At 45.2% G+C, this 144179-nt stretch overlaps 2 protein-coding genes across 3 annotated transcripts; both read left to right on the top strand.

The window, feature by feature from the left end:
• Positions 1–33262: 33262 nt before the first annotated feature.
• Positions 33263–38646, top strand: LOC143961776 (E3 ubiquitin/ISG15 ligase TRIM25-like). Its single transcript, XM_077471115.1, has one exon. It carries the CDS (start codon positions 33278–33280, stop codon positions 34859–34861), a length of 1584 nt encoding a protein of 527 aa, XP_077327241.1. The 5' UTR covers positions 33263–33277; the 3' UTR covers positions 34862–38646.
• A 1790-nt stretch (positions 38647–40436) lies between these two features.
• Positions 40437–141590, top strand: LOC143961775 (NACHT, LRR and PYD domains-containing protein 3-like). Of its 2 annotated transcripts, XM_077471113.1 has the most exons (11): positions 40437–40569; positions 42008–42104; positions 45430–45494; positions 108071–108138; positions 109256–109558; positions 116526–116564; positions 117667–119383; positions 121460–121606; positions 130260–130436; positions 137714–137790; positions 137883–141590. In XM_077471113.1, exons 4-11 carry the CDS (start codon positions 108102–108104, stop codon positions 137900–137902), a joined length of 2517 nt encoding a protein of 838 aa, XP_077327239.1. In that variant the 5' UTR covers positions 40437–40569; positions 42008–42104; positions 45430–45494; positions 108071–108101; the 3' UTR covers positions 137903–141590. The 2 variants fall into 2 exon arrangements, with proteins under 2 accessions (XP_077327239.1, XP_077327240.1); XM_077471114.1 differs by lacking the exons at positions 40437–40569; positions 42008–42104; positions 45430–45494 and adding an exon at positions 94437–94641.
• Positions 141591–144179: the final 2589 nt, after the last annotated feature.

The raw sequence follows: 144179 nt of genomic DNA, 5'->3' as shown, positions 1-144179 counted from the left end.
TGAGTACCTATTGAATATATTAAACCTGTTTTAACTAGATTCTTCACCATAGTACCGCGCACCACTACCTTTTTACCTTTTGTCTTCTCCAATTGGGGTTCAAGTACCCCATTTCAGTGTGTGCAGCGGTGCAACAATTAGATTACTCTTTGATTAGGCGCAGGAATATTCTCTTTTATACTGAGGTCTTTTTGACCCCCAGATCTCAAATTTAAAGTGGTTGTAAACCCTTACAGACCACTTTGACCTACAGGTAAGCCTAGATTAAGGCTTAACCACTTCCCGACCAGTGCACGGCGTTGTACGTCGGCAGAATGGCACGGGCAGGCATATTGGCGTACAGGTACGTCCATTTCTATATGCCGTCCTGTCATCACGTGCGCGCCGGTGGCGCGCTCGCATGCCGGCCGGGACCCTCGTGAGTCCGGTCGCGGGTCCTGTGGACTCAATTGCCGCGGGGCTACCCACGATCGTCTCACAGGAAGGCTGAACGAAGAGATGCCGTTGTAAACAGCATCTCCCCATTCTGCCTAGCAACAAGTGACGCTGATCTCTGCTCCATGTGATTGGAGCAGAGATCAGTGTTCACTAACACAAAGCCCAGCCCCCCCACAGTTAGTAACATGCCCCTAGGAACACTTAACCCCTACACTGCCACCCACTGGTTAACCACTTCACTGCCAGTGTCATTTACACAGGAATCACTGCATTTGTATAGCACTGATTGCTGTATAAATGACAATGCTCCCAAAAATGTGTCAAAAGTGTCCAATGTGTCCGCCATAATGTCGCAGTCACAAAAAAAATCACTGATCGCCGCCATTACTAGTAAAAAAAAAAGATATTAATAAAAATGCCACAAAACTATCCCCTATTTTGTAAACTCTATAAATTTTGTGCAAACCAATCAATAATCGCTTATTGCGATTTTTTTGACCAAAATATGTAGAAGAATACGTATCGGCCTAAACTGAGGGAAAAAAATGTTTTTTAAATATATTTTGGGGATATTTATTATAACAAAAAGTAAAAAATAATGTTTTTTTTTTTCAAAATTGTCGCTCTATTTTTGTTTATAGCGCAAAAAATAAAAACCGCAGGGGTTATCAAATACCACCAAAAGAAAGCTCTATTTGTGGGAAAAAAGGACGTCAATTTTGTTTGGGAGCCACGTCGCACGACCGCGCAATTGTCAGTTAAAGCGACGCAGTGCCGAATCTCAAAAAGTGGTCTGGTCTTAAGCCAGCAAAATGGTCCGGGGCTGAAGTGGTTAAATGTAGGTCCATGAAATATATCCTAAACCTACACGGTTTAGGAGATATTTGCAAGAAGACAGGCACCACTGTCTACGGTGCATGCGCCATAGACAGGGACGCGCAGGCGCACTGAGCATGCTGCTGCTAACGGTGATATGGCGTTAGTGGCTGCTCCCGTGCGCATGCGCGGGAGGGATGTCATCGCTGCTCCGGCTACTCACAGCGCTATTATATGGGCACAAGAGTAGAGAATATACAGTTGTGTGTAAAAGTATTGGCCCCCTTCCTGATTTTTCATTGTTTTGCACGTTTGTCACACTTGGATTTTTTTAGATCATCAAACAAATTAAAATATTAATCAAAGATAAAACAAGTAAACACAACATGCAGTTTTTAAAGGAAGGTTTTTATTAAGGGAAAACTAAATCCAAAGGCCCTCTGTGAAAAAAGTGTTTGCTACCTAAATCTAATAACTGGTTGGGCCACCCTTAGCAGCAAGAACTGCAATCGAGCTTTGGTGATAACTTGCAATGAGTCTGTTACAGCGCTGTGCAGGAATTCTGGTCCACTCATCTTTGCAGAATGGTTGTAATTCAGCCACATTGGAAGGTTTTTCGAGCATGAATTACATTTTTAAGGCCGTGCCACAGCATCTCAATATGTTCAGGTCAGGACTTTGACTAGGCCACTCCAAAGTATTCATTTTGTCTTTCTTCAGCCATTCAAAGGTGGACTTTCTGGTGTGTTTTCAATCATTATCCTGCTGCAGAACCCAAGTTCGCTTCAGCTTGAGGTTCACGAACAGATGACCGCACATTATCCTTCAGGATTTTTTTGGTAGACAGCAGAATTCTTGGTTCCATTTATCACAGGAAGACTTTCAGGTCCTGAAGCAGCAAAACAGCCCCAGACCATCACACTACCACCACCATATTTTACTGTTGGTATAATGTTCTTTTTCTGAAATTCAGTGTTACTTTTACGCCAGATGTAATGGGACACACACCTTCCAAAAGGTTCAACTTTTGTCTCGTCAGTCCACAGAGTATTTTCCCAAAAGTCTTGGGGATCATCAAGATGTTTTTTGGCATAACGGAGACGAGCTTTTATGTTCTTTTTGCTCAGCAGCGTTCTTTATCTTGGAGCTCTGCCATGCAGGCCATTTTTGGCCAGTCTCTTTCTTATAGTGGAGTCATGAACACTGACCTGACCTGAGGCAAGTGAGGCCTGCAGTTCTTTGGACGTTGTTGTGGGGTCTTTTGTGACCTCTTGGATGAGTGGTCGCTGAGCTCTTGGGGTAATTTTGGTTGGCCGCCCAATCCTGGGAAGGGTCACCACTGTTCCGTGTGTTCACCATTTGTGGATAATGGCTCTCACTGTGGTTCGCTGGATTCCCAAAGCTTTGGAAATGGCTTTATAACCCTTTCCAGACTGATAGATCTCAATTACTTTCTTTCTCATTTGTTCCTGAATTTCTTTGGATCTCGGCATGATGTGTAGCTTTTGAGGGTCGTTTGGTCTACTTCACTTTGTCAGGCAGGTCTTATTTAAGTGATTTCTTGACTGTGAACAGGTGTGGCAGTAATCAGGCCTGGGTGTGGCTAGAGAAATTGAACTCAGGTGTGGTAAACCAGTGTTAAGTTATGTTTTAAAAACACTTTTTTCACACAGGGCCATGTGGGTTTGGGTTTTGTTTTCCCTTAATAATAAAAAGCTTCCTTTAAAAACTGCATTTTGTGTTCACTTGGGTTATCTTTGACTAATATTTAAATTTGTTTGATGATGGGGGGGGGGGGGGGGGGGGCAATACTTTTTCACACAACTGTATTCAGTCCCTCTATCGAATGATGAGGAGAAAGCCTTTGACAGGATAGTGTGGGATTGGATTGCATGTTTGAGGTCTTAAATAATATTGATGGGCAGGAAGGTGTGATGTCTTGGATTGGAGCGATATACCCTACACCAGGGATATGCAATTAGTGAACCTCCAGCTGTTGTAGAACTACAAGTCCCATGATGCATAGCAAGACTCTGACAGCCACAAGCATGACACCCAGAGGCAGAGGCATGATGGGACTTGTAGTTCTGCAACAGCTGGAGGTCCGCTAATTGCATATCCCTGCCCTACACCATAGTGAATTAAAAAAGTCAAAGTAAACAAAATCTTGTTTGAAGGTTTTAGTAAAAAATAATGGGACTAGACACGGGAGAATAATCAGGGCACACCCTGACATTAGGTCCCGCTTCACACCAAATGCGGCTTTGAAATCATGTCAGTGCGATTTCATGTACGGCTTGCCTATATCTTGCCGAAATCTGTGTAACTTCATGCACAGATGAGTAATGCCAGTCACACACGAAATCACCAAAAATAATGCTGGAACCTTTTCAAAGTCGGTGTGGCACTGATATGAACAGGTCCATAGCCAGAAATAGGGTGCGATTTGTGCGACTCTACATAGTTACATAGTAGGTGAGGTCGGAAAAAGTCCATCAAGTCCAACCTATGTGTGTGATTATATGTCAGTATTACATTGTATATGCCTGTATGTTGCAGTCGTTCAGGTGCTTATCTAATAGTTTCTTCAAACTATCAATGCCCAACGCTGAGACCGCCACCTGTGGAAGGGAATTCCACATCCTTGCTGCTCTTACAGTAAAGAACCCTCTACATAGTTTAAGGTCAAACCTCTTTCCTTCTAATTTTAATGAGTGGCCACGAGTCTTGTTTAACCACTTAAGGACCAGGCCTCTTTTTCGGACTTGGTGTTTCCATGTTTAAAACAGTTTTTTTTGCTAGAAAATTACTTAGAACCCCCAAACATTTTATATTGTTTTTTTTCTAACACCCTAGAGAATAAAATGGCGGTCATTGAAATACTTTTTTTCACACCGTATTTGCGCAGCGGTCTTAGAAGCGCACTTTTTTTGGAAAAAATTCACTTTTTTGAATAAAAAAATAAGACAACAGTAAAATTAGCCCAATTTTTTTTTATACTGTGAAAGATAATGGTATGCCGAGTAAATTGATACCCAACATGTCACGCTTCAAAATTGCGCCCGCTCGTGGAATGGCGTCAAAATTTTAGCCTCAAAAATCTCCATAAGCGACATTTAAAAAATTCTACAGGTTGCATTTTTTGCGTTACAGAGGAAGTCTAGGGCTAGAATTATTGCTCTCGCTCTACCGATCGCGGCGATACCTCACATATGTGGTTTGACCACCGTTTTCATATGCGGGCGCTACTCACGTATGTGCTCGCTTCTGTGCGCAAGCTCGTTGTAACGGGTTTTTTTTTTTTTTCTTATTTATTTTAATTTATTTTTATACTTTAAAAAAAAAAAAAAAAAAAAATGGATCACTTTTATTCCTATTACAAGGAATGTAAACATCCCTTGTAATAGAAAAAAAGCATGACAGGTCCTCTTAAATATGAGATCTGGGGTCAAAAGGTCCTCAGATCTCATATTTGGGCTACAATGCAACAAAAAAAAAAAAAAAGAAAATCTGACATTTAAAAAAAATATATACCTTTAAGAGGTATGGGCGGAAGTGACGTTTTGACGTCGCTTCCGCCGTCCTATGGTATAGAGACGAGTGGGGGCCATCTTAGCCTCACTTGTCTCTATGCCCAGCAGACGGAAGGACCCGATCGCCTCCGCCGCTACCGACGGCTCCGGTAAGCAGCGAAAGGTGCGGGAGGGCGGCGGGAGGGGGGGTGGTACCTCTCCCGCCGCCGATAGCGGTGATCTCGCGGCGAATCCGCCACGGAGACCACCGTTATCGTACAGCCGACCTCCGCCTGAAGAGATGGATATCTCGGTTGTGGCAGCAGCTGCTGCCGTTACCAAGATATCCCTCTTCAAAAAATGGACGTACATCGTCGTGCGGCGGTCGGCAAGTGGTTAACTCCCTTCTGCAACAAAAGTTTTATCCCTATTGTGGGGTCACCAGTATGGTATTTATATATTGTGGGGTCACCAGTACGGTATTTATATATTGTGGGGTCACCAGTATGGTATTTATATATTGTGGGGTCACCAGTCCGGTATTTATATATTGTGGGGTCACCAGTATGGTATTTATATATTGTGGGGTCACCAGTACGGTATTTATATATTGTGGGGTCACCAGTATGGTATTTATATATTGTGGGGTCACCAGTATGGTATTTATATATTGTGGGGTCACCAGTACGGTATTTATATATTGTGGGGTCACCAGTATGGTATTTATATATTGTGGGGTCACCAGTCCGGTATTTATATATTGTGGGGTCACCAGTCCGGTATTTATATATTGTGGGGTCACCAGTACGGTATTTATATATTGTGGGGTCACCAGTATGGTATTTATATATTGTGGGGTCACCAGTCCGGTATTTATATATTGTGGGGTCACCAGTATGGTATTTATATATTGTGGGGTCACCAGTCCGGTATTTATATATTGTGGGGTCACCAGTATGGTATTTATATATTGTGGGGTCACCAGTCCGGTATTTATATATTGTGGGGTCACCAGTATGGTATTTATATATTGTGGGGTCACCAGTCCGGTATTTATATATTGTGGGGTCACCAGTATGGTATTTATATATTGTGGGGTCACCAGTCCGGTATTTATATATTGTGGGGTCACCAGTATGGTATTTATATATTGTGGGGTCACCAGTCCGGTATTTATATATTGTGGGGTCACCAGTATGGTATTTATATATTGTGGGGTCACCAGTACGGTATTTATATATTGTGGGGTCACCAGTATGGTATTTATATATTGTGGGGTCACCAGTCCGGTATTTATATATTGTGGGGTCATCAGTACGGTATTTATATATTGAAATCATATCCCCTCTCAGGCGTCTCTTCTCCAGAGAGAATAAATTCAGTTGCTCACAACCTTTCCTCATAACTAATATCCTCCAGACCCTATTCTGCTCTATTAGCAGCAGCTTGGCATTGCATACCATTGCTGAGCCTATCCTCGACTAGGACCCCCAGGTCCTTTTCCATCCTAGATCCCCCCAGAGGTTCTCCCCCCAGTGTATAGATTGCATTCAGATTTTTGCCACCCAAATGCATTATTTTACATTTTTCTTCATTAACCACCTCAATACAGTGCACTTCTTCATAAATTTGGGCCAAAATGTATACTGCTACATATATTTGGTAAAAAAATAAACCAGATTAGTATTTATTATTTGGTCTTTGTGAAAGTTGTAGAGCCTACAATTTATGGTGCCAATCACTGAAAATTGATGACTTCTGATCAGGCCTTCAGTACATCAGGTGTATCTAATTTCTTGAGACACTAACAAGTAAGGAAAGTACAAATACCCCCCAAATGACCCCTTTTTATAAAGTAGACATTCCAAGGTATTAAGTAAGTAGCATGGTGAGTTTTTTTTTTAAGTTGTAATTTTTTCCCACAGTTCTTTGTAAAATGAAGATTTTTTTTTACAAAATTGTCATATTATCAGGTTATTTCTCACACACAGCATATGCATACAACAAATTACACCCCAAAATACATTCTGCCACTCTTCCTGAGTATGGCGATACCACATGTATGAGACTTTTACACAGCCTGGCCACATGCAAAGGACCAACATTGAAGTAGTATCTTCAGGCTTTCTAGGAGCATAAATTACACGTCATTTCTCAACCACCTATTACATTTTTGAAGGCCCTGGAGCACCAGGACAATAGAATTGCCCACAAAATTACCCAATTTTGGAAAGAAAACACCCCAAAGTATAATATATGAGGTATAATTAATCTTTTGAACAGTTCATTTTTTTCCAGAAGTTTTTGGAAAATGTGGAAAAAAAATGAAAACACATTTTTTTTTACACAAAGTTCTCAATTTATAAGATATTTCTAACACATAGCATGTATATAGCAAAAATTACACCCCAAAACACATTCTGCTACTCCTCCCGAGTATTGTGGTACCACATGTGTGAGACTTTTACACAGCCTGGCCACATACAGAGGCCCAATATTGAAGTAGTACATTCAGGCGTTCTAGGAGCATAAATTACACATCTCATTTCATTCCTAGCTGTCACACTTTTGAAGGTCCTGGAGCACCAGGAAAATGGAATTACCCCAAAAAATGACCCCATTTTTTAAAGCAGACACCCCAGTGTATATTCTATGAGGCATGGGCTGCAGATAGGTACTCGGGTACTCTGATGGGCTGAAGACAGGTACTCGGGTAACTTGATGAGCTGCAGACAGGTACTCGAGTAACTTGATGAGCTGCAGACAGGTACTCGAGTACTCTGATAGCCTGGTGACAGGTACTCGAGTACTCTGATGGCCTGGTGACAGGTACTCGAGTACTCTGATGGCCTGGTGACAGGTACTCGGGTACTCTGATGGCCTGGTGACAGGTACTCGGGTACTCTGATGGCCTGGTGGCAGGTACTCGGGTACTCTGAAGGGCGGTGACAGGTACTCAGGGACTCAGATGGACTGTGACAGGTACTCAGATGGACTGTGACAGGTACTCGGGTACTCAGATGGACTGTGACAGGTACTCGGGTACTCAGATGGACTGTGACAGGTACTCGGGTACTCTGATGCAGGGCTTTTTTTCCTCAGAGAAAAGGTACAGGAACTCACCCTCTCTGTCCAATTCTCTGCCCCAACCCCACCCAAACCCTGCCCCCAGCCACACCCAAACCCCGCCCCCAGCCACACCTTCCTTAGAGGACAAATTTTGCAACGGCACCAAAAATTATAGTGAGTCAAGGCTTAGAACTGTGTATCACATAAGGAAAATTCCCCAAAATCCAGCTCTCCTCAACACAACCCCCCTCCTAGCTCTCCTCTCATCACAAAGCCCCTCCTAGCTCTCTTCTCATCACAAAGCCCCTCCTAGTTCTCCTCTCATCACAAAGCCCCTCCTAGCTTTCCTCTCATCACAAAAGCCCTTCCTAGCTCTCTTCTCATCACAAAGTCCCTTCTAGTTCTCCTCTCATCACAAAGCACCTTCTAGTTCTTCTCTCATCACAAATCCCCTCCTAGTTCTCCTCTCATTACAAAGCGCCTCCTAGCTCTCCTCTCATCACAAAGCCTCTCCTAGCTCTCCTCTCATCACAAAGCCCCTCCTAGCTCTCCTCTCATCACAAAGCCCCTCAGCTCTCCTCTCATCACAAAGCCCCGCCTACCTCTCCTCTCATCACAAAGCCTCTCCTAGCTCTCCTCTCATCACAAAGCCCCTCAGCTCTCCTCTCATCACAGAGCCCCTCCTAGCTCTCCTCTCATCACAAAGCCCCTCGTAGCTCTCCTCTCATCACAAATCCCTTTAGCTCTCCTCTCATCACAAATCCCCTTAGCTCTCCTCTCATCACAAAGCCCCTCCTAGCTCTCCTCTCATCACAAATCCCCTCCTAGTTCTCCTCTCATCACAAAGCGCCTCCTAGCTCTCCTCTCATCACAAATCCCCTCCTAGTTCTCCTCTCATCACAAAGCCCCTCCTAGCTCTCCTCTCATCACAAAGCCCCTCCTATCTTTCCTCTCATCACAAAGCCCCTCCTAATTCTCCTCTCATCACAAATCTCCTCAGCTCTCCTCTCATCACAAATCTCCTCAGCTCTCCTCTCATCACAAATCTCCTCAGCTCTCCTCTCATCACAAAGCCCCTCCTAGCTCTCCTCTCATCACAAATCCCCTCCTAGTTCTCCTCTCATCACAAAGCCCCTCCTAGCTCTCCTCTCATCACAAAGCCCCTCAGCTCTCCTCTCATCACAAGTTCCCTCCTAGCTTTCCTCTCATCACAAAGCCCCTCAGCTCTCCTCTCATCACAAATCCCCTCCTAGTTTTCCTCTCATCACAAAGCCCCTCAGCTCTCCTCTCATCACAAAGCCCCTCCTAGTTTTCCTCTCATCACAAAGCCCCTCCTAGTTCTCCTCTCATCACAAAGCCCCTCCTAGCTCTCCTCTCATCACAAAGCCCCTCCTAGCTCTCCTCTCATCACAAAGCCCCTCCTAGCTCTCCTCTCATCACAAAGCCCCTCCTAGCTCTCCTCTCATCACAAAGCCCCTCCTAGTTTTCCTCTCATCACAAAGCCCCTCCTAGCTCTCCTCTCATCACAAAGCTCCTCCTAGTTCTCCTCTCATCACAAAGCCCCCCTAGCTCTCCTCTTATCACAAATTCCCTCCTAGCTCTCCTCTCATCACAAATCCCCTCCTAGCTTTCCTCTCATCACAAAGCCCCTCAGCTCTCCTCTCATCACAAAGCCCCTCCTAGCTCTCCTCTCATCACAAAGCCCCTCCTAGCTCTCCTCTCATCACAAATCCACTCCTAGTTATCCTCTCATCACAAATTCCCTCCTAGCTTTCCTCTCATCACAAAGCCCCTCAGCTCTCCTCTCATCACAAATTCCCTCCTAGCTTTCCTCTCATCACAAAGCCCCTCAGCTCTCCTCTCATCACAAAGCCCCTCCTAGCTCTCCTCTCATCACAAAGCCCCTCCTAGCTCTCCTCTCATCACAAAGCCCCTCAGCTCTCCTCTCATCACAAGTTCCCTCCTAGCTTTCCTCTCATCACAAAGCCCCTCAGCTCTCCTCTCATCACAAATTCCCTCCTAGCTCTCCTCTCATCACAAATCCCCTCCTAGCTTTCCTCTCATCACAAAGCCCCTCAGCTCTCCTCTCATCACAAAGCCCCTCAGCTCTCCTCTCATCACAAATTCCCTCCTAGCTCTCCTCTCATCACAAATTCCCTCCTAGCTCTCCTCTCATCACAAAGCCCCTCCTAGTTTTCCTCTCATCACAAAGCCCCTCCTAGTTCTCCTCTCATCACAAAGCCCCTCCTAGCTCTCCTCTCATCACAAAGCCCCTCCTAGCTCTCCTCTCATCACAAAGCCCCTCCTAGCTCTCCTCTCATCACAAAGCCCCTCCTAGTTATCCTCTCATCACAAATTCCCTCCTAGCTTTCCTCTCATCACAAAGCCCCTCAGCTCTCCTCTCATTACAAATCCCCTCCTAGCTTTCCTCTCATCACAAAGCCCCTCAGCTCTCCTCTCATCAAAAATTCCCTCCTAGCTTTCCTCTCATCACAAAGCCCCTCAGCTCTCCTCTCATCACAAAGCCCCTCAGCTCTCCTCTCATCACAAAGCCCCTCAGCTCTCCTCTCATCACAAAGCCCCTCCTAGCTCTCCTCTCATCACAAATCTCCTCAGCTCTCCTCTCATCACAAATCTCCTCAGCTCTCCTCTCATCACAAAGCCCCTCCTAGCTCTCCTCTCATCACAAAGCCCCTCCTAGCTCTCCTCTCATCACAAAGCCCCTCCTAGCTCTCCTCTCATCACAAATCCCCTCCTAGTTCTCCTCTCATCACAAAGCCCCTCCTAGCTCTCCTCTCATCACAAAGCCCCTCAGCTCTCCTCTCATCACAAGTTCCCTCCTAGCTCTCCTCTCATCACAAAGCCCCTCCTAGCTCTCCTCTCATCACAAATCCACTCCTAGTTATCCTCTCATCACAAATTCCCTCCTAGCTTTCCTCTCATCACAAAGCCCCTCAGCTCTCCTCTCATCACAAATTCCCTCCTAGCTTTCCTCTCATCACAAAGCCCCTCAGCTCTCCTCTCATCACAAAGTCCCTCCTAGCTCTCCTCTCATCACAAAGCCCCTCCTAGCTCTCCTCTCATCACAAATCTCCTCAGCTCTCCTCTCATCACAAATCTCCTCAGCTCTCCTCTCATCACAAAGCCCCTCCTAGCTCTCCTCTCATCACAAAGCCCCTCCTAGCTCTCCTCTCATCACAAATCCCCTCCTAGTTCTCCTCTCATCACAAAGCCCCTCCTAGCTCTCCTCTCATCACAAAGCCCCTCCTAGCTCTCCTCTCATCACAAGTTCCCTCCTAGCTCTCCTCTCATCACAAAGCCCCTCCTAGCTCTCCTCTCATCACAAATCCCCTCCTAGCTCTCCTCTCATCACAAAGCCCCTCCTAGCTCTCCTCTCATCACAAATTCCCTCCTAGCTCTCCTCTCATCACAAAGCCTCTCCTAGCTCTCCTCTCATCACAAATCCCCTCCTAGCTCTCCTCTCATCACAAAGCCCCTCAGCTTTCCTCTCATCACAAAGCCTCTCCTAGCTTCCTCTCATCACAAAGCTCCTCAGCTCTCCTCTCATCACAAAGCCCCTCCTAGTTCTCCTCTCATCACAAAGCCCCTCCTAGCTCTCATCTCATCACAAATCCACTCCTAGTTATCCTCTCATCACAAATCCCCTCCTAGTTTTCCTCTCATCACAAATCCCCTCCCAGCTCTCCTCTCATCACAATCCCCTCCTAGTTCTCCTCTCAGGTACTCAGATGGACTGTGACAGGTACTCAGATGGACTGTGACAGGTACTCAGATGGACTGTGACAGGTACTCAGATGGGCTGTGACAGGTACTCGGGTACTCAGATGCAGGGCTTTTTTTCATCAGAGAAAAGGTACAGGAACTCACCGTCTCTGTCCAAATCTCTGCCCCAACCCCACCCAAACCCCGCCCCAGCCACACCCAAACCCCGCCCCCAGCCACACCTTCCTTAGAGGACAAATTTTGTCCCTCTAAACTCACCCTTGTGGCCAGTTTTCAATCCATGTACTCACCCTATGATCCATGCCAACGGACCTTATTTTGTACAGTAAACGTTTATGGGGAACTGTGTCAAATGCTTTTGCAAAATCCAGATACACCACTTCTGTGGGCCTTCCTTTATCTAGATACACCACGTCTGCGGGCCTTCCTTTATCTAGATACACCACATCTACGGGCCTTCCTTTATCTAGATACACCACGTCTACGGGCCTTCCTTTATCCAGATACACCATGTCTACGGGCCTTCCTTTATCTAGATAAACCTCGTCTACGGGCCTTCCTTTATCTAGATACACCATGTTTACGGGCCTTCCTTTATCTAGATACACCATGTTTACGGGCCTTCCTTTATCTAGATACACCACGTCTACGGGCCTTCCTTTATCTAGATACACCACGTCTACTGGCCTTCCTTTATCCAGATACATCACGTCTACAGGCCTTCCTTTATCTAGATACACCACGTCTACGGGCCTTCCTTTATCCAGATACACCACGTCTACGGGCCTTCCTTTATCTAGATACACCACGTCTATGGGCCTTCCTTTATCTAGATATACCACATCTACAGGCCTTCCTTTATCTAGATACACCACGTCTACTGGCCTTCCTTTATCCAGATACACCACATCTACAGGCCTTCTTTTATCCAGATACATCACGTCTACAGGCCTTCCTTTATCTAGATACACCATGTCTACGGGCCTTCCTTTATCTAGATACACCACGTCTATGGGCCTTCCTTTATCTAGATATACCACATCTACAGGCCTTCCTTTATCCAGATACACCACGTCTACGGGCCTTCCTTTATCCAGATACATTACGTCTACAGGCCTTCTTTTATCCAGATACATCACGTCTACAGGCCTTCCTTTATCTAGATGCACCACGTCTACAGGCCTTCCTTTATTCAGATACACCATGTCTGCGGGCCTTGCTTTATCCAGATACGCCATGTCTACGGGCCTTCCTTTATCTAGATGGCAACTCACCTCCTCATAGAAGGTTAATAGATTGGTTTGGCAAGAACGATTCTTCATGAATCCATGCTGAGTGCTGCTAATTATACTGTTCTCATTACTAAAATCTTGTATATAGTCCCTTATCATCCCCTCCAAGAGCTTACATACTATTGATGTTAGGCTAATGCCACATACACACGATCAGAAATTCCGCCAGCAAAAGACCGATGTGAGTTTTTGATCTGAAAATGTGACCGTGTGTATGCTCCATCGGACTTTTGCTGGAGGAATTCCTGCCAGCAAAAGATTGAGAGCATGTTGCCGATCGTCTGTGGCAATTCCGACGGACAAAATTTCTGACGCACGCTCGGAAACAATTTGATGCTTGCTCGGAAGCATCAAACTTAATTTTCTCGGCTCATCGTAGTGTTGTACATCACCGCGTTCTTTGTCGGAATTTGGTGTGACCGTGCGTAGGCAAGACAAGCTTGAGCGGAATTCCGTCGGAAAAACCATCCAAGGCTTTTCCGACGAGAATTCTGATCGTGTGTACGCGGCATAACTGGTCTGTAATTCCCAGGGATGTATTTTGGGCCTTTTTTAAATATTGGTGCTACATTGGCTTTTCTCCCATCAGCTGGTACCATTCTAGTCAGTAGACCGTCAGTAAAAATTGGGAACATTTTGATTTGATCAGTCAAATTGCATGACAAGTCCCACCGGTGTGAATGGGGGCTATAGGCCTTTATATTGATGAAAACTCATACAAAGTAACTGCATATGTGGATAATATGTTGTTTTTCATATAAGATCTTCATTAGGCTATTCCAAAATTTACTCAAAGAGTTTAATATTTGTCAAACCATTTCAAATCTGAAGATCTGAAGGGCAGCACAGTGGTGTAGTGGTTAGCACTTTCACCTAGTAGCAAAAGGGTCGCTAGTTCAAATCCTGACCACAACACCATCTGCCTGTAGTTTGCATGTTCTCCCTGTGCGGGTTTCCTCCTATGCTCCAAAGACATGCTGGTAGGTTAATTAGACCCTGTCTAAAAATTGGCCATAATGTGTTTATGTGTTTGTAAGCACATTGGGACCCTACAGGGTAAAGGATTATGCTATGCCGCAGATGGACACCAGTGGAAAAAAGCACCCTCAGGTGATTCATTTTGCATAGGTAGTGCAATAGAAGTCATTCATTCAGAAACTTTGATGAGTCTGTAGCTATGCAATCTTTTAACATCATGACCATTCCCCAGGAAACGAAAAATACACGTTCAGATAGACTACACCTTATAGGGACCTTCTAGGTTTTACAATACCAACGATATTATCACAGATTTACAAATTAAATTTTTTCCCCCTGCTTATATAAATCCATCAAGACCTCCGAAAATGGAAAACATGACTAGGTCGCATTGCCATCATAAAAATATATTACCCCATTTCTTATACATCTTTCAAACCTTTCCTATTCAGTTTCCTTGAACATTTTTCAAATTACTATAATAGGAACTGTGACAGACCTAGTAGGGACAGAGGCCGTTGGAGGGGACAGAATGCGAGCCTCTTGCCTTGCGATTATGGCGCCTCGCATTTGGGGGAACGGTGCTCTTGTGAGCTGTATGCCTGGGGACCCCTGAGGTGGTGTTACTTGGATTCAGGTCCATGTCCTCCCCCCAAGACACACAGACTCTGGATATATATTTGCCATATTAGCAATAGACTGAATCACACTGTTGGGACACAAACTGTTAGATGCTAATATCATCAACTCCAGCCACCTGTCTGTTGAGTAAATGAGTCTAGTCTGGCTTGTAGGAGTATTCAACACATTGTTGTTTGTGCTAATTAACCCTGTGTTTATGTTTATGGTAATGTGTATTGAATAGTCAATCAGTGAGCTAGGAGACAAAGTCTTACCCTGAAAAGTCCTATCTCTCAGACAACTAGTCTGGGTCAATGATTAGATAATTAGCTCATGCTAATTAGGTTAGGTTTTAGTCTTCTACTGTATTATAAATACTTGTCATTTTGGTTCTAATAAATCAGTCTATGTTGAGCAGCTAAGCAAGTGTCGTCTTGTTTTGTGCTTGTGAGCGCTTGGAATATATGATATCTATATTCAGACTTAGGAAGCGGTATACTGAAGGAAGCACTGAATCGGAGTGTGGGATCGGTTCCGTTACATGAACATAGCCATTTAATTTGGTTAGGAAAGGGGCCACAGATCCAGAAAACCATTTTATGTCTTCCTAAAAGCAAAGGAGGTCTAGGTCTTCCAAATACCAAACACTATTACTACGACTGTCATCTTGTGAGGATTATGGATTGTCTTCTCATCAAAAACATCAAGACATGGGTAAAAATAGAACACTCCTGGACTAAATACCTACTCACAACTATAGCTTGGCAGATACATACAAATCTAGACAAGGCCCTAGATAAGGCATGTCCAAAGTCCGTGCTCTGGTTTCATATGGCCCCACTGGTAATTTGTATATATATATATATATATATATATATATATATATATATATATATATATATATATATATATATATATATATATATATATGTAATATTAGATATATATATATACCTTTTGTGGCCCCCAACGATTCATTGGGGACCACAAAAGATATATACCACGTTTATCGTTCCTCGGAGGGGAGGAGGGGGCGGGACAAGTGCCATCTGATTACATACAAGAGAATCTCCTGTTTACTCAGCGGCCTCTGTAATAGGAAAGTCCCGTCTCCTGGGCTGGCATTGGACGACTGTTCTGTTTATCATAGGAGGTGGGACTTTGTATTAAAGAGGCCGAGTAAACAGGAGATTCTCCTGTATGTAATCTGTTGACACTTGTCCCGCCCCCTCCCTATCTCCTCTGAGGCTGCAGATGGGCAGCAATGGTGAGGCTGCATTCAGAGGCTGCATTCATGTCAATGTTGAGGCTGCATTCATGGCAATGGTGAGGCTGCATTCAGAGGCTGCATTCATGTCAATGGTGTGGATGCATTCATGTCAATGGTGAGACTGCATTTATGGCAATGGTGAGGCTGCATTCATGGCAATGGTGAGGCTGCATTCATAGCAATGGGGGGGCTGCATTTAGAGGCTGCATTCATGTCAATGGTGAAGCTGCATTCATGTTAATGGTGAGTCTGCATTCATGGCAATGGGAAGGCTGCATTCAGAGGCTGCATTCATGGAAATGGTGAGGCTGCATTCATTTTAATGGTGAGGCTGCAATTCATGGCAATGGTGAGGCTGCATTCATGTCAATGGTGAGGCTGCATTCATGGCAATGGTGAGGCTGCATTCATGGCAATAGTGAGGCTGCATTCAGAGGCTGCATTCATGGCAATGGTGAGGTTGCATTCAGAGGCTGCATTCATGGCAATGGTGAGGCTGCATTCATTTTAATGGTGAGGCTACATTAATGTCAATGGTGAGGCTGCATTCATGTCAATGGGGAGGCTGCATTCATGGCAATGGTGAGGCTGCATTCAGAGGCTGTATTCATGTAAATGGCGAGGCTTTCAGAGGCTGCATTAATGTCAATGGTGAGGCTGCATTCAGAGACTGCATTCATGGCAATGGTGAGGCTGCATTCAGAGGCTGCATTCATGGCAATGGTGAGGCTGCATTCATGTCAATGGTGCTTCTGCATTCATGGCAATGGTGAGTCTGCATTCATGGCAATGGTGAGGCTGCAATCATGGCAATGGTGAGGCTGAATTCATGTTAATGTTGAGGCTGCATTCATGGCAATAGTAAGGCTGCATTTATAGGGGGTGGCTGCATTCAGAGGCTGCATTCATGCCAATGGTGAAGCTGAATTCATGTTAATGGTGAGGCTGTATTCATGGTAATGGTAAGGCTGCATTTATGGCAGTGATGAGTCTGCATTCATGTAAATGGGGAGGCTGCGTTCATGGCAGTGGTAAGTCTGCATTCATGTACAGTGGTGTGAAAAAGTGTTTGCCCCCTTCCTCATTTCCTGTTCCTTTGCATGTTTGTCACACTTAAGTGTTTCGGAACATCAAACCAATTTAAACAATAGTCAAGGACAACACAAGTAAACACAAAATGCAATTTGTAAATGAAGGTGTTTATTATTAAAGGTGAAAAAAAATCCAAACCATCATGGCCCTGTGTGAAAAAGTGATTGCCCCCCTTGTTAAAACATACTATAACTGTGGTTGTCCACACCTGAGTTAAATTTCTCTAGCCACACCCAGGCCTGATTATTGCCACACCTGTTCACAATCAAGGCATCACTTAAATAGGAGCTGCTTGACACAGTAAGGTCCACCAGAAGATCCTTAAAAGCTACACATCATGCCGAGACCCAAAGAAATTCAGGAACAATTGAGAAAGAAAGTAATTGAGATCTATCAGTCTGGAAAGGGTTATAAAGCCATTTCCAAAGCTTTGGGAATCCAGCGAACCACAGTGAGAGCCATTATCCACAAATGGCGAAGACATGGAACAGTGGTGAACCTTCCCAGGAGTGGCCGGCCGCCCAAAATTACCCCAAGAGCGCAGCGACGCCTCATCCAAGAGGTCACAAAAGACCCCACAACAACGTCCAAGGAACTGCAGGCCTCACTTGCCTCAGTTAAGGTCAGCGTTCATGCCTCCACCATCAGGAAAAGACTGGGCAAAAATGGCCTGCATGGCAGAGTTCCAAGGAGAAAACCACTGCTGAGCAAAAAGAACATCAAAGCTCGTCTCAATTTCTCCACAACACATCTTGATGATCCCCAAGACTTTTGGGACAACATTCTGTGGACCGATGAGACAAAAGTGGAACTCTTTGGAAGGTGTGTGTCCAAGTATATCTGGCGTAGAAGGAACACTGCATTTCATAAAAAGAACATTATACCAACAGTAAAATATGGTGGTGGTAGTGTGATGGTCTGGGGCTGTTTTGCTGCTTCAGGACCTGGAAGACTTGCCGTGATAAAAGGAACTATGAATTCTGCTGTCTACCAAGAGATCCTGAAGGAGAATGTCCGACCATCTGTTCGTGTACTCAAGCTGAAACGAACTTGGGTTCTGCAGCAGGACAATGATCCTAAACACACCAGCAAGTCCACCACCGAATGGCTGAAGAAAAACAAAATGAAGACTTTGGAGTGGCCTAGCCAAAGTCCTGACCTGAATCCTATTGAGATGTTGTGGTATGACCTTAAAAAGGCCGTTCATGCTCGAAAACCCTCTAATGTAACTGAATTAGGACAATTCTGAAAAGATGAGTGGGCCAAAATTCCTCCAGGAAGCTGTAAAAGCCTCATTGCACGTTATCGCAAACGCTTGGTTGCAGTTGTTGCTGCTAAGGGTGGCCCAACCAGTTATTAGGTTTAGGGGGCAATCACTTTTTCACACAGGGCCATGATGGTTTGGATTTTTTTTCACCTTTAATAATAAACACCTTCATTTACAAATTGCATTTTGTGTTTACTTGTGTTGTCCTTGACTATTGTTTAAATTGGTTTGATGTTCCGAAACACTTAAGTGTGACAAACATGCAAAGGAACAGGAAATGAGGAAGGGGGCAAACACTTTTTCACACCACTGTAAATGGGGAGGCTGCATTCATGGCAATGGTAAGTCTGCATTCAGGGCAATGGGGAGGCTGCATTCAGGGCAATGGTGAGGCTGCATTCATGGCAATGGCGAGTCTGCATTCATGTAAATGGGGAGGCTGCATTCATAGCAATGGTAAGTCTGCATTCAGAGCAATGGTGAGGCTGCATTCATGGCAATGGTGAGACTGCATTCATGGCAAAGGTGAGGCTGCATTCATAGCAATGGCGAGGCTGCATTCATGTGAGGCTGCATCCAGAGGCTGCATTCATGTCAATGGTGAGGCTGCATTCATAGCAATGGTGAGGCTGCATTCATGGCAATGGATAGGCTGCATTCATGTGAGGCTGCATCCAGAGGCTGCATTCATGTCAATGGCGAGGCTGCATTCATGTGAGGCTGGATCCAGAGGCTGCATTCATGTCAATGGTGAGGCTGCATTCATAGCAATGGTGAGGCTGCATTCATGTTAATAGTGAGGCTGCATTCATGTGAGGCAGCATCCAGAGGCTGCATTCATGTTAATGGTGAGGTTGCATTCATGGCAGTGGGGAGGGTGCATTCAAAGGCTGCATTCATGTCAATGGTGAGGCTGCAATCAGTGGCTGCATTCATGGAAATGGGAGGGCGTATTCATGTCAATGGTGAGGCTGCATTCATGCGAGGCAGCATCCAGAGGCTGCATTCATGTCAATGGTGAGGCTGCATTCATGTCAATGGGGAGGCTGCATTCATGGCAATAGTAAGGCTGCATTGATTTCAATGCTAAGTCTGCATTCAGGGCAATGGTGAGGCTGCATTCATGGCAATGGTGAGGCTGCATGCATGGAAATGGGGGGGGGGGGGGCTGCATTCAGAGGCTGCATTAATGTCAATGGTGAGGCTGCATTCATGGCAATGGTGAGGCTGCATTCATGGCAATGTTGAGGCTGCATTCAGAGGCTGCATTCATGTCAATGGTGTGGATGCATCCATGTCAATGGTGAGACTGCATTTATGGCAATGGTGAGGCTGCATTCATGGCAATGGTGAGGCTGCATTCATAGCAATGGGGGAGCTGCATTCAGAGGCTGCATTCATGTCAATGGTGAAGCTGCATTCATGTTAATGGTAAGTCTGCATTCATGGCAATGGAAAGGCTGCATTCAGAGGCTGCATTTGTGTCAATGGTGAGGCTGCATTCATGGCAATGGGGGAGCTGCATTAAGAGACTGCATTCATGTCAATGGTGAAGCTGCATTCATGTTAATGGTGAGTCTGCATTCATGGCAATGGGAAGGCTGCATTCAGAGGCTGCATTAATGTCAATGGTGAGGCTGCATTCAGAGGCTGCATTCATGGCAATGGGGGAGCTGCATTCAGAGGCTGCATTCATGGAAATAGTGAGGCTGCATTCATTTTAATGCTGAGGCTGCATTCATGGCAATGGTGAGGCTGCATTCATGTCAATGGTGAGGCTGCATTCAGAGGCTGCATTCATGGCAATGGTGAGGTTGCATTCAGAGGCTGCATTCATGGCAATGGTGAAGATGCATTCATTTTAATGGTGAGGCTACATTAATGGCAATGGTGAGGCTGCATTCATGCCAATGGTGAGGCTGCATTCATGGCAATGGTGAGGCTGCATTCAGAGGCTGCATTCATGTAAACGGTGAGGCATTCAGAGGCTGCATTAATGTCAATGGTGAGGCTGCATTCAGAGACTGCATTCATGGCAATGGTGAGGCTGCATTCAGAGGCTGCGTTTGTGGCAATGGTGAGGCTGCATTCATGTCAATGGTGCTTCTGCATTCATGGCAATGGTGAGTCTGCATTCATGGCAATGGTGAGGCTGCATTCATGTCTATAGGGGGGTGGCTGCATTCAGAGGCTGCATTCATGCCAATGGTGAAGCTGAATTCATGTTAATGGTGAGGCTGCATTCATGGCAATGGTAAGGCTGCATTTATGGCAGTGATGAGTCTGCATTCATGTAAATGGGGAGGCTACGTTCATGGCAGTGGTAAGTCTGCATTTATGTAAATGGGGAGGCTGCATTCATGGCAATGGTAAGTATGCATTCAGGGCAATGGGGAGGCTGCATTCAGGGCAATGGTGAGGCTGCATTCATGGCAATGGCGAGTCTGCCTTCATGTCAATGGTGAGGCTGCATTCATAGCAATGGTGAGGCTGCATTCATGTCAATGATGAGGCTGCATTCATGTGAGGCAGCATCCAGAGGCTGCATTCGTGTTAATGGCGAGGTTGCATTCATGGCAGTGGGGAGGGTGCATTCAAAGGCTGCATTCATGTCAATGGTGAGGCTGCAATCAGTGGCTGCATTCATGGAAATGGGAGGGTGCATTCATGTCAATGGTGAGGCTGCAATCATGGCAATGGTGAGGCTGCATTCATGTCAATAGAGGGGGTGGCTGCATTCAGAGGCTGCATTCATGCCAATGGTGAAGCTGAATTCATGTTAATGGTGAGGCTGCATTCATGGCAATGGTAAGGCTGCATTTATGGCAGTTATGAGTCTGCATTCATGTAAATGGGGAGGCTGCGTTCATGGCAGTGGTAAGTCTGCATTCATGTAAATGGGGAGGCTGCATTCAGAGCAATGGTAAGTCTGCATTCAGGGCAATGGGGAGGCTGCATTCAGGGCAATGGTGAGGCTGCATTCATGGCAATGGCGAGTCTGCCTTCATGTAAATGGGGAGGCTGCATTCATAGCAATGGTAAGTCTGCATTCAGAGCAATGGTGAGGCTGCATTCATGGCAATGGTGAGACTGCATTCATGGCAAAGGTGAGGCTGCATTCATAGCAATGGCGAGGCTGCATTCATGTGAGGCTGCATCCAGAGGCTGCATTCATGTCAATGGTGAGGCTGCATTCATAGCAATGGTGAGGCTGCATTCATGGCAATGGAGAGGCTGCATTCATGTGAGGCTGCATCCAGAGGCTGCATTCATGTCAATGGTGAGGCTGCATTCACGTGAGGCTGCATCCAGAGGCTGCATTCATGTCAATGGTGAGGCTGCATTCATAGCAATGGTGAGGCTGCATTCATGTCAATGGTGAGGCTGCATTCATGTGAGGCAGCATCCAGAGGCTGCATTCATGTTAATGGTGAGGTTGCATTCATGGCAGTGGGGAGGGTGCATTCAAAGGTTGCATTCATGTCAATGGTGAGGCTGCAATCAGTGGCTGCATTCATGGAAATGGGAGGGTGCATTCATGTCAATGGTGAGGCTGCATTCATGTCAATGCGGAGGCTGCATTCATGGCAATAGTAAGGCTGCATTGATTTCAATGGTAAGTCTGCATTCATGGCAATGGTGAGGCTGCATTCATGGCAATGGTGAGGCTGAATACATGGCAATGGGGGGGGGGGGGGCTGCATTCAGAAGCTGCATTAATGTCAATGGTGAGGCTGCATTCATGGCAATGGTGAGGCTGCATTCATGGCAATGTTGAGGCTGCATTCAGAGGCTGCATTCATGTCAATGGTGTGGATGCATTCATGTCAATGGTGAGACTGCATTTATGGCAATGGTGAGGCTGCATTCATGGCAATGGTGAGGCTGCATTCATAGCAATGGGGGGGGGGGCTGCATTCAGAGGCTGCATTCATGTCAATGGTGAAGCTGCATTCATGTTAATGGTGAGTCTGCATTCATGGCAATGGAAATGCTGCATTCAGAGGCTGCATTTGTGTCAATGGTGAGGCTGCATTCATGGCAATGGGGGAGCTGCATTCAGAGACTGCATTCATGTCAATGGTGAAGCTGCATTCATGTTAATGGTGAGCCTGCATTCATGGCAATGGGAAGGCTGCATTCAGAGGCTGCATTAATGTCAATGGTGAGGCTGCATTCAGAGGCTGCATTCATGGCAATGGGGGGGCTGCATTCAGAGGCTGCATTCATGGAAATGGTGAGGCTGCATTCATTTTAATGGTGAGGCTGCATTCATGGCAATGGTGAGTCTGCATTCATGTCAATGGTGAGGCTGCATTCATGGCAATGGTGAGGCTGCATTCAGAGGCTGCATTCATGGCAATGGTGAGGTTTCATTGAGAAGCTGCATTCATGGCAATGGTGAGGCTGCATTAATTTTAATGGTGAGGCTACATTCATGGCAATGGTGAGGCTGCATTCATGTCAATGGTGAGGCTGCACTCATGGCAATGGTGAGACTGCATTCAGAGGCTGCATTCATGTAAATGGCGAGGCATTCAGAGGCTGCATTAATGTCAATGGTGAGGCTGCATTCAGAGACTGCATTCATGGCAATGGTGAGGCTGCATTCAGAAGCTGCATTCATGGCAATGGTGAGGCTGCATTCATGTCAATGGTGCTTCTGCATTCATGGCAATGGTGAGTCTGCATTCATGGCAATGGTGAGGCTGCAATTATGGCAATGGTGAGGCTGCATTCATGTCTATAGGAGGGTGGCTGCATTCAGAGGCTGCATTCATGCCAATGGTGAAGCTGAATTCATGTTAATGGTGAGGCTGCATTCATGGCAATGGTAAGGCTGCATTTATGGCAGTGATGAGTCTGCATTCATGTAAATGGGGAGGCTGCGTTCATGGCAGTGATAAGTCTGCATTCATGTAAATGGGGAGGCTGCATTCATGGCAATGGTAAGTCTGCATTCAGGGCAATGGGGAGGCTGCATTCAGGGCAATGGTGAGGCTGCATTCATGGCAATGGCGAGTCTGCATTCATGTAAATGGGGAGGCTGCATTCATAGCAATGGTAAGTCTGCATTCAGAGCAATGGTGAGGCTGCATTCATGGCAATGGTGAGACTGCATTCATGGCAAAGGTGAGGCTGCATTCATAGCTATGGCGAGGCTGCATTCATGTGAGGCTGCATCCAGAGGCTGCATTCATGTCAATGGTGAGGCTGCATTCATAGCAATGGTGAGGCTGCATTCATGGCAATGGAGAGGCTGCATTCATGTGAGGCTGCATCCAGAGGCTGCATTCATGTCAATGGTGAGGCTGCATTAATGTGAGGCTGCATCCAGAGGCTGCATTCATGTCAATGGTGAGGCTGCATTCATAGCAATGGTGAGGCTGCATTCATGTCAATGGTGAGGCTGCATTCATGTGAGGCAGCATCCAGAGGCTGCATTCGTGTTAAAGGGGAGGTTGCATTCATGGCAGTGGGGAGGGTGCATTCAAAGGCTGCATTCATGTCAATGGTGAGGCTGCAATCAGTGGCTGCATTCATGGAAATGGGAGGGTGCATTCATGTCAATGGTGAGGCTGCAATCATGGCAATGGTGAGGCTGCATTCATGTCTATAGGGGGGTGGCTGCATTCAGAGGCTGTATTCATGCCAATGGTGAAGCTGAATTCATGTTAATGGTGAGGCTGCATTCATGGCAATGGTAAGGCTGCATTTATGGCAGTTATGAGTCTGCATTCATGTAAATGGGGAGGCTGCGTTCATGGCAGTGGTAAGTCTGCATTCATGTAAATGGGGAGGCTGCATTCATGGCAATGGTAAGTCTGCATTCAGGGCAATGGTGAGGCTGCATTCAGGGCAATGGTGAGGCTGCATTCATGGCAATGGCGAGTCTGCCTTCATGTAAATGGGGAGGCCGCATTCATAGCAATGGTAAGTCTGCATTCAGAGCAATGGTGAGGCTGCATTCATGGCAATGGTGAGACTGCATTCATGGCAAAGGTGAGGGTGCATTCAAAGGCTGCATTCATGTCAATGGTGAGGCTGCAATCAGTGGCTGCATTCATGGAAATGGGAGGGTGCATTCATGTCAATGCGGAGGCTGCATTCATGGCAATAGTAAGGCTGCATTGGTTTCAATGGTAAGTCTGCATTCAGGGCAATGGTGAGGCTGCATTCATGGCAATGGTGAGGCTGAATACATGGCAATGGGGGGGGGGCTGCATTCAGAAGCTGCATTAATGTCAATGGTGAGGCTGCATTCATGGCAATGGTGATGCTGCATTCAGAGGCTGCATTCATGTCAATGGTGTGGATGCATTCATGTCAATGGTGAGACTGCATTTATGGCAATGGTGAGGCTGCATTCATGGCAATGGTGAGGCTGCATTCATAGCAATGGGGGGGCTGCATTCAGAGGCTGCATTCATGTCAATGGTGAAGCTGCATTCATGTTAATGGTGAGTCTGCATTCATGGCAATGGTGAGGTTGCATTCAGAGGCTGCATTCATGGCAATGGGGGAGCTGCATTCAGAGGCTGCATTCATGGAAATGGTGAGGCTGCATTCATTTTAATGGTGAGGCTGAATTCATGGCAATGGTGAGGCTGCATTCATGTCAATAGTGAGGCTGCATTCATGGCAATGGTGAGGCTGCATTCATGGCAATGGTGAGGCTGCATTCAGAGGCTGCATTCATGGCAATGGTGAGTTTGCATTGGGAGGCTGCATTCATGGCAATGGTGAGGCTGCATTCATTTTAATGGTGAGGCTACATTCATGGCAATGGTGAGGCTGCATTCATGTCAATGGTGAGGCTGCATTCATGGCAATGGTGAGGCTGCATTCAGAGGCTGCATTCATGTAAATGGCGAGGCATTCAGAGGCTGCATTAATGTCAATGGTGAGGCTGCATTCAGAGACTGCATTCATGGCAATGGTGAGGCTGCATTCAGAAGCTGCATTCATGGCAATGGTGAGGCTGCATTCATGTCAATGGTGCTTCTGCATTCATGGCAATGATGAGTCTGCATTCATGGCAATGGTGCGGCTGCATTCATGGCAATGGTGCGGCTGCAATTATGGCAATGGTGAGGCTGCATTCATGTCTATAGGGGGGTGGCTGCATTCAGAGGCTGCATTCATGCCAATGGTGAAGCTGAATTCATGTTAATGGTGAGGCTGCATTCATGCCAATGGTGAAGCTGAATTCATGTTAATGGTGAGGCTGCATTCATGGCAATGGTAAGGCTGCATTTATGGCAGTGATGAGTCTGCATTCATGTAAATGGGGAGGCTGCATTCATGGCAATGGTAAGTCTGCATTCAGGGCAATGGGGAGGCTGCATTCAGGCAATGGTGAGGCTGCATTCATGGCAATGGCGAGTCTGCATTCATGTAAATGGGGAGGCTGCATTCATAGCAATGGTAAGTCTGCATTCAGAGCAATGGTGAGGCTGCATTCATGGCAATGGTGAGACTGCATTCATGGCAAAGGTGAGGCTGCATTCATAGCAATGGCGAGGCTGCATTCATGTGAGGCTGCATCCAGAGGCTGCATTCATGTCAATGGTGAGGCTGCATTTATAGCAATGGTGAGGCTGCATTCATGGCAATGGATAGGCTGCATTCATGTGAGGCTGCATCCAGAGGCTGCATTCATGTCAATGGTGAGGCTGCATTAATGTGAGGCTGCATCCAGAGGCTGCATTCATGTCAATGGTGAGGCTGCATTCATAGCAATGGTGAGGCTGCATTCATGGCAATGGTGAGACTGCATTCATGGCAAAGGTGAGGCTGCATTCATGTGAGGTAGCATCCAGAGGCTGCATTCATGTTAATGGTGAGGTTGCATTCATGGCAGTGGGGAGGGTGAATTCAGAGGCTGCATTCATGTCAATGGTGATTCTGCAATCAGTGGCTGCATTCATGGCAATGGGGGGGTGCATTCATGTCAATGGTGAGGCTGCATTCATGTCAATGGGGAGGCTGCATTCATGGCAATAGTAAGGCTGCATTGATATAAATGGTAAGTCTGCATTCATGTCAATGGTGAGGCTGCATTCATGTCAATGGTGAGGTTGCATTCAGAGGCTGCATTCATGGCAATGGGGGGGCTGCATACATGGTAATGGGGGGGGCTGCATTCAGATGCTTCATTCATGTCAATGGTGAGGCTGCATTCAGAGGCCACATTCAAGGCAATGGGGGGGGGCTGCATTCATGGCAATGGTGAGGCTGCAGATGGGCACTGATTAGGCTGCATTGATGGGCACATTGATTTTGCTTCACAGTTCTTTATTTAAAATGTAAGTTTCTTCTGAAACTTCCCTCTTAATGTGAAGGTGCGTGTTATACTCCTGTGTGTGTTATACACTGATAAATATGGTATATCCAAATAACACGCCCAAGCTCATCCTAATGCCGCGTACACACGAGCAGACTGTATGGCGTACTTAGTCCGTCCAAACACATTTCAGCGGACAATCCGCTCGTGTGTGGGATTCAGCGGATTTTTTCAGCGTGCAGTCCGGCGTACTAAGAATTTCGGTTTTTTCGAAATTCTGTCCGTCATACTTTGGTTTCAGCGGACAGTACGGTCGTCAGTATGCTAGTTCGACGGACTAAGAATGGCGCATGCCCAGAAAGGATTTACACGGCGGAAGGGTGCTTTGCTGTGTATTGGACTTCCTATTTCTAGTCCCGTCGTACGTGCTGTACACTTCATCGCGCAAGCTTTCGACGGACTGTTTGTGCATCCGTGTGTGGTCAAGTCCGTTCAGTGGAAAGTACGATGGACTGTCCGTCGGATTGTATGACGAACTAAGTATGCCATACAGTCCGCTCGTGTGTACGCGGCATTAGTAGCGATGGGTGAATGGTTCGGCCCGAGCATAAGTTCGGGCCGAACTTTGGTTGTTCGGATGTTCTGCGAACACCAAACAATATGCGGTGTTCAGGGCAAATTCGAAAGCCGCTGAAACACCGTTAAAGTCTATGGGACATGGACATGAATAATCAAAGTGCTCAGTTTAAAGGCTTATATTCAAGTTATTGTCATAAAAAGTGTTTGGGGACCCGGCACCTTCCCCAGGGGACATGGATCAATGCAAAAACTTTTTTTAAAAACTGAGCCACTCCAAGGAGAAATCAACATGATCTCTTGGGCCCATCTTCGATTTGGCGCGGCACGCCTAAACGTCCATCTAGTTTGGGCTTTTCCAGCCCCAAGGTATCTATACCTCGCTGAACCTCTTTGTCCAGTTGCTTATTTTCTTTCCCTCGTCCTCTTAGCCGTACCCTGGCTTGCCTCGGGATCTGGGCTGCTTATCACCATGAACCTAACCACACCATTGTCCCTGTTGGACAATGAGCATGACATTTCCTGGATGTTCTAATTTTTCTTTGGGATCCTTGACTTACTATTAGGAGCTGACTCCCCCCCCCCCCCCCTCCTCTTTTTTTCTTTTTTTTTTTATGGTTAGCTATACACTAGCAGCTACCTAACCCTTACTCTTATATATATATTTCAGCGCCATTACTATTACATGTTTCCAACCTGGTGCCAAATATTCTTCTGTGATGCGCTTCTCTATAGGTTATCTGTTGACAATGTAATTTTTATGGTTTGTCTTTATACCCCGATCCCTCACCACCGCTTATCTCGCCTCCCTCCTGATTCCCTTCCTTTTCGGTTATATCGAACTACTGTATCACCAGCTGTTTTGGTATTTTTGTATATTACAACTGAACGTTGGATATTAATCCTACCAACACAGTCAAAGTCCTATTTCTTAGTCATTTTAACTGTTTTTACAAGAGCTGGCAATTTGGCCCGAACTAGCATGTTGCCAACTCGGTGTCAGATCTCTCCCTGAGAGCCAGCTGGTCACAAAAAAAACAATAGATTATGATACCTATGCTATATGCACCTATACCTATACCCCTGGTCGTCCTATCCTTGCCCCAGCCCATCCTCCCTCTTATTTTCTCCCTCCCCTACACCTATCCTTCTCCCTATCCTTGCCCTTGCCCCTTACCCCCCATCTTTTTATTTGATATTTCATTATCCCTTAAACTTTCGTGTCCTACTATGCCCCCAACATGAATCCTAACCCTTTTTTTCGCATTTACTACAGATAATCAAAACGCATACTAAAGGAGCGTTGTTCGTATGTGGGGATACCAACCTTGCTTTACATCCGCATTTAGACAGGACCCCATATGCACCAGAACATTTTTCTCTCTCGAAACGACTGGGCGCTCAACTCGCACACGCAGCGCTTATTGACACATGGAGGGAATGTAATCCCCTAAAGAAAAATTTTACTTTTTATTCGAATCCACATAAATCTTTCTCGAGAATCGACCACATCTTTATCCCGATATCTGCTGCTCCCACCCTCTTACACTCTCACATCCACCCGATAACCTGGTCGGATCACTGCGCACTGCTTACGACTGTATCCTCCATTATCCCACGAAACTCAGACAGAACTTGGTGTCTGAGTGAAACCCTTCTGTCTAACCAATCTTATTGTTTAGACATCCAAATAGCTCTTAATGATTATGTGTCCAATAACAACACACCAGGTATATCCCCTACTTTACTCTGGGAGGCCCACAAGCCAGTTATTCGGGGCACCTGCATCTCGGTATCTTCCCATCTCAAAAGAGATAGACAAGCCCAGCTACATCAGCTAGAAGGTGATTTTCAACGTAATTTTCTCCTATTTCAATCCGTCCCCTCAGAGGCCAACAAAGTTGCTCTAGACAAAACTAAACTAGCCTTAGATCTCTTGCTAGCTGAAGAGGCAGATAAGACAATCCGCAAATCAGCCCATACAATCTACTCCAAAGCAAATAAACCCGATACCTTCCTAGCTATGCAACTACGGCAACCTGAGAGATCCTTCAAACCTATTAAACTTCGGTTAGCACAGGGCGGGCTGACTAGCAACCCTATTAAAATCTTATCAGAATTTAGTACCCGATTGGCTAAACTATATGAACCCGGCACCCCTTTCTCTAGCGCTCGAGCTGACTCTCTCCTCCATACGATATCCCTCCCTCATCTCTCAGCCACGGACCGCGAGTCAATTGAAGCACCTATTTCCAATATAGAAGTTCTTGCGGCTCTCAAATCCCTCAAGCCTCATAAAAGGCCCGGTCCCGATGGGCTGCTGGCGACTTATTATAAGAAATTTGCTCACATACTCTCCCCCCTTCTTACCAGCTCCTTTAATTCCCTCCTTCAGCAGCATTCCCTTGGCAGGGATGCGTTAACGGCCATTATATCGATGATCCCTAAACCAAACTCAGATTGCACTTTATGGTCCAACTTTAGACTGATATCATTACTCAACATTGATGTCAAAATTTTAGCTAAAGTTCTGGCGCTTCGCCTGAACCCACTTATAGGGAAGTTGGTACATAAAGATCAGGTGGGGTTCATCCCTAGGAGACAAGCCAGCGATAACGTTCGGAGGGTTGTTCTATTGCAACATATTGCTAGAACCCGCAAAATTCCCATGCACTTGCTCTCGTTGGACATACGTAAAGCATTTGACACAGTATCGTGGCCCTACCTCCAGTACATACTACGTCATTGGGGGTTTGGTCCTCACTTCCTTAACTGGATTGAGGCCCTGTACACCCAACCTCGTGCATATGTGAGGTACGCGGGTCACAGATCAGAATATTTCCCCATCCAACGAGGAACAAGACAGGGTTGCCCCCTCTCCCCCCTGTTGTTTGCGTTAGCTATTGAACCTTTGGCTGCACTAATTAGAGCTGATCCAAACATCAGGGGGTTGGAAATAGCAAATACAACCCATAAAATATGTATGTTTGCAGATGATGCCCTTCTGTTCGTTACGGCTCCCCATACCACTTTGCCTAACTTATGCAAATTGTTGGAAAAATTTACAGAGATTTCAGGTTTGGAAGTCAATCAAGCCAAGTCTAGGGCCCTGGACGTGTCTCTGCCGGGAGATGTGCTTAGCCTCCTCCGTAACAATTTTTCCTTCCAATGGTCCACATCCTCCATTCCATACCTAGGTATTCACTTAACTAAAGACCCCTTGCACCTTTTCCAATACAACTATCTCCCTCTATTGCGGAAGCTGACTAATCTTTTGGCCACCTGGCAACCGCTTTGTGTTTCGTGGCTGGGTCGAATCGTTGCAGTCAAAATGACGCTACTACCTAAACTACTTTATTTATACCGGGTCCTCCCGATCCAAATCCCACCCTATTACAACCGCCTTGTGCAGGGCAAAGTATTTAAATATATTTGGGGAGCTACCAGACCCAGGGTCTCTAAATCTACTCTTTATCGTCACAAAACGCGGGGTGGTCTAGGAGTGCCAAATTTTCGCTATTACTATTATGCAGCTCAACTGGCCCAACTCACCTTATATCATGCGAAAAAGGAAATACTGTTATGGGTTAGTCTAGAGGCTGTAGACACTTACCCTATAACCATATCTAATATCCTATGGCTCTCCCCCACACAGAGAGGCAAACCCACTAATCCGGTTACGCTACACTCCCTCAAAGTCTGGGACATGACCCACAAGTCCTTTCGGCTCAAATCACAACACCTACCTTTACTCTCCATTTTTGGGCACCCATCATTCGCCCCGGCCTTCTCCGAACCAGGCCGATTCGCGGTGTGGTCTCGGGTGGGCCTGGACCGAATTTGTACCTTAACGAAAAATGGACGGATCAAGGCTTTCCCCATTCTACAAACCCAATCTCACATTCCCAATGGGGAATGTTTCCGTTATCTACAAATTGCCCACTTTGTTAATTCGTTACCCAAGCCTGATAACGCACATGACTACATGTCAACTTATGAGAAAATATGTGATACTGACCCACATGCCCCTGGTATTATCTCTCTATTATATTCCCACTTCACTTCTCCCCCCGCACCCCTCCCGCCTTACGCCACCAGATGGTCCACAGACCTCAACATAGAACTAGATGCTGATGCATGGGCTATGATTTGGGCCAACACAAGTAAAGCCTCCCAAAATGTTATTGCCTCAGAGGCCAATTTTAAAGTTCTCATGCGGTGGTATCTGGTCCCGGCCAGAATAGCCAAATTTGTCCCTAGTTACCCCGCTACATGCTTTAGGGTCTGTAGTGAAACAGGCACACATCTCCATATCTGGTGGACGTGCCGGGTTGTCCAACGGTTTTGGGCAACAACATTCCAGATGGCGTCAGTGCTCTTGGGGGACCCCTTACCACCTGACCCAACTTTGGCCCTACTTAACCTGACGCCCCGAAATTGCACTCGAAGTCAGTTATCCCTATTTCTAAAGCTAACCACAGCGGCTAAACAAACGATTGCTAGAGCCTGGAAGACTCCGACACTCTCTGTAGCGGAACTTAAAAACAGGGTCACACAGGCCATGATCCATTGCAAGATAGAAGCGAAAATTTTAGACCGTATGCCCCGATTTCATAGGGTTTGGCAACCCTGGATTCGACATTTTTTGCCCCCTGATTTAGATCCCAATCTCTTAGAACCCTGAGCTACTCTTTTAGATGTGACCACTTCCAGCGCATGACGGCCTGGGTCCGTGCGGGCCGATCGACCAATTTCCCTTTCTCTCTCCTATGCTTCTCCCTCTTCTTTCCTCTCACATTTCCCCCTTTATTCCTATCCTTGTTTCCAGTCTAACTGTTTTTTTTTTCCTTTTTCTTCCCTATACCTGGAAAACTCTGCTCTCGCAGTACCTGTACTCCCCTGTGCATTATATTTCTTTCTATTGGGAGTAACTTATTTCTCCAACCCCGGGGACTCCGGATTGTTTGGGTTTTTGACTGTTTTATTACGCAATTACTCTCTGCTTTGATTTGAGCGACACGTCCGTATTTTTTCCTTGAAATTGCTTTATAAAGATTGTGTGGCACTAACACTGTCATTTTGTTCTAAATCCATTGTACCATTTGAATTTTGACTGCAACGTACTGTGTAAATCTTCTGTTAATTGATAATAAAAATTTAAAACAGAAAAGTGAAACAATAAAACTGAAATTTTCCTTTAAATGTGGGTCCCTTTGGATCTGGTATGTATATTAAGGGGAACTCTTATTTCAATTTCAATTAAGAAGATGAATAGACATCGCTGGACATTTACATTTTTTTATCTTTTAATAAAGGACACGTCCCAAGCTGTCTCTTGTCTTTTTTACCACTTTTTGACACTTTTCTTGTGAAATGGTCCTTGTTAATGGGGGCTTCCAGATTCCGATGAGCCCCCCGCCCACATACCCCCACAACCACCGGGCAAGGGTTGTGGGGATGAGGCCCTTGTCCCAAATCAACATGTCTTTGGAGTGTGGGAGGAAACCGGTGTACCTGGGGGAAAACCACGCAGGCACAGGGAGAACATGCAAACTCCAGGTAGGTAGTGTTGTGGTTGGGATTTGAACCAGTGACCCATATCTACTTGCTAGATGAGAGTGCTACCCACTACACCACTGTGCCACCCAATCAGGCAACTTTTTATCCAAGATGTTGTTTCATTGAATTAATGTTCAGTGGTTTTTTTTGTCTGTTTTTTTGGTAACCGTTGTTTGCTTTGCAGGAATGCCATTCAGCTGTAGCATTGACCTTTTTGCAGGGGGCGTGCGAGAACGGTAAGGCGTTCATGTACGCCCTCCCGGCATTTTAAGCCCACACTGTCTTAGAGGAAGCAGTGAAATGTGCTGCAGGTTTGTTCCAGCATCTGCAAGTACTTTATATCAGCTAGAAGTAACAAATTTACTTTTTCCCAGGCAGTGGCAGCTGGGCTATAATTTTTTTTGGGGGGCGGGGGGGGGGGTACTATATCTCTATAAGTCTATAAGTCACAATAGTGTGGGACAGAGAAAGTGTGACAAACTGATATTCTACTATGGAATTGTTTCCTTTTTTAACAATTTGTTTTATTATTGTAGTTTATGGAAAATCCAACCCAAGAAAAAAATGACATTGGAATGACATTGAAAATTACATTAAATGACATTTAATTAAAAATGTCTTAAAATGACATTGAAAAATGTCAGAATGAGTAAACTGAGAGACCAGCTCAGCCTCGCCCTCTGCAGGAGCTGTAACTGGTTTAACGGCATTTCTACTTCTAGAGACTCTCATTTCATTTCTCTTCTGCTGTCAGCGATGGCGTCTGGTGATCTGAGAGCTGAGCTGCAATGTTCCATCTGTCTGAACATTTATACAGATCCTGTAACCCTGAAATGTGGACACAACTTCTGCCGGGTCTGTATTGATCGTGTGTTGGATACACAGGAGGGGTCTGAAGGTCATTCCTGTCCTGAATGCAAAGAAAAGTTTCTGGATCGTCCCGCACTGCACAAGAACATAGCACTGCGTAACATAGTGGAACATTTCCTACCTGCTCAGCTGGATCGGGAGGAGTCCGGGGTCTTCTGTACTTACTGTGTGGACTCTCCTGTACCTGCTGTTAGATCCTGTCTACGGTGTGAGGTTTCTCTGTGTGATAAACACCTGAGAGTCCACAAAAAGTCCCCAGAACACATCTTATGTGACCCCATCCTGTCCATGGAGAGAAGGAAATGCTCCGTCCACAAGAAGAGCCTGGAGTATTACTGCACTGAGGATGAGACCTGTGTCTGTGTGTATTGTTGTGTGATTGGAGGACACATTGGACATAAGATGGTGTCACTGGATGAGACTTCTAAGAAGAAGAAGGAGACACTGAGGAATGTTCTGCAGAAACTTCTGACAAAGAGAGAGGAGACGGAGGAAAGAGTCCAGAGTCTGCAGAAACACCGGAGGAAAGTAGAAGAAGAAGCAGCCGGTGACACCAAGAGAGTCACTGCCCTGTTTAGAGATCTCAGGAGACGTCTGGAAGACCTGGAGAAGAGAGTCCTGAGGGACATCTCCAGAAAGATAGAACAAATCACTGTCCCCATATTGGATTTAATTCGGGATCTGGAAATAAAGAAGGAGGAGCTGTCCAGGAAGTTGCGTCACATTGAGGAGCTGTGTAACGTGACGGATCCACTGACTGTCTTACAGGAATCAGACACAGATGACTTGTGTGATACTGAGGATGGAGATAATGAGGACAGAGAGAGACATGAGGAGCTCCTCCATGATGGAGGGGGTCTGGATGTGGCGGGGGTCTTACACACAGGTTTATCTGATATAATAACAGAGGTAAATGTATACTTCTATATACAGGGAGCTGCAGACATATTACTGGATGGAAACACAGCTGGTAATAATCTATATATATCAGATGACAGGAAAACTGTATCCTGGTCATTTATAGACAAGAATCACCCAGAAACACCAGAGAGATTTCAGGATCGTCCTCAGGTGTTGAGCAGTCAGAGTTTCTCCTCAGGGAGACATTACTGGGAAGTGGATGTCGTAGGATCAGGTGAATGGACAGTCGGGATGTGTTACACCAGTATAGGGAGGAGAGGGAAGGAGTCAGAGATTGGATATAATAACAAGTCCTGGGGTTTGAAGTGGGTAGCTGATAAGTATTTGGTGATACATGACAGTGATGAGATCCTCTTACCCACCAATCTCTCCAGTGACAGAGTCAGGATATATCTGGATTTTGAGGCCGGGCGGATCTCCTTTTATGATCTGTGTGACCCGATCCGACACCTCCACACCTTCACCACCACCTTCACTGAGCCCCTCCATGTTGGGTTAGGTGTAAGGGAACATTGTATAAAGATATTTGGGGGGAATTGGGAGATGTGAGAACTCCGTCTTCTGACATCATAGCATGGGCGTAGCATAAGAGGTTGCAGGGGTCACAATCACAACCCCACCCCTAGCTCCAGGGGGCCCATGCAGCCTCCCTGTCATATTATAATATCCTCCACAAAGTCTGGCTCTGTACTGTCCTAGGGCCCTACAGCCACACTCCAATACTGGGCTTCCACTTTGCCTTCCACATTCCACACCCCTCTATTCTCATTGGCTGGGGAGAAGCTGTGAGAAATTTCCTGAATGGAGAGGAACATGAGGTGAGAACAGCCCAGGATGGGGAAGTGTCTGTGCTGTGTGCTGGCAACATGGAATGGTAACCGTGCTCAGTGAATTAAGAGGAGAAGAGTGCCGTCCTGTAGCCACGATGGGACAGATGTTACTGGTGAGGTAAGACACTGTTCAGTGTCTCCTAGTCACCAGCTGGGATTCTTTTTACCCCCCATCATGTCTGCTTACCCCACTTCCCTGACAACTAGGAAAAAGACACATACTTCTGGGAGGTGACCTCCTGCCAACACTAACAGAGAAACCTTCAGAAATTGCTAAAACAAATCCCTTAACACTTTCTGAAGGGCTGCAGGCTCCAGATTTTGTGTCACGTGGCTTTGCCCCCCCAGATCTAAGTTGCGCCCCCAAGCCCCCTGCCTGCTCCCTCTGCCCTGGATGCTATGCCCAGGTGCTGAGCTCCTTTACCATTATGGCACTCTATACTGCTCCTCCTCCGTGGGGCTGAAATCACATTCCTTTACAACACCGCCAATTAGCCACAATCTTCACAGGGGGTATCTGCCTACTGCAACTACACTGCCATTCTGACTAGAGAATTTAACAGGTCAGAATGGCAACATAAAAGTGAGATACACCCTGTGAAGGCTGACAGACTGTGTGTAAAGGAATGTGATTTCAGCCCTGTGTAGCGTGGGGTGGAGCTGTGTACAGTGCTGGGATGGGAAAGGAGCTCTGTCATGTGACCTGCCAGGGGTGATCCCTGTCCTCTGATTCTCCAGAGGTGACCCCTATCCTCTGGTTCTTCAGCTGTGATCCCTGTAATCTGATTCTTCAGCTGTGATCCATGGCCTCTGATGTAAGGAGGAACTCTGGGAACTTAAAAAACTCTTAAACCACTTTGAGTATCTTGGCATGCGGTAGGTGTATCTGCATGCACAGTGGAAGTGGTGGGTGGTAGTGGGGGGGGGGGGGGGGTGGCCCATGTCAACTTTTGCATTGGGGCCCACAAACTTCAAGCTACGCCTCTGCATCACAGCGATGGTTGGTGGTTCATTGATCCTTGATGCATGGATGAAGTGGTGACTCCTGGTAAAAGTATGAGGGCGGCCATTGCAGGCCTCCTTCTGAAAATGCTAGTTCCCTGGCTGTGTGTAATGTAAGAACTTATAAAGTGGCAGTAAAGATAAAATAAAAAATGACAGTTATGATGGCATCTGACATGAACACAGCAGTCTTTGTTTTTCAGAGTCCCCCTGTAACTTTATTCTTTTACCTGTTGGTTCTGCTCTTATTTCTCAGCTCCCTTTAACAGACCAATCTGTCCAGCAAAAGTGGCAGTTAGAGGGTTGGGACAAACCATTTACCACTGACAGTTGTGCGTAAAATGGTCAGCATTTAATCATTTATGTATGTATTTGTCCCAAAATTGCTGTAAAAAATGTTATCTGTAATCTTGTAATTTGTCAGTCACTTATGTAAAGTCCATCTAAATCTACTAGTCCATCCAACACCCCCCTCTCCAGACAATGCAGCTGTTCAAGGGAGTCTCCACTGCCCCTCCATAGATAGAAGAGCCGCCCTAAGACAGGAAGTGTGTTACCGGCAGCATCACCAGGGAAAAATAAAGTAAAAAAGCAGAAAACAAATGCACCCACCAGATCTCAGGATCGGTAAGCTTCAATATACATATTTGAAAATGTTAGGTTTAATACTATTTTAAATCACTGACCCAAAACAGCCAGGGAACTAGCATTCTCTAAAGGGGAGTTTAGCAATGGCAGCCACCATGATTCCCTCATGACAGATGCCATTTAACTACAATAAATATCCCTCGTTGCAGATTATAACTGCCAGGTGTGTCTGGGTTCCAGGGACAGTCCTGGGAGGTTTGTCCCTGGAAATGTTGCCAATTTTAGTAATAATTTCTACAACATTTTCTATTGAAACTTTAATTGCAGAGTAAGCTCACTTTCATGGTGATAATAAATTGGTGACGGTTAATGTGGTCCTCATTTTCCTGTTTCTATCAATGTCGGCAGTTTTTAGTACCTGAAATACACGTCTCCTTCATACAGGACAGAATTCTGGGAAATCTCTGGCAGAAAACATGATCAGGAATGAGTCTGCCCAACCTCCTGTTATATGATAATAGCTGACCATTAGTTGGGACTCTCCCGGGCTTGTCTTATGTTATCATGGCTCTATCACATAATGCTGATACAAAAGTCTACATTGAAATGTAAAGTGATGTTTTATTATATTATGGTGGAGGGTGATTAATGTGTAATATAGAGTTATAGGGGCACTACTGGCCCATAGGGATGAGGGTCAGATTCACTGCGAGGAATCCTGTAGGATCTCCTGTGCTCTTTGTGCCTAGTACGTTTAGTCCTAGCCTTTGTGTTGAATTTATAGACTCTTTTTCTCAAGTACGTTTAGTCCTAGCCTTTGTGTTGGATTTATAGACTCTTTTTCTCAAGTACGTTTAGTCCTAGCCTTTGTGTTGGATTTATAGACTCTTTTTCTTAAGTACGTTTAGTCCTAGCCTTTGTGTTGGATTTATAGACTCTTTTTCTCAAGTACGTTTAGTCCTAGCCTTTGTGTTGGATTTATAGACTATTTTTCTCAAGTACGTTTAGTCCTAGCCTTTGTGTTAGATTTATAGACTATTTTTCTCAAGTACGTTTAGTCCTAGCCTTTGTGTTGGATTTATAGACTCTTTTTCTCAAGTACGTTTAGTCCTACCCTTTGTGTTGGATTTATAGACTCTTTTTCTCAAGTAGGTTTAGTCCTAGCCTTTGTGTTGGATTTATAGACTCTTTTTCTCATGTACGTTTAGTCCCAGCCTTTGTGTTGGATTTATAGACTCTTTTTCCCAAGTAGGTTTAGTCCCAGCCTTTGTGTTGGATTTATAGACTCTTTTTCTCAAGTATGTTTAGTCCCAGCCTTTGTATTGGATTTATAGACTCTTTTTCTCAAGTACGTTTAGTCCTAGCCTTTGTGTTGGATTTATAGAATTTTTCTTAAGTACGTTTAGTCCTAGCCTTTGTATTGGATTTATAGACTCTTTTTCTCAAGTACATTTAGTCCTAGCCTTTGTGTTGGATTTATAAACTTGCAAGACTTTTTCCTTCATTTTATGAGAGACATTTATCTGCCATCTTCTTCTGCCATGTTACATTAATTTATGATCTGTATAATTAATTGCAGCTTAACAACACATTGTTTCTTGTACTTTGTACAACTCATGATAGAATGGGATTTTCTAACTTAGTTCAAGTTTCAGGTTAAAGTTAATTATTTGGGCAGTGATATATGTTGATAGAAACCATAAATGTGTCATTTTATACTAATACTGCAGACAAGAGATGGGTAACTGTTTCGTTTCTGAAGTAAATGTACATTATATCTCTTATGTATCTCATTAGCTTTGCAGATTCGCTTGTCTTATAATCCTATGCCTTCAATGTAACATTTAGAACAATGTCCTTTTATTGTATTGTTCTCACACATGTGTTAAATAAAGCTTTGATCAGACATAACAAGGAGTCCTATGTTCCTGAAAGAAGGGTGGGGGCGGCATTGCCAGGACACTTTGCTCATTAGAATTGTCCTTCTGCTGGTCAATGTTACTCTGTTGTGTCTTCTGTGGTCTCCTAATTCTTGTAGTAATATAACAGCCTGTACTTCGTGTCTCTAATACATTTCAGCCAATTCTCCCTCATTGACATTAAACAAAGACCCTAACTTCTAAACCAGAAGGACTATAATGGTACCAAGGAGTGAAAAAGTATCAACATATTTGTTATACAGAATGAAACTCATTAAAGAAGCATGGACATGTATGTACATATGCACCACAAACATGACATCAAAATATGAACACAATTATGTTCTTAGTGTTGATTATCACCAACCCCACATCCGTGGGGATATGTAAAACTTGATGCTGCTCCACACAGGCTTTATATTATCTCTCCCAGCATCCAGTTCCACTCTCCAGCCGGCTGGGATTTGTAGTCTATAACAGTCCAGCTGAATGTAGAACTGGCTTCTTAGACTACATGTCCCAAGATGCTTTGCTTCACTCTTAGCCCTTGTACACACGGTCGGACATTCCGACGGAAAATGTCCGATCGGACCGTGTTGTCAGATAATCCGACCATGTGTGGGCTCCATCTGACTTTTTCCATCGGAATGTCCGACCAACAAGGTTTGAGAGCTGGATATAAAATTTTCCGACAACATGATCTGTTCGGACTTTGTCCGATTGTTTGTAGAGAATTCCGATCGGACAAAGTGCCACGCATGCTCAGATCAAATTACGAGACCAAAGCTATTGGCTACTAGCCGGAATGTAGTCCCATCGCAATGAACGAACATCATCACTTTCCGAATGATCATATTTTCCGACAACTTTGTCCGACCGTGTGTATGCAACACCAATTTTGGACAAAATCCATCAGAAAAAATCAGACGGATTTTGTTGTCGGAATGTCCGTCCGTGTGTACAAGGGCTTAGATCTTCAGGAAGTGATGACACATAGTTTCGGGCTGAGCACTAGGAGAGAACAGCTTCACAGTAGCAATGTTGCAGAGTGTCTCCTGAAATTGCACATAATATTAGCCAGCTCCTGGCTACATTTATAATACATTGTTTTTGGCAAATCCAGACTATGGGGTTTATTTGCTAAAGCTGGAGGGTGCAAAATCAGACAGTTAATGGGTTTTATTGCCAAAGCCTAATTGAACAAGCTGAGGTTAGAAGCTAATTGGTTCCAATGCAGAAATGAGCCTGATTTTTCACTCTCCAGCTTTAGTAAATAAACTCCTTTATGTGTTTTTTTTTTGCCTGCCACACCATTCGGCACCTACCCAACAAGCCTGTAATAGGCGGAGCCTGCTAGGCCCCTCCCACAGCTCTACTCTCTGCACAGGCTGTACAGCACAGTGATGATTTCAGTGCTGCTTCTACAGGGTCATGTCTTTGTTTTATATCCTATATCCGATTTATATCCTTTGTGACTTTTGAGGAATATATATATAAATGAAAGATTTGTGCTCAAAGTTCAACTTTTGGGAGTTGTTTTCATGTTCAATGCCCAATCATGTGCATGCAAAAGCTCATGTAATTTCTCTGGCACATGATTGGATATTCAAACTGAACCCAAGTTCACCTTATTTACTAACATTTCCAGAGTGAAGAGTCTCTCCTGCTTCAGTGAACGGTGTGTGTGGGTGTTGGGGTGTCTTGTGTGATTATTCTGGAGACGTTGTGAAACTCACCAACCAGCGTGCCAGAACACGGAGCCGAGTCTGAGTACGCTACACAATGGAGTCAACAGGAGGGGGAGGGGAGGATCTGAGAGCAGAGCCGGGAAATGAAACTAATCTCAATGAAGAAATATTATAACTGACTTCTGTATTGAACAGCGAGATATCACCGAGACCAGAGGACGCAGCGTCAGGTATGAGGAATGATAATATATTGTGTATCCCATCTTTATCTATCTGTAAGAAAATGTATTTGACTGATCTCCCAATGTAAGGAACATTCTTCACATTGAGTACACGGACTTTCTTGTGGAATGGGGTCCTGCCACCACTGTAAGGTGGCATTTCTCTGCCATCCATCTAAGGGGCCCTTCTTCTCTGATCATCATGTTCACTGTTTATGATTATTTTCTGGTTTTCATTATAGGGAGTCCCAGAGCTAGCAGCCGTAGGGGGTGGGCGCGGGGACGGCATGACATGTGCTGGACCGCACAGTCGCCGTCTTTAAGGGGATATTAGGGACACTTTAAGGAGGCCAGGTAGGCGGAGCCAAGGGGGCGGAGCCAGCGTTAGCTCCGGGATTGAAGTGCGCGCTGCGATCATTCAAAGAGCGGAGGAGAAAGTGATCCCCACCCACCCTCCCTAGTTATAGAGTGGGGGTCGTTTGTTGGGGGTCTTAGTGCTCCAAGGGGAGCCAGGCAGTTCTTTGGTAATTTTAAGGAAATAATGGGAGGTACGGGTAGTAAACTGTTGTACCCATCCATGGATGGGGGTGGTTTAATGATACTTCCAGGTTACGAGGGGTTAACCTGGAAAGGTTAAAAGGGGTAGGTCACTGCAACAATTTGGGTATAGCCTCCGAGACAGGGGATTCCGCCTGGAGGTCAAGAGGTCAAAAGTTTGAAGTCGTTCGCAGTGACCAGTATGTTATTATGCTAGTACCCATGACCCGTTTAAAGGCTGGGAAGGTTTACGGTTTTTTTTAAAGTTTTTTATGTTATTTATGAAACAGATTTGTTAAATAAATTACGGCCAGGTGGCCATTTAATCCATATGTAGTCCAGTCGTTTGTTTAAGGTGGGTTACGGGAAGTGGAGAAGGGAAATTGTAGGGGTAAAAGGTATAGAATACACTGGGCTTAGAGTCCTACAGATGTCATGACTATTTAAAAGTGTTAATAAATAGAGAAGTGTTAATTCCAATAATTTAATCACATTTATCAGTGCTGTTGTTAAGCCCCCCTGCCCACAGACCCCCACAGCCACAAATCAGGGTTGTAGGGAAGAGGCCCTTGTCCCCCATCAACATGGGGACAAGGTGCTTTGGGGTGGGAGGGGGCAGAGCCCCCTTCCCAAAAACACCCCCCATGTTGAGGGCATGTGGCCTGGTATGGTTCAGGAGGGGGCTCTCGCTTGCCCCCCTTTCCTGACCTGCCATTCTGCATGCTCAAATAAGGGTCTGTTATGGACTTTGGGGGGGGATCCCACGACATTTTTTTTTAAAACATTTTGGCATGGCGTTCCCTTTAAAATCCATACCAGACCCAAAGGGCCTGGTATAGATTGGGGGGACCCCATACTGTTTTTTTCTTCTCATTCCTGTACTGCCAGCATTGTTTTTTTTTTTTTTCAGTCACCTGTCAGCGGTCCGATTTCACTCCTGTCGCTAGTATCAAGGGACTCTGTTGGGACACCTGATATAAAGAAGGACTCGGATGAGGACACCTGAGGTAAAGGGGGACACCTGATGAAAAGGGGGACTTTGATGGGACACCTGATGTAAAGCGAGACACTGATGGGACACCTGATATAAAGAGGGACTCAGATGAGGACACCTGAGGTAAAGGGGGACACCTGATGAAAAGGGGGACTTCGATGGGACACCTGATGTAAAGCCAGACACTGATGGGACACCTGATATAAAGAGGGACTCGGATGAGGACACCTGAGGTAAAGGGGGACACCTGATGAAAAGGGGGACTTCGATGGGACACCTGATGTAAAGCCAGATACTGATGGGACACCTGATATAAAGAGGGACTCGGATGAGGACACCTGAGGTAAACAGGGACACCTGATGAAAAGGGGGACTTTGATGGGACACCTGATGTAAAGCCATACACTGATGGGACACCTGATATAAAGAGGGACTCGGATGAGGACACCTGAGGTGAATGGGGACACTTGATGAAAAGGGGGACTTTGATGGGACACCTGATGTAAAGGGCATGCTAATGGGGACAACTGATGTAAAGGGGGACTCTGATGAGAACATCTGATATAAAGGACATGCTGATGGGGACACTTGATGTAAAGGAGGACACTGACGAGGACACATGAGATAAAGGGGGGCATCTGATGTAAAAGGAGACTCCAATGGATGTAAAGAGGGACTCACATGTGGAGGATTTAGAGAATAGAAACAGAAAAAAATAATCTCAGGATCCCCCCCAGTGCAGGCCCCCCAGTGCAGACACCCCCCAGTGCAGACACCCCCAGCAGTACAGACACCCCCCAGTGCAGACACCCCTTCTCTGTGCATATCCCCGTGCAGACACCCTCCCAGTGCAGACCCCCGAGTGCAGACACTCCCCCAGTGCAGACCCAGTCTGCAATGGGGTGTCTGCATGGGGGTCTGCATGGAGGGGAGTGTCTGCACTGGGGGGTCTGCACTGGGGGGTGTCTGCACAGGGGGGTTTCTGCACTGGAGGGTCTGCACTGGGGGTGTGTCTGTACTGAGGGGTGTCTGCACTGGGGGGTGTGTCTGTACTGCTGGGGGGATATGCACTGGGGGCTGCACTGGGGGGGTCTGCATTGGGGGGGGGTGTCTGCACTGGTAGGGTGTCTGTACTGCTGGGGGGATCTGCACTGGGGGCTGCACTGGGGAGGTCTGCACTGGGGAGGTCTTACTGGGGGGTCTGCACGGGGCTCTGCAAGGAGGGGGGTGTCTGCATGGGGGTCTGCACGGAGGAGGTGTTTGTACTGAGGGGGGTTTGCACTGGGGGGTGTCTGTACTGCTGGGGGGTCTGCACTGAGGGGGTTGTCTGCGGGGGGTCTCCACTGGGGGTCTGCACGGGGGGTGTCTGCACTGGGGGGGTGTCTGCATGGGGGTATGCACAGAGAAGGGGTGTCTGCACTAGGGAGTGTCTGTACTGCTGCGGGTGTCTGCACTAGGGAGTGTTTGTACTGCTGCGGGTGTCAGCACTGGGGGGTGTCTGCACTGGGGGGCCTGCACTGGGGGGGTGTCTGTACCGAGCCCGAGCTCGAGGGACACACACCGCTGTGTGTGTGTATGATTATCTGCTGTTATGAGGTCTGTAAGGGGGGTTGTCTTTACTGCTGGGGGTGTCTGCACTGGCGGGGTCTTAACTGGTGGGGTGTCTGCACGGGGGTCTCCACTGGGGGGTGTCTGCACTGGGGGGTCTGCACTGGGGGGTGTCTGCACTGGGGGGTCTGCACTGGGGGGTGTATGCACCGGGGTCTACACGGAGCGGGATGTCTGCATTGGTGGTCTGCACTGGGGGGGGTGTCTGCACTGGGGGTCTGCACTGGGGCGTGTATGCACAGGGGTCTGCACGGAGCGGGGTGTCTGCATTGGGGGGTCTGCATTGGGGGGTGTCTGTACTGCTGGGGGTGTCTGCACTGGCGGGGTCTGCACAGGTGGGGTGTCTGCACGGGGGTCTCCACGGGGGGGTCTGCACTGGGGGGTGTCTGCACTGGGGGGTCTGCACTGGGGGAGTGTCTGCACTCGGGGTCTGCACTGGGAGGGTGTCTGCACGGGGATATGCACAGAGAAGGGGTGTCTGCACTGGGGGGTGTCTGTACTGCTGGGGGTGTCTGCACTGGGGGGTGTCTGTACTGCTGGGAGGATCTGCACTGGGGGGTCTGTAATGGGGTGTCTGCATGGGGGTCTGCACTGGGGAGTGTCTGCACTGGGGGGTGTCTGCACTGGGGGGCCTGCACTGGGGGGTGTCTGTACCGAGCCCGAGCTCGAGGGACACACACCACTGTGTGTGTGTATGATTATCTGCTGTTCTGAGGTCTGTAAGGGGGGTTGTCTGTACTGCTGGGGGTGTCTGCACTGGCGGGGTCTTCACTGGTGGGGTGTCTGCACAGGGGTCTCCACTGGGGGTCTGCACTGGGGGGTGTCTGCACTGGGGGGGTGTCTGCACGGGGGGTGTATGCACCGGGGTCTGCACGGAGCGGGGTGTCTGCACTGGGGGGTCTGCACTGGGGGGTCTGCACTGGAGGGTCTGCACTGGGGGGTGTATGCACAGGAGTCTGCACGGAGCGGGGTGTCTGCATTGAGGGGTCTGCATTGGGGGGTGTCTGTACTGCTGGTGGTGTCTGCACTGGCGGGGTCTACACTGGTGGGGTGTCTGCACGGGGGTCTCCACTGGGGGGTCTGCACCAGGGGGTGTCTTCACTGGGGGGTCTGCACTGGGGGGGTGTCTGCACTCGGGGGTCTACACTGGGAGGGTGTCTGCACGGGGGTATGCACAGAGAAGGGGTTTCTGCACTGGGGGGTCTGCACTGGGGGTGTCTGTACTGGGGGGTGTCTGCACTGGGGGGTCTGCACTGGGGGGGTGTCTGTACTACTGGGGGGAACTGCACTGGGGGGTCTGCACGGGGGTCTGCACGGAGGGGGTGTCTACACTGGGGGGGTGTCTGCTCAGAGGGGAGTGTCTGTACTGAGGGTGGGGTCTGCACTGAGGGGAGTCTGCACTGAGGTGGGTGTCTATACTGTTGGGGGGTCTCCCCTTGGGCTCTGCACTGAGGGGGGTGTCTGTACTGAGGTGGGGGTGTCTGTACCGATTGGGGGGTCTGCACCGAGGTGGGGGTGTCTGTACTGATGGAGGGGTCTGCACTGAAGGGGTGTCTGTACTAAGGGGGAGGTTTATACTGAGGGAGGGGAGTCTATATTGATTGAAGGAGGGGGATCTATATTGAGGGAGGAGGGTCTGTAGTTAGTGGAGGGGGGTCTGTAATGAGGGGTGACACCAACCCTAGTGACGCCACTGACTAACTCTATATACTAATCATTATATTTTTCAGCTAAATATATTCACTTTAGCTCAAAAAGAAGTCAGCACTGACACCTTCAGCCTAAAATTGGAACTGTAAGTACTTTTCACTCAATATTGCCTGATTTGTTCTTCATGTCTCACTAACACTGACACCTACTGAATTTAAACCGTACTGCAGACCTTTTACAACAATTTCATCAATTAAAGCTTCCTACCATTTTCTCCTCCAATACTTCATAACCAATAATCAAGAGTGGAAGTGCCCTTAACTATGAAGGACCTAGACTCTCTTTCTTTAAACCCTTCCAGGGACTACTCCGAAGTTTATTCGTTTTTAATGCAGTTAATGTTTTTGGTTATTCAAACTACAATATAACACAATTCTTCCAAAGGACCTGTTATTTACGGAGGTTGATGACCTTCCTGGACTTGGGTAAAACCCCCCTCTTCTGATTTTCTCGATGGTTATACATAATGACCAGCATTGTATTTACTGTCATCGGTATATTACTAATACAAACGTTTTTTGTTTTGTTTTTTGCAGAACGCTTACATTCTAGAGTTACTTTAAAAGCAATTAATTTTAGACATAATTGTACAGTTATTGTACATATTTTTCACAATTTATGTGGCTTTCTGCCCCGTATGCCGACATGATTCATCCCCACTCAGTCGCTATCCATTCACCACTTTTATGGATTCAATCTACATCCATGGCCATTAGGGTTATTTCACATAAGGTCCAGGGATTCTTCTCCCCAAATAAAAGGAAAAAAGCCTTCATACAATACAAGAAATGAAATGTAAAAAAAATCCTATTACAGGAAACTCACTTCATGAAAGACAATCACCCAACTTTTTTCCATAGAACATATAACCAAACTTTCCATACCTCAACATCCACCAAAACGAAAGGAGCAGCTATCTTTTAGACATGTGCACTGACAAAAAATGTGTTTGTTTTCATTTCATTCTTTTTTATTTATTTTTTTTTTTTTGCTTTTTTTTCGTAAATTAGAAATTCAAAATTCGCAATTTGAAAATTCGTAAAATTCGAAAATTTCCCAATTTGGAATTTCTGAAATTTAGAATTTCCAATTTCTGAAATTTCCAATTTTCCAATTTCCGAAATTTAGAATTTCCGAATTCTGAAATTCCCGAAATTTTCAAATTTCAGGAATTCAACATTTTGGAGTTAACAACTTTGTCAAAATTTGTTAAAACAAATTCGGAACTAAACAAATTGCACATGTCTACTATCTTTATCCATCAATTCTTCCGTCTTGAGGTTCAACAGGTTTACAAGGATCAAGACAGTAGATTTATTATTGTTAAAGGTATTTTATCAGGTAGAGAATTGACAATTGCCAATGTATACGCATCAAATGACACACAAACCACATTCATCACACAGGTTTTTTTTTTTTTTTTTTTACACGCTACAGCGCTATCATTAACCTCATATAATACTAGGTGCAGACTTTAACTCCGTATTACAACCGAATCTAGATCATAGTAGAAAAAAACCTGTATTCAAAAACATTTTCAAAAACAACCTCTAGACCAGGGATCTGCAATTAGTGGACCTCCAGCTGTTGCAGAACTACAAGTCCCATGAGGCATAGCAAGACTCTGACAGCCACAAATGGGACTTGTAGTTTTGCAACACCTGGGGGTCCACTAATTGCATATCCCTGCTCTAGACACATAAATTAATTACAACCCATGGAGAGCGCTTAACATAGGGGCGCGTGAATATACCTTTTATTCACACCCACACAATTCATATTCCCACTTGGACTATATTTTTTGCACTCCCATTATCCTGGCTAACACCCATGAAGCTTCAATACACCCATGCTCCTGGATCAGATCATCATATCACCACACTCAGTACACAATTTATAGGACTCTCTTCAACACCATACTCATGAAGACTCAACAAAGCTTTACTAACGGACCCCAAACATCAACATGAGGTAGCCCTAGCTACTAACCGGTTCCCGACCAGCGCACGCCGATGTACGTTGGCAGAATGGCACGGGCAGGCATATTGGCATACAGGTACGTCCAATCTTCAATGCCGCCCTGCCATCGGGAGCTTCCTGCTGGCGGTGCGCTCGCGTGCAGGTCGGGACCCACGTGAGTCCAGTCGCGGGTGCCGCGGACTCGATCGCCGCGGGCATACCCGCGATCGTCTCACGGGACGGCTGAATGGAGAAGTGCCGTTGTAAACAGCATTTCTCCATTCTGCCTAGCAACTAGTGACGCTGATCTCTGCTCCATGTGATTGGAGCAGAGATCAGTGTTCACTAAATGAAAGCCCAACCCCCCCACAGTTAGTAACACACCCCTAGGAACACTTAACCCCTACACTGCCACCCACTTGTTAACCCCTTCACTGCCAGTGTCATTTACACAGGAATCAGTGCATTTATATAGCAGTGATTGCTGTATAAATGACAATGGTCCCAAAAATGTGTCAAAAATGTCCGATGTGTCTGCCGCAATGTTGCAGTCACAATAAAAATCGCTGATCACCGCCATTACTAGTAAAAAAAATAATAATAAAAAATTATTAATAAAAATGCCATAAAACTATCCCCTATTTTGTAAACGCTATAACATTTGCGCAAACCAATGAATAATCGCTTATAGCAATTTTTTTTTACCAAAAATATGTAGAAGAATACGTGTCGGCCTAAACTGAGGGAAAAACATTTTTTTATATATTTTTGGGGGATATTTATTATAACAAAAAGTAAAAAATAATGCGTTTTTTTTTCAAAATTGTCGCTCTATTTTTGATTATACCGCAAAAACTAAAAACCGCAGAGGTGATCAAATACCACCAAAAGAAAGCTCTATTTGTGGGAAAAAAAAGGACGTCAATTTTGTTTGGGAGCCGTGTCGCACAACCGCGCAATTGTCAGTTAAAGCGACGCAGTGCCGAATTCGCAAAAAGTGGTCTGGTCTTTGACCAGCAAAATGGTCCAGGGCTGAAGTGGTTAAAGACTATTTCACGACTAACTCTACACCAGATATGTCCCCTACTACCCTATGGCTAGCACATAAAGCGGTTTTGAGAGGACGCCTCATCAAACTAGCAGAACAACGTAATAGAAAGAAATGGGAAAAGATACATTCCCTCACGAAAGATCGTCACAAACTATATAAAGATCACACCAGCACACATGCCCCTGATATCTTCACCATGATCTCCTAAAAACGTGCTGAACCAGACTCTTTACTCACATTTAAAGCAGAAAAGGTACTTTGCTGATCAAAAGCAACATTTTTCCTATCTAAATGTTTGCACGTAAACTAAATCAACCAATTAAACCCACTCATGTCTACAAACTCAAAAATAATGCTAACCAACTGGTCACTCACCCGCAAGAAATACTATCCATATTTACAAAATTGTATTCAGACCTCCTCTCTAAACCGACCACCACAATCCCACCCACAACACTAGCATGGCTAAAACAAAATTCCTATACCCACGCTAACCACTACACAGATTGACACATTAAATGCTCCATGACCCGAGGAAGAAATTCTTCAAATTTATTAAATCCCTTAAAAGAAGCTCAGTACCTGGTCCAGACCGGCTCTCTTCATTTTACTATAAACAATTTCAACAACTTTTAACCCCAAATTAAACGAAAGTATGCAACAACATCCTGAAAGGAGGTCAGTTTTCAGAAGAGATGTTACTAGACAACATGTCCTTAATTCCAAAACCAAATAAAGACCATACACTACCCCAAAACTACAGACCCATTTCGGTAATAAGCAACGACCTCAAGATTTTCAGCAGATTGCTAGCTAATAGACTAGCATTGATAATCCCCTCCCTGATATCCACGTACCAATCCCGATTCATTCCAGGCAGACAAATCGCTGACAATATTCAATTAGTAACGAATATAATCCAGGATGCAAATATCAAATCTCAATCAGTACTGCTATTAAGCCTAGATATCAATAAAGCATTTGACAGTGTAACATGGAGATACCTAGATATAGTGTTGCAAAAATATGGATTTAAAGGAGAATTTATCCATGCACTTTATCACAACCCTTCCACCAGGATAAGATTGCCAGGTTGTAACTCAGATTTTTTCAAGGTGGGAAGGGGTACCTGTCAAGGGTGACCCCTTTTACCTTAATTATTCACCCTGGCAATTGAACCTTTAGCCGCTGCAATATTACAATACCCAGACATAAAAGGCTATACATCCAATAACAATACAGACAAACTTATGCAGGCCATACACGGTAGAATTTGGAATGAATTTTCTTTTCAAAATCAGAAAGTTCTTTTTTTTTTTTGTGATCCGATGATGCCACCATTGATTTTCGAAATTCGGCCAACCAAGCCTTCAATTTCACCTCATGTTGCTACAGAAAATAATTTTCGTGGCCGGGAATCTTCTTTATTCTCCGTAAAATTTTCTTTTCTTATTACATTTCTCGCACGATTAGAATATCGTTAGTTTTTTTCCAAAAAATTTCCAACATGCCCGATTCCTCAAATTTGATTTCAGCACGAAAATCGGCTGTTGCTGCAGCCCACTAACAGTGCGAAATTCATACGAAAATTCTTAGATACGATTTTCGAAAGAAAATTCTTTCGAAATTCGAACCGTGTATGGCCGGCATTAGTATGTATGCAGATGACATGGTATTATTCCCCACACAACCAATATAACTTTACCAAACCTATTTCATACACTTAAAAAATTCTCTTCACTATCAGAGTTATCAGTAAATGTTTCAAAATGTATTGGCATGCCAAGAAACATTCCCCCATCACAATTAGACTTCATTCAAACTTCATTCAATTTCACATGTTCTATAGAGACTCTCCCTTACTTAGGTATTCACCTCACCCCAGATATTAATAATTTATCCTCTAAAAACTACATACCCATGTTGCAAAATTAAGAATGACGATCAAATTATGGAAATCATTTCATATATAATTTTTAGGTAGAATAACGACCATCAAACTGTCAATTCTCCCAAAGTTATTACACTTATTTAGAGCACTCCCAATCAGATGTTAACAAGTTTATATGTTCTGACTCCCACCCACGGATATCTAAAATGGCTTTATATAACAAAAAAGAGTGGATTTGGCCTCCAAGAGTTCTGGTCATATTATTTAGCGGCTAGATGGTCCCAGATAGCCCAATAGCACATCCACAACCCTAAGATCCCATGGGTCAGATTTGAAAAAGTCTCAATCCTACCTTATTCTATTGCTTGGATATTATGGAGCAATACAGTTTCTAATCATACCTTAGAAACGCTTAACCAGTTAGTCGCTCCTTATATCAATTATGGAAACTACAAAATAAGAAATTCATACTGATTTCCTCCACACCTCCTCACGCTTCCTTTATAGGAGATCCCAAATTCTTATCAAGCCATCAAGATACAGGAGAATTCACATGGTGGATTGACATTGATAACCTAACCACCATCAAAAAACTTAGAGAAAGCCTCATTCACCTCCTTCTCGTCATTAAAAAAACCAAATATAACATCCCCAATAATGAACTTAGGAGATTCCTCCAAATTAGAAACTTTTACAACTCATACTTTCAAATATCAGAAATAAAATCACCCACATTTTATGAAAACATATGTTCTAGATCTCCAAGAGGAGCAGGTTTGATATCTGAGATATACTCAAATCTGATTAACATAGATCAGGATTTTCTCAACCAAAGTTCCTCCAGAGGTTGCTAGGGGTTTCTTGAGCAAAGAACAATTTCTGCCTCTCAGATAAGTTCCCACTGACACCATTGATATTTTTAGCTATCGGTAAGGGCCAGTTCACACTGCAGGCGATGCGAGGCGACACCGACTTGCCTCGCCGCGACCTGCCGCGACCTCAGCGGCAACTTGCAGATGACTTCTGTATAGAAGTCAATGCAAGTCGCCCCGAGGTCGCCCGAAAGTAGTACAGGAACCTTTTTTCTGAGTCGGAGCGACTCGAGTCGCTCCTCTCAGAACGGTTCCATTGTACAGAACGGGGGCGACTTGTCAGATCGAGGCGAGGCAAGTCGTGTCGCCTCGCATCGCCCGCAGTGTGAACCGGCTCTAAGGGGGTCATTTTTCTCAATGACCACAAGTGTAAGGACCATTTTTCCTGCTGACCATCACATTAATGTATTATGAGTTGTAGATACAATCATTTTTAGCAGAGGTTTCCTCAGACTGGAACGTTATTTCATGGATTCCTCTGTGTTGAAAATGTTGGGAAAGGCTGGTCTAAAACAATCTTTCTCAACCAAGGTTCTATGGAATTGTTACCGGCCTCAAAATGTGAATTAACCACTTTCAGACCGGACCATTTTGCTGGTCCATGACCAGAGGTCTTTTTACAATTTGGCACTGCGCTGCTTTAACTGGTAATTGCGCGGTCATGCAATGTTGTACCCAAAGAAAATTTACGTCCTTTTCTTCCCACAAATAGAGCTTTCTTTTAAAGGTATTTGACTGACTATGCGATTTTTATTTTTTGCGATATAAACGTAAAAAGACTGCAAATTTTGAAAAAAAATGATATTTTCTACTTTTTGTTATTAGAAAAATCCAATAAACTCAATTTTAGTCATACATTTAGGCCAAAATGTATTCAGCCACATGTCTTTGGTAAAAAAAAAAGTCAATAACTGTATATTTATTGGTTTGCGCAAAAGTTGTCACATCTACAAACTAAGGTACGTTTTCTGGAATTTACGCAGCTTTTAGTTTATGACTGCCTATCTCATTTCTTGAGGTGCTAAAATGGCAGGGCAGTACAAAACCCCCCCAAATGACCCATTTTGGAAAGTAGACACCCTAAGGAAATTGATAAGAGGCATGTTGAGCCCATTGAATATTTTATTTTTTTGTCTCAAGCGATTGACAAAGTTGTCACTAAATGATATATTGCTCACACATGCCATGGTTATATGTGGAATTGTACCCCAAAATACATTCTGCTGCTTCTCCTGAGTACGGGGATACCACATGTGGTTGACTTTTTGGAAGCCTAGCCGCGTACGGGGCCCCGGAAACCAAGCACCGCCTTCAGGATTTCTAAGGGCATACATTTGTAATTTCACTCCTCACTACCTATCACAGTTTTGAAGGCCATAAAATGCCAAGATGGCACAAAACACCCACAAATGACCCCATTTTAGAAAGTAGACACCCCAAGTTATTTGCTGAGAGGCATGTTAAGTCCATTAAATATTTTATATTTTGCCACAAGTTGCGGGAAAATTACAAACTTTTATTTATTTTTATTTTTTTTCACAAAGTTGTCACTAAATGATATATTGCTCACACATGCTATGGGCATATGTGAAATGACACCCCAAAATAAATTCTGCTGCTTCTCCTGAGTACGGGGATACCACATATGTGGGACTTTTTGGGAGCCTAGCCGCGTACGGGGCCCCGAAAACCAAGCACCGCCTTCAGGCTTTCTAAGGGTGTAAATTTTTGACTTCACTCCTCACTACCTATTACAGTTTTGAAGGCCATAAAATGCCAAGATGGCACAAAACACCCACAAATGACCCCATTTTAGAAAGTAGACACCCCAAGCTATTTGCTGAGAGGCATGTTAAGTCCATGGAATATTTTATATTTTGCCACAAGTTGCAGGAAAATTACAAACTTTTATTTATTTATTTATTTTTTTCACAAAGTTGTCACTAAATGATATATTGCTCACACATGCCATGGTTATATGTGGAATTGTACCCCAAAATACATTCTGCTGCTTCTCCTGAGTACGGGGATACCACATGTGGTTGACTTTTTGGAAGCCTAGCTGCGTACGGGGCCCCGAAAACCAAGCACCGCCTTCAGGATTTCTAAGGGCATACATTTGTAATTTCACTCCTCACTACCTATCACAGTTTTGAAGGCCATAAAATGCCAAGATGGCACAAAACACCCACAAATGACCCCATTTTAGAAAGTAGACACCCCAAGTTATTTGCTGAGAGGCATGTTAAGTCCATTAAATATTTTATATTTTGCCACAAGTTGCGGGAATATTACAAACTTTTATTTATTTTTATTTTTTTTCACAAAGTTGTCACTAAATGATATATTGCTCACACATGCTATGGGCATATGTGAAATGACACCCCAAAATAAATTCTGCTGCTTCTCCTGAGTACGGGGATACCACATATGTGGGAATTTTTGGGAGCCTAGCCGCGTACGGGGCCCCGAAAACCAAGCACCGCCTTCAGGCTTTCTAAGGGCGTAAATTTTTGACTTCACTCCTCACTACCTATTACAGTTTTGAAGGCCATAAAATGCCAAGATGGCACAAAACACCCACAAATGACCCCATTTTAGAAAGTAGACACCCCAAGATATTTGCTGAGAGGCATGTTAAGTCCATGGAATATTTTATATTTTGCCACAAGTTGCGGGAAAATTACAAACTTTTATTTATTTATTTATTTATTTTCACAAAGTTGTCACTAAATGATATATTGCTCACACATGCCATGGTTATATGTGGAATTGTACCCCAAAATACATTCTGCTGCTTCTCCTGAGTACGGGGATACCACATGTGGTTGACTTTTTGGAAGCCTAGCTGCGTACGGGGCCCCGAAAACCAAGCACCGCCTTCAGGATTTCTAAGGGCATACATTTGTAATTTCACTCCTCACTACCTATCACAGTTTTGAAGGCCATAAAATGCCAAGATGGCACAAAACACCCACAAATGACCCCATTTTAGAAAGTAGACACCCCAAGTTATTTGCTGAGAGGCATGTTAAGTCCATTAAATATTTTATATTTTGCCACAAGTTGCGGGAAAATTACAAACTTTTATTTATTTTTATTTTTTTTCACAAAGTTGTCACTAAATGATATATTGCTCACACATGCTATGGGCATATGTGAAATTACACCCCAAAATAAATTCTGCTGCTTCTCCTGAGTACGGGGATACCACATATGTGGGACTTTTTGGGAGCCTAGCCGCGTACGGGGCCCCGAAACCCAAGCACCGCCTTCAGGCTTTCTAAGGGCGTAAATTTTTGACTTCACTCCTCACTACCTATTACAGTTTTGAAGGCCATAAAATGCCAAGATGGCACAAAACACCCACAAATGACCCCATTTTAGAAAGTAGACACCCCAAGCTATTTGCTGAGAGGCATGTTAAGTCCATGGAATATTTTATATTTTGCCACAAGTTGCGGGAAAATTACAAACTTTTATTTATTTATTTATTTTTTTCACAAAGTTGTCACTAAATGATATATTGCTCACACATGCCATGGTTATATGTGGAATTGTACCCCAAAATACATTCTGCTGCTTCTCCTGAGTACGGGGATACCACATGTGGTTGACTTTTTGGAAGCCTAGCTGCGTACGGGGCCCCGAAAACCAAGCACCGCCTTCAGGATTTCTAAGGGCATACATTTGTAATTTCACTCCTCACTACCTATCACAGTTTTGAAGGCCATAAAATGCCAAGATGGCACAAAACACCCACAAATGACCCCATTTTAGAAAGTAGACACCCCAAGCTATTTGCTGAGAGGCATGTTAAGTCCATGAAATATTTTATATTTTGCCACAAGTTGCGGGAAAATTACAAACTTTTATTTATTTTATTTTTTTTTCACAAAGTTGTCACTAAATGATATATTGCTCACACATGCTATGGGCATATGTGAAATGACACCCCAAAATAAATTCTGCTGCTTCTCCTGAGTACGGGGATACCACATATGTGGGACTTTTTGGGAGCCTAGCCGCGTACGGGGCCCCGAAAACCAAGCACTGCCTTCAGGATTTCTAAGGGTGTAAATTTTTGATTTTACTCCTCACTACAGTGGTGTGAAAAAGTGTTTGCCCCCTTCCTCATTTCCTGTTCCTTTGCATGTTTGTCACACTTAAGTGTTTCGGAACATCAAACCAATTTAAACAATAGTCAAGGACAACACAAGTAAACACAAAATGAAATTTGTAAATGAAGGTGTTTATTATTAAAGGTGAAAAAAAATCAAAACCATCATGGCCCTGTGTGAAAAAGTGATTGCCCCCTAAACCTAATAACTGGTTGGGCCACCCTTAGCAGCAACAACTGCAACCAAGCGTTTGCGATAACGTGCAATGAGGCTTTTACAGCGTCCTGGAGGAATTTTGGCCCACTCATCTTTGCAGAATTGTCCTAATTCAGTTACATTAGAGGGTTTTCGAGCATGAACGGCCTTTTTAAGGTCATACCACAACATCTCAATAGGATTCAGGTCAGGACTTTGGCTAGGCCACTCCAAAGTCTTCATTTTGTTTTTCTTCAGCCATTTGGTGGTGGACTTGCTGGTGTGTTTAGGATCATTGTCCTGCTGCAGAACCCAAGTTCGTTTCAGCTTGAGTACACGAACAGATGGTCGGACATTCTCCTTCAAGATCTCTTGGTAGACAGCAGAATTCATAGTTCCTTTTATCACGGCAAGTCTTCCAGGTCCTGAAGCAGCAAAACAGCCCCAGACCATCACACTACCACCACCATATTTTACTGTTGGTATAATGTTCTTTTTCTGAAATGCAGTGTTCCTTCTACGCCAGATATACTTGGACACACACCTTCCAAAGAGTTCCACTTTTGTCTCATCGGTCCACAGAATGTTGTCCCAAAAGTCTTGGGGATCATCAAGATGTGTTGTGGAGAAATTGAGACGAGCTTTGATGTTCTTTTTGCTCAGCAGTGGTTTTCTCCTTGGAACTCTGCCATGCAGGCCATTTTTGCCCAGTCTTTTCCTGATGGTGGAGGCATGAACGCTGACCTTAACTGAGGCAAGTGAGGCCTGCAGTTCCTTGGACGTTGTTGTGGGGTCTTTTGTGACCTCTTGGATGAGTCGTCGCTGCGCTCTTGGGGTAATTTTGGGCGGCCGTCCCCTCCTGGGAAGGTTCACCACTGTTCCATGTCTTCGCCATTTGTGGATAATGGCTCTCACTGTGGTTCGCTGGATTCCCAAAGCTTTGGAAATGGCTTTATAACCCTTTCCAGACTGATAGATCTCAATTACTTTCTTTCTCAATTGTTCCTGAATTTCTTTGGGTCTCGGCATGATGTGTAGCTTTTAAGGATCTTCTGGTGGACCTTACTGTGTCAAGCAGCTCCTATTTAAGTGATGCCTTGATTGTGAACAGGTGTGGAAATAATCAGGCCTGGGTGTGGCTAGAAAAATTGAACTCAGGTGTGGACAACCACAGTTATAGTATGTTTTAACAAGGAGGGCAATCACTTTTTCACACAGGGTCATGATGGTTTGGATTTTTTTTCACCATTAATAATAAACACCTTCATTTACAAATTGCATTTTGTGTTTACTTGTGTTGACCTTGACTATTGTTTAAATTGGCAAACATGCAAAGGAACAGGAAATGAGGAAGGGGGCAAACACTTTTTCACACCACTGTACCTATCGCAGTTTTGAAGGCCATAAAATGCCAAGATGGCACAAACCCCCCCCCCCCCCCAAATGACCCCATTTTGGAAAGTAGACACCCCTAAATTTAGGGGTACACTAGTGAGACTCACAGGTAAAAAAGCACCTAGGCTGTCAGCGACTGTATCAAAACGCTACAAAAAAACTGTTAGCGATCGCAGGGATCAGGCCTGACTCTGCGAACGCTGCAGTTATGCGTATTGTGTTTTGTAAGTGACAGTGATCGATCGATACTGCACTTAGGTGGGCTGATCTGGGCTTGGCGGAGGGGCTAAACGCAGGTGCTAGCAGGTATCTGGGCTGATCCCGCTAACAATGCGTTTTGGGAAACCTAAACTGCTGGCAACGCTAATATAGATCTGATCAGATACTATATTACTAAGGGAGGTGTATGATTTGCGCGTGGGTGTTAGCGGTACTGGCACTAACCTGACGCTGCCTGGGGCGACGCAGACCTTATCTGACCCTCAAACTTATATCACCCGCCGGGTGATCAGGGGGTTAAACCTTTATTAGGTAATAAATGGCGGGTGCCCTGAAACTATAAAAAAATAACTAACCAACCAGCGTCACCTGTAACAGTTATATGGTGATCACTGGTGAAAGGGTTAACTAGGGGGTAATCAGGGGGCTTTATGCGGTAGTATATGGGGGTCCCTGGCGCTATAAAAAGCTGCGGCGAACCTAAATACCTACCTGCCTAACTAGCGTCACCTGTGACACTAATACAGCGATCAGAAAAACGATCGCTTATTAGGCTGGGTTCACAATGGAGCGATGCAGGAACGCCACGAATCCGCGGCGGGTTCCCGCATCACACTGCCCTATGCGAACTGCTGGGAGTGTCAGTGAAATGTTAATGACACCCCCAGATCAGTTCGCATATCGCAGTGCGATCTGCAAACTCGGATCGCATGGTGTGAACACCCATGCGATCCGATTCTGCTGCGGGCCAAAAAAAGGGTCCCGTGCAAATTTGCGGCGGGTGCGGCGGGTGCGACGCGAATTCAGCCATACTATCTGTATGGCTGAACTCGCATCGCACAGAGATCGGATGTGATTTGCACTGCAGTGCGGTGCGAATCACATCCGTTCTCATAAACCACTGCAATGTGAACCCAGCCTTAGTGACACTGGCGACGGGGGGTGATCACGGGGTTAAACCTTTATTGGGGGGGTTAGGGGGGTACCCTAGAACTAAAGGGGGCTAACCCTAACTGCCGTAACAGTTATTACAGTCACAAATGACACCAATGCAAAAAAAAAAATGCAATTGGTGTCACTGTGACTGGGGGTGCAGGGGTGATTGGGGGGGGTGATCAGGGGGTGAAGGGGGGGGTGAGAGTGTGCCTGGCATGTTCTACTGTGTAGTGTAGTGTTGGTGCAACTCACCGATCCTCTCTCCTCGGTGCCGGAACGAAAAATACCGACACGGAGGAGAGATTACATCACTTCCTCTGCCTGTGTTTACATTACAGGAGAGGAAGTGATGTCATGCTGCACTTCCATTCGTCAGGAGCGATCGCGAGGGGGTGGCCATGAATGAATGGCCGCCCCCTCATCCCGGATCGCTCCTGAATGGATTCCGACCGCCGCTGGCACCGGGGGGGGGGGCGATCGGGCCCCCCACCCGTGGGAAGGCAGGGACGTACATGTACGCCCATATGCCTGCCCGTGCCATTCTGTCGACGTACATCGTCGTGCGGCGGACGGCAACTGGTTAAAAAACCCTCACTGGACCCATCCAATCCAAACAACCTACGCCCCATCTCCTTGCTCCCCCTTTTATCCAAACTACTCGAACGTCTGGTCTACAACCGACTGAGTGACCACCTCGCTGATAATAGCCTTCTTGATCCCTTTCAGTCTGGATTTCGTCCTCAACACTCCACAGAAACTGCTCTCCTAAAACTAACAAACGATCTACTAACGGCCAAAACCAATCGACATTATTCTGTACTCCTCCTCCTGGACCTTTCTGCTGCCTTTGATACGGTTGGCCACCCCCTCCTTCTCAAAAAACTCCACACCTTTGGTCTCCGTGACCGTACTCTACGATGGTTCTTTTCCTACTTATCCAACCGCACCTTTAGCGTTTCTTACAACTCTACTTCCTCCTCTCCTCTTCCTTTCTCTGTTGGGGTCCCCCAAGGTTCTGTCCTTGGACCACTCCTATTTTCAATCTATACCTCCTCCCTGGGTCAACTGATAGCCTCCCATGGCTTCCAATACCACCTCTATGCTGACGACACCCAAATCTATTTCTCTACCCCTCAGCTCACTCCCTCTGTCTCCTCACGTATCACTAATTTACTATCGGATATATCAGTCTGGAGGGCACACCACTTCCTCAAAATCAATCTATCCAAAACCGAACTTATAATTTTTCCTCCCCCATATGCCCCTTCCCCTGATCTCGCTGTCAAAATTGATGGCACAACCATAAGCCCTTCCCCTCACGCCAAGGTTCTAGGTGTAGTCCTGGACTCTGAACTCTCCTTCAAGCAACACACCCAATCACTGTCCAAATCCTGCCGCCTCAACCTAGGCAACATCTCAAAAATACGCCCCTTTCTAACCAATGACACAACAAAGCTCTTAATTCACTCGCTGGTCATCTCTCGCCTCGACTACTGCAACTCCCTTCTCATTGGCTTACCTCTACATAGTCTAGCACCTCTTCAATCCATTATGAATGCCGCTGCCAGACTCATCCACCTTACCAATCGCTCGGTGTCTGCTACTCCTCTCTGTCAATCCCTCCACTGGCTTCCGCTCAGCCAAATAATTAAATTCAAAATACTAACAACTACGTACAAAGCCATCCACAACTCTGCCCCCAGCTACATCACTAGCTTAGTCTCTAAATACCAACCTACTCGTCCTCTTCGTTCCTCTCAAGACCTCCTGCTCTCTAGCTCCCTCATCACCTCCTCCCATACTCGCCTCCAGGACTTTTCCAAAGCCTCCCCAATCCTATGGAATGCCCTACCCCAATCTGTCCGCTTATCTCCTACTTTATTAGCTTTTAGATGATCCCTGAAAACACTTCTCTTCAGAGAAGCCTACCCCACCCACACCTAACTGTATTTTCATTTTCTCCATCAGCTCATCCCCCACAGTTAAAACCTTTTTGTTTCAACTTGACCCTCCCTTCTAGATTGTAAGCTCTAACGAGCAGGGCCCTCTGATCCCTCCTGTATTGATTTGTATTGTAAGTGTACTGTCTGCCCTCATATTGTAAAGCGCTGCGCAAACTGTTGGCGCTATATAAATCCTGAATAATAATAATAATAATAATAATAATAATATATATATATATATATATATATATATATATATATATATATATATATATATATATATATATATGTGTGTGTTTGTGTGTGTGTGAATAAATATATATATTACAGAACAGTGAATTTATGTCCTGGGTTAAAGCCGCACAACTGCTGAAAGTTGAAACAATGGAGGAGCTAATTAAGCAGCTGTCCTTGGCTAATATGCAAGAGCAGACTCGCCACGAGGAAGCTAATCAACGCTTAGCAACCCAGCTGGAGGTACAAAAAATGCACCACAACAAGGCGCTGGCTCTGCAGCAGGAAAATACTCGCCTGTTGGTGGCCCAGCAAGCGACCCAACAAGGGGTTATGCAGGCTCAGGTGATTGCCTTAAAAGAAGCAGTGCAGCAGCTTTCTCAGGGCCGTGAACAAGCGGCCGTTGCCCCTGGCAACCAGGTGACCATAAGGGCAAGCCATTTTCTGTAGAAGGTGTCCCTGAGTGATGATGTAGAGGCATTTCTGGCTACATTTGAGAGAACGGCAGAGAGAGAAGGGTGGCCCCAGGACCAGTAGGCCGGCTTAATTCTCCTTTGCTCACCGGAGATCCTCAAAAAATTTCGGCTGTTCGGGTCCAACAAGTAGACCAATGGAAGTATCGTCCGGATCTGCCACCACGGTCTCAAATGCATGACCTGGTGCAACTAGTAAAAAATGGCTGCAACCCGAAGTGTTGTCTGGCCCCCAAATTGTGGAGCAGGTCATGCTGGACAGATACTTAAGGTCACTGACAGATGACTTTCAATGGTGGGTCAGCCATGTAGGCCCCAAAACTGTGAACCTCCTTGTCGAGATGGTGGAATGATATACCATGGTGGAGGATCTGCTTGGCCCTACCAAGCATCAAGGGCCCAGTCTGCCATGGCCTTTCCGATTGACTGCCACCCTTCGAAAGGACGTCCCCAGGAGCCCTGGAACCAACACCCCGGAAGGCCAAGAGTCACTCCCGTTACCCCCTCAGCTATTTGTTCCTGTTCGGAGAGGAGGGGATGTACAATGTTGGCAATATCATGCCTGGGGCCATACACGGGCGCACTGCCCATTGCAAGAAGAGCTCATGGAATGTGGGGTTTTTATGCCCATAAAGCGTGTACAACACATCTTGACCTTGGAGAGGGGAAATTTGAGTGTGAAGTTCAAGTGAACCACCACCCTGCTCGGGCTTTGCTGGACTCCGGAAGCATGGTAACCCTGGTTCATCCTAGAGTAATTGGGAAGATCGGTCCGGTAAGCAAAATTTTATGGGTTGTGTGCATTCATGGGGACACTAGAGAGTACCCTCTCCTCTTGGTGTCTATCTCCACAGCATGTCGCACTGGTACTCAAGAGGTGGGGATGGTAAAGAACTTGGTACATGACGTTATAATAGGACAAGCCTGTCCGTTATTTGTAAAACTGTGGGGACAAGGAGAACTATCTGAATGGTTCAGAGACTGGGAAGAAACTAGTCTCTCTGTTCCTGCTGTTGAGGGTAATAACCCTGAGATGCCACATGTTCGTAATATGGATCCAGTTGATAAAAGTGCCAATGATTTGGTTAATGGTGATGAAAGTAGTGCTGATACTGTTAAGGATGTCAAAATGTGTGGTTCACAGACCTACTTGAACACTGAGGGGGGGAACCTTCCCCACTTCAGGAAATGCTGGGGGAAGAGGATGAGGAAGTGGCCACTACCCCTGTCTTGCCAGATTTGGGCATTCCCCAGGGGGCATTTGGTACTGCCCAGATGCAGGACCCCACTTTGGCCCGGGCATGGGAACAGGTTGTAGTAATAAATGGGGATCCCCAAGAGCCAGGTTGTGAATGAGCGGTGGCCACACTTTGCAATATGTAATGAATTGCTTTATCGGGTTACCAAAGTGAGAGAAAATGTGGTAGAACAATTATTGGTACCCCAACAGTATAGATGCAAGGTCCTGGACCTGACCCATGATGATGTTTTAGAGGGACACCTGGGAGTTGAAAAGACGGAGGCACGGATCGCCGACCAGTTTTACTGGCCAGGCCTGAAAGCAGAGGTAAGGAGATACTGTACCTCTTGTCCCACCTGTCAGTTGACCCCTCCGGCGATCCACTTCCGGAGCCCGTTGGTCCCTCTGCCCATAATTGAGGTCCCATTCGAGAGGATAGCCATGGATATAGTGGGTACCTTGGAAAAGTTGGCTCGAGGTCACTCTTACATTCTGGTGATCCTCGACTATGCCACTTGATAGCCTGAGGCTCTACCCCTGCAGAATACCTCCTCTAAGGCTATTGTCTGGGAACTATTCCAGTTGTTTAAACGGACTGGTTTTCCCAAGGAAATACTCACAGACCAAGGCACCCCATTTATGTCGAAGGTTATGGCTGATGTGTGCAAACTATTCCGGAATAAACAGCTGCGCACATCGGTCTACCATCCCCAAACAGATGGATCAGTAGAACGTTTTAATAAGACCCTTAAGTCTATGCTCAAGAAAGTGGTACAAAGGGATGGGAAAGACTGGGACTGCCTGTTACCAGCTCTCCTGTTTGCTATCCAGGAAGTGTCCCAGGCCTCCACTGGGTTTTCGCCCTTTGAATTGGTATATGGGCGGAGAACTCGCGGACTACTGGACTTTGTTAAAGAAGAAAGGGAAAGTGAACCAATTCAGCATAAGAGTGTTCTTGAATTTGTCTACCAAATGCAGGAGAGATCCGAACTGTGATGCCACTAGTTAAGGAACATTTACAAAAAGCCCAGGAGGCTCAACGATGGGTCTATAATAGGGCTGCCAAAATTAGGAACTTCCAAGTGGGGGAGCGAGTAGCAGTGTTGATTCCCACTGTGGAAAGTAAATTCATGGCCAGATGGCAAGGCCCTTTCGCGGTTGTAGAAAAAGTGGGAGAGGTAAATTATAGAGTCCACCAGCCAGGCAAGAGGAAACCCTATCAGATATATCATGTAAACTTGTTAAAGCCCTGGACAGAAAAGCACTCAGTGACCTCCCTGGCTAGTGCAAATCTTGAGCCTCGGGTTGGGGTGGAGAGCGTCCAAGAAGCAAATACCCTGTCTAAAACCCAAATCAGCAGGCAAAGGAGTTCTTGCAGAGAAATAAAGAAACATTTTCAGACTTGCCAGGGCTCACTAGTGTCATAGAGCATGATATTATCACGGAACCAGGAGTCAAAGTTTTTGTCCGGCCCTACCGCATCCCAGAGGCTCAAAGGAAGGCCGTTTCAGAGGAAGTGAAGAAGATGTTAGACCTGGGGATTATTGAAGAATCGTAGAGTGAGTGGTCGAGCCCGATTGTGTTGGTACCGAAGCCCAACAGGACTCTGCGATTCTGCAATGATTTCTTGAAACTTAATGAAGTTTTACGGTTTGATGCCTACCCCATGCCCCGGGTAGATGAGCTTATTGAGAGATTAGGTCCAGCCAGGTATTTCACTACATTAGACCTTACCAAGGGGTATTGGCAAATTCCGTTTACTAAGGCTGCTAAAGAGAAAACTGCTTTTTCTACCCCAGAGGGGAGTTTTTAGTACAAAAGAATGCCTTTTGGATTGCAGGCTGCTCCAGCCACGTTCCAGAGAGCAGTGGATAGGATTTTACGACCTCAAAGGGCTACGCCTCAGTGTACTTGGATGATATAGTCATTTTTTTTTTAGCAAAGACTGGGAATCACATTTGCACAAAGTTCAGGCAGTGCTGGACTCTCTTTGGAAGGAGGGGTTTACAATAAACCCTGAAAAATATGCTTTGGGAATAGAGGAGGTGAAATACCTGGGCTATATCGTGGGTAGAGGGGTAAAGAAACCTTAGGTCAACAAGATAGAGGCTATACAGAATTGGCCCCGCCCCCTCACAAAAAAGCAGGTGCGTGTATTCCTGGGCATGGTGGGATACTACAGGAAGTTTGTACCCAACTTTGCCATGTTGGCGGCTCCATTGACCGATCTGATTAAGGGTCGGAAATCGGTCATGGTGGAGTGGAATGCAGATGCCGAGAAGGCTTTTGTGGAGCTCAAGTCGGCACTGTGCCAACACCCTGTCCTGGTAGCACCCAATTTTTTAAAAGAATTTGTTGTCCAGACTGATGCTTCTGATGTAGGATTGGGAGCGGTGTTGTCACAGGTTATTCATGGCGAGGAACACTCGGTAGTCTTCCTCAGCAGGAAATTGACACCAGTGAAGAAAAACTACGCCATAATTGAACGAGAGTGTCTGGCCATTAAGTGGGCTCTGGAATCCCTCAGATATTACCTTTTTGGGGAGGAAATTTAGGCTGATTTCTGATCATGCCCCTTTAACATGGCTGAGACAAGAAAAGGGGACTAATGCCAGGGTTACTCAATGGTTCTTGTCACTCATGGAATTTTAAATTTGTAGTGGAGCATAGGCCCGGGAGACTGCATCAAAATGCAGATGCCCTCTCCCGAGTCCATTGCTTGAGCTCCACTGTTGCCTCCACCTTCCGACAGGTGTGGGTGATAATCATCACAGGCATCTGCCTAATCTGCCATACAAAAGGCGCTCCCCCGAGTGCGCGGTGCACAAAGCCACCCCCTACCCACACTAAAGATGGCGGTGCGGGAGGAGTGACATCATGCGCCACGCGCCCACCGACACGCATGCGCAGTGAGTCGCCCATCGTGGCGAAGACTGTGGCAAGGGGCAGGACACAGCTGGACCACATTCCCCATAATGCCTAGCATCAACCCAAAAGGGCCGACAGTGTGAAGAATAGAGTTCCCAGCTGTTGATTTTCTGAAAAGGTGAGTCTGGATGGCACCGCCCTCCCCTCAGAGGACAGAGACATCAAGACATGTCACCTTATCAGAATGATAAGACAATGTAAATGTAAGGTTGAACTAGTTCTTATTTAGCCTTGTCAGAAAGCCTGACAGCATCTCTACTGGCCCATCCCAGATCAGAAACACGTCATCGATGTTTCTGGCCCACATCCAAATATGGTCGGTATACATCGTCATCTGCTCATCCGTCATCAGAGATTGCTCCCACTCCCCCAGGTACAGATTGGCATATGATGGGGCACAACAAGTCCCCATCGCAACACCCTGCACCTGGAGGTAGTGGGAGCCGTCAAAGGAAAAAACATTATGATTTAAGATGAACTCCAGGGATTGTACAATGAAGTCACTATATGGCCATTCATCCTCAATTTGTTGGGATAAGATATGTTGGATGGCAGCCAAACCTAAAGAATGCAGAATGGAACTATACAAAGCCTCGACGTCTATAGTTACTAGCATGGAGTGTTCCGGGATGACAAGGTCATCTAGGATTTTGAGGAAATGGATCGCATCTTTTACATAAGATGGCAGACTAATTACGAAAGGCCTGAGATGTTCATCAATCAACCCACTCAATTTCTCAGAGATGGATCCATTGCCGGAAATGATAGGGCGGCCAGGAGGGTCCTTTTCATCCTTGTTGACCTTTGGAAGTGAATAAAAACTGGGAATTTTTGGATGTTCTGTCCGTATATATTTCCATGTAGTTGCATTAATAATACCTTTTTGGCCTGCTGAATTTACTAGTTCGTAGAATTTGGTATTACATTTTTCAATCATCTGAATAGGGATTGGACGATACCAATTCCTATTTTTAAGAATCTTTCTACACATAACAGTGTATTGGTCATTATCCATGATAACGGTGTTTCCACCTTTATCTTATGGTTTAATCACCAATGCACTATTCTGTGATAAGTTTTTAAGAGCTTGTCTCTCCCCTGGGGTCATGTTATCTTCTGACGTATCCTTACATATTAGCTTATTAAGGTCTCTAGATACAAGTTTCAGAAAAGTTGCTGTATTGGGGTTAGAACTTGGTGCTGGGTATTGGTCAGATTTTTTCTTAAGTGTGGATTTAGATCTTACTGTTTTTCATTAGGTTTGGCCCCCACATTGGCCAAAAGTTTTTTAATATCAAAACAGTCAATGAGGTCAGATTGGTCGTTTTCGTCAAGGAGGGAGACAAGTTGATCAATCGCTTTGTCTTCCTCCTTGCTCAGTTGTGTATTGGAATCAAAGGTCCTGCTATACATATTCTTCAAACGTAGTTTTCTCACAAAGAGGTTGAGGTCCCGCACCAGGTCAAATTTCTTGAAATTTTAATTGGGATAGAAACCCAATCCCTTCATGAGAACATCCGTTTCAGATTTTGTTAAATTGTGTGAAGATAGATTTATTATGTTCATCCGTGCATGACGTGGGAAAGAACTATTATCACCTATGTCCTTGTTGGTATGTGAGCTGTTTTGTTCCCTTTTGTCGTGTTTTACAGCTGGACGATTTGGAAAAGGAGAAAAAATGGGTGCAATAGGAGTGGAAAAGGTGTCCCTCCGATCTAGAGGGTATCTAGAATTTGTGTGATCGCGTACGTCTTCATAGGAGGAGATAGAGGATAGTTCCGTAGCCACACCCACATGTCAGTTATCTGTCACCGAGAGATGAGAGACACCTGAGATCTGTGAGTTCTGTGTAGGATGCATATTTTGTCCATGCAGTGATTTTTTTTTAGCTGCTTGTTCCTGAGGTTCTTCATAGTGTCTTTGTCTCTTGTTCCGTCCTGTTCCTCTTTGTCTAAAGGAAGAGTGGTGCTGAGAAGATGGAGTGTTAGAAAAAGAATTTGTCATTACCATAACCTTTAAAGGAATTTGGATTAACCTTACTCTAAGATCGATAAGTATGCCATTTATATGCTTTACCTTCTCTAAAGGCATTTCTATCTCTTGCCATTTTTTTCTCCTTTTTAATCAAGATTCCTTTGTTAAATTTTTCCAAACATTCTGTCATAGTTTTTTCTCGTTCATTATATGACGCTCGACACTGTAGGGGTTGTAAAAGGCCAAAAACTTGGTCTAAATCCCTATCCAGATCAATCATTTGTTTTTTATTATGCTTCTATCAAAAGTTGCATCATTTCTTTGGAGCATTTGTTTAATATTTTTTTCCCATTGGACCTTTAAATCAATATCTTTGATTTCAAAGGTGGGAAAAATTTGAACACGAAGCCCAAATGGATTTATGTCTTCTCTAATATAGTTTTCAAAGGAGTATACTGTATTTTTCGGCGTATAACACGCACTTTTTTCCCCTTAAAAGCTTTTGGCCACCTTTGGCCATTATCGGCGGCTTTTGGATGCCTTCGGCCGTTATCAGCAGCTTTTCACCACCTTCGGCCATTCTCGAAAGCTTTTGGCCACCTTCGGCTGTTCTCGGCAGCTTTCGGCCGCCTTCAGCTCTTCTCGGCGGCTTCCAGAAAGCTGCCGAGATCGGCCGAAATCTGCCGAGAAGAGCCGAAGGCAGCCGGAGGCCGCCAAGAACTACCACGCGCCGCCGAGATACACATCCGGCTCTGTATCTCAGCGGCAGCATTTTTAAAAAATAAAAAAGAGGCAAATAAAATAGACAAGGCTGCAATGGTGGACAAGGCTGCAAAAGGCTGCAATGGTGGACAAGGCTGCAAAAGGCTACAATGGTGGACAAGGCTGCAAAAGGCTACAATGGTGGACAAGCCTGCAAAAGGCTGCAATGGTGGACAAGGCTGCAAAAGGCTGCAATGGTGGACAAGGCTGCATAAGGCTGCAATGGTGGACACGGCTGCATAAGGCTGCAATGGTGGACAAGGCTGCATAAGGCTGCAATGGTGGACAAGGCTGCATAAGGCTGCAATGGTGGACAAGGCTGCATAAGGCTGCATGACAAGGCTGCAATGGTGGACAAGGCTGCATAAGGCTGCATGACAAGGCTGCAATGGTGGACAAGGCTGCAGATGGACACTGATGGGCATATAAATGTAAGTTTTTTTTTCCCTTAAACTTCCCTCCTAAAAGTTTTTTTCCTTAAAATTCCCTCCTAAACTTGGGGTGCGTGTTATACGCCGGCGCGTGTTATACACCGATAAATACGGTATATGCCAGTGCAAAGATTACTTTTTTCCATTAATTTACTTAAATGGAAAAACAAAGTAGCAACATTAGATTCCAAACTCTCAGTCTGACCAAAGTTAGTCAAATATCCAGACATCCGTGTATCCCAGTCCTTGCCTCTAAAGTTTGCCATTTCTTCCAGAGAAAAAAAAAGAGGGGGGAAAAAAAAGAAGAAAAGGCACCGCCCCTTCTCTATTGTACTGAAAAGGTACACATATAATTCAAAAAAGGTTTTCTTTTCAATTCAATTGCTTTTTTACAAAAAAGTTGTAATTAAAAATCATAGCGGTATACCTCCTATAGAACGGGAAAAGATTCAGGCATTTACTGCCCATAATTGATAAAAATCAAAAAGATGGAGGTACTCCAAATAATCCGCTAACTAAAGCCAACATCCCAACAATTCTCCAAAAAGATTCTCCTCAAAAGGACGGGACTTTATAGGCATGAACTGTGAGACTTAGGGCCGGTTCACACTGCAGGCGCGGCGAGGCGTCTCCGACTTGCCTCGCCGCGACCTGCGGAGACCTCAGCGGCGACTTGCAGAGGACTTCTGTATAGAAGTCAATGCAAGTCGCCCCCGAAGTCGCCCAGAAGTAGTACAGGAACCTTTTTTCTGAGTCGGAGCGACTCGAGTCGCTCCTCTCAGAACGGTTCCATTGTACAGAACGGGGGCGACTTGCGGGAGCGAGGCGAGGCGAGTCGTGTCGCCTTGCATCGCCCGCTGTGTGAACCGGCCCTTACACAGGTTTATAAAACCATCTAGTATTATTATTTTAACAATGTATCAAAAACAAAAACAAAAAAAGGAAGCTCAATGTATTCAAATGTGAAACATAATTTCATACAACCATGTTATTTGCAACAGTGTGTACATATCATCTACATTGCATATTAACATATACAAAAACATATGGATCAATAGTGTGCATTCGATGTAGCCTACAATTTACGGAGTTTAATTATACTCCTTCTTCAGGAATCGTTCGTTATGCAAGTTTATGTTTTGAAAAATGCACTCTAAAACGATAAAGGTCCTTTTAAGGACTGGTATAGGTGTACATTATATAGGGTTGTACACGTATAATATACTTTCTTTCAAATATAGAAAGCATATTATAGTGCACTGCTGACTGCTGTGCTGCTGACCAATTCTGCAGCTGTCGTTTCTCAGTGTAGGGAGGGACAGTTTGGTGTTTGGAGCAGGGACAGTCTGCAATTCACTAGCTACTAGCTAGCTACTATTAGGTCCACAAGGGTCCTTTTAAGGACTGGTATAGCTGTACTATATGATGTGCAGTATATAGGGGTGTAATACACGTATAAAATACTTGAAAATATAGAAAGCATAGTATAGTGCATTTCCACTGTGCAGCATTGTGACTGCTGAACGGTTATGCAGCGATAGTACAAAGAGTAACAAACGCAATTAAAAAAAAGTATTATAACTGGTGTGATAGAGCAGTGGCCCCCCAAAATGACAGATTGAAGCGGGGTGTTATATACCTTTTTCCACATAGATACAGCACTTCTCTAGAGACTTTTGTCACAGGGTCATTTAAAAAAATGGCAGGCAGGCCCTTCCACAGGGGTGGTAGGGGTAGGGAAGGAGCAACAGGCTTGAGCCAAAGTGGCAAATTGCAGAAGGTGAGTTTGATTACATTAATGGACGTACCAGACTTGGTTGAGTGGCTCACTCAGCCTTACTCTTCTGCACCCTCATCCTCTTGATCTGCACCCTCTTCTTCACCCCCAAAGACACTACCACCAACACCACCACCACCATATACCCTCCGCTTGAGTCACAGGAATTATTTTCTGATCCATCACAAGACATTGCCGATGAGCAGCCATTCTTGGCATTGGATCAGGAAGAGGAGGTAGTAACAACCGCCACTCAGCAGTCAGGACGACAGCCCAAGGAGGAGGTTGGTCCCCGATGTTGCTGCCTACTCCGAGATCTCTAATTATAACGGTGGGGAAGGTGACGTCGATGATGACGTGTCTAGTGATGTCACGTGGGTGCCCACAAGAGAGGAAGAGGAGGGGAGTTCAGAGGGAGATATGGACCAGCAGATAGGGAGGAGAAGCAGGCGGAACTTAGATTGCACAGGAGGGACAAAGCAGACTGCTAATGTATCAGGAGCGAGGCATCAACCATGCACAGGCACATCTGGCACTCCCAGGACGCTGGAACATGGCTCTGCAGTGTGGGCTTTTTTTAATGTGTCCGCTGCTGACAATAGTGTTGCCATCTGCAATCTTTGCAGTCAACGCATTAGTCGCAGTAAGCCCAACACTCACCTAGGGACAACCGCCTTAAGAAGGCACATGAGCTGCCATCACCGAGCCCAGTGGGAGCAACGGAACACACAAAGCCACACTCCAGGCTCTCACCGTCCAGCTTCGTTTTCTACTTCTCCTTCTCCTCTCTCTTCACAATTATCCTCCACTCCACCTTGCATCATGCCGTCCTAACGTTTTTCTGGAAAAAGGCAGGCTTCCGCGGGCCAAATGTTTGAGAGTAAAAAAAAAATATGACGCCGGATAACCCTCTTGCCCAACGGTTTATGGCTGGCTTATCAGAACTGATAGCCCGCCAACTACTGGCATATAAACTGGTGAACTCAGAGGCCTTTCGAAAATCTGTGGCCATTGGAACACCACAATAGAAGGTCCCAGGAAGGAAGTATTTCTCACAGAAGAGCATCCCAGAGCTATATGGCCATGTTCAGCGGCAAGTGAATGTACAAAGTGTCGGTGCCAAGATACATCTGACCACAGACACGTGATCTAGCAAACACGGGCAGGGAAGATATATCACTTTTACTGCCCACTGGGTGAACCTTCTGATGGTTGTCAATCATGTAACCCATAACACCCACGTAGATTTGGTTTTACCGCCACGGATTGTATGCAGGCCTGGCTCTTCTTCTTTTCCTCCTACTCCACCTCCTCCTCCTCCCTCTCCTAATCGACTGACTCCTTCTTTTCCACTGCTAGCGCCTCTTCCGCTGCGCTGCCCAAGATCCCCAGAACCTGTTCGACATGCCAGGTGAGACGTTGCCATGCTGTGCTGCGTCTGTTGTGCCTGGAAGCCAAGAGCCACACTGGTCCTGCACTCCTTTCAGCTTTGCGTTCACAGGCAGATCAGTGGCTAACACCGCTCAATTTGACAGTTGGTAAAGTGGTGTGTGACAATGGTGCCAATCTGCTTAGTGCATTGAAACAGGGCAAAATTACACATGTGCCATGCATGGCACACGTCTTAAACTTGGTCGTGCAGTGATTCGTTGTCAAATACCCTGGGGTCCAGGACATCTTGCGGCAGGCAAGGAAAATCTCGGCCCATTTCAGAAGATCTTACACGGCAATGGCTTGCCTTGCTGACATTCAGCAGCGACACAATCTGCCTGTCAGACGTCTTATTTGCGATTGCCCGACACGATAAAACTCAACCTTCTATATGCTTGATAGGCTGCTCCAGCAGAAACGTGTAATTAACGACTACCTGTATGAACTCTACAGCAGAACAGGTTCTGGGGAGCTTGGTTTTTTTCACCACGTCAGTGGCTACTCATGCGCGACGCATGCAGACTTCTGCAGCCATTTGATGAGATCATCAAACTGGTCAGTTGCAGCCATGGCACCATCAGTGACATCGTACCTTATGCCTTCTTTATGGAGTGTGAATTGCGTTGTGTCATTGATCAAGCTACGGAGGAGCAGGAGCAGGAAGATGAGGAAGTCGCAATGCTGGATGAATTCCCAGGGGGGTCTGCTCTATCTGAGACAAGTGAACAACAGGAGTCTGAAGAGGAGTCAGAGGAGGATGGTGCCGGGGCGGATGAGGAGGAGCAAAAAGAGCATGCTTTAAACCTTTCTGGGATCCCTGTTGTGCGTGGATGGGGAGAGGAGAACGAGGAGGACGACATTATGCTGGATGATGAGCAGGAGCCAGGCCAAAGGTCAAGGACCAGTACTGGGTGGCAATGTACTTAGACCCCCGGTACAAACACAAAATGGTGGAAATGTTACCACCATCACAGAGGGCTGTCAGAATGGAGCACTTACAGGCCTTGCTTCGAGAAATGCTACATTCTGCTTTTGCGTGTGCTGAGAGAGGAGGAATTTCCACTCCCAGAGAAAGAGTTGCGGGTACCAATCCAACAGTGCCTGCAATAAGAGGGCGGTTTGAAGATGTGTTGGTGACTTTTGATATGAGGTCATTCTTTCAGCCGACCCATCGTCAGGTCTCATCCAGATCCAGCATCAGGGAACGCCTAGACTGACAGGTGTCCGAGTACAACGGGTTAGCCGATGTGGATGCTCTGAGAAGTGATGAACCCCTGGACTACTGGGTGGGCAGGCATGACCTCTGGCCAGAGCTTGCCCAATTTGCAATGGAACTGTTGGCGTGCCCCTCGTCCAGTGTCCTGTCCGAAAGGACGTTCAGCGCAGCAGGGGGGGATCATGACCGATAAGCACACTCGCCTAGCTCATGACAGTGGTGACTACCTCACATTTATAAAAATGAATGAGGCATGGATCTCGGAGGAATTCAACACATGTGACCAGTAGACCATGTATATGCATAACTCTATAAACGATTTATTTAATCTAGCACATGGAACGTTTTTCTACCCTTGGCTCACTTCCTGTACAAAAAAAGCACACCGTACTATATGCCCGTACCCTCCTGTTTGAAGAGATTGAGCGGTGTCATATTTTTGGGTCCTGCAGCGAGTTGCTGGTATCAGTGCAGGTGTCAGTACCCTCTATCTCGGTGCTGGTGTGGTGTTAGTGCTCTATATCTCGGTGCTGGTGTCAGTGCTCTCTATCTCGGTGCTGGTGTGGTCTCAGTGCTCTCTATCACAGAGCTCGTGTCAGTGCTCTCTATCATGGTGCTGGTGTCAGTGCTCTCTATCACGGTGCTGGTGTCAGTGCTCTCTATCACGGTGCTGGTGTCAGTGCTCTCTATCACGGTGCTGGTGTCAGTGCTCTCTATCACGGTGCTGATGTCAGTACTCTCTATCTCGGTGCTGGTGTGGTGTCAGTGCTCTCTATCTCGGTGCTGGTGTCAGTGTTCTCTATCTCGGTGCTGGTGTCAGTGTTCTCTATCTCGGTGCTGGTGTCAGTGTTCTCTATCTCGGTGTTGGTGTCAGTGCTTTCTATCACGGTGCTGGTGTCAGTGCTCAGTCTCTAGCGCGGTGCTGGTTTCAGACAGTGAGGGAGATAGCAGCGGAGAAGCCAATTAGCAGGCAGTGCCAGCACCATGGCTGAGGTTCAGCACTGGGCTGGCACCTCTGGACCACCGCAGTGGAGCCCTGCATAGGTGGGGGTAAGGGCCGGGCAGAGGGAGGGGTCAGGGGCTCAAGCACAGGTTGGCACACTGGGACACGGCACAGGACTGCGCTGCTCTGACTGTTGCACTGATCATCTCCTGTACTTAAAAAAAAGTATTATAACTGGTGTGATAGAGCAGTGGCCCCCCAAAATGACAGATTGAAGCGGGGTGTTATATACCTTTTTCCACATAGATACAGCACTTCTCTAGAGACTTTTGTCACAGGGTCATTTAAAAAAATGACAGGCAGAGGAAGAGGCAGGCCCTTCCACAGGGGTGGTAGGGGTAGGGAAGGAGCAACAGGCTTGAGCCAAAGTGGCAAATTGCAGAAGGTGAGTTTGATTACATTAATGGACGTACCAGACTTGGTTGAGTGGCTCACTCAGCCTTACTCTTCTGCACCCTCATCCTCTTGATCTGCACCCTCTTCTTCACCCCCAAAGACACTACCACCAACACCACCACCACCATATACCCTCCGCTTGAGTCACAGGAATTATTTTCTGATCCATCACAAGACATTGCCGATGAGCAGCCATTCTTGGCATTGGATCAGGAAGAGGAGGTAGTAACAACCGCCACTCAGCAGTCAGGACGACAGCCCAAGGAGGAGGTTGGTCCCCGATGTTGCTGCCTACTCCGAGATCTCTAATTATAACGGTGGGGAAGGTGACGTCGATGATGACGTGTCTAGTGATGTCACGTGGGTGCCCACAAGAGAGGAAGAGGAGGGGAGTTCAGAGGGAGATATGGACCAGCAGATAGGGAGGAGAAGCAGGCGGAACTTAGATTGCACAGGAGGGACAAAGCAGACTGCTAATGTATCAGGAGCGAGGCATCAACCATGCACAGGCACATCTGGCACTCCCAGGACGCTGGAACATGGCTCTGCAGTGTGGGCTTTTTTTAATGTGTCCGCTGCTGACAATAGTGTTGCCATCTGCAATCTTTGCAGTCAACGCATTAGTCGCAGTAAGCCCAACACTCACCTAGGGACAACCGCCTTAAGAAGGCACATGAGCTGCCATCACCGAGCCCAGTGGGAGCAACGGAACACACAAAGCCACACTCCAGGCTCTCACCGTCCAGCTTCGTTTTCTACTTCTCCTTCTCCTCTCTCTTCACAATTATCCTCCACTCCACCTTGCATCATGCCGTCCTAACGTTTTTCTGGAAAAAGGCAGGCTTCCGCGGGCCAAATGTTTGAGAGTAAAAAAAAAATATGACGCCGGATAACCCTCTTGCCCAACGGTTTATGGCTGGCTTATCAGAACTGATAGCCCGCCAACTACTGGCATATAAACTGGTGAACTCAGAGGCCTTTCGAAAATCTGTGGCCATTGGAACACCACAATAGAAGGTCCCAGGAAGGAAGTATTTCTCACAGAAGAGCATCCCAGAGCTATATGGCCATGTTCAGCGGCAAGTGAATGTACAAAGTGTCGGTGCCAAGATACATCTGACCACAGACACGTGATCTAGCAAACACGGGCAGGGAAGATATATCACTTTTACTGCCCACTGGGTGAACCTTCTGATGGTTGTCAATCATGTAACCCATAACACCCACGTAGATTTGGTTTTACCGCCACGGATTGTATGCAGGCCTGGCTCTTCTTCTTTTCCTCCTACTCCACCTCCTCCTCCTCCCTCTCCTAATCGACTGACTCCTTCTTTTCCACTGCTAGCGCCTCTTCCGCTGCGCTGCCCAAGATCCCCAGAACCTGTTCGACATGCCAGGTGAGACGTTGCCATGCTGTGCTGCGTCTGTTGTGCCTGGAAGCCAAGAGCCACACTGGTCCTGCACTCCTTTCAGCTTTGCGTTCACAGGCAGATCAGTGGCTAACACCGCTCAATTTGACAGTTGGTAAAGTGGTGTGTGACAATGGTGCCAATCTGCTTAGTGCATTGAAACAGGGCAAAATTACACATGTGCCATGCATGGCACACGTCTTAAACTTGGTCGTGCAGTGATTCGTTGTCAAATACCCTGGGGTCCAGGACATCTTGCGGCAGGCAAGGAAAATCTCGGCCCATTTCAGAAGATCTTACACGGCAATGGCTTGCCTTGCTGACATTCAGCAGCGACACAATCTGCCTGTCAGACGTCTTATTTGCGATTGCCCGACACGATAAAACTCAACCTTCTATATGCTTGATAGGCTGCTCCAGCAGAAACGTGTAATTAACGACTACCTGTATGAACTCTACAGCAGAACAGGTTCTGGGGAGCTTGGTTTTTTTCACCACGTCAGTGGCTACTCATGCGCGACGCATGCAGACTTCTGCAGCCATTTGATGAGATCATCAAACTGGTCAGTTGCAGCCATGGCACCATCAGTGACATCGTACCTTATGCCTTCTTTATGGAGTGTGAATTGCGTTGTGTCATTGATCAAGCTACGGAGGAGCAGGAGCAGGAAGATGAGGAAGTCGCAATGCTGGATGAATTCCCAGGGGGGTCTGCTCTATCTGAGACAAGTGAACAACAGGAGTCTGAAGAGGAGTCAGAGGAGGATGGTGCCGGGGCGGATGAGGAGGAGCAAAAAGAGCATGCTTTAAACCTTTCTGGGATCCCTGTTGTGCGTGGATGGGGAGAGGAGAACGAGGAGGACGACATTATGCTGGATGATGAGCAGGAGCCAGGCCAAAGGTCAAGGACCAGTACTGGGTGGCAATGTACTTAGACCCCCGGTACAAACACAAAATGGTGGAAATGTTACCACCATCACAGAGGGCTGTCAGAATGGAGCACTTACAGGCCTTGCTTCGAGAAATGCTACATTCTGCTTTTGCGTGTGCTGAGAGAGGAGGAATTTCCACTCCCAGAGAAAGAGTTGCGGGTACCAATCCAACAGTGCCTGCAATAAGAGGGCGGTTTGAAGATGTGTTGGTGACTTTTGATATGAGGTCATTCTTTCAGCCAACCCATCGTCAGGTCTCATCCAGATCCAGCATCAGGGAACGCCTAGACTGACAGGTGTCCGAGTACAACGGGTTAGCCGATGTGGATGCTCTGAGAAGTGATGAACCCCTGGACTACTGGGTGGGCAGGCATGACCTCTGGCCAGAGCTTGCCCAATTTGCAATGGAACTGTTGGCGTGCCCCTCGTCCAGTGTCCTGTCCGAAAGGACGTTCAGCGCAGCAGGGGGGGATCATGACCGATAAGCACACTCGCCTAGCTCATGACAGTGGTGACTACCTCACATTTATAAAAATGAATGAGGCATGGATCTCGGAGGAATTCAACACATGTGACCAGTAGACCATGTATATGCATAACTCTATAAACGATTTATTTAATCTAGCACATGGAACGTTTTTCTACCCTTGGCTCACTTCCTGTACAAAAAAAGCACACCGTACTATATGCCCGTACCCTCCTGTTTGAAGAGATTGAGCGGTGTCATATTTTTGGGTCCTGCAGCGAGTTGCTGGTATCAGTGCAGGTGTCAGTACCCTCTATCTCGGTGCTGGTGTGGTGTTAGTGCTCTATATCTCGGTGCTGGTGTCAGTGCTCTCTATCTCGGTGCTGGTGTGGTCTCAGTGCTCTCTATCACAGAGCTCGTGTCAGTGCTCTCTATCATGGTGCTGGTGTCAGTGCTCTCTATCACGGTGCTGGTGTCAGTGCTCTCTATCACGGTGCTGGTGTCAGTGCTCTCTATCACGGTGCTGGTGTCAGTGCTCTCTATCACGGTGCTGATGTCAGTACTCTCTATCTCGGTGCTGGTGTGGTGTCAGTGCTCTCTATCTCGGTGCTGGTGTCAGTGTTCTCTATCTCGGTGCTGGTGTCAGTGTTCTCTATCTCGGTGCTGGTGTCAGTGTTCTCTATCTCGGTGTTGGTGTCAGTGCTTTCTATCACGGTGCTGGTGTCAGTGCTCAGTCTCTAGCGCGGTGCTGGTTTCAGACAGTGAGGGAGATAGCAGCGGAGAAGCCAATTAGCAGGCAGTGCCAGCACCATGGCTGAGGTTCAGCACTGGGCTGGCACCTCTGGACCACCGCAGTGGAGCCCTGCATAGGTGGGGGTAAGGGCCGGGCAGAGGGAGGGGTCAGGGGCTCAAGCACAGGTTGGCACACTGGGACACGGCACAGGACTGCGCTGCTCTGACTGTTGCACTGATCATCTCCTGTACTTAAAAAAAAGTATTATAACTGGTGTGATAGAGCAGTGGCCCCCCAAAATGACAGATTGAAGCGGGGTGTTATATACCTTTTTCCACATAGATACAGCACTTCTCTAGAGACTTTTGTCACAGGGTCATTTAAAAAAATGACAGGCAGAGGAAGAGGCAGGCCCTTCCACAGGGGTGGTAGGGGTAGGGAAGGAGCAACAGGCTTGAGCCAAAGTGGCAAATTGCAGAAGGTGAGTTTGATTACATTAATGGACGTACCAGACTTGGTTGAGTGGCTCACTCAGCCTTACTCTTCTGCACCCTCATCCTCTTGATCTGCACCCTCTTCTTCACCCCCAAAGACACTACCACCAACACCACCACCACCATATACCCTCCGCTTGAGTCACAGGAATTATTTTCTGATCCATCACAAGACATTGCCGATGAGCAGCCATTCTTGGCATTGGATCAGGAAGAGGAGGTAGTAACAACCGCCACTCAGCAGTCAGGACGACAGCCCAAGGAGGAGGTTGGTCCCCGATGTTGCTGCCTACTCCGAGATCTCTAATTATAACGGTGGGGAAGGTGACGTCGATGATGACGTGTCTAGTGATGTCACGTGGGTGCCCACAAGAGAGGAAGAGGAGGGGAGTTCAGAGGGAGATATGGACCAGCAGATAGGGAGGAGAAGCAGGCGGAACTTAGATTGCACAGGAGGGACAAAGCAGACTGCTAATGTATCAGGAGCGAGGCATCAACCATGCACAGGCACATCTGGCACTCCCAGGACGCTGGAACATGGCTCTGCAGTGTGGGCTTTTTTTAATGTGTCCGCTGCTGACAATAGTGTTGCCATCTGCAATCTTTGCAGTCAACGCATTAGTCGCAGTAAGCCCAACACTCACCTAGGGACAACCGCCTTAAGAAGGCACATGAGCTGCCATCACCGAGCCCAGTGGGAGCAACGGAACACACAAAGCCACACTCCAGGCTCTCACCGTCCAGCTTCGTTTTCTACTTCTCCTTCTCCTCTCTCTTCACAATTATCCTCCACTCCACCTTGCATCATGCCGTCCTAACGTTTTTCTGGAAAAAGGCAGGCTTCCGCGGGCCAAATGTTTGAGAGTAAAAAAAAAATATGACGCCGGATAACCCTCTTGCCCAACGGTTTATGGCTGGCTTATCAGAACTGATAGCCCGCCAACTACTGGCATATAAACTGGTGAACTCAGAGGCCTTTCGAAAATCTGTGGCCATTGGAACACCACAATAGAAGGTCCCAGGAAGGAAGTATTTCTCACAGAAGAGCATCCCAGAGCTATATGGCCATGTTCAGCGGCAAGTGAATGTACAAAGTGTCGGTGCCAAGATACATCTGACCACAGACACGTGATCTAGCAAACACGGGCAGGGAAGATATATCACTTTTACTGCCCACTGGGTGAACCTTCTGATGGTTGTCAATCATGTAACCCATAACACCCACGTAGATTTGGTTTTACCGCCACGGATTGTATGCAGGCCTGGCTCTTCTTCTTTTCCTCCTACTCCTCCTCCTCCCTCTCCTAATCGACTGACTCCTTCTTTTCCACTGCTAGCGCCTCTTCCGCTGCGCTGCCCAAGATCCCCAGAACCTGTTCGACATGCCAGGTGAGACGTTGCCATGCTGTGCTGCGTCTGTTGTGCCTGGAAGCCAAGAGCCACACTGGTCCTGCACTCCTTTCAGCTTTGCGTTCACAGGCAGATCAGTGGCTAACACCGCTCAATTTGACAGTTGGTAAAGTGGTGTGTGACAATGGTGCCAATCTGCTTAGTGCATTGAAACAGGGCAAAATTACACATGTGCCATGCATGGCACACGTCTTAAACTTGGTCGTGCAGTGATTCGTTGTCAAATACCCTGGGGTCCAGGACATCTTGCGGCAGGCAAGGAAAATCTCGGCCCATTTCAGAAGATCTTACACGGCAATGGCTTGCCTTGCTGACATTCAGCAGCGACACAATCTGCCTGTCAGACGTCTTATTTGCGATTGCCCGACACGATAAAACTCAACCTTCTATATGCTTGATAGGCTGCTCCAGCAGAAACGTGTAATTAACGACTACCTGTATGAACTCTACAGCAGAACAGGTTCTGGGGAGCTTGGTTTTTTTCACCACGTCAGTGGCTACTCATGCGCGACGCATGCAGACTTCTGCAGCCATTTGATGAGATCATCAAACTGGTCAGTTGCAGCCATGGCACCATCAGTGACATCGTACCTTATGCCTTCTTTATGGAGTGTGAATTGCGTTGTGTCATTGATCAAGCTACGGAGGAGCAGGAGCAGGAAGATGAGGAAGTCGCAATGCTGGATGAATTCCCAGGGGGGTCTGCTCTATCTGAGACAAGTGAACAACAGGAGTCTGAAGAGGAGTCAGAGGAGGATGGTGCCGGGGCGGATGAGGAGGAGCAAAAAGAGCATGCTTTAAACCTTTCTGGGATCCCTGTTGTGCGTGGATGGGGAGAGGAGAACGAGGAGGACGACATTATGCTGGATGATGAGCAGGAGCCAGGCCAAAGGTCAAGGACCAGTACTGGGTGGCAATGTACTTAGACCCCCGGTACAAACACAAAATGGTGGAAATGTTACCACCATCACAGAGGGCTGTCAGAATGGAGCACTTACAGGCCTTGCTTCGAGAAATGCTACATTCTGCTTTTGCGTGTGCTGAGAGAGGAGGAATTTCCACTCCCAGAGAAAGAGTTGCGGGTACCAATCCAACAGTGCCTGCAATAAGAGGGCGGTTTGAAGATGTGTTGGTGACTTTTGATATGAGGTCATTCTTTCAGCCGACCCATCGTCAGGTCTCATCCAGATCCAGCATCAGGGAACGCCTAGACTGACAGGTGTCCGAGTACAACGGGTTAGCCGATGTGGATGCTCTGAGAAGTGATGAACCCCTGGACTACTGGGTGGGCAGGCATGACCTCTGGCCAGAGCTTGCCCAATTTGCAATGGAACTGTTGGCGTGCCCCTCGTCCAGTGTCCTGTCCGAAAGGACGTTCAGCGCAGCAGGGGGGGATCATGACCGATAAGCACACTCGCCTAGCTCATGACAGTGGTGACTACCTCACATTTATAAAAATGAATGAGGCATGGATCTCGGAGGAATTCAACACATGTGACCAGTAGACCATGTATATGCATAACTCTATAAACGATTTATTTAATCTAGCACATGGAACGTTTTTCTACCCTTGGCTCACTTCCTGTACAAAAAAAGCACACCGTACTATATGCCCGTACCCTCCTGTTTGAAGAGATTGAGCGGTGTCATATTTTTGGGTCCTGCAGCGAGTTGCTGGTATCAGTGCAGGTGTCAGTACCCTCTATCTCGGTGCTGGTGTGGTGTTAGTGCTCTATATCTCGGTGCTGGTGTCAGTGCTCTCTATCTCGGTGCTGGTGTGGTCTCAGTGCTCTCTATCACAGAGCTCGTGTCAGTGCTCTCTATCATGGTGCTGGTGTCAGTGCTCTCTATCACGGTGCTGGTGTCAGTGCTCTCTATCACGGTGCTGGTGTCAGTGCTCTCTATCACGGTGCTGGTGTCAGTGCTCTCTATCACGGTGCTGATGTCAGTACTCTCTATCTCGGTGCTGGTGTGGTGTCAGTGCTCTCTATCTCGGTGCTGGTGTCAGTGTTCTCTATCTCGGTGCTGGTGTCAGTGTTCTCTATCTCGGTGCTGGTGTCAGTGTTCTCTATCTCGGTGTTGGTGTCAGTGCTTTCTATCACGGTGCTGGTGTCAGTGCTCAGTCTCTAGCGCGGTGCTGGTTTCAGACAGTGAGGGAGATAGCAGCGGAGAAGCCAATTAGCAGGCAGTGCCAGTACCATGGCTGAGGTTCAGCACTGGGCTGGCACCTCTGGACCACCGCAGTGGAGCCCTGCATAGGTGGGGGTAAGGGCCGGGCAGAGGGAGGGGTCAGGGGCTCAAGCACAGGTTGGCACACTGGGACACGGCACAGGACTGCGCTGCTCTGACTGTTGCACTGATCATCTCCTGCACTCCCTTCATAGCCTGGCCTGACCTTGCCTCTCCTCCATGGCCTTCACGTGCTCCTGAATTGTCAAAATTTCACAGATAAAAAAGAATGCTTGTCGTTGTCGATCCCAGATTCACGTAATACTTTTGTTATGTCAGTGTCCATGTTGTGGGACTATGTGTGCACAGCTAGTAAGTATTTTGTGGCTGGAAATATGACCTGGAAGTTTTTAAGGTTCACCTGAAATTAAAGTCAATGAGGCCCGCCACGAACCTTGTGGTTTGCAAACTTTTGGGCGCGTTCGCGGTTCGCATTCGTGAAACGTCCCGTCTGAAGTTCGTCCATCACTAATCCTAGTGTTCCACCTAGTCTCCTCCATGATATTGGTATATAAACAAAAGGGACTCCAATAGTGTGATATACTGTAGTTTCTCAAACAGATTTTATTATAAAAACAGCGTGGTTTTACTCACATTATAATCGATTAGCAAGACATAATCCATGAGCAATGAGCTTGTACTCCTACATCACTTCCAGTCTATCTGTTGCCCAATCCTGACGCATATCGTCACGCATCACGTGACTTCATCAGGGGATAACAACAGATAGAAATGGTGTTCTTATATAGTGTAATAGGTAAGTATATGCTGGTGGCCATAGGGCTGAGGTTGCCTACCCATGCGTGTAGAGGATGAATGCAAGAAAACTGCACTAATGCCATGTACACACGACCAGACTTTGACGGACTGAATTCTGTCAGACTTTTCAACGGAGTTTTGACAGACTTCTGACGAATGGGACTTGTCTACACACAATCACACCAAAGTCTGACAGATTTGACTGTGATGACGTATAACTGGACTAGAATAGGAAAGTTCATAGCCAGTAGCCAATAGCTGCCCTAGCATCGGTTTTCTTCCGTCGGACTAGCATAGAGACTAACTGATTTTTCGATCGGACTCGAGTCCGTCAGAAAGATTTGAAACATGTTCTAAATCTAAAGTCTGTCTGATTTTCAACAGAAAAGGTCAGCTGAAGGTCTGATGAAGCCCACACATGGTCGAATTGTCTGGCGGATTTGTTCTATCGAACCAGTTCGGTTGGAAAGTCCAGTCGTGTGTACGCAGCATAAGAATTTTCCACTATCTGTTGAAAGCTTGCCAAGGGAGTACTGTAGATGCTGTAATAACACCGATGAAAGTCATTCCTCGTGTGAATAGCCTTGGGGCCTTGCAATCTATAATCTTTGTCACCCGCCACTGCCAGCTGGAATCCTTGTCAACCGCCATTGACAGCTAGAATTCTTGTCAATGGCCATAGACAGCTAGAATCCTTGTCAGCCGCCATTGACAGCTAGAATCCTTGTCAACCGCCATTGACAGCTAGAATCCTTGTCAACCGCCATTGACTACTAAATAGGTTCACCCAGTCCACAGTGAATGATATATACTGTCTCTGCCCATATTTACTAGACAAGGTATCAGCACCTAATAAGAGTCAGAGATGTGTTTTATTTCAATGTGGAGGCCATAGGTTACTTGTTCAAAAAATATGGCGGCTGGATATCTGCACTATGGGGCAGCTGAGGCCATAAACTGGCAGAAGGGGGTTGTTTCCCTCAGCTGTTGTGGAGCACCAGCTGCTGTGCCAAGCCCAGTGTGGATTGGGGACAGTTTACAGCTTTTTTTATGCTCCAGTAATGGGGAAAGCAAAACCCGGCATGGGAAGTTTGTTACAGGAGATGGTGGAGCTGGTGTAGGCAAAGGCTGCAAGGTCTGGACCCAATAACCAATTAACTGCTAGAGATAAAAAAGGAAAGGTTTCTGGGCCCCCTCTTAAACCTTTTCTCTATTGTATTTTATTTTGATGTAGATGATATAGAGCTGAATATTTCAGGGGAATGTAGAGAAACCTGTGGTGGAGCTCCATGCGGTTTGACCTTTATATCTTACAAAACGTTGCTGGTGCACTTGCTATGACTTACCCTCACAGGTATATAAGGAGAAATGGAAGAGAAGAAGGAAGACATGGATAACTGGCTGCTCTGTGCCTGGGAGGAGGTAGATGATGGCGGTTTTGTGTCAGTCAACTACTATACCTCCTGTACATTCAGTAGCTGCATTGCTTAGCCACTTTGTCCAAGGAGATAAAGACATGACCCGCCTCTAGTTTGTGCCATCAGAGGGAACAATGTGTGGTGGGGACCTGTCAATGAGTGTTTTCCTGCTATAAAAGGGGGCAGATTATACCTCTCTCTCCGGAGTCAATAGAAGCTACAGTCTTGCATTAGATGTAATTCTAGAAGGATCATTGTGAAGGAAATCCTCCTTCCTCTTGGCGGGATATTATTACATTAGCAAATATTTCTTCCCACTCAGAGCCTTAGGCCGCGTACACACGAGCGGACTGTTCGCTCAACTTAGTTCGTCAAACAGTTTGAGAAACAGTCCGCTCAAAATTAGCATGAACGGACTTGACCACACACGACGAACGAACAGTCCGCTGAAACCGTGCGCGATGACGTGTACAGCACATACGACGGGACTAGAAAATCGACGTGCAATACACTGCAATGCAACCTTCGCCGTGGAAATCCTTTCTGAGCATGCGCGAAACTTAGTTTGACGAACAAGCCTACACACGAGCGGACTGTCCACTCAAACCAAGTTTCAGCGGACTGTCTAACGGGAATTCCGAAAAACTTTGTTCGTTAGACTGTCCGCTGAAACTGTCCGCTGAAGCCCACACACGAGCGGACTGTCCGCTGAAACACTGTTCAGCGGACAAAGTTGGGCGAACAGTCCGCCCGTGTGTACGCGGCCTAAGGGTGATGCCACCGGCGGATGCGCGCGCATGCACCAGTGGCTGGATTCCAGATCCGATGCGTATGCCCGGCGGTAGCGATGAGCGTCGGGCACCCGCGATCGCTCCACACAGAGACAGAGATCTGTCAATGCAAACAGACAGATCTCTGTGCTGTCAGGGGTGAGAAGAGCGATCTGTTGTTCATACTAAGTATAAACAACTTTGTTCTCCTCACACAGGCAGTCCCATCCCCCCACAGTTAGAATCACTCCCTAGGTAACACGGTTAACCACTTGATCACCCCCCTTTCCCTGCCAGTGACATTTACACAATAATCAGTGCATATTTATAGCACTGATCACTGTATAAATGCCATTGGTCCCAAAAATGTGTCAAAAGTGTCCGATCTGTCTGCCATAATGTTGCAGTCCTGATAAAAATTGCTGATTACCGCCATTACTATAAAAAAAAAATAATAATAATAAAAATGCCATAAATCTTTCCCCTAATTTGTAGACTCTATAACTTTTGCGCACACCAATCAATATACGCTTATTTTGATTTCTATTACCAAAAATATGTAGACGAATACATATTGGCCTAAACTGAGGGGAAAAAAAATGTTTTTTTTTTTTGTTTGTTTTTTTTAAATTGGGGATATTTATTATAGCAAAAAGTACAAAATATTGTGTTTTTTTTCAAAATTGTCGATATTGTTTTGTTTATAGCACAAAAAATAAAAACTGCAGAGATGATCAAATACCACCAAAAGAAAGCTCTATTTGTGCGAAAAAGACGTCATTTTTTTTGGGTACAACGTCGCACGACAGCGCAATTGTCAGTTAAAGCGACGCAGTGCCGTATTGCAATAAATGGCCTGGTTATTGAGCAGTCAAATCTTCTGCGGAAGTGGTTAAAAAATCTACTGTAAATGCTGATAGTTGGGTAAATTATTAAACAATTAAAAGATACATTGCATAAACAGTGCAGACGAAAAAGAAAATAATGCACTCTGAAAAGGTATATCTGATCGTGCAATTCCAAGTGGCCCTGACGTGTTTCGACCAGGGTGGTCTTCCTCAGGGGATTGCCCTTGCTGAAGACCACCAAGGGTGGAAAGACTGGAGGAGGGGTGGGACTGGATGGTGAGGAATGCAAGCACATGTGTCCCAAGCACAAGCGATATCAGCCGCGGTCAAGATATAATATTACCTTTTTGCGAAAATATGGAGTAGGTGCAGGATGGAGGTGCTGTGAGAAAATTGAAGACTTCCTTGTTTGAATGTCAGCTTTGCATGTTGTTTGTTTCCTCTTTATGATGGACTCTGGCTAATTAATCTAACAGGGGCTTTTGAAATTGCCCTCACCATACTATATTTTTGATCTACGGCTACTACTTCAGCACATGCTCTCTGATATTTTCGCAAAAAAGTCAAATTATATCTCGACCACGGCTGATATCCCTTGTGCTCGGGACAAATGTGCTTGCATCCCTCCCCTCCTGTCCCCCAGTCCTCCAGTCTTTCCATCCTTGGTGATCTTCAACATCATATAACCCGAGTTGTTTGCTATATTGTATGAGCCATAAGACCCCTTGATGATCTGCCCAAGGGCAATCCCCTGAGGCAGACAACCCTGGTCGAAACGATTCAGGGCCACTGCAAATTGCACAATCAGATATAACTTTTCACGGTGCATTATTTTATTTTTTTTCGTCGGCACGGTTTATGCAATGTGTCTTTTAAGTGTTTACTAATTTTGCCCGACTATCAGCATTTACAGGAGATATTTTAATATTCTTAAATAAATATTTATTTTTATGACAGTTTGTGTGTTATACGTGTTGCTTTGGTATCACAAAGCCCCAGTTCTACTCTCTACTCCCCATTTCCCTTGTGGACTGTATTTTGTAAAAAAATTGGGGCTGATACTTACCATCAGTATGCTCTTTGGCTGTATTTGGGATATACACTTTTAGCTCTCTCTGGGAACCACAAGTCCCAGCATCCCACTACTAATTCCACCTGTGTGTACAGTCATGGGGAACTACAAGTCCCAGCATCCCACTACTAATTCCACCTGTGTGTACAGTCATGGGGAACTACAAGTCCCAGCATCCCCTTTACATATTAGCTCTGTATCCAGCTGAGAATTCAGTACACACAATTTATCTGGCGTTTTGTACAGATGAGATAGGAATAGAGTCAAATCCACAAAGGCACAACCTGCTGACCCCGGTATGGACATGTAATGTAATGGGTGTAGTGCAGAGCGCCACCTAGTGACAAGAGAGCCTGCCCGGGTTCAGTTCATAATTTGGGTTCATCAAAATATTCTTTAAATCTAAAAAAAACCTGAACTCAGCAGTGATCCCTATTGAAGTCTATGGGGGAAATCTTGTTACATAATAATGGCCATCTGAAAGGCTAATAGGGGCAAGCTTTTGTCAAAAAAGTGGAAAGGGGGGGATGTCATGGGGAACGTTTACAAATGCGGGGAGAGGTTCCTTTTATTGGAGCTTCAAAGGTGACATGGGCCTTGTAATTACATGCTTAGGAAATCCCTTTAATCTGTATGAGGCCTTAGAGAAGAGTGTGATTAGACAGTGTTATGCCGCGCACACACGACCGGACTTTCCGGCAGACTAGGTCCGAAGGGATTCGTTCGTCAGACAATCCGATTGTGTGTGGGCTAATCCGATCGTTTTTCGGAAAAAAAAAAAATCTGACGGACCTAGAAGTAGAACATGTTTCAAATCTATCTGACGGACTCAATTCCGACGGACTCAAATCGGGAAAACGGTTCGTCTGTGTGCTGGTTCCGACGGACTAAATACGACACAAGAGAAGCTATTGGCTACTGGCTATTGAACTTCCTTTGTTAGTCCCGTTTACGTCACCATGTTCAAAACGAACGGACTTTCTAACGGACTTCAGTCCATTCATGTGTGGCTCTTGCGAAAGTCCATCGTGAAGACCGTCGGACCTAGTCTGCCGGAAAGTCCGGTCGTGTGTACGCGGCATTAGCCATGGCATTACATATTTTGGATGTGTAAATTGATTTATTAGCATTTACATTGATCACAGCTTAAATACAGCAAGACAACCCCAAGCTGATTGATTTCAACCTGAAAAGGGTTTTTTTTGGTCGTTTTGGCTGCAAAATCTAAATTGAACGGCAGAAGTAGCAGTCACAGCAGATCAAAAAGCTAAAGGAGAGTTCACTCTTAGAAAAATAAAGCTAAAGCCCTCAACATTGAAATGAGCAAGTGGGAAAATAGTTAACCAGTTCCCCTCTAAAAATATATATATGTATATATGTGTATGTATATATTGTAAGGGATCTTCCCGGGGTAGGGTGAGTTTGGACACAGTTCACAGCAGACTTGGAATTTATAAAGCAGACCTTGGCGTTTATTCGTGGTACAAACAGTCCAACAAACAAAAATATACGGCAACACCGTGCTTTTTAAGTACAACAGAAATAAATAAAAAAAAACAACCTAGCCCGGCTGGGCGCTTACTAACAGGTTCTTCTCACCTATCTGACACTTATAAACACAGCGTCTTTCGCCTGGATATCGCAGGGTGGGTTTTAGCTCCAGCAGTGGCTGCGCTCGCAGCTTCCTCCAACACACAGACTGTTCATTCCCTGGCTGAGAGCAATCACCTGCAGGCCCCGCAGAGCCTTTACCTTCCCAGGCTAATTAGGATCAAAGCTCACCTGATCCAAAACCCAGAACTGGATCGGGGGGGAGGGTGTGTGGAATGACAGGTCCCTCTACCAAACCTACCTGCCATTCCATATAAACCCAGGCCCGGCAAGATTAAATAACAACTCAGCAGCATATTGCTGCTGAGAAACTGATCCATCCTGGATTTACCATCTCACACTGTGTAGCAACCTAGGTGAGATGTACACCCCCTCGACCACTTCTCCAGTGACATGTCTACATATCCCCCCCCTCTTTTTCAGACCGGAGGGCTGAGCCTTTTGTCCCCACAGACAACTTACCCTCGACAATGCGTCAGCATTTGCCTGTAATTTCCCTGGCCTGTGTTCCACAGTGAAATTAAAGTTTTGTAGGGACAGAAACCATCTAGTCACTCTTGCATTTCTCTCCTTGTTTAACTTCATCCATGTTAGGGGGGCATGGTCTGTCACCAACTTGAATTTCCTGCCTAGCAAGTAATACTTTAAAGATTCTAGGGCCCACTTCACTGCCAAACATTCTCGCTCCACAATGGCATAATTTTTCTCGGCCGGGGTTAGTTTTCTACTCAAGTACGTCACCGGATGCTCCTCACCATTCACTACTTGTGAGAGTACTGCACCTAAGCCTGTGTTAGAGGCATCTGTCTGGACCAGAAATTCTCGCCTGAAATCGGGGGTAACTAACACAGGTGGTTGGCACAAGGCAGACTTAAGGCTTTGGAAAGCCTTCTCGGCCTCTGGGGTCCACGTGACCATTGCTGTCTTTCCGCCCTTTGTCAAGTCAGTTAGTGGAGCAGCAACTGAGGCAAAGTTCGGCACAAATCTACGGTAATAACCCGTAATACCCAGGAAAGCTCTAACCTGTTTCCTTGTCAGGGGTCTAGGCCAATTCTGTATTGCCTCAATTTTATTTAGCTGTGGCTTAATCAATCCTCTCCCAACAATGTAGCCCAGATATTTGGCTTCTTCTAGGGCTAGAGCACACTTCTCGGCATTTATGGTCAACCCTGCATCACTTATGGTATCCAACACGGCCTGTACCTTACAGAGGTGACTTTCCCAATCAGGGCTAAAAATGACCACATCATCGAGGTAGGCGGCTGAGTAATCACGATGTGGTCGCAGAATCAAGTCCATCAACCTCTGGAAAGTTGCAGGCGCTCCATGTAACCCGAATGGCATCACTACATACTGGAATAGCCCATCAGGGGTGGAGAATGCAGTTTTCTCTTTAGCCTCACCAGAAAGTGGAATCTGCCAGTAGCCCTTTGTGAGATCGAGGGTGGTTATGTACCTGGCGTTACCTAACTTCTCAATCAACTCATCTACCCTGGGCATAGGATAAGCATCGAACTTGGAGATCTCATTCAACTTTCTGAAATCGTTACAGAACCTCCAAGTTCCATTGGGCTTTGGGATTAGCACAATCGGGCTGGACCATTCACTCTGTGACACCTCAATTACCCCCAGATCAAGCATACGTTTTACCTCGGCAGATACGGCTTTCCTACGTGCCTCCAGTATCCTATAGGGCTTTAGGTTTACTCTGCTTCTAGGCTCAGTTTCAATGTGATGATGGATGAGGTGGGTACGCCCTGGGAGGTCAGAGAACTTGTTTTTGTTTTTCTGTAAAAATTCCTGAGCCTCCTGTTTCTGTGACACTGATAGAGTATCACCTACCTTGACTGGAGGGATTGGTGGTGACAAATTATTAACAGTATTTGTCGCCACCAAGGATTCCCTGTCTTTCCAGGGCTTGATCAAGTTTATGTGATAAACTTGGAAAGGCTTCCTTCTACCTGGTTGGTGCACCTTGTAGTTCACCTCACTGATCTTTTCAACAATTTCATAAGGACCTTGCCACTTCGCCAAGAATTTACTCTCAACAGTGGGGACTAGTATAAGGACCCTATCGCCTGGGTTGAATGTCCTGATTCTTGCGGACCGGTTGTAAATTCTACTTTGGGCCTCTTGAGCTCTCTGGAGGTGTTCCCTTACCAGGGGCATTACAGTGGCTATACGGTCCTGCATTTGTGCTACATGCTCAATAACACTCTTGTATGGGGTGGACTCATTCTCCCATGTCTCTTTTGCAATGTCCAGTAGACCCCTAGGGTGACGACCATAGACCAACTCGAATGGTGAGAACCCTGTGGACGCTTGGGGCACTTCCCTAATAGCAAACATGAGGTAGGGTAATAAATGATCCCAGTCACGACCATCTTTTCCCACCACTTTCTTCAACATATGTTTCAAAGTTTTATTAAATCTCTCCACCAATCCGTCCGTCTGGGGGTGGTATACAGAGGTACGGATGTGTGAGACTTTAAATAGTTTGCATAATTCCTTCATCAGTTTTGACATAAATGGCGTACCTTGGTCAGTTAGGATTTCTTTGGGGATCCCAGTCCTAGAGAACATATAAAACAACTCACGTGCAATTGTTTTAGATGCAGTGTTTCTTAAGGGTACAGCCTCAGGATAGCGGGTCGCATAATCCATGACTACCAAAATATACTGGTGTCCTCTAGCTGACTTTACAACGGGACCCACTAAATCCATGGCAATACGCTCAAAAGGCACCTCTATAATAGGGAGCGAAACCAAAGGACTGCGAAAATGTGACACTGGGGCACTAACCTGACATGTGGGGCACGACTCGCAGTATTTTTTAATGTCATCATATATCGCCGGCCAAAAAAACCTCTGGAGAACCCTCTCTCGCGTTTTGTCAGTCCCCGAGTGTCCCCCAAGAACATGGTTATGTGCCATGTCAAGCACCTGACGCCGGTACGGCTTAGGTACCAGAAGCTGTTCCACAATCTCATCCTTAACCTTATTGACTCTATAGAAAAGATCATTAGTCACCGAAAAATGTGGAAATCTTTTTTCAGCATCTGGTTCCTGAGGTACCCCATTCATAACAGCAACCTGCTCTCTCGCATTTTTGAGAGTGGGGTCCTGTAATTGTGCAGCGCCAAAATTATCCCTAGACACCTCTAAGTCTAGTATATTTTGCTCAGTGGGAGGAGCCTCCTCCTCCCCAGCCAGGACCTGCAAAGGAAAACAATCATTTTCATCCTGCACACTTTTATCATTCACAGGGGACAAAGCAACCCCCTTAGAGGTATCCTCACTCCTTTTGGGGATTTTTCTTTTTTCCCAGAGAGCCCAGAGAAAATGGAAAATCGCGCCCCAATATTACATTATGCATGAGGTTTTTAACCACACCCACTTCATATTGTACGGTGCCTTGTTCAGTCCCGACTTTAGCCAGCACTATAGGGTACACTTTTGTATCACCATGTATGCACACAACACTCATATGCTTTTTAGACTCTAAGTCCCCAGCCACCAGGCTAGCATGCACCAAGGTTACGAGGCTTCCCGAGTCCATTAACGCCTTAACAGGAATGTCATTGATTGTAATATTGCAGATTTGCGGTTCAGTCTCTAGTCCAGGAACTGCAGCACAAGATGGTTCCGCAAATAGCGACTGACGCCGGCTAGCATCACACTCCATGGGTTCAGTGGTAAGAGGGCAATGGGCAGACACGTGTCCCGCCTCATGGCATCTCCAACACTGGATAGGGACTGGTCTCCTTGGCAAGGAGTCCTTTTTAGAGCCCCTTAGCCACCCGGGACCATCACCAGTCTTTTGTCCCTGAGACACCACTTGAGCCCTTTTCCCTCCATCAGCACCCCTCCACACTCCCCCAATAGATGGAAGTCTCTTACCAGCTGACGGCACAGATCTGGCGCTCCGGGGAGGTGAAGATGCTGCAGGAACATCACGGAGGTAGTCCTCAGTCGCCTGGAACCTCTCCACAAGGTTGACAAGTTCGTTTGCATTCTTAGGATCACCTTGTCCCACCCAGCGTTGCAGGTCAGTAGGAAGCGCTCGGAGGTAGCGATCCATCACGACCTTCTCTAGGATTTGTGCAGGAGTAGAAGTGTCTGGCTCCAACCACTTTCTTGCCAAATGGATTAGGTCATACATCTGGGACCTCGCTGATTTGTCCAGACTGTAGCTCCAGTTGCGTACCCTCCGGGCACGGACTGCAGTAGTAACTCCTAGTCGGGCAAGTACCTCCTCTTTTAGCCGAGTATAGTCCTTAACCTCTTGCTCACTGAGGTCATAGTAGGCCTTTTGAGGTTCACCTGTTAAATAGGGCGCAATTACCTCTGCCCACTCAGCGGCTGGTAACTTCTCTCGCTCAGCCACGCGCTCAAATACTGTTAGATAGGCTTCAACATCGTCCTCAGCAGTCATCTTTTGCAGCGCTTGCTGCACAGTCCTTCTCCCAAAAAAAATCTCTGGAGCGGCTCCCTCCACTGTGGGTGGATTAGCAACCACAGGCGCCTCTCGATTTACTATCAGGTGCTCGATAAGTTGTTGTTGGCTTTGGCGCAAAGCTTGCAACTCTTCCTTATGCATCTGCTGTTGTGCAGCCATGGACTGTTCATGTCGTCTATTGGCCTCTGTCTGAGCCTGCTGTTGTTGCAAACTCACTTGCATAAACTGCTTCAGCATCTCCTCCATGTTGCTGGACTGTTCTTGGAGTGTAGTTGCAGCTTTCACCCAGGACATAAGCAGCTGTAGCCAAGTCTGTCCACACCGTTGCCCCTAGCAACCGTGTTGCCCGAATTCTCCACCAATTGTAAGGGATCTTCCCGGGGTAGGGTGAGTTTGGACACAGTTCACAGCAGACTTGGAATTTATAAAGCAGACCTTGGCGTTTATTCGTGGTACAAACAGTCCAACAAACAAAAATATACGGCAACACCGTGCTTTTTAAGTACAACAGAAATAAATAAAAAAAAACAACCTAGCCCGGCTGGGCGCTTACTAACAGGTTCTTCTCACCTATCTGACACTTATAAACACAGCGTCTTTCGCCTGGATATCGCAGGGTGGGTTTTAGCTCCAGCAGTGGCTGCGCTCGCAGCTTCCTCCAACACACAGACTGTTCATTCCCTGGCTGAGAGCAATCACCTGCAGGCCCCGCAGAGCCTTTACCTTCCCAGGCTAATTAGGATCAAAGCTCACCTGATCCAAAACCCAGAACTGGATCGGGGGGTGTGTGGAATGACAGGTCCCTCTACCAAACCTACCTGCCATTCCATATAAACCCAGGCCCGGCAAGATTAAATAACAACTGAGCAGCATATTGCTGCTGAGAAACTGATCCATCCTGGACTTACCATCTCACACTGTGTAGCAACCTAGGTGAGATGTACACCCCCTCGACCACCTCTCCAGTGACATGTCTACAATATGTATATATATATATATATATATATATATATATATATATATATATATATATATATATATACAGTGGAACCTCGGATTGCGAGTAATGCCGTTAATGAGCGTTTCGCAATAAGAGCACTGTATTTAAAAAAAAAAAAATCATAACTTGGTTTGCAAGTGTTGTCTCCCAAAACAAGCACGATTCAGGCCAAAGTGGTGTGCAGTACCGTGTTTGGCCTGAGGTGGGGGGGGGCACCCGAGCCGAGCCAAACAGCGCCGATCAGCGCTGTTCGGAAATGCACAGAAAGGCCCCAGGACAGCTCTGCTGACCTCGGTAAATCTCGGGAACAAAGTCTTTCCAAAGTTTGCCGAGATCAGCCGAGGAGTCCTCTGGCCTTTTCAGCTGTTTCCGAGGCTCTCCGCCCCCCCCCCCCGGCTCTGGCAGCATGCGGTATTGCATGCCTTTGAAATCAATGCAGAACAAATTATTTTTGTTTCCATTGACTTCAATGGGGAAACTTGCTTTGATATACTTTGGATTACGAGCATTCTCCTGGAACGGATTATGCTCGTAATCCGAGGTTCCACTGTATATATTTAGGCTTGTAAGTCTATATGGCCAATAGAAGGTGAGAACAAAAAAAAATCTACACGCAGGGCGCCAGACGCATGAATTACAATAATAATTTTTATTTTTTTAAGTATGTGATTAGAGCCAGAGGCCGTGGAAAATGATTAAGGCTCCCTCATCCCTCCACCCTCAGTCCCCCGTCTATGACAGATAGACATTCAGTTTGCTGGTTGAGTATCTTTGCAGATCTTTTTATAACTAGACCCCTCAGGGTGAAACGTATTCACCTCATTATACAGGACGAGGAATGTGGACACACCCAGCGCCGTGTCGCGTTGGAGATGAATGACGTCCGAGCAGTCTATACAGGTGGAGGTGTGTTATGTTACTAGAAATCCCTTCTCACCCTCCTCCTGGATTCTGGAAGGACGTTATATGAGACGAGGCAGAAACACGTCTTCGCTCACTTCTGGTCTTCATAGGATAAGAAGAAGTTGGACTCTGCCAGTGCTGTGATTCCAGGTTTTCTCTTCCAGAATCTTCTGTGATCGGACTCTTCACCTTTCTGGAAGATATTTTCAAGCCTCTTCATTGTCGGAAGTACAAATAATTTGATTGGAGGATGTATGGATAGATATAACAAGGTGAGACTCCACCAACCATTCTTAACCCCCCTGGCGGTATTCCCGAGTCTGGCTCGGGGTGGAAGTTTTATACCAAAAGCGGTATCCCCGAGCCAGACTCGGGACCGCATCGCTGAATCCAGGAGGAGGTTTACTTACCTTCTCCCTTGGATCCAGCGATGTCCCCACGCTGTACGAGCGGCTCATCCTCCGCTCGATTCATCACGGAGCCGATCTCCGTTCCCTGCGAGCATTGCGACGCACGGGGACGGAGATCGGCGCCAAATTCAAAAAGTGAAACACACACAGTATATATACAGTATAATGTGATCTTACAGATTACATTGCTGTATGTAAATATTCCACATCCCCTTTGTCCCTAGTGGTCTGCCCAGTGTCCTGCATGCAGTTTTATATTATAAAAACTGTTCTTTCTGCCTGGAAACTGGAGATTGTCCATAGCAATCCAAACTGTACCTTTACATCAAAAATTATTTTAGACCAGCTAGAAAACAGCGACAATAAATTGGAATCATTCGCAGAATTGAGGGATAGCGATTTGTGGGGAGATCCGTCATCAAACACTGAAAAGTAATGACAGTGACAATTCTGCAACTCAGCAAATTTCAGTGTTTTTGATTTGATTACATTATTGAATCATTTTTATTATTGTTATATTATTATTTGGTATAATTATTTATAGTTATTTATTATATTATAATTTATGATTTCATTTTTCAAACTTTATCATACCCGGGATGTCTGCTAGACTCTGGTTTGGACAGATTTAACCACTTCAGCTCCGGACCAATAAACACCTTAAGGACCAGAGGTCTTTTTCCAATTTCGCACTGCGCTGCTTTAACTGGTAATTGCGCGGTCATGCAATATTGCACCCAAACAAAATTTGCGTCCTTTTCTTCCCACAAATAGAGCTTTCTTTTGATGGTATTTGATTGCCTCTGTGATTTTTTTTTTTTTTGCGATATAAATGGAAAAAGAGCGAAAATTTTGAAAAAAAAAGATATTTTCTTCTTTTTGTTATAAGAAAAATCGAATAAACTAAATTTTAGTCATACATTGAGGGCAAAATTTATTCAGCCACATGTCTTTAGTAAAAGAAATGTCAATAAGCGTATATTTTTTGGTTTGCGCAAAAGTTATAGCGTCTACAAACTAGAGTACATTTTCTGGAATTTAGACAGCTTTTAATTTATGACTGCTCATTTCTTGAGGTGCTAAAATGGCAGGGCAGTACAAACCCCCCCCCAAATGACCCCATTTTGGAAAGTAGACACCCCAAGGAAATTGCTGATGGGTATGTTGAGCCCATTGAATATTTATTTTTTTTGTCCTAAGGGATTGAATAATGACAAAAAAAAAAAAAAATTTTTTACAAAAAGTTGTCACTAAATGATATATTGCTCACACATGCCATGGTTATATGTGGAATTGCACCCCAAAATATATTCCGCTACTTCTCCCGAGTATGGGGATACCACATGTGTGGGACTTTTTGGGAGTCAATCGCGTACGGCACCCCGAAAACCAATCACCACCTTCAGGATTTCTAAGGGTGCAAATTTTTGATTTAACTCCTCACTACCTATCACAGTTTCGAAGGCCATAAAATGCCAAAATAGCACAAAACCCCCCAAAATGACCCCATTTGGAAAGTAGACACCCCAAGCTATTTACTGAGAGGCATGTTGAGTCCATGGAATATTTTAGATTTTGCCAAAAGTTGCGGAAATATTACAAACTTTTTTTTTTTTGCACAAAGTTGTCACTAAATGATATATTGCTCACACATGCTATGGGCAGAAGTCAAATTATACCCCAAAATAAATTCTGCTGCTTCTCCCGAGTACGGGGATACCACATGTGGGGGACTTTTTGGGAGCCTAGCCACGTACGGGACCCCGAAAACCAAGCACTGCCTTCCGGATTTAAATATAAAATGCTACCAAAAAAACTGTTATCGATCGCAGGGATCAGGCCTGACTCTGCGATCGCTGCAGTTATGTGTTTAGTGTTTTGTAAGTGACAGTGATCGATCGATACTGCACTTGGGTGGGCTGGGCAGAGGGGCAAAACGCAGGAGCTAGCAGGTATCTGGGCTGATACCGCTAACAATGCGTTTTTTTGGAACCCTAAACTGCTGGGGACGCTAGTATAGATCTGATCAGATCAGATATTGATCTGTTCAGATTCTATACCACTACAGGAGGTTTATGCTTTGCGCGTGGGTGTTAGCGGTACTGGCACTAACCTAGCGCTGCCTGGGGCGATGCAGACCCTGACCCTAAAACCTAATTGATATCACCCGCCGGGTGATCAGGGGGTTAAACCTTTATTGGGTAATAAATGGTGGGTGCCCTGATGCTATAAAAAGCAAACTAACCAGAGTCACCCGTAACACTTATACGGTGATCAGTGGTGAAAGGGTTAACTAGGGGCAATCAGGGGGTTCAGATTTGGTAGTATATGGGGTCCCTGGCGCTATATAAAAACCTGACGGGGAACCTAAATAACTAACTGGCTAACCAGCGTCACCAGTGACACTTATACTGTGATCGCTGGTGAAAGGGTTAACTAGGGGCGATCAGGGGGTTAAAACCATTATTGAGTAGTATATCGGGGTACCTAGCGCTATAAAAACCTGGCGGTGAACCTAAAAAAATAACTAGCTACCCAGCGACAGTAGCGACACTGATGCAGCGATCAGAAAAATGATCGCTTAGTGACACTGGCAAAAGGGGGTGAAAGGGTTAACTAGGGGCAATCAGGATGTTAAAACCATTATTGGGTAGTATATCGGGGTACCTAGCGCTATAAAAACCTGGCGGTGAACCTAAAAAAATAACTAGCTACCTAGCGACAGTAGCGACACTGATGCAGCGATCAGAAAAATGATCGTTTAGTGACACTGGCAAAAGGGGGTGAAAGGGTTAACTAGGGGCAATCAGGATGTTAAAACCATTATTGGGTAGTATATCGGGGTACCTAGCGCTATAAAAACCTGGCGGTGAACCTAAAAAAATAACTAGCTACCTAGCGACAGTAGCGACACTGATGCAGCGATCAGAAAAATGATCGCTTAGAGACGCTGGCAAAAGGGGGTGAAAGGGTTAACTAGGGGCAATCAGGATGTTAAAACCATTATTGGGTAGTATATTGGGGTACCTAGCGCTATAAAAACCTGGCGGTGAACCTAAAAAAATAACTAGCTACCTAGCGATAGTAGCGACACTGATGCAGCGATCAGAAAAATGATCGCTTAGTGACACTGGCAAAAGGGGGTGAAAGGGTTAACTAGGGGCAATCAGGATGTTAAAACCATTATTGGGTAGTATATCGGGGTACCTAGCGATATAAAAACCTGGCGGTGAACCTAAAAAAATAACTAGCTACCTAGCGACACTAGCGACACTGATGCAGCGATCAGAAAAATTATCGCTTAGTGACACTGGCAAAAGGGGGTGAAAGGGTTAACTCTAGGGGCAATCAGGGGGTTAAATCTTTATTGGGGGGTGATAGGGGGCTACCCTGGACCTAACACTAACTGCCCTGACAGTTTTTACTTTTACAACTGACACTGAATGCAGTGATCAGTAAAGAAATGATCAATGCAATCAGTGACACTGTGACTGGGGGGGAGGGGGGGCGATCGGGGGGGGATCGGGGGGGGTTTGTGTACCTATGTGTACCTATGTGTCAGTGTAGTGTTTTGGTGCACTTACTTTTAGTCTTCTCCTCGTAGTCCGGTCAAAAAGACCGCCCCGAGGAGAATGATATCACTTTCTCCTTCCTGTGTAAACAATACACATTGGGAGGAAGTTCATCATTGGCCAGGAGCAATTGAGAGGGGGTGGCCAGAAACCAACGGCCATCCCCTCATCACGGAACGCTCCCGGAGGGAAACAGACCGCCGTATCCAGCGGGAGGGGGTCCGATCGGACCCCCCACCCGCTGGAAGGCAGGCACGTACATCTACGTGCTTGTGCCTGCCTGTGCCATTCTGATGACGTAGAATGGCAATACGGCGGTCCTTAAGTGGTTAAGTGAGTTATTCCTAAGAATTACAGCACTACAATACAAAACGCCAAATTTTCATGCAAAATAATTGTACCGCTTTCAGCCCCTAAAATCCGAAATAATCATACCGCCAGGGAGGTTAAATCATTAATTCTAATGGAACCGAGTTCCATATTGGAAGAGCCGGCATGAAATGGGAACTAACTCTAATTCCAAATAGACCTGAAGTCTGTATATTGTGTAGGCTCCGTATAGATCGTGTACAGTACAACCTTGGTTTGAGAGCGTTTTGCAAGACAAGCAAAAAAATGTTTAATAAATGTTGACTTGATATACAAGCGATGTCTTGATATACAAGCGATGTCTTGATATACAAGTAGAGTCATGTCACAGCTGAGTATAAAAGAGTTCCATTTAATGAAGGTACAACATTTAGTAACATATCGCTACACTTAGAGGCTCTTCTCTTCTCTTTTATACTCTGTAGCTCTTGATGGATTTTCCTTCTAATCCCCCTGTGGAGTCTTCCATTTGTGGATGGATATTTTATGGTTACACAACCTGGTCACATTGCTACAATCTTTTTATATGGACTATAAGGCTCCATGCACACTGGAGCTGATAAACTGCAGTTTATTGGAGTTTGGGCATTTTTTTTAAAAGCCCATAAACTCCACTCTATGTTATCCTATGTGTCCATGCATACATGGACGTTTTTTAGCTTTAATGAGCAGTGGAGTTTATGGGCTTTTTTCTGAACGCCAGAAATTCGCGTTCAAAGTGCCGTTTTTCACCGCCAAAAAACGGCAAACGCTGATAAACGCTCATAAACGCTATTAAACGCTCATAAACATGCGTTAATTAGTGTTCGGCATTCTATTTTTCAATGCATTGTGGGATTTTTGGAATGTACTCTGTGTATTTTTATAAAAAACGCCCTTTAACGCTAACGCTGTAAAACGCTCATAAACGCTAGTATAAAACGCTGTTGAAAGCAGGTTTTTCAACCAGCGTTTTCTGCCAGCAATCTGGCGTCCAGAAAAAGCTTTTTCGAGCTTCAGTGTGCATGGAGCCTAAACTGAAGGCCCTATGAATAAATGGTTGTGGAACGAATCATCCGCGTTTCCATTATTTCTTATGGGGAAATTCACTTTGATATACAAGTGCTTTGGATTACAAGCATGTTTCCGGAACGAATTGTGCTGGCAATCCAAGGTTTTAGTGTATACTATACATGGACTATGTATACTGTACAGAGAGGAGGAGAGTCTGTATCTTTCTATATATCTCTGTGTTCAGCATCTCTCCTGTTTGGTCTAAACAAAGCGGAGTTCAATATTCTGAGGGCTGGTAGGAAATGGGAACTCCACTGACTGCTCACAGCACTTAAAGAAAGCGGGGGTGGGGCACCCCCTCTTGTCAATGGTAACGCAGACGGGGCTCGGGAGCAAGCCCGCACAGGTGTCCCCATAGAATAGGACTTTCCACGGGGTGCACTTCCCTAAGAGGGGGAGCCCAGATAAAGAGGATGGTGCAAAACGGTTATGCAGAGCAGGTAAGTATAACAAGTTTGTTATTTTAATAAAAAATGAAGTTTTAATGTCACTTTAATACCAAATAGGCTAGAAATCTGTATATGATGTAGGCGTCAAATAGATAGTATATAAATGGATGGTCTATACTGCATCGAAAGGAGAAGAGTCTGTATAATTCGATGTATTTCCGTACACAACATCCCCCTATTGCTATCATGGGGAACTGCAAGTCCCAGCACCCCCATACTAATATCATGGGGGGGACTAAAAGTGCCAGCATCCCCCATTGATATCAGGGGGGAACTACAAGTCCCAGCATCTCTCCACTGATATTATGGGGGACTACAAGTCCCAGCATCCCTCCATTGAGATCAGGGGGAACTACAAGTCGCAGTATCCCTCCACTGACGTCACAGGGAACTAAAATTTCCAGCATCCATCTATGAGAATTATCTAGCTGTGGTGAACTGCAGGTGTCAGCATACCCTCATCGACACTCCCTGAGTTCTACCATGAATTCTACCATGATGACTGGAGGGATATGATAAAGACTGCAAGGGATGGATGTCCAGATGTGGAGTCTGTACAATGCTGAGCAGTGGAGTCGCTAGGGGGTGGCTTTTGGAGCTATATCCCTGAATCTGGGTCCCATAGCCCAGAGTCTCTGCAGGGGTCCCCATGGGAAGGGGAGGCTCTCTGGGGACCCTGATGTAAGTGGGGGGGCTCTCTGGGGACCCTAATTTAAGGGTGATTCTCTCTGGGGACCCTGATTTAAGGGGGATGCTCTCTGGGGACCCTGATTTAAGGGGCAGGCTCTCTTGGGATCCTGATTTAAGGGGGGGCTCTCTGGGGACCCTGATTTAAGGGGGAGGTTCTCTGGTGACCAAAATTTAAGAGGAATGCTCTCTGGAGACCCTGATTTAAGGGGGAGGTTCTCTGGTGACCAAAATGTAAGGGGGATGCTCTCTGGGGACCCTTATTTAAGGGGAGGCTCTCTGGGGACCCTGATGTAAGGGGAGGCTCTCTGGGGACCCTGATGTAAGGGGGAGGCTCTCTTGGGACCCTGATTTAAACAGGGCTCTCTGGGGACCCTGATTTAAGGGGGAGGCTCTCTTGGGACCCTTATTTAAGGGGGGGCTTTCTGGAGACCCTGATTTAAGGGTAGCTCTCTGGGGATATATATATATGCCCGCCCAAGCGTATGACTTTCTTTACTACGCTGCTATGGGCTCTAACCCCAGATCTTTTGTAGACCTAGCAATGCCCCTGATGCGGAGTATTACAAAATGTTGGAGATAAAGTTGATGGAGTAGAAAATAAATCTTTATATTTCACCTCCTAATCCTAACTGATCCTCAACCCTTCACCACCCTTCCCCTAGGTGACCCCAAACCTGAAGTATCACCTGACCTAGAGGAGTCAGGAGAAGAAGAAATAGGGATCTATCTATATATCTACTGTTTATGTATGTATGTACTGTATGTACTGTATGTATGGATCTATCCTATCTGTCTCTCAGGAAGTTTATACAACATTTAAGTTGGTAATACTAATTATTTAATTGCTTCAATACCGGGCACGTTTACCCCCCCCTTCCCGCCCAGGCCATTTTTCAGCTTTTAGCACTGTCGCACTTTGAATGACAATTACGCGGTCATACAAACTGTACCCATATGACATTTCTAGCTTTTTCTTCACACAAATAGAGTTTTCTTTTGGTGGTATGTAATCACCATAAAAAAAAGAAAAAAAGAGTTTTTCTTAGTTTCTGTCAGAAAATGATGTAAATAAGTATTTTTTCTCCTTCAGAGATGGGCACTGATGTGGAGGCACTAATCTTCTGCACTGATGGGCACTGATAGGTGGCACGGATATGCAGTACAGATGAGCAATGATAGGCGGAACTGATAGGCTGCACTGATGGGCACTGATTAGGTGGCACTGATGTGGAGGCACTAATATTCCAAACTACTGGGCACTGATAGGTGGCATGGATATGCAGTACAGATGAACAATGATAGGCGGCACTGATGATGGGCACTGATAGGCTGCACTGATGGGCTGCACTGATAGGCTGCCCTGATGGGCACTGATTAGGTGGCATAGATTTGGAAGCACTAATATCCCACAATAATGGGCACTGATTGGTGGTATGGATTACTGCGGTACAGATGAGCACTGATAGTCAGCACTGAAGGGCACTGATAGGTGGCACTGATAGGCTGCACTGATGGGCACTGATAGGCAGCACTGATAGGTGGCACTGATGGCCACTGATATGCTGCACTGATGGGCACTGATGAGGCAGCACTGGAGGGCACTGATTAGGTGGCAATGGAGGGCACTGATTAGGTGGCACTGATGTGGAGGCACTAATATGCTGCACTGATAGGCACTGATAGGTGGCACGGATATACAGTGCAGATCAGCTCTGATAGGCGGCACTGAAGGGCACTGATACATGGCACTGATGGGCACTGATAGGCTGCACTGATGGGTACTGATTAGGTGGCAATGACGTGGAGGCATTAATATGCAGCACTGATGTGCACTGATAGGTACAAGGATACAAGGACAGACGAGCACTGATAGACGGCACTGAAGGGCACTGATAGGTTGCACTGGTGAGATGGCACTGATTAGCTGGCACTGATGTGGAGGCACTAATATGCTTCACTGATGGGCACTGATAGGTGGCACTGATGGCCCCTCATAGGCTCCACTGATGGGCACTGATAGGCTGCACTGATGGGCACTAATATGCCCACTGATGGGCACTGGTAGGTGGCACAGATATGCGGTACAGATGAGCACTGATAGGTGGCACCGAAGGGCACTGCAGTAGTGTATTTAAGTTTTGTGCTGCCATAGGCCTGACTAAACTCGTGCACCCCTAATTTAAATATGACACACCCCTTCCTTTCAAGGCCACACCCCTTTCTGTTTAAGACTCACCCTGATATTTTCGAGTGGGGACACTAGTTCTGAAGGCCTGGGGGAAGCAATGGATTCCCTTAATTTGCATAGATTTCCTTTCACTTCCTGTTTGGCTATGGGGCAGGAAGTGAAGGGAAATCTCTGCAATGGGACATGGATGGTAAAAAATAAACTGACAGGGGGCTATAACCATCCCTTACTCTATGCCTACTAGGACGTAACGTGTACGGGGGGGAGGTGTCACGTTCTGACGTCACCAGCGGCTATCTTGGGTCAGAAACAACCTGACATGTGTTTATAATCAGCACTCATTTCTGAGTGCAATCTTTGTGAGTACATTTTTGATTTAAGAATAAATGAGTGTTTACAGAGAGAACTAGATTGTCCTCTTCCTTCTTTTATATGATTGCACACTTTGAAAAGATCAACGGCTATATCGATGTAGGATTATCACCCCAGCAGAGGGTATTGGGCTCTGTGACCTGTTTCAGGTCGAATATATGAGGTGAGAGGCTTGAATATGCGTGGCGGAGGGACCTGAATCACCTGCTGTATTGTTCTGTTTACCAGACTCACTTGGGGAAGCTGTTTCTTGATTATCCAAGCATAATAATATTATTCTTCTTAATATTATTCTTGATATCACTAGAAAAAAAAAAAAAGCCTTTGGAAATGAGTTTGCAATAACTCCATCAGTATCACCAGCAAAGCAGCTTCATTATTATCCCATTATAGAAGAAGAGAATTGTGCGCCGCATTTGAAGATTTCATAATTTGCCGCGTCACGAACGTTATTTCTCCATTACGAACGCCAGTTTACAAGACCGACCGCTTCTGCTTCCGAGTACACACGATCGGAAAATCCGAAAACAGACATTTGTTGACAGAAAATTTGAAGACATGCTAGCCAACATTTGTTGGCGAAAAATCTGACAACAATTGTCCGATGGAGCGTACGCGCGGTCGGATTTTCCGCCAACAGCCTGACATCGAACATTTCCCGTTGGGAAAATCCAATCGTGTGTACGAGGCTTAAAGAGGAAGTAAACCCTGATGGGTTTACTTCCTCTTTCATTCCCTGCAAAGGCAAAGCATAATGGACTACTGTGCATCGCATAGTAGCCCATTATGTGTCATTTACCTGACACAAGAGCCAGCGAAGTCGCCGCTGTCCCCTGTAGTCCGCCGCATCCATCTTGCTGGTGGCGTCTCACAGCTTCGCTGCTGTCATTCGGCGAAGCCGCGATGACGTCACTCCTGCGCATGCGCACAGGAGTCGACACGCGCGGCAGCTCAATTTTTGGAAATGCCGCGCCCAGTGCGCCTGCGCCGTAGACAGCGGTGCCCGTTTTCGGGCAAATATCTCCTAAACCATATAGGTTTAGGAGATATTGCTTGGACCTACAGGTAAGCCTTAATCTAGGCTTACCTGTAGGTCAAAGTGGTTTGTAAGGGTTTACAACCACTTTAAGGCTAGAAGTCCTTATATTATGACTTCTGAGAAAAAAATTTGATTTTATTCAATATAATCTCCGGTGGCATTTTGTCAGCAGGTCCCAACCAATGATTTATGGCTGAGACCTGCTGATTGGCTGCATCCAATCACAGCACAGAGTTGTACACAGATCAGCGATCTGGCCCTTGCAGGGAGAAAAAAAAAGAAAAACAGCCAGATCTGTAAGTAAAAGCGATCGGAATTCCGCTCAAGCTTGTGTTGCCTTCACACCAAATTCCGAGGGTCAATGGTACAACACTATGACGGGCCGCGGAAATTAAGTTCAATGCTTCCGAGCATGTGTCGGAATTTTGCGCGTCGGAATTGCTACAGATGATCGGAATTTCCGATAGAAACTGAAAAATTGAGAATTATGCTCTCAAAATTTTGCCGGCGGAAATTCGGCCAGCAAAAGTCCGATGGAGCCGACACACGGTTGCATTTTCCAACGAAAAAGCTTTCATCGGCCTTTTGCTGGCCGAAATTCCGTTCGTGTGAGGCATTACACACCGCTCACGTGTTAGGTACACGGTTAAAAAAGAAGTTGGGACTTTGCATGAAGTATGCGGATTTGGAAGCAAAAAGTGAGCTGTATAGGTCTGATAATGTTAAATTTATTAAATATATATATAAAAGTAAAGTAAAGATAGATGGAATTTGCTTGAATCAACCACCCACAATAAATACAAAATGAGGAAAAATGTGATGGGAATCTGTGATTCTTATCACACATTTCTCCTCATTTTGTATTTATTATTTATTTTTTATTATTTTTTATTATTTTTCACTGATTATCGTTTTTCACTGTTTTAGCACGGGCTTGCTTCCCTGTTTTTCTGCATGTGCTGCCTCAGCTCCCGCACCAGGTCCTGTCCCCAACTGCCCACCCAACCACTGCCATGCCCTTTCCATTGCCTCACCTGTGATTTTGGGTGGTTGATTCAAGCAAATTCCATCTATCTCTACTTTTACTTTTTATATACACGACCTACCCATTGTCTGATATAATACTTTCGTTTTATAGACATCCAATTTACATCAGCTCCGGATGAGTGGCAAGTCAGCCATGAAACGCGTCGAGCTTCAGATGCCAAATATTCTATAATCATGCAGTTTTGTAACATATTCTGTATATACTGTTTTAACGAATTTACTTGAATATCATCGTCAATGTGCAATATGCCAATGCATGAATCAATTAATTATGATGAAAGATGCAATATGTACCACTGCTTTTGATGTATTTTACTGTGAAATATTTAATACATTTAACATTATCAGACCTTTACAGCTCACTTTTTGCTTCCAAATCCGCATACTTCATGCAAAGTCCCAACTTCTTTTCTTGCTTCATTTTGACAGGGATGGAGGCAATTATGACGTAACTGTCCTATGCCTCATACAAAGTCCCAACCCTTTTTTCCTGGTAGGTACACAATTAACCCCGTAATTGCCTCTTGATGTTAACCCCTTCCCATCCAAAGACATGTAGTAGAATACATTTTGGCCTAATTATATATATATATACACATTTTTATCCCTAATAGAATATGTATGTCTAGCTATTCTGTCTTTGACTTTTTGTGTAGTTTCATGTACATAAATTAAACCACATGGACATTTAATTATGTATATAACATATGTCGATTGACATGTAAAATGATCTTTTATAGGGATGTTATAACCTGGAGTCAGATGATTAAAGGATTTCCCCTAATCATACTAGTACATTGGATGCATGATAAGCAAGGAAATGAACAAAAATTGGGGGGTCCCAAAGACATAACCCGTGAAGTAGGTACACTATATTGGTCAGATCTGACCAATCGGTTATATATAGTCCTACACTTACGGTATGATGGTAAAGGAGATAAACGAAATTCAGGGACAAAAGGATCGTTTTTTTACTTAGTATGGACCAATGCTTTTTAACCACTTAAGCCCCGGACCAATTTGCAGCCAAAGGACCAAGCCCCTTTTTGCGATTCGGCACTGCGTCGCTTTAACTGACAATTGCGCGGTCGCGCGACATGGCTCCCAAACAAAATTGACGTCCTTTTTTCCCCACAAATAGAGCTTTCTTTTGGTGGTATTTGATCACCTCTGCGATTTTTATTTTTTGTGCTAAACAAAAATAGAGCGACAATTTTGAAAAGAATTCAATATTTTTTACTTTTTGCTATAATAAATACCCCCAAAAAATATATAATTTTTTTTTTCTCAGTTTAGGCCGATACGTATTCTTCTACATATTTTTGGTAAAAAAAAAAATCGCAATTAGCATTATTGATTGCTTCGCAAAAGATATAGCGTTTACAAAATAGGGGATAGTTTTATAGCATTTTTACTAATATCTTTTTTTTTTTTTTTACTAGTAATGGCGGCGATCAGCGATTTTTATTGTGACTGTGACATTATGGCGGACACATCGGACATTTTGACACATTTTTGGGACCATTGTCATTTATACAGCAATCAGTGCTATTTAAATGCACTGATTCCTGTGTAAATGACACTGGCAGTGAAGGAGTTAACTACTAGGGGGCAGTGTAGGTGTTATGTATGATGTTATGAGTTTTTTTTATTGTAGGGGGGCGTGGCTTGGCATGTGACATCACTGATCGTCTTTCCCTATAAAAGGGAAGAGACGATCGGTGACAGCCACAGTAGGAAGCACGTGGAGAGATTTGTTTACACAGACCTCGCCTCGTTCTTTAGCTCTGTGACCCGATCACGGGACACAGGCGGCGATCGGGTCCCGCGGCCGCGGTCACGGAGCTCAGGACCCACAGCTGGGCACTTAAAAAGCAACGTACAGGTACGTGCTTATGCCCAGCCCTGCCATTCTGCCGACGTATATGTGCAGGAGGTGGTCCTTGAGTGGTTAATGATATTATTAACTTTATTAGAAAAAGGATGAAATTGAGAGATGAAGGGAAGTCTGGGAGTTGTGTTTTTTCTTTATCTAAATGAATGCGTTCAAGATGTACTATATCACTAGGATAACCCCGCTGTCGCAGCCTAACCTCCATCTCACTCAGTCTGTCCTCCTTATGGATAGATTTATCAGTGATCCTCGCAACACTTCTTGGAATGGATTTAAATACACCTGGGGGGGTGAAAACTAGAAACATGTAATAATTGATTACAATCTGTCAGTTTGATATAAATATCGCACATTTGTTTGATTGATCGTTTGTGCATCTCACCCACCATTTTTGCCTTGGTGACCCCCCGATATACCAACCAGATGAATGCCAGGATGAAGGTTCTGATAGACCTTCATAGTTATGGGTAGTAAATGACAGAAGTCCATCCAATTCTGATCTTCTCTGATTGGACAACTAGACAGCCAATCGCTATTCACATAAGGGAACAAAATCCTCCTTATTGGTTCCGTTCCGCGCACTACAAATGAGTTTATTATTGTTTGTGCTCCTTCCAGGTGATGTCATCTCGGGTCACCTCCTGATGTCATGGCGGCCTCTTCCTCCTCATCCTCCTCCTCACAAGGTATGACTGTTGTTTCTGACAATCCTTTCCAATGTTTTCCATCTCACATCTCTATGGATTGGAATTAGATGATAGGACGTCCTATGTCTCTGTAGTCTGGACATTTCCTGTAGACATCTGGTCAGTTCACCTATTCGGAGAGTTTAGGAACGTTCATCAATTCCACAATCACATTCCCGTGTCTTCACATTTTTTTAAGTTTTTTTAATGGAAATGATCTTCTGAGATGTCCAAGTGTCCCATAATGATTGGATGGCCCCACATTTTATGATTATTTGTGTAGTGTTCGGGGGAATCCTTTGCCTATAATCCTAAGCAGAACATGGGCCAGTATAACATGACACTGCTGGGTTTCGTAAAGGATTTATGGTTTATTTTAGTTTTGTTTCATAACAATCAATAAACTTGAAGTTTAAAGTTGTCATCCATACATATATATATTAGGAGGTCATTATATAAAAAAAATGTACTGTGAGTTTGGGTCAGTTCCACTGCCATCAATGATAATCCTCATGATATGTCTAATAGGTTTACTTGCTATGATCATCAGCTCCATCTAGTGGCCATACTACCATATTTTCTTGAAATACCTCAACCAGTAAGATATGGCATTATGACCACTAGATGGAGCTGATGGTTATAGTAAATAAACATATTAGACATATTATGGGCAATGTTCACAATCAATAGATCCCCCCCCAGGTGTTTACACCCGACATTCATCCATCTGAGAGGTAACTCACCATCATGTAGACCAGGGATCTCAAACTGGCAGCCCTCCAGCTGTTGCGAAACTACAAGTCCCATCATGCCTCTGCCTGTAGGAGTCATGCTTGTAACTGTCAACCTTGCAATGCCTCATGGGACTTGTTGTTTTGTAACTGCTGGAGGGCCACCAGTTTGAGACCCCTGATGTAGGCAGTCATGTGAGTTTATCACAAGAAAACCAATCTCTCTATAGGACAATGTACATACAGACATATTGGGGGATAATTTCCTTTCCTTATTTGTTCTTTTCTAACATTTCTGGCTATCAGTACAACGTTATCTGCTGTCATGTGTCAGGAATCATCCAATCAGAATGAATGTTTATAGTTGCTGATTGTCCTCTCTGCAGGGTCGGCTCCTGGTGTCCTGGGAAAGGTCCCACAAACCCCCGGGGATCTTATCATATATTCTCTGGAGGATCTGAAAGGAAGTGACTTCAAGAGATTTAGGAACAAATTGTCTGATTTCTCCTATGGAGATAAACGTCCCATCCCCCGAGGAAAACTAGAAAATGCAGACTGGATCACCACCAAGGACATCCTGATAGACACATATGGAGAAGAAGGGGCTCTGGATGTCACAAATAAAGTCTTTACAGTGATTGGTCTGATGGGACCTGCAAATGACCTCCAGAAGAGGAGAGAACAGAATGGTGAGTTCCGGTCTATAATGACAATTTCCTACCAATTCCTGATCAATATCTGTGTGAGGAAGAACTAGGAATGTCATCCAGGGAAAGCCAGTGACCAATAGACTGTTAATGATATGGCATGGCCGTGGGACCAGCGGACCCGATCGCCACTGGTGTCCCGCGATCGGGTCACAGAGCTGAAGAACGTGGAGAGGTCTGTGTAAACAAACCTCTCCCCGTGCTTCCCTGTGTGGCTGTCACCGATCGCCTGTTCTCTTATATAAGGAAGGACGATCAGTGACGTCACATGCCAGGCCACACCCCCCTAGAATGAAAAAAGCACATAACGTCATACATAACACATACATTGCCCCCTTGTGGTTAACTCCTTCACTGCCAGTGTCATTTACAAAGGAATCAGTGCATTTAAATAGCACAGATTGCTGCATAAATGACAATGGCTCCAAAAATGTGTCAAAAATGTCCGATGTGTCCGCCATAATGTCGCAGTCACAATACAAATCGCTGATCGCCGCCATTATAATTAAAAAAAAATATTAATAAAAATGCTTTAAAACTTCCCCTATTTTGTAAACACTATAACTTTTGCGCAACCAATCAATAATCACTAATTGCCTTTTTTTTACCAAAAATATGTAGAAGAATACGTATCGGCCTAAACTGGGGAAAAAATATGTTTTTTTAATATATTTTTTGGGGGATATTTATTATAGCAAAAAGTTAAAAATATTGCATTTTTTTTCAAAATTGTCGCTCTATTTTTGTTTATAGCGCAAAAAAATAAAAATCGCAGAGGTAATCAAATACCACCAAAAGAAAGCTCTATTTGTGGGAAAAAAGAACGCCAATTTTGTTTGGGAGCCACGTCGCACGACCGCGCAATTGTCAGTTAAAGCAACGCAGTGCCGAATCGCAAAAAGGGACTTGGTCCTTTTCCGACAACTTTGTCCAACCGTGTGTATGCAACACCAGTTTCGGACAAAACCCATCGGATTTTGTTGTCGGAATGTCTGACCGTGTGTACGGGGCATTAGAGTCTGCAAAAGACTTGAGACCAGGGGGTGGTTCACCTTCCAGCAGGACAACGACCCGAAACATCCAGCCAGAGCTACAATGGAATGGTTTAGATCAAAGCATATTCATGTGTTAGAATGGCCCAGTCAAAGTCCAGACCTAAATCCAATTGAGAATCTGTGGCAAGACTTGAAATTGCTGATCACAGACGCTCTCCATCCAATCTGACAGAGCTTGAGATATTTTGCAAAGAAGAATGGGCAGAAATGTCCTCTCTAGATGTGCAAAGCTGGTAGAGACATCCCCAAAAAAGACTTGCAGCTGTAATTTTAGAGAAAGGGGGTTCTACAAAGTATTGACTCGGGGTGGGGGGGGCTGAATACAAACGCCCCCCCCCCCCCCCCCACACACACTTTTTACAGGTTTATTTGTATCATTTATCATTTTCCTTCCACTTCACTTGTTCTCTATGTGCCACTTAGACATGTGCAAAAGGAAAAAATGTGTTTAGTTTCGTTTTAATTTTTTAATTAATTTATTTCCTTTAGTTATATTTGTTAAATTCGTTTTCGGATTTCATTTCGTTTTCTACCGAATTCGAAAAATCAGTCGCATTCGAAAATATTTCAACCAAATTCGAAATTATTTCAACCGGATTCAAAAATATTTTGCGACCCAAATTTAGGGCCATGTATCTCAAGGTCACTTGGCGCTAGAAACCCCAAATTTGGAGATGTTGTAGTGCTAGTTCTATTGTGTTTGCATATAAAATTTGGTGTTTCTAGCTATAAGTGACCCCAAGATATGTGGCCCCAAATTCGGGTCGCAAAATGTCATTCTCTGCTGCATATTGCCCATATCTGGGGTCACTTGGTGGCAGGTGACGTGGCAAGTGGACAATCCACAACTTGGTTATGTGGCACTCATGTAGCAAGTGAAGAAATACAATACACAACTTGTGGCAAGTGGACAATGACATACATACATGTCATTCTCTTCTGCAGAAACATACTTGACATATTGTCCATATCTCGGGGTCACTTGGTGCTAGGAACCCCACAACTTGTGGCAGGTGACGTGGTAAGTGGACAATCCACAACTTGGTCATGTGGCACTCGTGGCAGGTCACGTGGCACTCGTGGCAGGTGTCATGGCAAGTGGACAATACACAACTTGTGGCAGGTGATGTGGCAAGTGGACAATACACAACTTGTGGCAGGTGACGTGGCAAGTGGACAATGACATACAGCATATGTACTTGCCTTGCGATCAACATCCATGACTTCTTCAATCAGGCATGCTGACAACTTATTTGATGTGATAAATATAAATGAAATAAGATGTGTGTGTTTTTTTGCACTGTACACTGCAAGTATGAGAAGTTGATGTGACAGATATATATATATAAGTAAGTAACTAACCATCTTCCAGAATTTATAATTCAAATAGAAAAGATTTCACTTTTCTGCATCAGAGAATTACATTTTGCGACCCGACTTTGGGGCCACATATCTCTGTGTCACTTATAGCTAGAAACACCAAATTTGGTATGCAAACACAGTAGAACTAGCACTACAACATCTCCATTTGGGGTTTCTAGCACCAAGTGACCCGGAGATATGTGGCCCCAAAGTCGGGTCGCAAAATGTCATTCTCTGCTGCAGAAAAGTGCTTGACATTTTGCGACCCGACCCCCACATTTGGAGATATTATAGTTCTACTGTGTTTGCATACCAAATTTGGGGTTTCTAGCTATAAGTGGCCCCGAGATACGTGGCCCCAAATTCGGGTCGCAAAATGTCATTTTTTTCTAATTTGATTTGAATTTCGTCTGAATTCGGTTGAATTCTTTAGCATTGTAATTCGGTAATTCAGATGCATCCGAATGTCCAAATAATGAAAATTCATCCGAATTTTGATTCGGAACGAAACCAAATGCACATGTCTAGTCCACTTTGTGTTGGTCTATCACATAAAATCCCAATAAAATACATTCACGTTTTTGGTTGTAACATGACAAGATGTGGAAAATGTCAAGGGGTATGAATACTTTTTCAAGGCACTGTACATACAGGATATCTTGTATAATACATTGCATTTTTCTCTCCTTGCTGGGGGAAAGATGTAATCAAACAAAAGTGTGGAAAAAAAGAAAGAAAAATAATATCTAATTTTAGGTTGGATCCAGGCCAGTGCCAGGTTTAGTGTTGGGGTTAAGGTCAGGGTCAGAGGTCAGGATCAAAGGTCAGGGTCAAAGGTAAGGATCAGTAAATACTAAGTAGGATTTTTTTTAATGAAAAACATTTTTAAATTGGTATCCGTGTCAGTGTGTTTTAGGTAGAAAAAAATGTAACGCACACTATTGTTTCCGGGCCGTACTGCGGGTACAAACAACAATTAATGCCGCGTACACTTGACCGGACTTTTCAAGGGACTAGGTCCGACGGTCTTCCCGACGGACTTTCGGTGGAGTTCCGATGGACTTTCTGAATGAACAGACTTGGCCACACACAATCACACCAAAGTCCGACGGATTTGAACGTGATGACGTACGACTGGACTAGAATAAGGACGTTCATAGCCAGTAGCCAATAGCTGCCCTAGCGTCGGTTTTTGTCCGTCGGACTAGCATACACACGAACGGATTTCCCGGTCCGGCGGAGTTCCGGTGGAAAAATTTAAAACATGTTCTATTTCTAAAGTCCGCCGGATTTTTGGCAAGCAAAGGTCCGATGGAGCCCATACAGGAACGAGTCCGTCGTACCTTTGCTGTCAAAAAGTCCGGTCGTGTGTACGCGGCATTACATCCGCAAAAGTGGTGTCACTGCGACAGTTATGAGCAGGAAAATTCTTCTTTTTTTTTTAGGTTGTTCTTTGGCGGTAAGTTATGGTAACAGCAGGATATACAGTGGTGTGAAAAAGTGTTTGCCCCCTTCCTCATTTCCTGTTCCTTTGCATGTTTGTCACACTTAAGTGTTTCGGAACATCAAACCAATTTAAACAATAGTCAAGGACAACACAAGTAAACACAAAATGCAATTTGTAAATGAAGGTGTTTATTATTAAAGGTGAAAAAAAATCCAAACCATCATGGCCCTGTGTGAAAAAGTGATTGCCCCCCTTGTTAAAACATACTATAACTGTGGTTGTCCACACCTGAGTTCAATTTCTCTAGCCACACCCAGGCCTGATTATTGCCACACCTGTTCACAATCAAGGCATCACTTAAATAGGAGCTGCTTGACAAAGTAAGGTCCACCAGAAGATCCTTAAGGCCGGGTTCACACTGCTGCGATGCGGGAACGCCGCGAATCCGCGGCGTTTTCCCACATCTCATTACTCCCGCCGGCAGTTCACACTGCCCTATGCGAACGGCTGGGAGTGTCAATGATATGTTAATGACACCCCCAGATCCGTCCGCATATCGCAGTGCGATCTGCCGACTCGCACAGGAATCGGATCGCATGGTGTGAACACCCATGCGATCCGATTCTGTTGCGGACCAAAAAAAGGGTCCCGTGCGAGTTTGCTGCGGGAGCGATGCGAATTCAGCCATACTATCTGTATGGCTGTACTCGCATCGCTACGGAGATCGGATGTGATTTGCACTGCAGTGCGGTGCGAATCACATCCGGATCTCCCCCCGCAGCAGTGTGAACCCGGCCTAAAAGCTACACATCATGCTGAGACCCAAAGAAATTCAGGAACAATTATGAAAGAAAGTAATTGAGATCTATCAGTCTGGAAAGGGTTATAAAGCCATTTCAAAAGCTTTGGGAATCCAGCGAACCACAGTGAGAGCCATTATCCACGAATGGCGAAGACATGGAACAGTGGTGAACCTTCCCAGGAGTGGCCAGCCGCCCAAAATTACCCCAAGAGCGCAGCGACGACTCATCCAAGAGGTCACAAAAGACCCCACAACAACGTCCAAGGAACTGCAGGCCTCACTTGCCTCAGTTAAGGTCAGCGTTCATGCCTCCACCATCAGGAAAAGACTGGGCAAAAATGGCCTGCATGGCAGAGTTCCAAGGAGAAAACCACTGCTGAGCAAAAAGAACATCAAAGCTCGTCTCAATTTCTCCACAACACATCTTGATGATCCCCAAGACTTTTGGGACAACATTCTGTGGACCGATGAGACAAAAGTGGAACTCTTTGGAAGGTGTGTGTCCAAGTATATCTGGCGTAGAAGGAACACTGCATTTCATAAAAAGAACATTATACCAACAGTAAAATATGGTGGTGGTAGTGTGATGGTCTGGGGCTGTTTTGCTGCTTCAGGACCTGGAAGACTTGCTGTGATAAAAGGAACTATGAATTCTGCTGTCTACCAAGAGATCCTGAAGGAGAATGTCCGACCATCTGTTCGTGTACTCAAGCTGAAACGAACTTGGGTTCTGCAGCAGGACAATGATCCTAAACACACCAGCAAGTCCACCACCGAATGGCTGAAGAAAAACAAAATGAAGACTTTGGAGTGGCCTAGCCAAAGTCCTGACCTGAATCCTATTGAGATGTTGTGGTATGACCTTAAAAAGGCCGTTCGTGCTCGAAAACCCTCTAATGTAACTGAATTAGGACAATTCTGCAAAGATGAGTGGGCCAAAATTCCTCCAGGACGCTGTAAAAGCCTCATTGCACGTTATCGCAAACGCTTGGTTGCAGTTGTTGCTGCTAAGGGTGGCCCAACCAGTTACTAGGTTTAGGGGGCAATCACTTTTTCACACAGGGCCATGATGGTTTGGATTTTTTTTCACCTTTAATAATAAACACCTTCATTTACAAATTGCATTTTGTGTTTACTTGTGTTGTCCTTGACTATGGTTTAAATTGGTTTGATGTTCCGAAACACTTAAGTGTGACAAACATGCAAAGGAACAGGAAATGAGGAAGGGGGCAAATACCTTTTCACACCACTGTATACAGCTACATTTTAAAAAAAAAATATGCATTTTTTTTTACAGAATAAAATAAAATTGGGTTTCAAAATTGTGGAGGAAAGAAAAGGCTACAGAGTTCAGGAACAATCTAAAAGGGAAGCAGAGTAACACTTCTCCAGGATGCCGACATTCAGTCACCATAACACAATGACATCACTCATGCCGAGCACCACTTGCCTATTTTACAGAACCTCCATATTTAGATCTGTATTCCTGGGAGACCCTCATGACTGTTGCTCAGTATTCTGACTCTAATGCCGCGTACACACGATCGGACTTCCCGGCGGACTTGGTCTGGCGGACAATCCGACAGACTTTGCAGCTGAGGTCCGCCAGACTTTCAAATGAACGGACTTGGCCACACACGATCACTCCAAAAGTCAGACATTTTCAAACATGATGACGTAGAATAAGGAAGTTCATAGCCAGTAGACAATAGCTACCCTAGCGTCAATTTTAGTCCGTCGGACTACCACACAGACGACCGGATTGTCCTCTAAAAGCCGAGTCCGGAGGTCAAATTTGAAGCCAGTCTTATTTCTAGATCCGTTGGACTTTTGGGAAGAAAAAGCCGCTGGAGCCCATACACAATCGAATTGTCCAACAAACTCTGGTCCGCCGGACCAAGTCCGCTGGAAAGTCCGATCGTGTGTATGCGGCATTAGCCTTATGTCCCATTCATCGATCAGAACCTCCTTCAGAAAGAGGAATCAAGGCTCCAGATTCTAGGTGTGTGCCTGTAAACCCTGCATAGAGAATTGGGGGCTTTTCTGGTTCCACTCCCCCCACCACCATGGTCACATGTCATTGCAATGTGCTGAGATGTTGCCAAGCAAAGATACTCCCCATCACCTACATGGAGAAATAGGATGAGAGAGACTCCAATCTACAGAGGGTTGGTGGGATGATGGTGTCTGGGAGGATCTGCTACACTAATAACTCTCTTAGTTATTACTTTATACATTTCAGAGGTTCATCAGGACTAATCACTTCCCTATTCTTATTTCCAGCCAAACGGAAGAAGACGACACATGACAACAGATTATCTGGTTAGTAGGACATCCACGTCTGATATGAAATATCTTCTAGATGAACATTTTGATCTGTTGTAGTCTGAATCAGTGGTGGACCTACCAGGGTTGCAAAGGTTGCATTTGCAACTGGGTCCTGGCATTTCCCCACTGTGGGGGAGCCCGAGATGGCAGGAGGAGGGCCTGGTGCAGATCATGGGTTCCGTTCACACTGCTGCAACCCCAAAGTCATGCAACTTGCTTGCAACTTTTGTTATTCAACATTGCCATCTATGGCACTCAAAATCGCACAGAAGTAACATAAAAGTGGGGCGGAAAGTTTTTCTTTGTTGCTGCAACTTGAGTTGCAGTGATTTGAATGGCACTCATTGAAATGGATGTGTATTGACATTACATTGTCATGTAATTTAATGTGTCGCGAGTCCCATGATAAGTTGCAGCAGTTTGAACTTGGGCTTATAAAGGGCCCCACAACAGCAATAAGAGGCAAGGGCCATGGGCTGGAGGGAAACCCTAAGGCTGCATTCACACCTGAGCATAGCGTTTTCAAGCAGAAAATCACGCGGATTTGCCGCGATTTTTTGGGGCATTTTTACCGCGATTTTGTGCAGGGCAAAGGGCCACCAATGTTAAAAGAAGAAAAACGCCCAAATCTGCTCGATTCGAGTGACAAAAAAGGGTCCAGAACTTGTTTGAGCTTCAGGCGTTCGGCTTCAGGCGACATGGAGTGGAGATGTGAACCATCTCCATTGAGAATAATAGATTTTTTTCCCCTCTAGCATTTTGAAGCTTCAGGCTTCAAGCTACAAAACTCTAAGGTGTGAATGGGGTCTAAGACCAGAGGAAAGGGCCCAAGGACCAATAGAAAGCACTCTAGCATTCAGGGGGCCTTTCATGTTTTGTTGCACTGGGGCCCTGAAGGTTCTAGTCACTCCTCTGGTCTGGATGATGTGTCCATAGTTTGGATACTTCCACAATCCTCTTGTATTTCATGGGATATCTTCTTTTAGTGTTACATTCTTGGGGTTTATGGTTAGAATACAATATTTCCAACTTTATCTTATAAATACAATTTCGTGTGTGTATGAGGAATAAAATATTCTCCTTTTTTCTCATAAAGACTTTAGAAAGGAACACAAAGAGTCCACGAAAGAGACATTCCAGAGGATTAAAGTATATAATTCCCGTATGGGGGAGGCTGTTTATCTACAGAAAAGATTCATCAAGTTATTGATGATAAACGGACCCCGGAATAAAGTGGACAAAGAACAAGAAATAAGGAGTTCAGACAAAAGACATCTACAGATCTTGGAGAAAAGACCCCCAACCACAATCCAGGCCCTCTTTGACCCTGATAAAGAAGGTTTCATCCCTAAGGTTGTGGTGTTAGAAGGAGCTGCTGGGATTGGGAAAACAATGACCTCCAAGAAGATCATGCTGGACTGGGCCTCTGGGGATCTCTACCAAGACAAGTTTGATTTTGTGTTTTATCTGAGCTGTAGAGAAATCAACACCATCCCTGAAATCATAAGTCTTGTGGGGCTTTTATCCAGAACCTGCAGACTGAGTTCAGATGACCTGGTGTATGTTCTGAAGGATCCTGGAAGTCATAGAGGACTTCTCTTTCTAGTCGATGGGTTTGATGAACTGAGGTGGACTCTGGAGGAGAAATCTGAGGGTTGTCCTGACATTTCTATGGAAACCCACAAAGAAATAATTCTCCAAAGCTTGCTCAGGGGACAGGTTCTCCCAGAATCTTCTCTGATCATCACCACAAGGTCACTGGCCATGGAGAAACTTAACACGTTCATCGATGATTCTCGCAATGTGGAAATCCAGGGATTTACAAGTGACGATCGAGAGGAATTTGTCCATAAATTCTTTGGAAATAAAGAAGATGCAGACAAGGTTCTGAGTATAATAAAAGCCAATGAAGTTGTGTACACCATGTGTGCCGTCCCCATCACATGCTGGATTGTCTGCACTGTAATGAATCAAGAAATACAAAAAGGTTTGGGTCCAATTTGGTGTAATACAACGACTTCAATTTACCTTCTCTACCTGGAGGTCTTACTAACCCATCACAGCAAGAAGGAGCAGTCTGTACACCGGAAACAAACCTGTCTGAAGAAGCTGTGTGCTCTGGCCAATCAGGGAGTTCTGAACCAACAAATCTTATTTGAGAAGAAAGATCTAGAAAGACATGGACTTTCTCTGGATGAGGTGGAGTCTGTATTTCTGAATGAGAACATCTTTCATTGGGACGTCCGTCACCAGACCTGCTACAGCTTCATCCACCTGAGTGTACAGGAGTTCCTTGCTGCTCTCTATTATGGGATGGATGATGGGTCTGGGTCTATGGAAGGTACTTTCCTCCCGGAGATCTGTACAGGGAAATCACTCCGTGGCTCCACTAAGGGTTCCCCACATTTAGCATTAGCTGTACAATTCCTGTTTGGTCTCCTAAATAAAAAGCTGACAAAGACATTCTCAGAGAGCACAGGAATCAACATTTCTCTTCGAGCCAGACCTGCAATGAAAGAATGGGCCATGAAGGACATCGATCAGAGTTTCTATACTCAGACAATCTTCTGTCTGTATGAGACTCAGGATGAGGACTTCATTAGAGACGTCATGTCTGGTTGTTCAGGGTTGAAGCTCTACAGCTCAGACACTGGTCACTTGTGGATGGACAGTAATTATTCCAAGCAGCTGAGCTATTGCTTGAAGACTTTGAAGAGAGAAAGTTTTCAGTCTTTATATTTTGAGTGGCTCACGGTGGGTCCAGAGTGCCAGAAAATGATATCTCCATTACTACATAGGTGTCAGAAGGCCGGGTAAGTGAGTGTGAGGATATCCTAACTGAATATACAGAATGGGCAGGAACCTGCATACAGTATAATGGTGATTTTCAGATATGTTCTCCATCCAGCACACTTGTTAGAAGTTAGGGGTCTATTTATTAAACAAGTTGTGTTAATATTCTAGAATTTGCACAGAAGTCACAAAAAGTCCCGGCAATGTTTGCAATGTGTGTGAAATGTTAGTTTCTATCTGTAACATTCCCTAACATTTGATCCTAAGAGAAAATAGCCCTAAGAACATTCAACCAGAAGAGGAAATAATGTGAGGGAGAGCTGTTCTCAGTATACAGAGATTCCTTTGCTCACCACTGACAGTGTAATGATCACATACTGTAGAGGGAACTGCTATACAGAATGGATACAATGTTGCAGAGACAGAACTCCGTTGTGTACCTTAGGTAATCTGTGAAGGGTTCAGTCCAGAAAACGTGTCACACAACCGAGTCTCATCTTTACAACATTGTATCTGTTCTGTATAGGAGATCACTCCCTGCAACTTTGTATCAGTTCTGTATAGAAGGTCACTCTCTGCAGTAGATGATTCATTACACTAAATACTTATTTCCTTTGGACATCAGCTCCATCTAGTGGTCATATTGTAGATGTAGGTAAAGGAAAAACATTTGAACTGGAGAGAAAGCGTTGTTTAAAGTGGTTGTAAACCCTTACAACACACTTTGATCTACAGGTAAGCCTAGATTAAGGCTTACCTGTAGGTCTAAGAAATATCTCCTAAACCTACACGGTTTAGGAGATATTTGCTGAAAGACAGGCACCGCTGTCTACGGCGCATGCGCCATAGACAGCAACGCACAGGCGCACTGAGCGCGCCGCAGTTAACGGCAATATGCCGCGAGTTGCGGCTCCTGTGCGCATGTGCGGGAGTGACATCATTGCTGCTCGGACGATTGACAGCGCCGGAGCAGCAAGACCCACCAAGAAGATGGATGCTCCTGACTACAGGCGACAGCGGTGACTCCCCTGGCTCCTGTGTCAGGTAAGTGACACATAATGGACTACTATGCGATGCATAGTAGTCCATTATGCTTTACCTTTGCAGGGAATCAAAGAGGAAGTAAACCCATCAGGGTTTACTTCCTCTTTAAAGCGGAGTTACACCCATTTAAAAGTCAGCAGCTACAAAAATTGTAGCTGCTGACTTTTAATAATCAGACACTCACTTGTCCTACGGTCCAGCTTTGCGGGCGCACGAAAGCCCCGATCCTCTCTCCCTCCTCTCTGAGGAGCCGGCATTGTAACCGTGGGCGCCCGGCTGTGGCTTCACAGCCAGGTGTACACTGCACATGCCCGATGCCACGCTGCGTGCTGTGAATGGCCGAGCAATTTTCTGGGACCTGTGACGAGTCCCAGAAGATTGCAGGGAGGGGGGGGAGGTGAAATTCCTTCCAGCGCCGTGGAGCCAGCGGAGGAAGTGTGAGCTGGGTGCCCGTAAAAACAGAATGAAATGATGACTGTAATCTCTCACATTTAACTTCATAGCCCCCCCCCCCAGTATTGTGATATTATGTCCCATCAATAGATTCTATGACCTTCCCAGTGTGTCTGCATCTCATAGAGATTGTCCAGTGTTCAGCAGTGGTGCCACCTGACATATCGCCCTCCTACTGCCGGGTCAGGTGTGATCTGCTAGTCATTCATTGGTAGGCATAAATGGGTGTGTCCAGCCAATGAAAGGATGGCTTGATGTTCGGAGATCTGTGGAATGGAAAAAATGCCATTGCATTTTATATTAGGAACCAAAGAGTTTTTTTTCCAGAATTTCTATAAACTGTTGATGAATGGAGACCCCTGTGTAGATAGGCCAGAGATCCTGTATATACCGTATGTCAGAGGCTTCATCTAAGTTTTGTCTTGCGTGTGACTTCAAATACTGCTCATAGACACCAATGAAAAGTCCTCATCAGGTCCAGTATGAGCCAATGGGAAGGCAGCCATGTGGAAGGGAAATGTCGGGTGTTACATTGTTATTCTCAGTGCCTGAGGTCATACATTCTTGGTGGTAATTATTATCTCATTATTGTGTTTTAGGTTTTGGCATTGTGCTATTTCCAGTAAAGATTGTCCAGGAGAGGACAAAGCAGAGGATGAAGAAGAGTCCTCCTCTTCAGAAGATAAAATGAAATCTGTTAATATTTCCTTTCTGATGAACCCGGAGAGTAAAATTCAGGAGTTAGAGTAAGAGAAATCTGTGATCCTGCAGTGATCGGGAAATGTAATGTCTTGTGATTGTTCCCGTCTCTCTGTTTTTCCTTACATATCTGGATGTCTTCCATCCTCCCCGATGTAGTATCTTCCATCACCTGTCCTCTTCTCCTGTGTTCTCCCCTCTCTAAGGGAATCTTCCTCGTTGTTATCTATTCCATGGAATTTTGGGGTCCCCCTTAAAGTAGAACTGTGATCAGGTTATGTACACATGTAATGAACATCCATAATCTTAACAAGCAGTAAATAAGCTTTAAAACAAACCATCACTGACCCCTGTAGCTGCAGACACATCTGCTCTCCCCTCTTCTCTCACTCCTCTGAGTCAATAAGTTGTGAGTGGAAATTGCAGCTTGAGCTACTGAGCTCTGTAAATAACATGGTTTGTACAGTGAACCAGGAAAAACAGGCAGGTAAACATGTGGAAAAAAAAAGATTTCAGCTCCACCTGCTGGGTTGAAATGGAAATGCTATTTTTTTATACACAAATCCTGACTATATTAAAGACAGAAAACACGATACATTCCTCTGAAGGCAACAACATAATATAGTTCTCACTTCTGTACAAAAGGCCGTCCCATTTCAAATACAACCCATACTCCAGAAATATTCTCTTTCATTGTCTCCCTTCTGCAGGATAGTAGTTATAAATCCTGGAACATTACCCATCCCCCATCAATAAAAGAAATGATGAACATCCCTAACTCACATTCCCTATAGGAGTCCTTGTCTGCCATAAAAAAGTCCCAAGGCTTCCACTGTCCTGGCTCTGGGCAGTGATTGTCTATCTCCCCCTCTCTGCTCCTGGTGGGGGTTCTCTTCAGGTATGAAGGTTGTATCCTATGGATATAAACCCTCCTCCGGAGTCCCTCCACAATGACATGTTATACTACCGTATGTAGAACTTCATCTTATTGTACTTTGTTCCTTTCTGTTTGATTTCCTCAATACAAACTACAGTATTTTTCCAAAAAATGAGTAGAGTTCTCCTCTGGTGAAGATCTTCCTCCTTATATTCTCCTTTTGGCGGTTTTACCTGTTTTTGAATTTCAGTTTTTCTGGGTGATATCAACAAGAAAGTGGACTTTGTGTCTCAAGTCTGAATGAATGAATGAATGAAATACTTATATAGCGCACAATGCGAACTGAATCGCCTCTAGGCGCTGTGGCGAGCTTTGATCATCTGCTAAAAGAGGAAGGTCTTGAGTTTTTTCCTAAAAGCCAGGTGATTTTCTTCCAGGCGGATGTTGATTGGTAGAGCATTCCATAGCCGAGGCCCTTGGACAGCGAATCTCCGATCCCCCTTGGATTTATACCGGGCTTTGGGCACGAGGAGGAGGTTTTTGTTGGCTGATCGAAGACTGCGGTTTGGTGTGTAATGATTTATTTTCTCCATTAGGTATTGCGGAGCTTCTCCATGCACGCATTTGTGGGTGAGGCAAAGGGTCTTGAACGTGATCCGATTTTTTACGGTTAGCCAATGTAAGCTCCTCAGTGAAGGAGAAATGGATTCCCAGGGTTTTTTTCCTGTTATCAGCCTTGCCGCTGTGTTTTGGATCAGTTGTAATCGCGCAAGTTGATATTGTGGTAATCCTATGTAAAGCGAGTTTGCGTAGTCCAGTCGTGAATTAATGATTGTTCCAACTACCACTGCTTTGTCATTCTTTGGGATAAAAGGGATGAGTCTGCGAAGCATGCGCAGCAGATGGTGAGATCGACTGACTACTGCTCCTATTTGCGCATCCATTGACATTTGTGCGTCTAAAATAACCCCGAGACTCTTCGCTTTGGTCTTTGGGGAGATAGTCTGCCCAAAGACGGTTGGTGGAGACCAGGAGGTTTTGGTTGCGGGCTTATGATTTGGGTGTAAGATAAGAAGCTCTGTCTTTGATTGGTTCAGCTGGAGGGAGTTGGTGGTCATCCAGTCCTCTATTGATTTGAGGCAGTTTTCAAGTTGTTGTTGGTGATCTTTTTTTCCATTGATCCGGAAATAAAGTTGCGTGTCGTCAGCGTAAGAGTGGAAGCAGAGATCTGAGCATCTGATGATTTGAAGGAGTGGGCGAATGTAAATGTTGAAGAGAACGGGTGACAACGGAGAGCCTTGAGGGACTCCGCAGGTGACTGCCCGAGTTTCGGAGAGGAATTTTCCTAGTTTCACTGTCTGTGACCGATTTCCTAGGAGGGACGCGAACCATTGGAGATCTATGTCTTGGACTCCGGCTACTTCTGTGAGGCGGACGAGTAGAGTATTGTGATCTACTGTATCAAACGCTGCACTTAGGTCTAGCAGTACGAGGAGACACGGCTCTCCGTCATCTGCCGCTTCGAGGGCGTCATCCCAAATCTTGAGGAGAGCTGTTTCTGTTCCATGACCCGGGCGGAAGCCTGATTGCAGTGGGTCCAGGAGTTTGTGAGTATCCAGGTGAAGTTGTAGCTGATGTACTACAGCTTTCTCCATGATCTTAGAAATGGTGTTGAGGCTTGTAATTGGCCTACGGTTGTTTGGATCCTGAGGGTCCAGGTTTGGTTTCTTGAGTAGAGGTTTGACGATGCCTTGTTTGAGGATGCTGGGAACAATCCCTTCGTGGAATGATCGGTTTATGAGGTGGGTTATGGTTGGAGCCACGATGTCGGAGCATTCTTTCAGTAGTTTTGTGGGGATGATGTCAATAGGTGAGGTACTGTCACGCAGTTTATTAATGATGTTTTTTGCGGTGTCTACAGTAATTGGGGATAGTGAAAATTTTGGCGGTTGCGGTATGTTGGTGCGGACATCCTCTTTATGTATTTGCTGGCTGAGGTTGGATGTTTTCTTTTGACAAATTGTTTCCCTGATGGTTTTGACTTTATCGATGAAAAAATCCGACAGTTTGTCACAGTAATCCTGGGATTCGCTTTCTGGGGGTTCTAGGCACACCGGATTCATTGATTGATTAACCAGTTTAAACAGTTCCCGTGGTTGGTTTGCGGCCGTTGAGATTGTATATGAGAAGTGGTCCTTTTTGGCTTTGAAGATTGCTTTCTGATAATTCTCTGTCAGACCTTTGTAGTTAAATAGGTTTTCCTCGGTGGGATTTCTTCTCCATGTTCTTTCAGCTCTTCTGCGTTCTTGCTTTAGTACGGAGAGGGAGCTATTAAACCATCCAGCATTTTTCTTCCTGATGAGAGCCCTGCGTTTTGGTGCTACCGAGTCTGCTGATTGCAGTAATGCCTTGTTCAGGGAGTTGAGTGTTTCCTCCGTAGAGTGGTTTAAGGTTATTGTAGATATTTTTTTGGACAGAGTGGTTTTGAAGGCTTCGGAGTACAGTTTTTTATGCGATCTGGTCCAGTGCGTTGTTACAGGTTTCCGTTTTGCGTTGGTGATGTTGGTAGTGATTTTGAATTTGATGGCGTGATGATCCGTCCATGGCAGAGTTATGTTGTCGAGTATGTTGACGTCGATGTTCTTTTTGAAAATGAGGTCCAGGGTGTGTCCTGACCCATGTGTGGGAGTCTTTATCAGTTGCTGTAGACCCAGTTCTTCTAGTTGATTGATGCAGGCAGTCGCGATGGGGTCTTTAGGCTCGTTTGCCCAAAGGTTGAAATCTCCGAGTGCCAGGAAATTTTTGAATTTTAGGGTGTGCATTGCAAAGGATTCCGTGAGGGGTGAAAGAAGATTGGACTTTGGTCCCGGTGGTCTGTAGCACAGTAGTATATGAGTGGTGTCATGGGGTGTTGGTTGAAAATGTAGCGTCAGGGTTTCCATAAAAGACACTGGGTTCTGAGATGATGGTTTAGTGAGATCCAGGTGACCTTTAAAGATCACTGCTAGGCCTCCTCCTTTTTTCCCTATCCGGTGTTCGGTTAGGATCCTGTAGTTTTCCGGCACCAATTCGGTGAGGATGGTGTTGCAGTCAGAGGTTAACCAGCTTTCGGTGATGAAGAGGCAGTCTACATTGTTCTCGATGATGAAGTCGTGTACTTCCAGTCTATGTTTGACTGCAGACCTGGCGTTAATCAAGGCGCAATCTAATTGTAGTGGTCGAGTAGATGTCTTCCTGTGGTTGGGAGCTGCTTGTTGTCCGGTTTTTAATAGTTGTTCTCTTTGAAGTATTTTTTGTATTTGTAAGTCTGTGCCATTAGTTCTATCTGCAGATGTCTGACTTCACGAAAGACTTATGGGTCATTTCCTAACCAAGTTTTCCCTCGAGTTCCCCCCCCCTATGTCGGGCCTTGTCTGCTCCTAATCAATATGTGCTCCTCATTTCTCTGTGCGGATCTCAGTAATGATATGGGGGACATTCTACTCCAGAGACACGCTCTCTACAGAGTGACTGGACTGCTTGAGATATTTACACTCCTTCTACGGATCATCATAAGTGGATTTTACTGACTTTTCTCCCCTTGATGATGGTATCCAGTTCTCTTTTCTACTAATTTTGTGATGGCCATTCCCTAATGCCCCAGACACGCGACTTTCCAGCAGAAAAGGTCAGACGGAATAATTCTGTCGGACATTCCGATCATGTGTGGGCTCTATCTGACTTTTTCTTTCTAAAATTCTGACGGACCTAGAAATAGAACATGTTTCAAATCTTGCCGGAGGAACCAGTTCCTATCTAGAAAACCGCTCGTCTGTATGCTGTTCCGACGGACCAAAAATGACGCAAGGGCAGCTACTGGCTACTGGCTATTTAACTTCCCTTTTCTAGTCCCGTCGTACATCATCGCATTCTAAACGATCGGACTTTGGTGTGATCATGTGTAGGCAAGTCCGTTTTGGCGGGGAACTCTGGCGGAACTCTGTCAAAAAGTCCTTCGGAGTTCAGTCCGACGAGAAGTCTGCTCGTGTGTATGCGGCATTCGAGTTTTTGGTTATTTTCCCTAATATACTATCACGTGTCTGTATTTGTCTCTGCAGTCTGTATGAATGTGGCATGACTTCCTTGTTCTTTGATGGTGTCCATTCCATTCTTACAGTTGTGCTCAAAAGTTTGCCTTCCCTTGGAGAATTGGTAAAATACAGCATGTACCATTCTTAAAGAAAACATGAGCGAGCTGGCAAAACCCATTTCTTTTATTTCTTATGGGATTCACATATCGTAACTGTAGGTGATAACAGAATGGCACAATCATAAAACAAAACATGGCAACAATCAAAGTCCCCTGTTCAAAAGTCTGCATTCCCTTAGTTCTTAATCCCGTGTATAGCCCCTTTTTAGCATCAATGATAGCAGTCAGTCTTCTGTAATAGTTGTCTATAAGGCCTAAATTCTTGCAGGTGGCTGCCCATTCATCTTGGCAAAATGCCTCCAAGTCAAGTCTGGAGGCTCAACCATTGTCTTGTGCTTAGAGTCATTGTCATGCTGGAAAGTCCAAGAGCATCCCATGCGCAGCTTACGTGCAACAGAATGCAATTTGTCTGCTAGTATTTTCTAAAAACATGCTACATTCATCTTGCCATCCGTTTTCATAAGATACCCCCCCCTGCCTTTAGAGCTCACTCACTCCCAAAACATCGGTGAGCCACCACCATACTTCACAGTGGGGATGGTATTCTGGTCACTATAGGCCTTGTTGACCCCTCCCCAAACATAGCACTTATGATTGTGACCATAAAGCTCTATTTTGACAAATAACAATGAAAACTCTACGCTACAAACCAAAAGAAACCAAAAGTAGGGAAACGCAGATACATGTGATTGTGGCTGCTGTAGTCTTCAAAATGTGTCTAACTCTATAACTCCAACTCTATAATGTGAGCTCTATAAATGTGCATAAAGACTGTGCTACCAAAAATGGGAATCAAAGTTGCTAAATATTTTGCCACATGTGCAAACGATAAATAAACAAATGAACAACACCAGAACATTATGTCTAATTAAACTAATGTCCAATGTATCAGTAATGCTGCATACACACGGCCGGACTTTCCGGCAAACTAGGTCCAACGGTCTTCCCGGCAAAGTTCTGATGGACCTTCTGAAAGAACGGACTTGGCCACAAATGAACGGACTAAGTCCATTCATTTTGAACATGGTGACGTAAACAGGACTAAAAAAGGAAGTTCATTAGCCAGTAGCCAATAGCTGCCCTTGCGTCGTATTTGGTCCGTCGGACCAGCATACAGAGGAGCGGTTTTCCCGAATTGAGTCCCTTGGATAGATTGAAACATGTTCTATTTTTTTGGTCCACCAGATTTTTTCCCCAAAAAACGAATGGATTAGCCCACGCACAGTCGGATTGTCCGACTGACTAATCCCGTCGGACCTAGTTTGCCAGAAAGTGATCATGTGTACGCGGGATAAGTCCCAATCAGATAATAGTTGCTTAAAAAACAAAAGGTAAGGGAACAGGTGCTGGTGCCATTAGTAACAGATGAATACAAGACCACTTCCATGGTGACCCCACATGGATTTATACTCAATGGATGGACCTTCTATCACTAGTTAGGTAACACTGTGATTTTTTTGGTTGGACCCACTGTGTATCTTGTCACCAACTTGACCATTCACATGTGCCAGGATGCGATTTCTTCCAATGGAATACACCACCACTCAAAAAACAATAAGTTTAAAGTAAATAAAAACACAGCCACTTTTTGACAAGTCCTTTATTCAAAAACCCCAAAAAACAATCCCAAAGTAGATTCAAGCACTGACGCTGGGGTTTTGCCAAATGACAGCTCCACCACCTCCCGCTGCTAAATAAATGAACGGGTAAGGGACACCCAATAACATCACTGGGTAACCCTGCCACATTGTGACATCATCGCCCCAGCATGCCTGTTCATTAGTGTAATAAGGGGGTGAGGTCACATGTGACATCATCGGGTGGTCTGCCCCTTCGTTTATTTAGCAATGGAAGGTGGTAGAGCTGTCATTCGGCGGTGGCCAAGCTTCAGTGCAATGTCGGGTATTTCTTTTTTTTTTGTTCAGGTCAGCGGCCTGGCGTTTATCGCACTTTACGCTCGGTCAACTGTGGGGACATTTTTTTTTAAATCAAAGACTTGTCAAAAACTGTGTTTTTAATATTATTTTTGCCTTTTTTTTGTGAATGAGTAGGGGTGCTGTTTAACACCTACTCATCCACATAGGGGGATCCGGAAATCCCGCTGACAGAAGAGTCAGCGGGACGTGGCGGCCATCCGATGCAGAACAACCATGTTGTTTACTGGCTGTTAACCACTTACAGACCAGACCATTTTGCTGGTCAAAGACCAGACCACTTTTTGCGATTCGGCACTGCGTTGTTTTAACTGACAATTGTGCGGTCGTGCGACGTGGCTCCCAAACAAAATTGACGTCCTTTTTTTCCCACAAATGGAACTTTCTTTTGGTGGTATTTGATAACCCCTGCGGTTTTTATTTTTTGCACTATAAACAAAAATAGAGCGTCAATTTTGAAAAAAACGCATTATTTTTTACTTTTTGTTATAATAAATATCCCCCAAAAATATATATAAAAACATTTTTTTCCCTCAGTTTAGGCCGATACGTATTCTTCTACATATTTTTGGTAAAAAAAATAATCGCAATAAGCGATTATTGATTGGTTTGCGCAAAAGTTATAGCGTTTACAAAATCGGGACAGTTTAATGCCATTTTTATTAATAATTTTTTTTACTAGTAATGGCGGCGATCAGCGATTTTTATTGTGGCGGACACATTGGACATTTTTGACACATTTTTGGGACCATTGTCATTTCTACAGTAATCACTGCTATATAAATGCAGTGATTCCTGTGTAAATGACACTGGCAGTGAAGGGGTTAACCAGTGGGTGGCAGTGTAGGGGTTAAGTGTTCCTAGGGGTGTGTTACTAACTGTGGGGGGGGGGGGGTTGGGCTTTCATTTAGTGAACACTGATCTCTGCTCCAATCACATAGAGCAGAGATCAGCGTCACTAGTTGCTAGGCAGAATGGAGAAATGCTGTTTACACGGCATTTCCTCCATTCAGCCGTCCCGTGAGACGATCGCGGGTATGCCCGCGGTGATCGAGTCCACCGGACCCACGACCGGACTCACGGGGGTCCCGACCGGCATGCGAGTGCGCCGCCGGCGACATGCTCGGGATGGCAGGGCGGCATTGAAGATTGGATGTACCTGTACGCCAATATGCCTGCCCGTGCCATTCTGTCAACGTACATCGGTGTGCGCTGGTCGGGAACCGGTTAAGGATGCTGGCAGCTGCTGCCTCCTTAACAACCAGCACTAGTTGAATATATTTCTTGAGTAACACGAGACTAGACCATTACTTTTTCAACAAATGCATTTATTTATTTATATAATTTAGTGAATTGACTTTAGAGTCAGTTTATGCCATATGTACCATGCATTTTTTTACTGACGGTGACATTGAATTTTTTTTAAATATAGCATGAGATAATTGGAAAAAAAAATATGTCACATGATCCAATTATCTCCTGAAATATTCTTTAGTGAATTGAGCCCTAAAACTTTTCCGGTTGGGTGACAACTCATCTACATTTCACAGGGGAGGTCCAAACAATATTCCATGAAAAAATCCATCCAAATGTCCCAAAATTTCATTTTCCAAGACCGAACCCGCTAATTATTCATTGGACTTGCCTACTTCATGTCACTGGAAGAACATTTCACCTCTCTTTCCTGCTTCTCCCACCAGAGTTTATTGCTGTAAAATGACATTATCGTGCTGTGATGATCTTTGCTCCATTATCAACACAAACCGAACTCTGACCAAACTGGAGGTTACATTGGATGATGATGAGAAGATGTCGGACTCAGAAGTGGATCGTTGTTGTGAGGTCTTCCGGAAAGCCGGCTTCACTCTGAAAAAATGGTAAGACCTGTTACATTGGAGGTAACACACATGCTAAGTCTAATGCCACATACACACGATCGGAATTTCGGCCCGCAAAAGACCGATGAGAGTTTTTTTAGTCGGAAAATGCGACCGTGTGTACGCTCCATCGGACTTTTGCTGGCCGAATTCCAGCCAGCAAAAGATTGAGAGCATGTTCTCAATTTTTTTGGTTGGGAAAATGTCCGCAAATGTGATTTGTGAAAATCATCAGAGCTTTTTCCAACCAAAATTCCAATTAACACTAATGCATTTTTTGATGCATTTTGCAGAAATGCAGGGACATTTTTTTAACATGGGTTCCTATGGAACATGTTCACATCAATGCATTTTTGTGCCTCTGCATTTTTTGGAAAGGGTCAGGGAATTTTTCCATGCAAAATGCTGAGTTTTGCATGTAATTGACCCACATCCAAAACGCAAGTACCATGTTTTTGCCTCGAATTCTCCGCGATTTGTGTATTTTTTTTTCTGTACATACACTGTATATAACTGGTTGTTAAGGAGAGGGCCAGGAAGCCGGCCACCGTGTCCTTAACAACCGATGAGTCATAATCTGTCAGCGGGCTTCTCTGCTGACAGCTAAATGAAAAAAAGAATTGCCGGCAAAAAAAAAATTGTGAAAAAAAAAATGCCGTGGGGTCCCCCCCAGGTCCATACCAGGCCCTTCAGGTCTAGTATGTTTTTGGAGGGAACTCCCACACGCCAAAATGTAAAAAAAAAATGGTGTGGAATCCCCCCAAAATCCATACCAGACCCTTATTGGAGGATGCAGTTCAGCAGGCCAGGAAAGGGAGGGGACGAATGAGTGCCCCCTCTCCTGAACCGTACCAGGCCACATGCTCTCAACATGGGGGGGGGTGGGTGAACCTTATTCCCATGTTGATGGGGACAATGACCTCTTCCCTTGCCCGGTTGTTGTTGGCGTTTGCGGGCAGGGGGGCTTATCAGAATATAGAAGCCCCCTTTAACAAGGGGGCCCCCATATCCCAGCCTCCCCCCCATCTGAATGAGTATGGGATACATTGTACCCCTACCCATTCACCCAAAAAAGTAGTGTATTGTGAAAAAATACAGTAGACAATTTTTGACAAGTCTTTTATTAAAAATATCTTCTTCTTCAAACGTTTCTTCCTCCATCTTCTCCTGCATCTTCCTCCTCCGGGTGTCTCCTTCTCCCACTGCTTCTTCCACTCTTATTCTGTCTTCTTTGTCTGGTGTGCTTCTTTCTCTGCCGTCGCTCCCACCGCTGACCCTCCTACGATTCTGTGTCACGCTAATCTGTCCGCAACAATGTCAAGCATTTCTTGGATAACAATGGTGGCGTGGCCATTGGATGATGTCATCCAGAGGCCCACCCCCTTATGTTGTCATAGACCCATGGTCACAAGGTGGGTGGGGCCTCTGGGTGAGGTCATCCTATGACCACACCCCCATCTATCTAAAGCCCCATACACACTATCAGATTGTCTGCTGAGTTTTTCCTTCAGATTTACCAAAACCATGTAGTAGAAGGGCCTGCCTGATTGCATACACATTGAAACTCCTAAGGTTTGACCTCATATTATATGGTTTTGGTAAATCTGAAGGAAAAACTCAGCAGACAATCTGATAGTGTGTACGGGGCTTAAGAAATGCTTAGATCAGCGTGGACAGATCAGCGGGACGCAGCATTGGTGGAGGGTCGTTGGCGGGAGAGGCGGCACAGGAAGAAGCACACTGGATAAAGAAGACCAGAGAAAGAAAAAGAGCAGAAGAAGAACCAGGAGAAAGAGAAGCCCGCAGGAGGAAGATGTAAGAGAAGATGCAGGAAAACTGGAGGAAGAAGAAGATATTTTCAATAAAAGACTTGTCAAAAACTGTCTGCTGTATTTTTTCACACTACACTACTTTTTTTGGTGAATGGGTAGGGGTACAATGTATCCCATACTCATTCACATAGGGGGGGGAGGCCAGGATCTGGGGACCCCCTTGTTAAATCCATACTAGACCCGTATGGACCTGGGGGGGACTCTTAAGGTTTGACCTCATATTATATGATTTGGTAAATCTGAAGACAAAAATCGCCAGAAAAGCTAATAGTGTGTATGGGGTCTTAGATTCTGCACCATTGGGTGGTGATGAGATGATGGAAGTGGGACATTGTTTTGAGGTCTTCTGACACCCGGGCTGCACTGTAATGAAAAAAAAAAAAGGAAGGACGGGTGACAAACATTCTATACAATTTCTGTAGAACCCACTGGAGGTCTCTGTAGTTATACAGATAACAAGAGAGATGGTTTAGATTTCCTGTGCCAGTCACAGATTTCCCAGATGATGGAGAATTTATTCCTCATCCCAAGTTTGATCAATACAGAAGGGTGGATGAGGAAAATCAGATCTTCCACTAAAAATTGTAGTGAGGTCCTACAATCTTCCACCCCACCCCAATTCGGCAGTATAACTGAGCCAATCAGATGTGTGTTCTCAGCCTGTACACATGACAACCCAGCACACCCAGCATACAGTCTGCTATCCCAATGGTTGGATGGCCAGGAGGGGTCTTGTATTAGGTGGGTGATTTGCAAGGTGGTGGGGGGCCCTATAAAAGGACACCTTTCAAATACCTAAAGTGTGAGGACAGAGGGGATTGTTTGGTGTAACTACATACTGGTAGGGGGAGCCCATCCATTAAGGGCACAGGGCGCCGCCCCCTCTCTCCAGCCACCCCCCTCTATGAATAATGGATAGATTCATGCATTGCATGAATCTATCCATGGCCGCCACTGCCACCCCCTATTTAGGCATCCGGACCTTTTTGGATGCCAGGCATCTGAATTACAGTAGCGGGGGTATTTTATTTTTGAAGCACCCGATTTGAGCCATAGGCTCTAATAGGCTTAAAAATAGGTGGACTGCAGATGGCAGTCACAGTGGCTGTATTTTATGGGGCAAAAGTGGTGGCATTTGATGGACCCAAGTGGTGGCATTTGATGGGGCACAAGTGGCAGTATTTGATGGAGCACAAGTGGCAGCATTTGATGGGGTACAAGTGGCGACATTTGATGGGGCACAAGTGGCAGCATTTGATGGGGCACATATGGCGGCATTTGATGGGACATAAGTGGATGCATATTATGGGCACAAGTAACTGCATATGATGGGGCACAAGTGGCTGCCTTTGATTGGACACAAGTGGCTGCATATGATGGGCACAAGTGGCTGCATATGATGGGCAAAAATGGCTGCATGTGATCAGGTACAAGTGGCTGCATGTGATCGGGTACAAGTGGCTGCATGTGATCGGGTACAAGTGGCTGCATGTGATCGGGTACAAGTGGCTGCATGTGATCGGGTACAAGTGGCTGCATGTGATGGGGCATAAGTGGCTGCATGTGATGGGGCACAAGTGGCTGCACGTGATGGGGCACAAGTGGCTGCACGTGATGGGGCACAAGTGGCGGGAATTGATGGGACATAAGTGGCTGCATATGATGGGCACAAGTGGCTGCATATGATGGGCACAAGTGGCTGCATATGATGGGCACAAGTGGCTGCATATGATGGGGCACAAGTGGCTGCATGTGATGGGGCACAAGTGGCTGCATGTGATGGGCACAAGTGGCTGCATGTGATGGGGCACAAGTGGCTGCATATGATGGGGCACAAGTGGCTGCATATGATGGGGCACAAGTGGCTGCATATGATGGGGCACAAGTGGTTGCATATGATGGGGCACAAGTGGTTGCATGTGATGGGGCACAAGTGGCTGCATGTGATGGGCACAAGTGGCTGCATGTGATGGGCACAAGTGGCTGCATGTGATGGGCACAAGTGGCTGCATGTGATGGGCACAAGTGGCTGCATGTGATGGGCACAAGTGGCTGCATGTGATGGGCACAAGTGGCTGCATGTGATGGGGCATAAGCGGCTGCATATGACGGGGCATAAGCGGCGGCATTTGATGGAACACAAGTGGCTGCATATGATGGGGCACAAGTGGTGACATTTCATGGGGCACAAGTGGCAGTATTTGATGGGGCACAAGTTGCGGTATTTGATGGGGCACATATGGCGGCATTTGATGGGACATAAGTGGCTGCATATGATGGGCACAAGTGGCTGTATATGATGGGCACATGTGGCTGTATATGATGGGCACATGTGGCTGTATATGATGGGCACATGTGGCTGCATATGATGGGCACAAGTGGCTGCATTTGATGGGGCACAAGTGGCTGCATTTGATGGGGCACAAGTGGCTGCATTTGATGGGGCACAAGTGGCTGCATTTGATGGGGCACAAGTGGCTGCATATGATGGGCACAAGTGGCTGCATGCGATGGGGCATAAGCGGCTGCATTTGATGGGACACAAGTGGCTGCATATGATGGGCACATGTGACTGCATATGATGGGCACATGTGACTGCATATGATGGGCACAAGTGACTGCATTTGATGGGCACAGTGGCTGCAATTGATGGGCAAAATGGCTGAAATTGATGGGCACAGTGGCTGCAATACATTGTACATTACACATCACACACATTTACAGGAAGACAGAAAAATACCTTAAGGTGTAAAAAATGTCTCTCTTTTCTTACAGAGCACAGTACGAGCCCCCCCTCTTCCATTATTTTTTAAAGAGAACAGTACGTGCCCCCCCTTTTTCCATCATTTTTTACAGAGAACAGTATGAGCCCCCCCTTTTCCATCATTTCTTACAGAGAACAGTAGGAGCCCCCCTTACAGAGAACAGTATGAGCCCCCCCTTTTCCATCATTTCTTACAGAGAACAGTATGAGCCCCCCCTTTTCCATCATTTCTTACAGAGAACAGTATGAGCCCCCCCTTTCCATCATTTCGTACAGAGCACAGTATGAGCCCCCCCTTTTCCATCATTTCTTACAGAGAACAGTATGAGCCCCCCCTTTTCCATCATTTCTTACAGAGAACAGTATGAGCTCCCCCTTTTCCATCATTTCTTACAGAGAACAGTATGAGCCCCCCCTTTCCATAATTTCTTACAGAGAACAGTATGAGCCCCCCCTTTTCCATCATTTCTTACAGAGAACAGTATGAGCTCCCCCTTTTCCATCATTTCTTACAGAGCACAGTATGAGCCCCCCCTTTTCCATCATTTCTTACAGAGAACAGTATGAGCCCCCCCCTTTCCATCATTTCTTACAGAGCACAGTATGAGCCCCCCCTTTTCCATCATTTCTTACAGAGCACAGTACGAGCCCCCCCTTTTCCATCATTTCTTACAGAGAACAGTAGGAGCCCCCCTTACAGAGAACAGTATGAGCCCCCCCTTTTCCATCATTTCTTACAGAGCACAGTACGAGCCCCCCCTTTTCCATCATTTCTTACAGAGAACAGTAGGAGCCCCCCTTACAGAGAACAGTATGAGCCCCCCCTTTTCCATCATTTCTTACAGAGAACAGTATGAGCCCCCCCTTTTCCATCATTTCTTACAGAGAACAGTATGAGCCCCCCCTTTCCATCATTTCGTACAGAGCACAGTATGAGCCCCCCCTTTTCCATCATTTCTTACAGAGAACAGTATGAGCCCCCCCTTTTCCATCATTTCTTACAGAGAACAGTATGAGCTCCCCCTTTTCCATCATTTCTTACAGAGAACAGTATGAGCCCCCCCTTTCCATAATTTCTTACAGAGAACAGTATGAGCCCCCCCTTTTCCATCATTTCTTACAGAGAACAGTATGAGCTCCCCCTTTTCCATCATTTCTTACAGAGCACAGTATGAGCCCCCCCTTTTCCATCATTTCTTACAGAGAACAGTATGAGCCCCCCCCCTTTCCATCATTTCTTACAGAGCACAGTATGAGCCCCCCCCTTTTCCATCATTTCTTACAGAGCACAGTACGAGCCCCCCCTTTTCCATCATTTCTTACAGAGAACAGTATGAGCCCCCCCTTTTCCATCATTTCTTACAGAGAACAGTATGAGCCCCCCCTTTCCATCATTTCGTACAGAGCACAGTATGAGCCCCCCCTTTTCCATCATTTCTTACAGAGAACAGTATGAGCCCCCCCTTTTCCATCATTTCTTACAGAGAACAGTATGAGCCCCCCCTTTTCCATAATTTCTTACTGAGCACACGGCACCACTTTGAAGTGGAATATCATTATTATGGCAGCAGCTAGCTGCCATAACCCGGGATCCTCTTCTTCTGTGGGCGGTCCGCATTCAGATAAAAGTGGTCTCTGCGGCGAATTGGCTGCGAGATCGCTCCCCTCCCGCTGCGCCCCGGTGGCTTCTGCTACTTACTGGAGCCACCATCAGCGGTGGAGGTGATTGGGTCCTTTTCCATGTTAGGTATGGAGCTGAGTGAGGAGGAAGATGGCCCCCACCCGGCTCCATATCACTGCAGGGTGGAAGGGACGTCAAAACGTCACTTCAGCCTATAGTTTATAAAGAGACATTTTTTTTAAATAATTTTTTTCAAACAACAATTTTTTAATTGCATATTAGTGTAAATATGAGATGTGAGGTCTTTTTGACCCCCCAGATCTCATATTTAAGGGGTCATGCTTTCTTTCTATTACAAGGGATGTTTACATTGTAATAGGAATAATATTACTTGTAATAGGAATAGAAGTGACACCGAACAGTGTAAAAATAAAAGGTAAAAGAAATAAGAAAAAAACAAAGCAAAAAATGTTTTAACAAGTCCCGCCGTGCTCGCGTGCAGAAGTGAACGCATACGTGAGTAGCGCCCCGCATATGAAAACGGTGTTCAAACCACACATCTGAGGTATCACCGCGGTCGTTAGAGTGAGAGCAATAATTCTAGCCCTAGACCTCCTCTGTAACTCAAAATATGCAACCTGCAGAATTTTTTCAACGCCGCCTATGGAGATTTTTAAGGGTCAAAGTTTGTCGCCATTCCACGAGCGGGCGCAATTTTGAAGTGTGACATGTTGGGTATCAATTTACTCGGCGTAACATCATCTTTCACAGTATAAAAACAATTGGGCTAACTTTAATGTTGTCTTATTTTTTAATTCAAAAAAGTGTATTTAAAAAAAAAAAGTGCGCTTGTAAGACCGCTGCGCAAATACAGTGTGACAGAAAGTATTGTGACGACCGCCATTTTATTCTCTAGGGTATTAGAAGAAAATATATAATGTTGGGGGGTTCTAAGTAATTTTCTAGCAAAAAAAAAAAGATTTTAACTTGTAAACAACAAGTTTGAAAAGTAGGTCCGGTCTTAAAGTGGATAACACTCTCATTTGATTCTTTATTGAAGGGAAGTAGGATGGGAGGTATCTATAGACAGAAGAAGAGTAGAACATGGTCTTGGTGAAGCCGTCTCCTCCTCTGCAGGTAATACACGGATCCTGATATGAAGAGAATGTCCAGAATGGAATGATATCATTGCACTGATTATTCATCATTTTCCTTTTCTTCACATACAGATGATGATTCTACTGACTGATATCTACAGAACGTTATTCCGGAATGATCTGAGCGGTGACCTGTCCTTCCTCCGATTCCTCCATTTTGGATTGTATTGTTATTCCTTAAAGTGTTGCTAAACCCACAACAGTAAAATCAGTCTCTATATGCAGAATAGCATGCTTGTTATACACAGTGTGGAACTTAATTGATTAATCCTCCACATTGTGTAAAAAAGGCTCATTTTTTTAAATCAGATCATTCTTTATTATTACTTATACAAAAACATCACAAATAGCAAACAACATACACCCAACATACAACCCAGGCATGAAATAAGATGCGGTGGAAAAAAAAACAAGAAACCCCTCATAAAAGTGCTCCCTCCCCCCTCTCCCGCCGCATTATATATCCAAAATGTCCGTCCCTCTTCTCCATATCTTTTCAAAGTTCCCTGGGCAGCCTCTGTGTAAAAATATATACTTTTCCTTAACTAATGTTCCCCTTATTTGTATCTTCCATTCCGCTATTGTAGGTGGGCTTGATGATGTCCACTTTTGCGCTATGAGCTTACGCGCCTGAAATAAGATCCTAGTTAACGATATCCTGTATTTCCCCCGGGATACCCCATTCGTCTAGGATACCCAAGAGGCAGCTTCCCGGTTCAGGAGACATCCTGGTCCCAAAAGCAATATTAATCATTGATATCACTTCATGCCAATAGTGGTGGAGCTTGGGGCATCTCCATAACATATGGATTAAGTTCGCCGGGTTCCCTATACATCTGGGGCATTGGGCTGTATCTCTACATTTCCATAAAAAAAATGTCTCTGGTGTCTAATGAGCCCTGTGTAATATGTATATTTGTGTTGAATTTTGTGTTGGGTATAGAGATGACAGGGATGTTGCCTACAGTGCCGATGCCCATTGTTCATCTGAGATTGGACGCGCTCCATCCCCCTCTCTCCACTCTCCCACCACATTATATTTCCAAAATGTCCGTCCCTCTTCTCCATATCTTGTCAAAAGTTCCCTGGTCCGCCTCTGTGTAAAAAAATATACTTTTTATATACTTATTTTATATAATGTTTCCCTTATTTGTATCTTCCATTCCGCTATTGTAGGTGGGTTTGATGATGTCCACTTTTGCGCTATGAGCTTACGCTCCTGAAATAAGATCCTAGTTAATGATATCCTGTATTTCCCCCAGGATACCCCATTCGTCTAGGATACCCAAGAGGCAGCTTCCCGGTTCAGGAGGCATCCTGGTCCCAAAAGCACTATTAATCATTGATATCACTTTGTGCCAATAGTGGCGGAGCTTGGGGCATCTCCATAACATATGGATTAAGTTCACCGGATTCCCTTTACATCTGGGGCATTGGGCTGTATCTCTACGTTTCCATTAAAAAAAATGTCTCTGGTGTCTAATGAGCCCTGTGTAATATGTATATTTGGGTTAGATTTTGTGTTGGGTATAGAGATGGCAGGGATGTTGCCGACCGTGCCGATGCCCATTGTTCATCTGAGATTGGAAGTGCTCCATCCCCCTCTCTCCACTCTCCCGCCACATTATATATCCAAAATGTCCGTCCCTCTTCTCCATATCTTTTCAAAGTTCCCTGGGAAGCCTCTGTGTAAAAATATATACTTTTCCTTAACTAATGTTCCCCTTATTTCTAGTTAATGATATCCTGTATTCCCCCCCGGATACCCCATTCGTCTAGGATACCCAAGAGGCAGCCTCCCGGTTCAGGAGATATCCTGGTCCCAAAAGCACTATTAATAATTGATATCCCTTTGTTCCAATAGCGGTGGAGCTTGGGGCATCTCCATAACATATGGATTAAGTTCACCGGATTCCCTTTACATCTGGGGCATTGGGCTGTATCTCTACGTTTCCATTAAAAAAAATGTCTCTGGTGTCTAACGAGCCCTGTGTAATATGAATATTTGTGTTCAATTTTGTGTTGGGTATAGAGATGACAGAGATGTTGCCGACAGTGCCCATGCCCATTGTTCATCTGAGATTGGAAGTGCTCCATCCCCCTCTCTCCACTCTCCCGCCACATTAAATATCCAAAATGTCCATCCCTCTTCTCCATATCTTGTCAAAAGTTCCCTGGGCCGCCTCTGTGTAAAAATATATACTTTTTATATATTTTATATAATGTTTCCCAAGAAAACCCCTCATAAAAGTTCTCCCCCCCCCTCTCCCGCCACATTATATATACAAAATGTCCGTACCTCTTCTCCATATCTTTTCAAAGTTCCCTTGGCAGCCTCTGTGTAAAAATATATACTTTTCCTTAACTAATGTTCCCCTTATTTGTATCTTCCATTCCGTTATTGTAGGTGGGCTTGATGATGTCCACTTTTGCGCTATGAACTTACGCGTCTCAAATAAGATCCTAGTTAATGATATCCTGTCTTCCCCCACCGGATACCCCATTCATCTAGGATACCCAAGAGGCAGCCTCCCGGTTCAGGAGACATCCTGGTCCCAAAAGCAATATTAATCCTTGATATCGCTTCATGCCAATAGCGGTGGAGCTTGGGCATCTCCATAACATATGGATTAAGTTCACCTGATTCCCTTTACATCTGGGACATTGGGCTGCATCTCTACGTTTCCATTTAAATAATTTCTCTGGTGTCTAATGAGCCCTGTGTAATATGAATATTTGTGTTAAATTTTGTGTTGGGGATAGAGATGACAGGGATGTTGCCGACAGTGCCGATTGCCAATCGTTCATCTGACATTGGCCCTATATCACATGACCGCGCTGCTCTTGCTGGTATATCCTTTAAATTTATCATATAGTATATTACAGATTTGTGAAATCAGACCCTTTTTTTGTCTTTTCCAACAAGGACATTACCTCTGAATTATTAAATTTAAATTCCGCCTGTGCTTGTAATGCGTGCTTAAATTGTAGGAAAAAAATCTTTTGTTTGGGATATTTTATTAATTTCTTAGTTCAATAAAGGTCTTTATCACTTCATCCTGGAATACCTGTGTCATATATCTTAGTCCCTTGAGGCTTCCATATCTCAAACCCTTCCAGTTCCATCAGTTCCGCATAGCTGCTATTATTCCATATAGGGGTATATGCCGTATAACCTTTTATTTACGTCATTTTTTTTTTCCATTTCCTGCCATACCTTGTCAAACAATTCTCCCGTAATAAAGCCTTTGTTAGACCGTTGGTTTCTCGTCTCCAATAAAGAGATCAATGGGTAATCAGGATATACTGGTAATAGCAGGCTCTGCATAGAACCAGGTTTTTTTGTTTCTTTTTAATTCTTTTTAATTCTTTTAACTATTTTAATTATTTTTCCTTATACTTCATGGACATTACTGACTGTAACAGCCCATTGTGGTCATTAATACTATTTATACTCTATGTTCATTCCCATTCAACACTATACGAGTTTGTTTACTAGTCATATTCAGAGTGCGCCGTATTATATTTTGTTTTCTCTGCATAGAATCAGAGTCGGCCATTACTGTCCATCCAGAAAAGTGTTGTATTTGTGAAAATAAAATATAGCTTTTTTGGATGGGGAATCGCCAATCCACCTGCTCCTTTATTTAACATTAATGTTGTCAACTTTATGGGTGGTGTTTTTTTTCTTCCAAATAAGCCCTCTAAAGAGCGATTCTATTTTTCTAAACCAAAATGTTGAGATCCATACGGGAGAATTATTAAACACATAAAGCAACAGTGGGGACCAAATCATTTCAGCAAGGTTCTCCCTGCCTATCATCACTGTGAGTGGTCATTTACACCAACTTCGTCATTTATCCTTACATTTTACCAATAAAGGTTTAAGATTCAGTTTAATATAATCTTTTGCATTTCGTGAAATCTCAATCCCCAGGGATCTCACTACATGCTTAATTTGAATTTGAGACGTGTGATTTAGTAAAGGGACTTTTCATTCGTCTACTGGTAGTAGTTCAGACTTATCCCAATTAATCTGGTATCTCGAGATTCGCCACAATATGGAGATAAGGCTCATAAGTTCCGTTAATGACTTTGTGGTATCCCCCAGAAAAATAAGGGCATCATCTGCATAGAGAGCTACTTTGTCCTCTCTTCCTGCTCGTCGAAACCCGACTATTTTCACTGATTGCAAGGGCAAGAGGTTCCAATGCTATTGCAAACAATAGTGGAGACAGAGGGCATCCCTGCCTAGTCCCTCTAGACAGATTAAAGGGTCTGGATAGTGTATTGTTAATTCTCACCCTTGCTTTTGGTTCCCTATATAACATTTTGACCCATTTTATCCCGGGCCTATACCAAAAACCTCCAATACCGCCCATAGGTATTCCCATTCCACCATATCAAAGGCTTTTTGGGCACAATATTGCTCTGGATCCCGTATTTTCGATAGGGAGCTGCATGTTTAAAAAAAAAAAAAGAAAAAGTATATGTGTATTAGTTGAAGTTGCTCTAGTTGGAATAAAACCTGTTTGGTCCTCATGAGTCAAGGTATTAACCACTTCCCGACCGGCGCATGCTGATGTACGTCAGCAGAATGGCACGGACAGGCAAATGGGCATACAGGTATGTCCCTTTAAGTTTGCCACCGTGCCATCGCGTGTGCGTGCCAGTCGGGACCTCCATGGGTCCGATCGCGGGTCCCGTGGACTTGATCGCCGTGGGGATACCTGTGATCGTTCCACAGGGAGGAAGAATAGGGAGATGCTAAAGTAAACAAGCATCTCCCCGTTCTACCTAACAACAGTGTCACTGATCTCTGCTCCCTGTGATTGGAGCAGAGATCAGTGATGTGTCACACATAGCCACACCCCCCACATTTAGCAACATGCCCCTAGGACACACTTAACCCCTACACTTCCACCTAGTGGTTAACACCTTCACTGCCAGTGTCATTTACTGTACAGGAATCAGTGCATTTGTATAGCACTGATTTCTGTATTAATGACAATGGTCCCAAAAATGTGTCAAAAATGTCTGATGCTTCCGCCTTAATGTCGCAATGATAATAAAAATGGCTGATCAGTAAAAAAAAAATATTAATAACAATGCCATAAAACTACCCCCTATATTGTAAACACTATAACTTTTGCGTCAACAATCAATAATCACTTATTGCAATTTTTTTTACCAAAAATATGTAGAAGAATACGTATCAACCTAAACTGAGGAAAAATCTTTTTTTTATACATTTGTGGGGGATATTTATTGTAGTAAAAAGTAAAAAATAATGTGTTTTTTCAAAATTGTCGCTCTTTTTTTGTTTATAGCACAAAAAATAAGAACCGCAGAGGTGATCAAATACCACCAAAAGAAAGCTCTATTTGGGGGAAAAAAAGGACATCAATTTAGTTTGGGAGCCACGTCGCACGACCGCGCAATTGTTGGTTAAAGCGACGCAGTGCCGAATTGCAAAAAGTGGTCTGGTCGGAAAGTGGTTAATATAACATGATAATCTGTTTGCAAGAACCCCCGGCCAATATCTTAACATCTGAGGTGAGGAGGGAGAATCGGGCGATAAGACTCAGGCAGCATCGGGTCCTTACACCGTTTTGGAATTACTATAATTATCGTTTCCTGCATTGACTCAGGGAGTCTCTGTTTCTGAAAGGTGTCATTTAGTACTTCTAATGCCGCGTACACACGGTCGGAATTTCCGACAACAAATGTTTGATGTGAGCTTGTGTAGGCTCCATCGGACATTTGCTGTCGGAAATTCTGACAATAAAATGTTTGAAAGCTGGTTCTGAAATTTTACAACAACAAAACTTGTCGGAAATTCCGATCGTGTGTACACAATTCCGACGCACAAAGTTCCATGCAAGCAGAAGAGCCGCACTGGCTATTGAACTTCATTTTTCTCAGCTAGTCGTACGTTTTGTACATCACCGCGTTCTTGACGTTCGTAATTTCCGACAACTTTTGTGTGACCGTGTGTATGCAAGACAAGTTTGAGCCAACATCTGTCAGAAAAAAATCCACGTTTTTTTTTTGTCGTAATGTCCGATTGTATTATAGTTCTGGCAATAGAATCTTACCAAATAAATATTTTCCCTCTTCCTTTTTCTCTTCCTTTGGTTTATACCATTCCGGGTACCCCCTTTAGAGGGGAAGATGTGGCCTTGAGGGTAAACATAATATTATAATGTATAGATTTATGTGTAGCACTAACCCCCGAAGGAGCTGCTGGTTATTTTTGGGCTTACCGTTACCTTCTGTTTTCCTCGTTGTACGTCTAGGGGTGTCCCGTGGTAGATGGCCCTGTAACTTGAGACTGACAATAGATCCACTTGAATGGATTTTTTTTGC

Source organism: Lithobates pipiens, unplaced genomic scaffold, assembly GCF_037356315.1.
Source record: "Lithobates pipiens isolate NorthernLeopardFrog02 unplaced genomic scaffold, aLitPip1_a1.2 Scaffold_8, whole genome shotgun sequence".
Lineage (NCBI taxonomy): Eukaryota > Metazoa > Chordata > Amphibia > Anura > Ranidae > Lithobates > Lithobates pipiens.
This window is presented reverse-complemented; position numbering and strand designations above follow the sequence as displayed.

Excerpts from the sequence above, each read along its gene's own strand:
- LOC143961775 (XM_077471113.1), top strand. The coding sequence starts at position 108,102 with ATGGCGGCCTCTTCCTCCTCATCCTCCTCCTCACAAG. Across the intron at positions 108,139-109,255 it reads CTCATCCTCCTCCTCACAAG|GGTCGGCTCCTGGTGTCCTG; the intron begins GTATGACTGTTG and ends TCCTCTCTGCAG. Across the intron at positions 119,384-121,459 it reads CATAGGTGTCAGAAGGCCGG|GTTTTGGCATTGTGCTATTT; the intron begins GTAAGTGAGTGT and ends ATTGTGTTTTAG.
- LOC143961776 (XM_077471115.1), top strand. The coding sequence starts at position 33,278 with ATGGCGTCTGGTGATCTGAGAGCTGAGCTGCAATGTTCCATCTGTCTG.